The sequence below is a fragment of the Rutidosis leptorrhynchoides genome, chromosome 1 (genome assembly GCF_046630445.1).
Source record: "Rutidosis leptorrhynchoides isolate AG116_Rl617_1_P2 chromosome 1, CSIRO_AGI_Rlap_v1, whole genome shotgun sequence".
NCBI classification, from domain to species: domain Eukaryota; kingdom Viridiplantae; phylum Streptophyta; class Magnoliopsida; order Asterales; family Asteraceae; genus Rutidosis; species Rutidosis leptorrhynchoides.
The window spans coordinates 310,482,984-310,627,162 of NC_092333.1; positions in this window are offsets into that span (position 1 = coordinate 310,482,984).

Here is a 144,179-nt window from a genome sequence, read left to right on the forward strand (position 1 = left end):
AGCAAATGAGAGCGTTTCGAGAAGAAATGGATGGGAAGTATTTCGAATTCCAAAATAGGGGTGAAATGGAGCGTTGTCTTAAGAGCTTCATGAGGACTAGACCCCCGATGTATGATGGGAAACCGGATCCTTTGGTGAGTACGACTTGGGTTTCGGATGTCGAAGGGTGTTTTCGTACTATGGAATGCCCTCCCGAGAAAAAGACGAGACTCGCTACTAGTTTGTTGCGGGGTAGGGCGAAGGATTGGTTGGATGGCAAGATTGATCTTGTCGGTGGTGAAACGTTTATGACGTTATCGTGGGACGAATTTAAGGAGGAATTCTTCGAGGAGTTCCGAACTTCAGCCGATTTATCGGAATTGCGTTGTGAGTTGCGAAATTTGCAACAGGGTTCTATGGACTTGAATACTTTAAAGACGACTTTTATGTCGAAGGCTCGTTTTTGCCCGGAATATTTGGGGAACGATCGTTTGTTGATGGAGGATTTCTATCGAACTTTGAGCGATGACTTGAAAAGCAAAATTAGCCGGGGTTACGCGAAGTCGTTTGCGGAGTTATTTGCGGTGGCTAGAGGTTTCGAGTCTTATACGCGATCGAAAAAGGGCGAACCTTCAAGTGAGGGAAGGGTTGTTTCTTATGGTGCTCCGAGTAAGAGGACTAAGGGTCCGAGTGCGAGTACGAGTAAAGTGGTAAAGGGCGCGGTGGAATCTCGTGCGCCTAGATGTTTCAATTGTGGCGTTAGGGGTCACAAGTTGTGGGAATGCACGATGCCGAGAAGTGAAGGCGGAATGTGCTACTATTGTCATAAAGAGGGACATCGCAAGCCGGATTGTCCCGAGTTGGCGGCGGCGAATGCTGCAAGGAGACGTTGAGGTACGTTTCGTTTTGATAAATATGTCTTTGAATATTTATTTATGTGGCGTTTATGTTCGGACTTGTTAATTGCATAGTGATTTGCATGTTATGGTTAAGGGTGACGTTCCTAACGGAAGTACCCTATGGTGATGTTTGGTTGTTGGACGAAGGGCGTAAGACTTGGTGTAACCAAGCATTCCTTAGTATTTGGGGAATGTTACTACCAAGCCACGGAAATGGTTTTGGTGTTCGATTGTTTAGCGCGTGTTTGTTTTTGGTGTTGAAGTGATGAACCATGAGGTTCGTCGGGTGATTGGAACCTTTGAGGCCGAGTGTTTAAAATCTCGATGTGTGTTGGTAATGGAGTCTTTATGACGCGACATTAGGTGCCTCTTTTATACCTACTAGCGTGGTGTCGACTCCGATTGTGTTGTGGTTACATTGTACTTAGGGTACCGGGAGAAACCCGTAGGTACATGAGTGACTAGGTGAAACTTGACAAACTAAAGCAATTGGATAATTGCGAGGGTATGGTTTGTGTAATCGTGGTACACTTTTCGTTCGAAGTGTTTAAGGATTGATTGAAATCCTTCGTGTGCTCAAGGTTAGAGCAAGGTGTGGTGATGGGTCGTGTGTACCCAATTGTTGGTAAAGTCTACCTTTGGTAGCATCGTACGGGTGTACGAGTTGTGATATAGGAACGTGTTTCCAAGTGGGGGAGTCGCACTCCTGCGCGAGGAAAGTGTTAGTGTGATATTTCGGATGATGATTTTGGTAGATCTGAAATTTTTACCGAGACCTAGTTTTGGGTCGATTCGTGGTAGAGTGCGATTTTGGATAAATTGTACTTATGGTTTGGATTGGAATCCCACAGAGGCGGTAATGTGGTAAATCTCGTTGAGAGATAATGGACGTGTTTGGTGAGCAAGGTGAAATCCTTCGGTTAAGGAAGGTGTGTGTCGGGTTCCCTTTTGGAGAATTCTTGTTCGGTACCTATGTTTGATATAGGTGGTTCTTAATCGATTATGGTATGTAGTTGATGAAGCATGACCTTCGGGGTCCGCTGACTTCATCGTGGTATTGATGATTAATGAAGCATGACTTTCGGGGTCCGCTGACTTCATTATAGAATGGTTGCGTGATGGAGCATGATCTTTAGGGTCCGCTGACTTCATCATGGGAGTACGTGATTGATGGAGCATGATCTTTAGGGTCCGCTGACTTCGTCATGAGCGTGGTGTTGAGATCGGTGAAGCATGATCTTCGGGTCCGCTGACTTCATCCGGTATTGAGATCGGTGAAGCATGATCTTCGGGTCCGCTGACTTCATCCGATATTGAGATTGGTGGAGCATGACCTTCGGGGTCCGCTGACTTCATCAAGAGGGTTGTGTTGTGGGACGTGAATATCGGGTTGTTCGTATTCACAATATTTCGGGTAGTACGAATGTCCCTGTTGGTTGGGCTCATAGTTTGAGGTAGTGAATGTCGGGTAGTTCGGATTCACTAAGGTTCGGGTTGTACGGCCATCCTCGGTTATACTATGTGGCGGTGGTAGTGAATATCGGTTTGCGCGTATTCACGATGACTCGGGTTTTGCGGTCATGTCGTTGTGAGATATATGGATTGGGTTGGTGGATTTCGGGTTGTGCGAATTCACTAAGGTTCGGGTTGTTTCGACCATCCTCCATATGTGTTTTGGCTCGGGTTGTTTCAGCCATGTTGAGTTGTAATCTATTGGTTGTTTGATACACCAATGGTGGGGTCGTGAGGACCATGTTGTGGGAACTATCGGTCGTTTTATGCGTCGATGGTGGGGTCGTGAGGACCATGTGGTATGATTAGTGGTGCGATAGCCGTATTTCGCTCACATGTTTGTTACGGGTGTGACGATAGATGATTTCGTACCCCTTGGGATTTGCGTTCCCATAGCCGTTTTGGGCGCTATCGGTTTCTAACCGTTGGATTGTATTGTTACGGTAGTTGCGTATTGGTTGTATTGCGCACTACAAGGGATGTTTAATGATTAGGTGATATCCGTAAGGATTCGTTTGGTTCGGTTTCATCGTTTCGGGTTGTTGACCCTAGGTTGAGGCTTGGTTGCCTTGAGCGTTGTACTCGGTAATAGTACGCCAAGGGAATGATATCTCGGTACGAGGTTAGTTGAGTTTTCCCGATGTTAGGGTAGGAGCATGGTTTTAGTGCTCGGATTGTGGACTTGAGAAGTCGCGGGTGACGATTTAGTTGTGGAAGGCAATTCGTTGGAAAGAATTGCTTAGGAAGTCGGATTGAGACTTATGTCGAGGACCGTAGGGTGAGGTCTGTTTGGTTAAGTGATGAGGATCACGAGGACGTGATCGAGTTTAAGTGGGGGAGAGTTGTAAGACCCGAATATTTATTTTGTATACTTGTTTATTAAAGGCATATGAGATCGGGCTTCGTTGAATATTTATATATATTAAAATTGGAAAAGAGCTGAATCTGTCAATCTGCGCGCCGCGCAAAGCGTCCGCGCGCCGCGCAAACGCGCTGACAGAACCTATCTTGTTTTATTTATTTTAAATGAAGGGTATTTGGGTAATTTCACATGGGGCCGGATTTGTGGGCATTATCAGTTGGTTTAGATCCAACTTTGGATCATTTCACATCCATTCATCATCCTCATCCATTGTTAGAGAGAGAGGGAGGTCTAGAGAGAGATTTGAGGTTTTGGGGAAGAAGAAGCTCGAATCGATCAAAGTCTCGGGTTTTAAAGTTGTTCCTTTCGTTCTCGGCTACGCGGTGATAGTATTGGTAAGCTCAAACTCCGAATTTCATCTATTTGATTTGATATTCAAGTTAGGGTTTTGAGTTAATTTGTTGTAATACCCTTTTAGGTGATGAAATGGGTTTAGTGATGCTAGTAATCGGGTTTATTGTTAATTGTTGGTGGAGTTTGGGTTGGTGAACAATTGGCCATGTTTAGAACTTGAAATTTAGTTTAATCACTTTAGTTAGCGATTATGGAAGTATTGGAACCCATTGGAGGTTGTTTGGTTGACTAACTTTGACTTTGGGTCAAATTAGGGTTTGGTGGTGACTATGACCCGATTGGCGATTTAATGAGGTTTATAAACTTAAAATGGATTAAGTTGAAGTATAGAACCGAGTTAAATGTGTTTTGGTGTCAAAACTTGTAAAGGATGAGATTTTGGCCTTTATGGGTCAAAATTAGGGTTTAAGTGTCAAAATGGGTATGACACGTGTTTAACACTTGAGTTCGGGTTTAATTGGCATATTATGACCATTCTCACTTGTGTTAGTGATTATTGGTTGGTTTGGGTACGGTTTGTGCTTGGAAGTGCAGTTGGGTCGAAATGGCACTAAGTGACGAATTGGGTTAATTTGTGAATCCAATCTAATTGTGTTGTGGTATTTGTGATAATGGAATAGGTATTTTCCATTGGCGAGTTGCGGTTTACTTGGAAGCTTTCTTCAAGACTTCAAGTGAGTGATAATATCCTATATGCATATGTATGTGTAGGATGGGTGCGGGTCGGGTGAAGTGATTCTCGGTTATAGAGCTCACTTCACATATAGGTGGATTTGAAGGACTTGTGTATGAGTCCAATTGGCACGTTTGTGCGTCTTGGTTGACCATCTTTGGCGAAGTACACGTTTGTGTGCACGTTATCACACTTGGTTGTGATTTGGTTGTTATAACCCTAATGGCGAAGGGTTGATATGGTTGTGTGGTGGATTTTATAATCCCGTGAACGTGGGTTTTAGTATTGTGAAATGAATCTCGGGTAGTGCGGATTCATGGTGACTCGGGTTGTTCGGTCCCCTTATTGGAGGTAATGAATCTCGGGTAGTGCGGATTCATGATGACTCGGGTTGTTCGGTCATCTTATGGTTGAGAAGTGAATTTCGGGTTGTGCGAATTCACAAGGCTCGGGTTGTTCGGCCAATGTTCGTGTGTTTGAGGTTAAGGGATTAACCTTGTTCGTTTATATTGTTATATATATATTAATGTGTTGTTGTGTTGTAGCTAACCCTCCGGGTGTAGCTATTTGGCGATGTTTACTTTGTCGTTGATGGACTATCTTTTGTGTTGTATCTTTAGCTCGTTGGTTAGATCGTACGGTATGCTTAGTGTAGATGCTTTATACTTGGATGCCCCGGTATGCGGTATTTGTTTGTGTGGCGTATTCATTTTATACATATATATGTATGTAGTATGTTATCATTCACTAAGCATTAGCTTACCCTCTCGTTGTTGACTCTTTTTATAGATCGCATGCGGATATGGTGGCTCGGGTAAGCGCGAGGACTAGAAGACGTGCATAGTTGCTTTAGTGACTTGCTTTTGGATCATTTAGGATTGGGTAGCGTATCCCCAATCGCCATGCTCGGCTTTGTATTGTATTAAAGTCTTTTGGTCAAATATTGTATTTCGGTACTTAAGGTGGTAAAATGGGTCGTTGTGGGACCCGCTTCGTAAACTTAATTTTATTAATTAAACGTGTTAGTTTTATATGTATGAATTCATGGTTAAAAGCGTTTTGGCTAAAAACGTCGGGAACGGGTCAAACATTTTGGCATTTTAAGTAAAACGGGACAGCGGGCTGCCAGACAGGTTCTGCGCGCCGCGCAACCTGTTGGCGCGCCGCGCAACTGGGTCAGTCAGCAAAAAAATTTTTTTCTTGTCATGAAATTTAACGGGGTTTTATACGCGGTATGGTTTGGGTTGTTATATTTTGAGTGAATCAAATTGCTATGGTTTCATATTGAACTCTATTTTATGAATCCAAACAGAAAAAGTATTGGTTTATAGTCAGAAAAATAAGTTACAAGTCGTTTTTGTAAAGGTAGTCATTTCAGTCGAAAGAACGACGTCTAGATGACCATTTTAGAAAACATATTTTCACTTTGAGTTTAACCATAATTTTTGGATATAGTTTCATGTTTATAATAAAAATCATTTTCCCAGAATAACAACTTTTAAATCAAAGTTTATCATAGTTTTTAATTAACTAACCCAAAACAGCCCGTGGTGTTACTACGACGACGTAAATCCGGTTTTACCGTGTTTTTCGTGTTTCCAGGTTTTAAATCATTAAGTTAGCATATCATATAGATATAGAACATGTGTTTAGTTGATTTTAGAAGTCAAGTTAGAAGGATTAACTTTTATTTGCGAACAAGTTTAGAATTAACTAAACTATGTTCTAGTGATTACAAGTTTAAACCTTCGAATAAGATAGCTTTATATGTATGAATCGAATGATGTTATGAACATCATTACTACCTCAAGTTCCTTGGATAAACCTACTGGAAAAGAGAAAAATGGATCTAGCTTCAACGGTGAAATGTCCCGTTCTTATTGATTAAAAACGTTCCATATTAATTGATTTCGTTGCGAGGTTTTGACCTCTATATGAGACGTTTTTCAAAGACTGCATTCATTTTAAACAAACCATAACCTTTATTTCATCAATAAAGGTTTAAAAAGCTTTACGTAGATTATCAAATAATGATAATTTAAAATATCCTGTTTACACACGACCATTACATAATGGTTTACAATACAAATATGTTACAACAAAATAAGTTTCTTGAATGCAGTTTTAACACAATATCATACAAGCATGGACTCCAAATCTCGTCCTTATTTAAGTATTGGACAGCGGAAGCTCTTAATAATCACCTGAGAATAAACATGCTTCAAATGTCAACAAAAATGTTGGTGAGTTATAGGCTTAACCTATATATATCAAATCATAATAATAGACCACAAAATTTCATATTTCAATACACATCCCATACATAGAGATAAAAATCATTCATATGGTGAACACCTGGTAACTGATATTAACAAGATGCATATATAAGAATATCCCCATCATTCCGGGACACCCTTCGGATATGATATAAATTTCGAAGTACTAAAGCATCCGGTACTTTGGATGGGGTTTGTTAGGCCCAATAGATCTATCAACAGGATTCGCGTTTACAATACCCATGTAAATAGTAGTTACCAAGCTACAGGGAAGTATGCCAGTGGTACAACTCAACGTAGAATATATTTTTAAGTACTTGTGTCTATTTTGTAAACATTTATAAAAGCAGCGCATGTATTCTCAGCCCAAAAATATATATTGCAAAAGCAAATAAAAAGGGAGCAAATGAAACTCACGCATATAAATATTGTAAAACAGTTAATAAAGCATTTGCATGTATTCTCAGCCCAAAAATGTAAAGAGTAAAAGGGGCAAATGAAACTCACTTTCACATATTTTTACTTCGTCGGGAAGTAAGACTTGGCCACTGGTTGATTCACGAACCTATAACAATATATACATATATATCAAAGTATGTTCAAAATATATTTACAACACTTTTAATATATTTTGATGTTTTAAGTTTATTAAGTCAGATGTCCTCGTTAGTAACCTACAACTAGTTGTCCACAGTTAGATGTACAGAAATAAATCGATAAATATTATCTTGAATCAATCCACGACCCAGTGTATACGTATCTCAGTATTGATTACAACTCAAACTATATATATTTTGGAATCAACCTCAACCCTGTATAGCTAATTCCAACATTCACATATAGAGTGTCTATGGTTGTTCTGAAATATATATAGATGTGTCGACATGATAGGTCAAAACATTGTATACGTGTCTATGGTATCTCAAGATTACATAATATACAATACAAGTTGATTAAGTTATGGTTGGAATAGATTTGTTACCAATTTTCACGTAGCTAAAATGAGAAAAATTATCCAATCTTGTTTTACCCATAACTTCTTCATTTTAAATCCGTTTTGAGTGAATCAAATTGCTATGGTTTCATATTGAACTCTATTTTATGAATCAAAACATAGAAAGTATAGGTTTATAGTCGGAAAAATAAGTTACAAGTCGTTTTTGTAAAGGTAGTCATTTCAGTCGAAAGAACGACGTCTAGATGACCATTTTAGAAAACATAATTCCACTTTGAGTTTAACCATAATTTTTGGATATAGTTTCATGTTCATAATAAAAATCATTTTCTCAGAATAACAACTTTTAAATCAAAGTTTATCATAGTTTTTAATTAACTAACCCAAAACAGCCCGCGGTGTTACTACGACTGCGTAAATCCGATTTTACGGTGTTTTTCGTGTTTCCAGGTTTTAAATCATTAAGTTAACATATCATATAGATATAGAACATGTGTTTAGTTGATTTTAAAAGTCAAGTTAGAAGGATTAACTTTTATTTGCGAACAAGTTTAGAATTAACTAAACTATGTTCTAGTGATTACAAGTTTAAACCTTCGAATAAGATAGCTTTATATGTATGAATCGAATGATGTTATGAACATCATTACTACCTCAAGTTCCTTGGATAAACCTACTGGAAAAGAGAAAAATGGATCTAGCTTCAACGGATCCTTGGATGGCTCGAAGTTCTTGAAGCAGAATCATGACACGAAAACAAATTCAAGTAAGATCATCACTTGAAATAAGATTGTTATAGTTATAGAAATTGAACCAAAGTTTGAATATGATTATTACCTTGTATTAGAATGATAACCTACTGTAAGAAACAAAGATTTCTTGAGGTTGGATGATCACCTTACAAGATTGGAAGTGAGCTAGCAAACTTGAAAGTATTCTTGATTTTATGTAACTAGAACTTGTAGAATTTATGAAGAACACTTAGAACTTGAAGATAGAACTTGAGAGAGATCAATTAGATGAAGAAAATTGAAGAATGAAAGTGTTTGTAGGTGTTTTTGGTCGTTGGTGTATGGATTAGATATAAAGGATATGTAATTTTGTTTTCATGTAAATAAGTCATGAATGATTACTCATATTTTTGTAATTTTATGAGATATTTCATGCTAGTTGTCAAATGATGGTTCCCACATGTGTTAGGTGACTCACATGGGCTGCTAAGAGCTGATCATTGGAGTGTATATACCAATAGTACATACATCTAAAAGCTGTGTATTGTACGAGTACGAATACGGGTGCATACGAGTAGAATTGTTGATGAAACTGAACGAGGATGTAATTGTAAGAATTTTTGTTAAGTAGAAGTATTTTGATAAGTGTATTGAAGTCTTTCAAAAGTGTATAAATACATATTAAAACACTACATGTATATACATTTTAACTTAGTCGTTAAGTCATCGTTAGTCGTTACATGTAAGTGTTGTTTTGAAACCTTTAGGTTAACGATCTTGTTAAATGTTGTTAACCCAATGTTTATAATATCAAATGAGATTTTAAATTATTATATTATCATGATATTATCATGTATGAATATCTCTTAATATGATATATATACATTAAATGTCTTTACAACGATAATCGTTACATATATGTCTCGTTTAAAAATCATTAAGTTAGTAGTCTTGTTTTTACATATGTAGTTCATTGTTAATATACTTAATGATATGTTTACTTATCATAGTATCATGTTAACTATATATATATCCATATATATGTCATCATATAGTTTTTACAAGTTTTAACGTTCGTGAATCACCGGTCAACTTGGGTGGTCAATTGTCTATATGAAACATATTTCAATTAATCAAGTCGTAACAAGTTTGATTGCTTAACATGTTGGAAACATTTAATCATGTAAATATCAATCTCAATTAATATATATAAACATGGAAAAGTTCGGGTCACTAAAAACGGATCCTTGGATGGCTCGAAGTTCTTGAAGCAGAATCATGACACGAAAACAAGTTCAAGTAAGATCATCACTTGAAATAAGATTGTTATAGTTATAGAAATTGAACCAAAGTTTGAATATGATTATTACCTTGTATTAGAATGATAACCTACTGTAAGAAACAAAGATTTCTTGAGATTGGATGATCACCTTACAAGATTGGAAGTGAGCTAGCAAACTTGAAAGTATTCTTGATTTTATGTAACTAGAACTTGTAGAATTTATGAAGAACACTTAGAACTTGAAGTTAGAACTTGAGAGAGATCAATTAGATAAATAAAATTGAAGAATTAAAGTGTTTTTAGGTGTTTTTGGTCGTTGGTGTATGGATTATATATAAAGGATATGTAATTTTGTTTTCATGTAAATAAGTCATGAATCATTACTCATATTTTTGTAATTTTATGAGATATTTCATGATAGTTGCCAAATGATGGTTCCCACATGTGTTAGGTGACTCACATGGGATGCTAAGAGCTGATCATTGGAGTGTATATACCAATAGTACGTACATCTAAAAGCTGTGTATTGTACGAGTACGAATACGGGTGCATACGAGTAGAATTGTTGATGAAACTGAACGAGGATGTAATTGTAAGAATTTTGTTAAGTAGAGGTATTTTGATAAGTGTCTTAAAGTATTTCAAAAGTGTATGAATACATATTAAAACACTACATGTATATACATTTTAACTGAGTCGTTAAGTCATCGTTAGTCGTTACATGTAAATGTTGTTTTGAAACCTTTAGGTTAACGATCTTGTTGAATGTTGTTAACCCATTATTTATTATAACAAATGAGATGTTAAATTGTTATAATATCATGATATTATGATATATAATATATCTTAGTATGATGTATATACAGTTAAATGTCGTTACAACGATAATCGTTACATATATGTCTCGTTTCGAAATCATTAAGTTAGTAGTCTTATTTTTACATATGTATTTCATTGTTAATACACTTAATAATATATTTACTTATCATTTAACATAATTAACCAAGTGTATCAATATCTTAATATGATTCATATGTACCTAGTAAGACGTTGTTATAACGATAATCGTTATATATATCGTTTTCGAGTTTCTTAAATTAATAGTCTCATTTTTATGTATATAACTCATTGTTAAAATACCTAATGAGATACATACTTATAATAAAATCATGTTAACTATATATATAACCATATATATGTCATCGTATAGTTTTTACAAGTTTTAACGTTCGTGAATCACCGGTCAACTTGGGTGGTCAATTGTCTATATGAAACCTATTTCAATTAATCAAGTCTTAACAAGTTTGATTGCTTAACATGTTGGAAACACTTAATCATGTAAATAACAATTTCATTTAATATATATATAAACATGGAAAAGTTCGGGTCACTACAGTACCTACCCGTTAAATAAATTTCGTCCCGAAATTTTAAGCAGTTGGAGGTGTTGACGTATCTTCTGGAAATAAATGCGGGTATTTCTTCACGCTCCCAGGTGAACTAGGGTCCTCTACGAGCATTCCATCAAACCTTAACAATCGGTATCTTGTTTTGTTTAAGTCTCTTAACCTCACGATCCATTATTTCGACGGGTTCTTCAATGAATTGAAGTTTTGCATTGATTTGGATTTCGTCCAACGAAATAGTGAGATCTTCTTTAGCAAAACATTTCTTCAAATTTGAGACCTGGAAAGTGTTATGTACAGCCGTGAGTTGTTGAGGTAGCTCCAGTTGGTAAGCTACTGGTCCGACACGATCTATAATCTTGAATGGTCCAATGTACCTTGGATTTAGTTTCCCCCGTTTACCAAATCGAACAACGCCTTTCCAAGGTGAAACCTTAAGCATGACTATTTCTCCAATTTCAAACTCTATATCTTTTCTTTTACTATCCGCGTAGCTCTTTTGTCGACTCTGGGCGGTTTTCAATCTTTGTTGAATTTGGATGATTTTCTCGGTAGTTTCTTGTATTATCTCCGGACCCGTAATCTGTCTATCCCCCACTTCACTCCAACAAATCGGAGACCTGCACTTTCTACCATAAAGTATTTCAAATGGCACCATCTCAATGCTTGAATGGTAGCTGTTGTTGTAGGAAAATTCTGCTAACGGTAGATATCGATCCCAACTGTTTCCGAAATCAATAACACATGCTCGTAGCATGTCTTCAAGTGTTTGTATCATCCTTTAGCTCTGTCCATCAGTTTGTGGATGATAGGCAGTACTCATGTCTAGTCGAGTTCCCAATGCTTGCTGTAATATCTGCCAGAATCTTGAAATAAATCTGTCATCCCTATCAGAGATAATAGAGATTGGTATTCCATGTCTGGAGACGACTTCCTTCAAATACAGTCGTGCTAACTTCTCCATCTTGTCATCTTCTCTTATTGGCAGGAAGTGTGCTGACTTGGTGAGACGATCAACTATTACCCAAATAGTATCATAACCACTTGCAGTCCTTGGCAATTTAGTAATGAAATTCATGGTAATGTTTTCCCATTTCCATTCCGGGATTTCAGGTTGTTGTAGTAGACCTGATGGTTTCTGATGTTCAGCTTTGACCTTAGAACACGTCAAACATTCTCCTACATATTTAGCAATATCGGCTTTCATACCTGGCCACCAAAAATGTTTCTTAAGATCCTTGTACATCTTCCCCGTTCCAGGATGTATTGAGTATCTGGTTTTATGAGCTTCTCTAAGTACCATTTCTCTCATATCTCCAAATTTTGGTACCCAAATCCTTTCAGCCCTATACCGGGTTCCGTCTTCCCGAATATTAAGATGCTTCTCCGATCCTTTGGGTATTTCATCCTTTAAATTTCCCTCTTTTAAAACTCCTTGTTGCGCCTCCTTTATTTGAGTAGTAAGGTTAGTGTGAATCATTATATTCATAGATTTTACTCGAATGGGTTCTCTGTCCTTTCTGCTCAAGGCGTCGGCTACCACATTTTCCTTCCCCGGGTGGTAACGAATCTCAAAGTCGTAATCATTCAACAATTCAATCCACCTACGCTGCCTCATATTCAGTTGTTTCTGATTAAATATGTGTTGAAGACTTTTGTGGTCGGTATATATAATACTTTTGACCCCATATAAGTAGTGCCTCTAAGTCTTTAATGCAAAAACAACCGCGCCTAATTCCAAATCATGCGTCGCATAATTTTGTTCGTGAATCTTCAATTGTCTAGACGCATAAGCAATCACCTTCGTTCGTTGCATTAATACACAACCGAGACCTTGCTTTGATGCGTCACAATAAATCACAAAATCATCATTCCCTTCAGGCAATGACAATATAGGTGCTGTAGTTAGCTTTTTCTTCAATAACTGAAACGCTTTCTCTTGTTCATCATTCCATTCAAATTTCTTCCCTTTATGCGTTAATGCAGTCAAGGGTTTTGCTATTCTGGAAAAGTCTTGGATGAACCTTCTGTACTAACCAGCTAGTCCTAAAAACTGGCGTATGTGTTTCGGAGTTTTCGGGGTTTCCCACTTTTCAACAGTTTCTATCTTTGCTGGGTCCACCTGGATACCTTCTTTGTTCACTATGTGACCGAGGAATTGAACTTCTTCCAACCAAAATGCACACTTTAAAAACTTAGCGTACAGTTTTCTTTCCTCAATACTTCTAGCACTTTTCTCAAATGTTCTTCGTGCTCTTGATCATTCTTTGAGTAAATAAGTATGTCATTGATGAAAACAATGACAAACTTGTCAAGATATGGCCCACACACTCGGTTCATAAGGTCCATGAACACAGCTGGTGCGTTAGTATATCCAAACGGCATAACCATAAACTCGTAATGACCATAACGCGTCCTAAAAGCAGTTTTTGGAATATCATCCTCCTTTATTCGCATTTAATGATATCCAGAATGTAAATCGATCTTCAAATAAACTGACGAGCCTTGTAGTTGATCAAATAAGTCGTCGAATCTCGGTAGTGGGTAGCGGTTCTTAATATTAAGTTTGTTCAACTCTCGGTAGTCGATACACAACCTGAATGTACCATCTTTCTTCTTGACAAACAAAACAGGAGCTCCCCACGGTGATGTGCTTGGTCGAATGAAACCACGATCTAATAGTTCTTGCAGTTGGCTTTGCAGTTCTTTCATCTCGCTGGGTGCGAGTCTATAAGGAGCATGAGCTATTGGTGCAGCTCCTGGTACAAGATCTATTTGAAATTCAACAGATCGATGTGGAGGTAGTCCCGGTAATTCTTTCGGAAATACATCGGGAAATTCTTTTGCGACGGGAACATCATTGATGCTATTTTCTTCAGTTTGTACTTTCTCGACGTGTGCTAGAACAGCATAGCAACGTTTTCTTATTAGTTTTTGTGCCTTCAAATTACTAATAAGATGTAGCTTCATGTTGCCCTTTTCTCCGTACACCATTAAGGGTTCTCCTTCTTCTCGTACAATGCGAATTGCATTTTTATAACATACGATCTCTGCTTTCACCTTCTTCAGCTAGTCCATGCCAACTATTACATCAAAACTCCCTAACTCTACTGGTATCAAATCAATCTTAAATATTTCGCTACCCAGTTTAATTTCTCGATTCCGGCATATATTATCTGCTGAAATTAATTTACCGTTTGCTAATTCGAGTAAAAATTTACTATCCAACGGCGTCAATGGACAACTTAATTTAGCACAAAAATCTCTACTCATATAGCTTCTATCCGCACCCGAATCAAATAAAACGTAAGCAGATTTATTGTCAATAAGAAACGTACCCGTAACAAGCTCCGGGTCTTCTTGTGCCTCTGCTGCATTAATATTGAAAACTCTTCCTCGGCCTTGTCCATTCGTGTTCTCCTGGTTCGGGCAATTTCTAATAATGTGGCCCAGTTTTCCACATTTATAACAAACTACATTGGCATAACTTTCTCCGACACTACTTGCTCCGCCATTACTCGTTCCGACACCATTTGTTCCTTTCGTTCTGTTAACCCCTGGTCCGTAGACCTCACACTTCGCCGCGCTATGACCATTTCTTTTACACTTGTTGCAAAATTTGGTGCAGAACCCCGAGTGATACTTTTCACACCTTTGGCATAGCTGCTTCTGATTGTTGTTGTTGTTGCGGTTGTTATTGTTGTTGGGATGATTGTTGTAGTTGCTGCTGGTGTTGTTGTTATTGTTGTTGTTGTTGTTGTTGTTGTTGTTAGGCCATTTGTTGTAGTTGAGATTGATGTTGCGATTGTTGGGATAATTGTTGCGATTATTATTGTAATTGCTGTTGTTGTTGTATTGGTGATTCTTATCACCGTTTTCCTCCCACTTTCTTTTGAGTTACTTCACATTGGCCTCTTCAGCCGTCTGTTCTTTAATTCTTTCCTCAATCTGGTTCACTAGTTTGTGAGCCATTCTACATGCCTGTTGTATGGAGGCGGGCTCGTGTGAACTTATATCTTCTTGGATTCTTTCCGGTAATCCTTTCACAAACGCGTCGATCTTCTCTTCCTCATCTTCGAACGCTCCCGGACATAATAGGCACAATTCTGTGAATCGTCTTTCGTACGTGGTAATATCAAATCCTTGGGTTCGTAACCCTCTAAGTTCTGTCTTGAGCTTATTGACCTCGGTTCTGGGACGGTACTTCTCGTTCATCAAGTGCTTGAATGCTGACCACGGTAGTGCGTACGCATCATCTTGTCCCACTTGCTCTAGATAGGTATTCCACCATGTTAACGCAGAACCTGTGAAGGTATGCGTAGCGTACTTCACTTTGTCCTCTTCAGTACACTTACTTATGGCAAACACCGATTCGACCTTCTCGGTCCACCGTTTCAATCCGATCGGTCCTTCGGTTTCATCAAATTCCAAAGGTTTGCAGGCAGTGAATTCTTTGTAGGTGCATCCTACATGATTTCCTGTACTGCTAGATCCAAGGTTATTGTTGGTATGTAGCGCAGCCTGTACTGCGGCTATGTTTGAAGCTAGAAAAGTACGGAATTCCTCTTCATTCATATTCACGGTGTGTCGAGTAGTCGGTGCCATTTCCTTCAAAATAGTCAAATGGAACAAGTTAATCATACAGAATATTAAGAGTAGTTAATAGTATTTCTTAGCATAATATGAACTCATTTATAAAAGCTTTTTCTTCATATTAGAGTTTTATAAGTTTAAATTCGGGTAGTACCTACCCGTTAAGTTCATACTTAGTAGCTAATATACAATTCAACTACTACAATTCTATATGAAAAACTGATTATAATAATATTTCGCGTTCAAACTTTTATACAATATTTTACAAACTTACAATACCGCTTATTTTACATAAAGCATGAAATATAGCACACAATAACTTTGATACAAGATAGTTGTCAAGATAATTCTAGCTAGCACACAAGTCGTTCAGCAAAGGCAATAAAGACACGTAATTCATACGTCCAGAAACAAGTCATGCATTCTGGTTTTACTAGGACTACTTCCCATCCTTGGTCTTGTGGAACATAACCGTTATGGCCGTTGATAAGACAGCGTGTTGTAACGTCGTCAAAGGGACGAGGGTTACGTAATGTCCAACAGTCCCGTAACAATCTAAAAACCTCATTTCTTACCCCAATTACCGACTCCGTCACTTGTGGGAACGTTTTGTTTAATAGTTGTAGCCCGATGTTCGTGTTCTCACTTTGGTGAGAAGCAAACATTATTAATCCGTAAGCATAACACGCTTCTTTATGTTGCATGTTAGCCGCTTTTTCTAAATCACGAAGTCCAATATTCGGATATATTGAGTCAAAATAATTTCTTAACCCATTGCGTAAAATAGCATTTGGGTTCCCCGCAATATATGCGTCAAAGTAAACACATCGTAACTTATGGATTTTCCAATGTGATATCCCCCATCTTTCGAACGAAAGTCTCTTATAAACCAAGACATTCTTGGAACGTTCTTCGAATGTCTTACAAACTGATTTCGCCATAAATGGTTGTGCCGAAGAATTCTGACCGACTCTAGACAAGATTTCATCAATCATGTCTCTGGGTAGGTCTCTTAAAATATTGGGTTGTCTATCCATTTTGTGTTTTTATACTGTAAAATAGACAAGAGTTAGATTCTTAAAAAAAATACTTATTAATACAAGCAATTTTTACATATATCATAAAGCATAAGCACACTATATTACATATATTACACCACACGAATACAACTATCTTATTCTGACTCGCTCGTTTCTTCTTCTTCGGTTTTGGTTCGTTTTGCCAAGTTTCTAGGGATATATGATGTTCCCCTAATACGAGCCGTCGTTTTCCACATTGGTTTAGAAAAACCTGGTGGTTTAGAGGTTCCCGGGTCATTGTTACAACTTAAGGACTTCGGGGGTTGACGATACATATAAAGTTCATCGGGGTTGGAGTTAGATTTCTCTATTTTTATGCCCTTTCCCTTATTATTTTCTTTTGCCTTTTTAAATTCAGTTGGGGTAATTTCTATAACATCATCGGAATTCTCGTCGGAATCCAATTCATCGGAGAATTGGTAATCCTCCCAATATTTTGCTTCCTTGGCGGAAACACCATTGACCATAATTAACCTTGGTCGGTTGGTTGAGGGTTTTATTTTACTTAACCGTTTTATTATTTCCCCCACCGGTTCTATTTCTTCATCCGGTTCAGATTCTTCTTCCGGTTCCGATTCTTCTTCCAGTTCCGACTCTTCTTCCAATTCCTCTTCGGGAACTTGTGAATCAGTCCATGAATCATTCCAATTTACATTTGACTCTTCATTATTATTAGGTGAGTCAATGAGACTTGTTCTAGAGGTATACATCTATCACATAATATCAAACGCGTTAAGAGATTAATATATCACATAATATTCACATGTTAAAAATATATAGTTTCCAACAAAATTTGTTAAGCAATCATTTTTCAAGTAAACACGGTCGAAGTTCAGACTCACTAATGCATCCTAACAAACTCGGTAAGACACACTAATGCAAAATTCTGGTTCTCTAAGACCAACGCTCGGATACCAACTGAAATGTCCCATTCTTATTGATTAAAAACGTTCCATATTAATTGATTTCGTTGTGAGGTTTTGACCTCTATATGAGACGTTTTTCAAAGACTGCATTCATTTTTAAAACAAACCATAACCTTTATTTCATAAATAAAGGTTTAAAAAGCTTTACGTAGATTATCAAATAATGATAATCTAAAATATCCTGTTTACACACGACCATTACATAATGGTTTACAATACAAATATGTTACATCGAAATCAGTTTCTTGAATGCAGTTTTTACACAATATCATACAAACATGGACTCCAAATCTTGTCCTTATTTTAGTATGCAACAGCGGAAGCTCTTAGTATTCACCTGAGAATAAACATGCTTTAAACGTCAACAAAAATGTTGGTGAGTTATAGGTTTAACCTATATATATCAAATCGTAACAATAGACCACAAGATTTCATATTTCAATACACATCCCATACATAGAGATGAAAATCATTCATATGGTGAACACTTAGTAACTGACATTAACAAGATGCATATATAAGAATATCCCCATCATTCCGGGACACCCTTCGGATATGATGTAAATTTCGAAGTAATAAAGCATCCGGTACTTTGGATGGGGTTTGTTAGGCCCAATAGATCTATCTTTAGGATTCGCGTCAATTAGGGTGTCTGTTCCCTAATTCTTAGATTACCAGACTTAATAAAAAGGGGCATATTCGATTTCGATAATTCAACCATAGAATGTAGTTTCACGTACTTGTGTCTATTTTGTAAATAATTTATAAAACCTGCATGTATTCTCATCCCAAAAATATTAGATTTTAAAAGTGGGACTATAACTCACTTTCACATATTATTACTTCGTCGGGAAGTAAGACTTGGCCACTTGTTGATTCACGAACCTATAACAATATATACATATATATCAAAGTATGTTCAAAATATATTTACAACACTTTTAATATATTTTGATGTTTTAAGTTTATTAAGTCAGCTGTCCTCGTTAGTAACCTACAACTAGTTGTCCATAGTTAGATGTACAGAAATAAATCAATAAATATTATCTTGAATCAATCCACAACCCAGTGTATACGTATCTCAGTATTGATCACAACTCAAACTATATATATTTTGGAATCAACCTCAACCCTGTATAGCTAACTCCAACATTCACATATAGAGTGTCTATGGTTGTTCCGGAATATATATAGATGTGTCGACATGATAGGTCGAAACATTGTATACGTGTCTATGGTATCTCAAGATTACATAATATACAATACAAGTTGATTAAGTTATGGTTGGAATAGATTTGTTACCAATTTTCACGTAGCTAAAAATGAGAAAAATTATCCAATCTTGTTTTACCCATAACTTCTTCATTTTAAATCCGTTTTGAATGAATCAAATTGCTATGGTTTCATATTGAACTCTATTTTATGAATATAAACAGAAAAAGTATTGGTTTATAGTCAGAAAAATAAGTTACAAGTCGTTTTTGTAAAGGTAGTCATTTCAGTCGAAAGAACGACGTCTAGATGACCATTTTAGAAAACATACTTCCACTTTGAGTTTAACCATAATTTTTGAATATAGTTTCATGTTTATAATAAAAATCATTTTCCCAGAATAACAACTTTTAAATCAAAGTTTATCATAGTTTTTAATTAACTAACCCAAAACAGCCCGCGGTGTTACTACGACGGCGTTAATCCGGTTTTACGGTGTTTTTCGTGTTTCCAGGTTTTAAATCATTAAGTTAGCATATCATATAGATATAGAACATGTGTTTAGTTGATTTTAAAAGTCAAGTTAGAAGGATTAACTTTTATTTGCGAACAAGTTTAGAATTAACTAAACTATGTTCTAGTGATTACAAGTTTAAACCTTCGAATAAGATAGCTTTATATGTATGAATCGAATGATGTTATGAACATCATTACTACCTCAAGTTCCTTGGATAAACCTACTGGAAAAGAGAAAAATAGATCTAGCTTCAACGGATCCTTGGATGGCTCGAAGTTCTTGAAGCAGAATCATGACACGAAAACAAGTTCAAGTAAGATCATCACTTGAAATAAGATTGTTATAGTTATAGAAATTGAACCAAAGTTTGAATATGATTATTACCTTGTATTAGAATGATAACCTACTGTAAGAAACAAAGATTTCTTGAGGTTGGATGATCACCTTACAAGATTGGAAGTGAGCTAGCAAACTTGAAAGTATTCTTGATTTTATGTAACTAGAACTTGTAGAATTTATGAAGAACACCCAGAACTTGAAGTTATAACTTGAGAGAGATCAATTAGATAAAGAAAATTGAAGAATGAAAGTGTTTGTAGGTGTTTTTGGTCGTTGGTGTATGGATTAGATATAAAGGATATGTAATTTTGTTTTCATGTAAATAAGTCATGAATGATTACTCATATTTTTGTAATTTTATGAGATATTTCATGCTAGTTGCCAAATGATGGTTCCCATATGTGTTAGGTGACTCACATGGGCTGCTAAGAGATGATCATTGGAGTGTATATACCAATAGTACATACATCTAAAAGCTGTGTATTGTACGAGTACGAATACGGGTGCATACGAGTAGAATTGTTGATGAAACTGTACGAGGATGTAATTGTAAGCATTTTTGTTAAGTTGAAGTATTTTGATAAGTGTCTTGAAGCCTTTCAAAAGTGTATGAATACATATTAAAACACTACATGTATATACATTTTAACTGAGTCGTTAAGTCATCGTTAGTCGTTACATGTAAATGTTGTTTTGAAACCTTTAGGTTAACGATCTTGTTGAATGTTGTTAACCCATTGTTTATTATAACAAATGAGATGTTAAATTGTTATATTATCATGATATTATGATATATAATATATCTTAGTATGATGTATATACAGTTAAATGTCGTTACAACGATAATCGTTACATATATGTCTCGTTTCGAAATCATTAAGTTAGTAGTCTTATTTTTACATATGTATTTCATTGTTAATACACTTAATAATATATTTACTTATCATTTAACATAATTAACCAAGTGTATCAATATCTTAATATGATTCATATGTACCTAGTAAGACGTTGTTATAACGATAATCATTATATATATCGTTTTCGAATTTCTTAAATTAATAGTCTCATTTTTATGTATATAACTCATTGTTAAAATACCTAATGAGATACATACTTATAATAAAATCATGTTAACTATATATATAACCATATATATGTCATCGTATTGTTTTTACAAGTTTTAACGTTCGTGAATAACCGGTCAACTTGGGTGGTCAATTGTCTATATGAAACCTATTTCAATTAATCAAGTCTTAACAAGTTTGATTGCTTAACATGTTGGAAACACTTAATCATGTAAATAACAATTTCATTTAATATATATATAAACATGGAAAAGTTCGGGTCACTACACTCATTCTATACCTCGAGCCTAATCTTCGTTCTACATATCGTTCTACATCGATTATCTTCGCTCGACATGGCGATTATGTAATTTCTAAAGTTTTAGAGATTATGTAATCTAGTTCTAACGATAAATCAAATGAGTTTAATATCATATTAACTCATTAAATCTATGATTATATCTAAAGAAAATATATATGTATATATATGTTTTCATAAAGATTGTAATTAAAAATTCTTTTGTACAAACTGTTAATGGTGAAAATATTTTAACGGGTAGGTAATACCTGAGGAATATTTAGATTTCACATTAATGAGTTACATTGTACATTCTTCGAATCTGATTCAACAGTCATTTACTATCCTACTTACATTCACAGATACACGTATCCGTTCACCTCAGAATAACCATTTTCATTCAATTTCATATTTAGATTTTGACCTATCAGAATCCAACAAGTGGCATAATGAAGAAAACATTGGACAAAATAAAATTTGTTAGAAACAAACAAATTAATTATGAGAAATTTTGTTAAGAATCCACGCTAACTATTCCTGGCTAACTGTTCCTAGCTAACTTATTACATTTTATTTATCGCAATTTAATTATCGCAATTTTATTTATCGTCATTTAATTTCTGTTATTTACTTTACGCACTTTATTTATCGTCATTTAATTTCTGTTATTTATTTTACGCACTTTAAATATCGGGACACGTATACAAGGTTTTGACATATCATATCGACGCATCTATATATATTATTTGGAATAACCATAGACACTCTATATACGGTAATGCGGGAGTTAGCTATACAGGGTTGAGGTTGATTCTACAATAATATATATAGTTTGAGTTGTGATCGAGTCTGAGACGTATACGGGTCACGAAACGTATTAATTAATTCGAATATTATATATTAAACTATATATGAATTATTGGACTATTAACTGTGGACTATCGACTGTGGACTAATAATATTGGACAATTAAAATGAATTAAAATATTGATTATAACATATGAAACTAAACATTTCTTCAAGTTTGCCATTTGATTTCATCTTAAACATCATTTGAATCTTGATGATTCCAATCCATGTTCAAACCTTTCATGATTCTTGAAAACACCTCAATCGAGAGGATGAACCAACCGCACTTCGTCTACAGAAGGAAAGATTTATGCATATAGATATGCACCTGAAAAATACTCGGAACCTCAGCAAACGTTTAACATGTATCTGTGCTAGCACCTTTGACGTTATTATTACCGAAAATAACTTTGCAATTCCTGTTCGAGATAGCCAGTTCTATCACAGCTCCAGCAAGTCAACTTCGACCTTTCATTCGAGTAAGTTTTATTATAACTTTGATATATACGATTGGCTTTCCTCATCGTTACCGGAGAACCTTTTATATTCCACAATATTACCATCAGCGTTTAATCATCTAAAAACACAATTCTCTTGAAACCACCTCGATTTTATAACCGATGACTCAGATCCGTTAACTTTGAAAATGCTAACGAAGCAGCATGTTGTAGATGGTCTTAATGGCCAAAAGTTGATGATAAAGAAGGAAGTGTTTGGAATGCTCGATAGAAAATCTGGTACTGAAAATCGGATTGAGCACACCATGAAGAAGACCAAGGACAAATACAAGGACCAAACCCTATATTCAAAGAATCCAGGTAATTCTGGATCCGACGAAATCTTTAGAGAATATCTTGCTCCGAAGTCATGTTAAAATCCTGCGGAAAATTTTCCTTCATCAACCTTCGAAGTTAGAAATTCCAAAATATCATCATAAATATCTTCGATATTTCTGAGGATATTTTCATAAATATTCTTGTCCGAAATTATCTACCTCTTTGTATTTCTGTATTCCATTATATTGGAAACTTCTGTAAAGTCTAAGTATAAATTATGAATGAATTGTGGGGAAGTGTTGGGAACTGAAGCTTGAGTTAGTATAATATAATGCGCTTGGCCAACGTGATTATATTACAGTAAGTCATGCTGAGTTTCTAATGGGACTTGATGGTTCACAGGTCATAACGTCATCATGTTCCATGATACATAACTCTTTCATTCTGCTTAACTTTCGAACATATCAATAAAATATATTATTGATAGTTCCATCCTCAGTGATCCTGGTAATTTAACCAATCAAATCGTGCTATTACATTTTCTTTCTGATTAGAAGATTTCCTTTAAATTCCTTGAATTCCGGAAATCCACCATGACTATGTTAAAAGTTAAGACGAAACTTTTCACTCTTCTGTGATAGCTTCACTCGTACTCTTCGCATGATCGAATCGTTTTATTTATATTAATCGAAAATGATAAAACTCTATTATAAACTTATATTTGTCATGAAAACATTCTTATTGTTAACCATGACGACCTCCATCAAATTTCGGGGACGAAATTTCTTTAACGGGTAGGTACTGTAACGACCCGGAAAATTTCGACTAATTTTGAACCAAACTCTCGATACGATTTAATATTTTTGACACGATAAGAAAACTCTATTAGGATGAATCTTAAAAATCTTTGAACTGTTTCATATATTCAATTGACCTTCGACTGTTCTCGATGATTCACGAACAACTATTTGTAAATAGATACATATATATATGTGTATATACATGAATGTTAATTGTAAACATATTTATTTGAAAATATATATATTTAGTTATATAATAAAACCTGATATTAAAATGTATTTATTTATACATATGGTATATGGAAAATAAATGATTTTGAGCCTAATTAGTAAACGTCAGTGACACTCGGTTGACGTTTCGTTAGTTTTAATATAGATATAATACATGTTTATGAAAGATTAAAATAAAAATTGGAGTGTAAATTGATTACGAAGATTCTAGATTCGTTAAAAATATTTTTATCTTTTTAATTTAAATTTTAGTACTCCGTACATATTAATTGGTACATAAAATAAATAATTTCCGAACCTTTTTGATCAGGTTTTAAACAGTTAATGAGTGAAATGATTAAATATATTTAATCTAAAATTTGGGATTTTTAGGAGCACTTTTATACGTTAACTGTTTAGCAATGGACACGATATAATCATTCGTGGAAAAATCGCCAGTAGAATGCTCCTAAAATCACGGACTGCTTCACTATACTTAATTGAGAGAATTATTGGTTACTGTTTCTTCATTGAATTTAAGTATTATCATATTATTAACATCTTATTCTATATATATACATAAACATATTACATAATCATTCATCACCACTATGTTTTCCTTTGATGGCTGCAGACAACCATCAAACTAAACCCACAAACCTTTTATCTTCCACTGCACTACTCGTTGTGTACTAGTGTTTGTTCATTTTCGATTGCAACCCATGAACCACAACCGAAGCCATTATCTCTGTTTATCACAACAACCCCCGAGAACACCATCGAGCACTACTCCATCGTAACCCAAATCTATCACCACTCGCACTTTGAATCACCATAACCGCCACCATCTCTCTAGCCTCTCTCTCATTCTCTCTATCTCTCACACCTATATTGTTTCACTCGATGCTGCTGCTGTCTTTAATCACTCCAAGCCGCCACCATAGCAACCCATGATAACCACCTTGTTGAACCACCCATCAACCGGTCACTTGACACCACGGCTTAACCACATCGAACCCCAAACACCTATTAATGTCTATTATACGAAAATCACCCAACACTTCAACAATGAGCAAACCCAAACACCATTTTACTCGAACCCTGTTACAAACCCAAACCATTAGCGATGCCAAGTTGCGTTCGATTAACCACCCAAACAAATCACCACCACTTTCTCTCTCTATCTCTCTCTCCTATTCTTCTTGGTGAAACCAATAAACCGACACCCTTTAATCCACTCAATTACCGTTACGTGGTTGTTTTATTTTCATTTTCCTGTTTTGAACTCGAACAACCACCAACGTGACGAGAACTACTAATGTTGCAGCTCATATTTCTGTTAACTTCACAACCCAATCACCACTTCACGTCACCATCATAATTCACCACCCTACACCACCCTTGATAAACACCGCTACCCTAGGCCATCTTCAATCACCACCACTAAAATACCCGTCACTTTGTCGCTATTCGTGTTTACTTTTCGAATCACATAACCATAAACCATAACCCATCACACCTCGGTTACCTATTATTTTCTTTTTACTATTGAATCACCACCCCACATCACCGCTACATACCTTACATTTTATTTTTCAAACATTGCAAACCCCCACAACCCAACTAACATCGCTGCCATGATGTGTTTTCCTGCTGCAACTGGACTGCTACAGCAGTCCCATTTATTTCTGTGTAATCAACAGACTTAATTGTGGAAGCATCACAAAAACCGCCTTTAACCTCACACCTGCAAGAGATTTCAATAAACCATGGAAAAGATCTACGCGATTATATTTTTTTTTATGCGTATTCTATTATTGCTTGATGGGTAGTTCATTCAAAACTCACCACATATCTTTTGAGGGTCACATAATCAATAAAAAAAAAATCATTTGAAGAGTTGCAAGTGGGAGGTGATACATATTGGCTGACACTTTTATTAATGGGGGAGGATAGCCAACTTTTTCTCATATTTTTTTAATGGGACGATTTTGTTTTAAGATTTAAGTCAAACATAAAGCCACCAAATCCCTTTTTCTAATAAACCGTATGAATTAGTGGAGAGTGGGCCGAATTATATTGTGCATTGGATTCGTTAAGTGGGGTTGTAACAAGTTATTCTTGGTGTTTTCTAAGATGAAAATCGATGATGACTTGATTATGATACATGGCATACGATTGTGATGATAATAAAAATCCATAACCATGATGGATAATGATAATTGTCGATGATGATGAATAAGATAGTTGTTATGATAATAACGGGTTAAAAGAATAAATGGTATGAATTAAAACAGAAAATAAGTAACGAAGCATTAGTTTCGGAGTATTATCGGGTTAGCGGGACGTCGCGGGTTCAAACCCGGACTTGGGCATTATATTTAGGGCTACTTCCTTAAGGTATTATTTATCTATTTATTATTATTATTATTATCATTATTATTATTGTTATTACTATTATTATTAAAATTATTATTAATAATACCATTAATATTATTATTAGTATCATTTTTATTAAAAACTATTATTTATATTAAAAGTATCATTTTTACTATTATTATTATCATTATTAGAGAAATTATCATCTTTATCAAAATTATTATTATTACTATCATTATTATTATTTTGACATTAATATTATTTTATTATCAATATTATTATCATAATAACTATTATTATTATTACTATTATTATTGTAAAATAAGACAACTTTTATTTATTATTATTATCAATATTATTTTATCAAATAACTATCAGTTATATGAAACTATATTTACTACATATAACATAACTAGATATTAATAAGTATAATTAATAAGGTTATTAATGAAAAACCTAATTAAAATAACAATTAAATCGCTAATAATATATAAATTCGTTCGATTACCATTTTACGTGTTAATATACATAATTGAATATAGGTTCATGAATCCAAGGTCAACCCTACACTTGTTAAATGACGTCATATGTATTTTTACTACAAAATACAATTGGTGAGTTTCATTTGCTCCCTTTTTAATTGCTTTTGCAATATATATTTTTGGGTTGAGAATACATGTGATGTTTTTATAAATGTTCACGAAATAGACACAAGTACTTAAAATATATTCTACGTTGAGTTGTACCACTGGCATATTTCCCTGTAGCTTGGTAACTACTATTTACATTGGTATTGTAAACGCGAATCCTGTTGATAGATCTATCGGGCCTGACAACCCCAACCGGACTGGACGACCAGTATTCAACGGTTGCACAGTACTTCGTTTCGTTACTACACTTGGTACAGTGTAGGGAGATTTCATAATAAAGGGAATATGCGACGTTGATTAAATGTTAAGTATGGTTACCAAGTGCTCAACCACTTAGAATGCTTTACATACACTTGCGAGTGTATTATGTTTATGATTATGAAATCTTGTGGTCTATTAAGATATTGAAATGATTATTATGATAAACCTATGAACTCACCAACCTTTTGGTTGACACTTTAAGCATGTTTATTCTCAGGTACGAATTAAGTCTTCCGCTGTGCATTTGCTCAATCTAAAAGATATTACATGGAGTCGTTCAAGGCATATAGAGTTCAGTACCTCGCAATGGGACCATATGTTGAAGACTTCGTCCAGGTGGATAAGGACGGGTCTTTACAATTGGTCAATAAACTAATGATAATACATATTCTATTTTTCATTAGTGGACGACAAAAGAAATAACACTCACTTGTCCACTTGTTCATGAAAGTTGATTTCGACGCAATAGATAACGAATAAGAAAACGTTTTGGTGATAAGGACAATTAACAAATATTTATCATTGCTTCTATGCTGCGTACTTTTCTTTCCCTTTCCCTATTCGATTAACAATTGATAAGGAATCCAAGGAAAAATGAATTTTTCATTTACTTTCACAACTCATTTGCAGACAAGTGCCGAAATAATTAAAAGAAAAGTAATGGATTTGGTGAGAATTTAGTGGGATTACTTTAAACAATCAATGATTAATTAATTCACCTTGGCTCCTGATCGAAATAATGATGAAACTGGGGCTTCGATTTTCCTTTTAACAAATCGGATATGCATGGGCCGAAAATGAATATGGGTCGAGGCCTGTTTAATGATTTAGTTAAGAATACTATGTCGGGTTAAATAGAATTGAAGCTGGGATATAATAGATAAATTGAAACAGACAAATGGTTAGGCTTTGGTGTTGTTGAGCAAGGGGTTGCGGGATCAATCCCTGCCACTGGCTGTTTCTATATTTTTGAAGATTGTCTCCTTTTAAAGGTAGTATTATTATTTTTATTATTATTATTATTGTTATTATTATTATTAGTATTATTTATTATCTATGATTGATTGTTAAAGGGGTTAAATGAGAGTAATTCATGAATTAACCCAGGAAAACAGAAATAGAGTAGTTGGTTAGGAGTGGTTATGTGTGAACAGGAAGCCGCGAGTTCGAGCCCGAGCTGAGGCAAATTTTTTTAGGAACACATTCTCAAAGGTAGTAATATATCTATTATTATTATTATACTTATTGTTATTAGTATTAGTATTTTAATTATTTATATTATTACTGACATAAGTATAAGTAATAACTATCATTTTAGTATTATTATTATGATTATAGTTACAATTATAATTATTATTATTATCAGTAATTATTAATTAATATTATCATTAGAATCAAATACAACTTTTATTACTATTATAAGTATTATTTTACCAAATAAATATTATGTATATATAACTATACTTATAAGGAATATTACACATAAGTATGTATTAATCATATTAACAAACTTTTATAAATATTCATATATAACAAATTAGGTATTTTAGAATAATATCAATTAAAAATATATATTAATATAACTATATAAATATTAATCAATTTAAATATATACACAAATCAAATATATATATAAAATATAATTTAAAATATAATATATGAATTTGTCAATTACGATTATATGTATATATATATATATATATATATATATATATATATATATATATATATATAGGTTCGTGAATCTGAGGCCAACCCTGCATTGTTCAGTTCAGTCGTATGCATTTTTACTACGAAATCGTATCGTGAGTTCATTTGATTCTCTTTTACACTTTACATTTTTGGGACTGAGAATACATACGCTAGTTTTATAACTGATTTATTAAATGCTTTTGAAATACATTTTGAACTGCGAATACATGAAATGCTTTTATAAATGTTTGAAGAGATAGACACAAGTAAAACATTTCTCGAATGAATTATGTGGACGTGATAATTGCCACCATTGAATTATGTGGACGTGATAATTGCCACAATTGATATGAATATTTTTCCCCTGATTATTATTGCTTGGTAACCTAAGAATTAGGGAACATCACTAATTTTGAGAATTAATGCACACCTAATTGACGCGAATCCTAAAGGTAGCTACCGGGTTTAACACCCCCACCCAGAATGTTCACTAGACGGAAGGGCTAGTGAGCGTGGTGTTTAGTACTTCGAAGTTTATATGATTATTATACAGACGAGATGTTCTATTTTGGGGATATTATTATGCGCATTATATGTTAAGTTCGGTTACCAAGCCAAGCTATGAAAGAATGAAAAGTGAATGTTATGTATCGAGAGAATGATTTTATACACAGGTTATGTGTATGTTATTTTTGTGCACGAGATATGTGTACGGTTACTAAGATTTATGAAAGATGATTTCGTACACGAGAAAAGTGTACTGTATTTAAAAGTTATCGCATGTACATTATAGGTGGATATAGGATTCGAGCCCATTTGTACCATGCAACATTTAAATCTTGTGGTCTATCAAAATGATGAATTTTATTGTTTTAAGATAAACCTATGAATTCTCCAACCTTTTGGTTGACACTTGAAAGCATGTTTATTCTCAGGTATGAAAGAAATCTTCCGCTGTGCATTTGCTCATTTTAGAGACATTACTTGGAGTCGATCATCGCAATGGGACCAGATGTTGGTGACTTCATCCAGATGGATTAGGATGGGGTATGACAACGTATATTTATGAGAAATGGAAATGAAATTCTTGTGGTCTATTAAAATGATGAAAATAAATGATTATGATAAACTAATGAACTCACCAACCTTTTGGTTGACACTTTAAAGCATGTTTATTCTCAGGTACGAAAGAAATCTTCCGCTATGCATTTGCTCATTTTAGAGATATTACTTGAAGTCATTCATGACATATTTCAAAAGACGTTGAATTCGAGTCGTTGAGTTCATCAAGATTATTATTAAGTCAATTATAGTTGGATATATTACAAAATGGTATGCATGCCGTTAACTTTCGATGTAATGAAAGTTTGTCTTTTAAAAACGAATGCCATGTTTGTAAAATGTATCATATAGAGGTCAAGTACCTCGCTATGTAATCATATGTAATGTATTCATCCTTATGGATTAGGACGGGTCGTCTCATCTGGCATCAGAGCTGGTATAACGCCGTCCATGTGTGGCGGGTAAGTCCTAAAGGAGGTTCTCACAGTGTTACCTGTGATGAAGCATTGGCTCTTACTTCTTGCGATCCCTTACGAGGGTTGGCAGTAGCCGAGAGGCAGGCCCTAAAATCAGTATCTGAGGTACACTCAGTGGTCACCAGGCGGTTAGTTGGGAAGGCACTGGGTGGGACGGTGGTTGTCCCCACTGTATCTACAGTTGGTATCAGAGTGAAATGTCCCGTTCATATTGATTATAAACGTTCCATATTAATTGATTTCGTTGCGAGGTTTTGACCTCTATATGAGACGTTTTTCAAAGACTGCATTCATTTTTAAAACAACCATAACCTTTATTTTATCAATAAAGGTTTTAAAAAGATTACGTAGATTACATAATGGTTTACACACGACCATTACATAATGGTTTATGCAACAACCCAAACCAACCCTCGACCAAACCACGCGAAAATACAATATAAAAAAAAAATTTCCTGTGCAGCATACCCGCGCGGCGCGCCAGGTAGGGGCGCGGCGCGCCAAAGTGGTCTGTCCGGAAAGTTTTAAAATGCTAAAAAGATCGGCTAGTTCCCGACATTTTTAGACGACACGCTTTTAACCACACATTCAAATATGTAAAACTATCACGATTCAAACATAAAAATGATGTTTTACAAGTGGGGCCCACATCGGCCGTTTTACGAGTTTAATACAATTTACGAGTTTCGACCACCAAAAAGTTTAAGTTCCAAACTACACAATGAGCATGGCGTTTGGGATTAAACTACCCAACTATCGGTCAAACTGAAATGTCCCGTTCTTATTGATTAAAAACGTTCCATATTAATTGATTTCGTTGCGAGGTTTTGACCTCTATATGAGACGTTTTTCAAAGACTGCATTCATTTTTAAAATAAACCATAACCTTTATTTCATAGATAAAGGTTTTAAAAAGCTTTACATAGATTATCAAATAATGATAATCTAAAATATCCTGTTTACACACGACCATTACATAATGGTTTACAATACAAATATGTTACAACAAAATAAGTTTCTTGAATGCAGTTTTTACACAATATCATACAAGAATGGACTCCAAATCTCGTCCTTATTTAAGTATGCGACAGCGGAAGCTCTTAATAATCACCTGAGAATAAACATGCTTAAAACGTCAACAAAAATGTTGGTGACTTATAGGTTTAACCTATATATATCAAATCATAATAATAGACCACAAGATTTCATATTTCAATACACATCCCATACATAGAGATAAAAATCATTCATATGGTGAACACCTGGTAACCGACATTAACAAGATGCATATATAAGAATATCCCCGTCATTCCGGGATCCTCCTTCGGACATGATATAAATTTCTAAGTACTAAAGCATCCGGTACTTTGGATGGGGCTTGTTGGGCCCGATAGATCTATCTTTAGGATTCGCGTCAATTAGGGTGTCTGTTCCCTAATTCTTAGATTACCAGACTTAATAAAAAGGGGCATATTCGATTTCGATAATTCAACCATAGAATGTAGTTTCACGTACTTGTGTCTATTTTGTAAATCATTTATAAAACCTGCATGTATTCTCATCCCAAAAATATTAGATTTTAAAGTGGGGCTATAACTCACTTTCACAGATTTTTACTTCGTCGGGAAGTAAGACTTGGCCACTGGTTGATTCACGAACCTATAACAATATATACATATATATCAAAGTATGTTCAAAATATATTTACAACACTTTTAATATATTTTGATGTTTTAAGTTTATTAAGTCAGCTGTCCTCGTTAGTAACCTACAACTAGTTGTCCACAGTTAGATGTACATAAATAAATCGATAAATATTATCTTGAATCAATCCACGACCCAGTGTATACGTATCTCAGTATTGATCACAACTCAAACTATATATATTTTGGAATCAACCTCAACCCTGTATAGCTAACTCCAACATTCACATATAGAGTGTCTATGGTTGTTTCGAAATATATATAGATGTGTCGACATGCTAGGTCGAAACATTGTATACGTGTCTATGGTATCTCAAGATTACATAATATACAATACAAGTTGATTAAGTTATGGTTGGAATAGATTTGTTACCAATTTTCACGTAGCTAAAATGAGAAAAATTATCCAATCTTGTTTTACCCATAACTTCTTCATTTTAAATCCATTTTGAGTGAATCAAATTGCTATGGTTTCATATTGAACTCTATTTTCTGAATCTAAATAGAAAAAGTATAGGTTTATAGTCGAAAAATAAGTTACAAGTCATTTTTGTAAAGGTAGTCATTTCAGTCGAAAGAACGATGTCTAGATGACCATTTTAGAAAACATACTTCCACTTCGAGTTTAACCATAATTTTTGGATATAGTTTCATGTTCATAATAAAAATAATTTTCTCAGAATAACAACTTTTAAATCAAAGTTTATCATAGTTTTTAATTAACTAACCCAAAACAGCCCGCGGTGTTACTACGACGGCGTAAATCCGGTTTTACGGTGTTTTTCGTGTTTCCAAGTTTTAAATCATTAAGTTACCATATAATATAGATATAGAACATGTGTTTAGTTGATTTTAAAAGTCAAGTTAGAAGGATTAACTTTTTTTGCGAACAAGTTTAGAATTAACTAAACTATGTTCTAGTGATTACAAGTTTAAACCTTCGAATAAGATAGCTTTATATGTATGAATTGAATGATGTTATGAACATCATTACTACCTTAAGTTCCTTGGATAAACCTACTGGAAAAGAGAAAAATGGATCTAGCTTCAACGGATCCTTGGATGGCTCGAAGTTCTTGAAGCAGAATCATGACACGAAAACAAGTTCAAGTAAGATCATCACTTGAAATAAGATTGTTATAGTTATAGAAATTGAACCAAAGTTTGAATATGATTATTACCTTGTATTAGAATGATAACCTACTGTAAGAAACAAAGATTTTTTGAGGTTGGATGATCACCTTACAAGATTGGAAGTGAGCTAGCAAACTTGAAAGTATTCTTGATTTTATGTAACTAGAACTTGTAGAATATATGAAGAACACTTAGAACTTGAAGATATAACTTGAGAGAGATCAATTAGATGAAGAAAATTGAAGAATGAAAGTGTTTGTAGGTGTTTTTGGTCGTTGGTGTATGGATTAGATAATAAGGATATGTAATTTTGTTTTCATATAAATAAGTCATGAATGATTACTCATATTTTTGTAATTTTATGAGATATTTCATGCTAGTTGCCAAATGATGGTTCCCACATGTGTTAGGTGACTCACATGGGCTGCTAAGAGCTGATCATTGGAGTGTATATACCAATAGTACATACATCTAAAAGCTGTGTATTGTACGAGTACGAATACGGGTGCATACGAGTAGAATTGTTGATGAAACTGAACGAGGATGTAATTGTAAGCATTTTTGTTAAGTAGAAGTATTTTGATAATTGTATTGAAGTCTTTCAAAAGTGTATAAATACATATTAAAACACTACATGTATATACATTTTAACTGAGTCGTTAAGTCATCGTTAGTCGTTAAATGTAAGTGTTGTTTTGAAACCTTTAGGTTAACGATCTTGTTAAATGTTGTTAACCCAATGTTTATAATATCAAATGAGATTTTATATTATTATATTATCATGATATTATCATGTATGAATATCTCTTAATATGATATATATACATTAAATGTATTTACAACGATAATCGTTACATATATGTCTCGTTTAAAAATCATTAAGTTAGTAGTCTTGTTTTTACATATGTAGTTCATTGTTAATATACTTAATGATATGTTTACTTATCATAGTATCATGTTAACTATATATATATCCATATATATGTCATCATATAGTTTTTACAAGTTTTAACGTTCGTGAATCACCGGTCAACTTGGGTGGTCAATTGTCTATATGAAACATATTTCAATTAATCAAGTCTTAACAAGTTTGATTGCTTAAAATGTTGGAAACATTTAATCATGTAAATATCAATCTCAATTAATATATATAAACATGGAAAATTTTGGGTCACTACAGTACCTACCCGTTAAATAAATTTCGTCCCGAAATTTTAAGCTGTTGAAGGTGTTGACGAATCTTCTGGAAATAGATGCGGGTATTTCTTCTTCATCTGATCTTCACGCTCCCAGGTGAACTCGGGTCCTCTACGAGCATTCCATCGAACCTTAACAATTGGTATCTTGTTTTGCTTAAGTCTTTTAACCTCACGATCCATTATTTCGACGGGTTCTTCGATGAATTGAAGTTTTTCGTTGATTTGGATTTCATCTAACGGAATAGTGAGATCTTCTTTAGTAAAACATTTCTTCAAATTCGAGACGTGGAAAGTGTTATGTACAGCCGCGAGTTGTTGAGGTAACTCAAGTCGGTAAGCTACTGGTCCGACACGATCAATAATCTTGAATGGTCCAATATACCTTGGATTTAATTTCCCTCGTTTACCAAATCTGTGACGACCCGGAAATTTCCGACCAAATTTAAACTTTAATCTTTATATTATTCAGACACGATAAGCAAAGTTTGTTAAGTTAAATCTCAAGAATTTTAAACTGTGTTCATACATTCATTATAACCTCGACCAAATTCCGACGATTCACGAACCGTTATATATAAATAGATATGTATATGTATATATATATATATATTATAACTTGAGAATATTAATAAAGTATTAAACGTATAATACTTTACACGAACGTATTTGTTTCAATATGATTTTCGACGAAAAAAAAATATATTAAATGATTGAATTATCAGAAACATTAAATTATGATTACAAGTCTCTGTTGAGAGGTCCACTATGATTTGAGAAAATCTATTCCTCTTAACGATATTCAGAATAATTTGTAAAGCTATTTATAAATAAAAACAAAAAGTGTCATTTACGAAAGTTAGACAAAAGTTAGTGGAGAATTGGTTTCCATAATATTCTATTAATCTATTTTCAAAAGTACAAAGACGTTTTCAGTTTAAAAAGAACTTTATTATTAAAACGTATATAACTTTTATAAATATCTAGAATCACTTTTGACAACTCATTACTTAACCAGTATAATAAATATAACGATATTTATATTTTATTTCATTAAATATATATAACGATTTAAATTAATATTATATATATTTATACGCGTATTATACACACATTTACTATACTTTAACTTTACCTTTATTTTACTTTTACATTACTTTAACTTTAATAATTCATACTTTAATAATTCACTTTAATAATTCATACTTTAATAATTCACTTTAATAATTCATACTTTAATAATTCACTTTAATAATTCATACTTTAATAATTCACTTTAATAATTCATACTTTAATAATTCATACTTCAATAATTTACTTTAATAATTCATACTTTAATAATTCACTTTTATAATTCAAAAATCTATTATAAATAGAATTCAATAGATTTCATTATTTCATAGAAACTTGAAAATATATTTCTCTAAACTCTCTCAATTGATATATATATATATATATATATATATATATATATATATATATATATATATATATATATATATATATTGCTCTGTATTATTTTAAGATATTATTAGTATACATAAAATATTACGACGGAGTGCTGTTCGAGTGATTTCAAAATAGTTTTTTTTGAATGAGTCGAAGCTAAGAAAATTGTGGGTTATAGCTATGGAGGTGATGGGTATGGTTCATGGGTATGCTCGTGAGGTCAATCTAGTGTTTATCATCTCCGTTGCGTCTACGTACTTTCCTGCAATATTGAATCTCAATATTGATACGTTCGTGAATCCGAGGCCAACCTTGCACTTATTAAATGATGTTATATGTATTTTTACTACGAAATACAGTATTGTGAGTTTCATTTGCTCCCTTTTATATATATTTTTGGGACTGAGAATACATGCGCTGTTTTTATAAATGTTTTACGAAATAGGCACAAGTACGAAAACTAATTCTACGTGGGTTTAAACCAGAAATATACCCTTAGCTTGGTAACATTAAACTACTTGTCTATGTACGGTAGGCGCGAATCCTAAAGATAGATCTATTGGGCCTGACAAACCCCATCCTGACTATGGGATGCTTTAGTACTTCGAGGTTATTTTAAACACATCTGATCTGGTGTACTTCAGAGGGTAAAACATGAACGTTAAGGCTTGTTACCGGGTGCCTACAACTTATAGAATACTTTTATACACTTGCGAGTGTACATATATTTATAAATGGAAATCTTGTGGTCTATTAATATATTGAAATGATTGTTATGATAAACCTGTGAACTCACCAACCTTTTGGTTGACACTTTAAAGCATGTTTATTCTCAGGTATTAAAGAAATCTTCCGCTGTGCATTAGCTCATTTTAAGGATATTACTTGGAGTCATTCATGGCATATTTTGAAAGACGTTGCATTCGAGTCATTGAGTTCATCAAGATTATTATTAAGCCAATTATAGTTGGATGTATTATGAAATGGTGTGCATGCCGTCAACTTTCGTTGTAAAGAAAGTTTGTCTTTTAAAAAATAATGCAATGTTTGTAAAATGTATCATATAGAGGTCAAATACCTCGCGATGTAATCAACTATTGTGAATCGTTTATAATGTATATGAACGGGTCCTTTCAGTTGGTATCAGAGCGGTGGTCTTAGCGAACCAGGTCTGCATTAGTGTGTCTAACTGATAGTCGTTAGGATGCATTAGTGAGTCTGGACTTCGACCGTGTCTGCATTTCAAAAGTTTTGCTCATCATTCTTGTCGGAAATTACCTGCTTATCATTCTTAGTCTAGACACATCTTATTGCATTGATTGCATGAATAGTGTATAGACAAAATTCATATCTTAGCGTATCTGCTAATTCATATCTTAGCGTATCTGTTACTGTAAACTTTGCCTGATATATTCCGTAAATTCCTCCGTAATCTACGAAACCTTTTGCTCTATATAATTAGAATACCACCCGATAGCCGGAAAATCATTTCATATCGAAAATTATTTATTCAATCGTACGAAATGGAATTCGTCATTAGTTCAAGTCCCTCGGATTCCGAAATGGAATCCCACTCAAGTTCCGAAAGTAGTGTGACCGGAATGGATCAACCAATTAGTCATCATCTATTCTGGATGAATTGGGGATGGGTTCGTAGCCTCCTTAATCATTGGAGACAAGAAGAAGGTGATCCCTTCCATCCACCACATTGCCCTCTTGGTGAAGAACCTGAAGCACTTACCGGCGAACCTATCCGAAACACCATTTTCTCTCTTATTTCTAGAGTATCTCGTCACGATTACATACTACACCAAATTCTAGATTTTATTTATCCGCTCGTGTGAACCGACAATCACCCCGGTGTAATAGAAGAAGTCAACGAGCTTCGCGCTCGGGTAGTGGCTTTGGAGAATATGGTGTAAAGGTTACAAACACTAGCAGCAGCACTAGCAGCATAAACAGTACCACCATCAGCAACACCAACAGTACCATCACCACCGCCAACAACAACATCCACATCCCACACCGCAACATCACAATATGTATCTCAAACATCAACGTCATACGCCCTGTAAATATCCAGGAATATCAACAACAACAAACGATGAAGTATTAATTCATAAACTTCATTGAAGAGATATCTCTGCGGCAGTTATGTAATCTCCAAAATCTTAGAGATTATTTAATTCTGACCGTAAATCGGATGAGTGAACGGAGATGGTAGAGTAGAAACTTTGATCGAAAATGGTGTACGATTTACAAGCTAGAATTGTTTTACCAACAGCATCAACAGGACCGTAGCATCATCAACACAGTCAGTGCCGTCAGTATCGTCAGAATCAACAACACCTGTAACATCACAAACTCTGTCAGTTCAAGAATCATTGTGGACATCATTACGAATCAACAACAAATATATTGTATCAACGAGTTATGAAGTATTAACTCATTTCCAATCGAAAGATTTATATGTATATTTTATATGTATAAATTTTTAAACCATAATAAATCTTCCCGTACTAAGCTATTATGTGTGAATCTTAACTACTCGGTTAATTCATATTACAAATATGCAATGATGTACGTCCTTCGTCCGCAACTTAACCATCGTTAATTACAATCTCTGTCTCAATTCAATAAAAAATCCAATTTATAATAAATCAAGTGTATTATTCGAATATATGTTTGATTTTATGCTTTCATCATCGATGTACTCGAAACTTTTCAAATAACATCATTCGTACCTTGCGAAGTTCACAAGAATTTCACGAAAACCAACAAATAACAAAGTAATGATTCATAATTTCAATATTATTGAAGAAATACTTATGCAATTTATAAAGTTTTAGGGATTACTCAATTCTAGTTCCAACCATAAAACAAATGAGTTTAATTTAATATTAACTCATTAAATCTATATTACATCTAAAGAAAATATACACATATATTTTCATAAAGACTGTAATAAACTTCTTTTGTACAAAATATTAATTGTGAAAATTTTTTTAACGGGTAGGTAATACCCGAGAGATATATAAATTCACAATTAATATATTACATTTTTCGAAACTGATTCAGCAATCATCAACTATACTCCCTACTTTCACAACAATATCCATTCTTTCATATAAATCAAAACAATCATACTCATTCAAATTCAATTACATATTCTGATTTTGAAATCGCATAATTCAATTCGAAATATAACCAGTATCATCACTCTTAGATTCCTATATCTTTCAAAGCTATACTTTGACTTCAAAACTGTGTTAGAACATCATATGTATTAACGATTACAATATGTGCTCAAACCCTTCGAAATTCCTGAAGACACTTCAACTAAGGAACAATCGAGATGATGATCCAACCACATGTTACCCACAGTTATACACCTGGAAAACTCTCAAAACCCAAGTCATAGTTCGACACGTATCCGTGTTAGACCCTTTGGCATTTACTAGCTAAAATAACTTTTCAATTTCGTTTCAAAATAGACAGTTTTGTCACAGCTCCAGCAAGTCATCTTCGACTTCTCAATCAAAACAGTCTTATTATAACCTCGATAGATACGTTGCCCTTTCGCCAACGTTACCGGGGAATCGTTTATATTCACCACATTAGCAATAAACTTACCAACAACTTCATTGATCTTTGACTTTCCCAAAAAAAAAATCATTATAATTATCGAAACCCTATCATATACTCATTCGTACCTTATAACAAGAATTGCCATACCAATTATTGAGAATCAGCAATCAGTATTTTGAAACCTCGCAGCATGTCTACATCAACAATTACATATACACACAACGTCTACCTCCAAGACTTACATTCTTTGAATGAGAAATTTCTGAAAAACACCCTAAACTGCGAACCAGTTCTCAAAATTTTGAAAAATGCCGATGAAGCAGCAAAAACTGTAAACGACCTTAACAGTAAAAAGTTGGATGATAAAGGATAGTATATTGGCAAAGCTCAGAAAAAGAGAAGCTTTGGAACTGGAAAACGGATTGAGCAAAGTATGAATGAGGCTGTGGACAAATCACAAAGGCTGAACCTGCCTTCAAAGAATCCAAATGATTCAGTACTTGATGAAGTCATTAACGAATACCTTACTCCTGACTCTAAACCCTTGCGAACAATATCCTTCATCATCCTCTGATATTAGACATTCTAAGATATCATCGTATCTTTCATTATAAATATCATCCATACTTCTGAAGATATTTTTATAATTATTCTTAAATAGAAATCATTTACCTCTTCGCGCTATCTGTATTATATCATAAAAGAAACTATTTTAGTTTCTAAATTCTGAAACATTCGAGTTTAAAATAGGAATATTCTTGAAGAAGTGTTGGGAGCTGAAGCATGAGTTAGTATAATATAATGACGCTTGATCAACGTGATTATATTACAGTAATTCATGCTGAGTTTCTAAATGAAACATGATGATTCACAGATCATAACGTCATCATGTGCTATGTTACACGACTCTTGTATTCTCTTTGATCTCTAAATATCAAGAAAATATTTCTTGATGATTCGGCCTTTTCCGAGGTATTCTGGTAATTTGACAAGTCAAGATCGTGTCATTACAATTTCCTTCCTAGAACATTAACAATGTTCATTCCGAAATTTATATCTGCGAATTCTGGACCATTACAAGCGGTGCTTAATCGCAAGAAGAAGAAACGGAAGGACAAAGCTCCGAACTAGAAATGGGAGTATAAATCATAGCAAATAGAAGAGAGCATTAACTGTGGATGACAATGATTATAGAAGAAGCAAGGACTTTGAAATATAAGGGAAGATATAAAACCCAACAACAACCCAGAAATCACAAACCGTATATATCAATGCATATAGCAATATAAAGACACGGGAGAACTAAAAACACTATAAAACCAAGAGTATAGTAGAAGTAAATAGATTCTTCCGGAGGCAGATGAAAAAGAAGAGCGACAGATATGAAAGTGAGGAGTATATCAAGAATCAGCACTGGATGAAGCATATTGACAAATACTTTAAAATATGAGTTGAGAAGGTGTGAGTTGTAAGAAAACAAATGAGGTGGATTTATAGTGAAATATCTGACAGAGAAATCAAAATTGATTATCGCATTAATTCGAAGAGGATCATAATTTCCTTAATCGCCGAATAATCAAATCTAATATAGATTACAAAGATTTTCTTTTCGGAGATCAATCGTGATGAAGTCAAAAGATACGACGAATCACTATTATCTTATTTCATTCATTTACGATAACTTCACTCTTACGCTTCGAGTAATCGAATTATTTTATCCATTCTTCTTGAACATGATAAAACTCTATAATCGTTATAATAACATTCTCATTGTTAGTCATGACGACCTCTATCAAATTTCGGGGACGAAATTTCTTTAACGGGTAGGTACTGTGACGACCCGGAAATTTCCGACCAAATTTAAACTTTAATCTTTATATTATTCAGACACGATAAGCAAAGTTTGTTAAGTTAAATCTCAAGAATTTTAAACTGTGTTCATACATTCATTATAACCTCGACCAAATTCCGACGATTCACGAACCGTTATATATAAATAGATATGTATATGTATATATATATATTATAACTTGAGAATATTAATAAAGTATTAAACGTATAATACTTTACACGAACGTATTTGTTTCAATATGATTTTCGACGAAAAAAAATATATCAAACGATTGAATTATCAGAAACATTAAATTATGATTACAAGTCTCTGTTGAGAGGTCCACTATGATTTGAGAAAATCTATTCCTCTTAACGATATTCAGAATAATTTGTAAAGCTATTTATAAATAAAAACAAAAAGTGTCATTTACGAAAGTTAGACAAAAGTTAGTGGAGAATTGGTTTCCATAATATTCTATTAATCTATTTTCAAAAGTACAAAGACGTTTTCAGTTTAAAAAGAACTTTATTATTAAAACGTATATAACTTTTATAAATATCTAGAATCACTTTTGACAACTCATTACTTAACCAGTATAATAAATATAACGATATTTATATTTTATTTCATTAAATATATATAACGATTTAAATTAATATTATATATATCTATACGAGTATTATACACACATAGTTTTTTATACTTTTACTATACTTTAACTTTACCTTTATTTTAATTTTACTTTACTTTAACTTTAATAATTCATACTTTAATAATTCACTTTAATAATTCATACTTTAATAATTCACTTTAATAATTCATACTTTAATAATTCACTTTAATAATTCATACTTTAATAATTCACTTTAATAATTCATACTTTAATAATTCACTTTAATAATTCATACTTTAATAATTCACTTTTATAATTCAAAAATCTATTATAAATAGAATTCAATAGATTTCATTATTTCATAGAAACTTGAAAATATATTTCTCTAAACTCTCTCAATTGATATATATATATATATATATATATATATATATATATATATATATATATATATATATATATATATATATATATATATATATATATATATATATATATATATATATATATATATATATATATATATATTTGCTCTGTATTATTTCAAGATATTATTAGTATACATAAAATATTATGACGGAGTGCTGTCCGAGTGATTTCAAAATAGTTTTTTTTGAATGAGTCGAAGCTAAGGAAATTGTGGGTTATAGCTATGGAGGTGATGGGTATGGTTCATGGGTATGCTCGTGAGGTCAATCTAGTGTTTATCATCTCCGTTGCGTCTACGTACTTTCCTGCAATATTGAATCTCAATATTGATACGTTCGTGAATCCGAGGCCAACCTTGCACTTATTAAATGATGTTATATGTATTTTTACTACGAAATGCAGTATTGTGAGTTTCATTTGCTCCCTTTTATATATATTTTTGGGACTGAGAATACATGCGCTGTTTTTATAAATGTTTTACGAAATAGGCACAAGTACGAAAACTAATTCTACGTGGGTTTAAACCAGAAATATACTCTTAGCTTGGTAACATTAAACTACTTGTCTATGTACGGTAGGTGCGAATCCTAAAGATAGATCTATTGGGCCTGACAAACCCCATCCTGACTATGGGATGCTTTAGTACTTCGAGGTTATTTTAAACACACCTGATCTGGTGTACTTCAGAGGGTAAAACATGAACGTTAAGGCTTGTTACCGGGTGCCTACAACTTATAGAATACTTTTATACACTTGCGAGTGTACATATATTTATAAACGGAAATCTTGTGGTCTATTAATATATTGAAATGATTGTTATGATAAACCTGTGAACTCACCAACCTTTTGGTTGACACTTTAAAGCATGTTTATTCTCAGGTATTAAAGAAATCTTCCGCTGTGCATTAGCTCATTTTAAGGATATTACTTGGAGTCATTCATGGCATATTTTGAAAGACGTTGCATTCGAGTCATTGAGTTCATCAAGATTATTATTAAGCCAATTATAGTTGGATGTATTATGAAATGGTGTGCATGCCGTCAACTTTCGTTGTAAAGAAAGTTTGTCTTTTAAAAACGAATGCAATGTTTGTAAAATGTATCATATAGAGGTCAAATACCTCGCGATGTAATCAACTATTGTGAATCGTTTATAATGTATATGAACGGGTCCTTTCAAAATCGAACAACGCCTTTCCAAGGTGCAACTTTAAGCATGACCATCTCTCCAATTTCAAATTCTATATCTTTTCTTTTAATGTCATCGTAGCTCTTTTGTCGACTTTGGGCGGTTTTCAACCGTTGTTGAATTTGGATGATCTTCTCGGTAGTTTCTTGTATAATCTCCGGACCCGTAATCTGTCTATCTCCCACTTCACTCCAACAAATCGGAGTCCTGCACTTTCTACCATAAAGTGCTTCAAATGGCGCCATCTCAATGCTTGAATGGTAGGTGTTGTTGTAGGAAAATTCTGCTAACGGTAGATGTCGATCCCAACTGTTTCCGAAATCAATAACACATGCTCGTAGCATTCTTCAAGCGTTTGTATCGTCCATTTGCTCTGCCCATCAGTTTGTGGATGATAGGCAGTACTCATGTCTAGACGAGTTCCTAATGCTTGCTGTAATGTCTGCCAGAATCTTGAAATAAATCTGCCATCCCTATCAGAGATAATAGAGATTGGTATTCCATGTCTGGAGACGACTTCCTTCAAATACAGTCGTGCTAACATCTCCATCTTGTCATCTTCTCTTATTGGCAGGAAGTGTGCTGATTTGGTGAGACGATCAACTATTACCCAAATAGTATCAAAACCACTTACAGTCCTTGGCAATTTAGTGATGAAATCCATGGTAATGTTTTCCCATTTCCATTCCGGGATTTCGGGTTGTTGAAGTAGACCTGATGGTTTCTGATGCTCAGCTTTGACCTTAGAACACATCAAACATTCTCCTACGTATTTAGCAACATCGGCTTTCATACCCGGCCACCAAAAATGTTTCTTGAGATCCTTGTACATCTTCCCCGTTCCAGGATGTATTGAGTATCTAGTTTTATGAGCTTCTCTAAGTACCATTTCTCTCATATCTCTAAATTTTGGTACCCAAATCCTTTCAGCCCTATACCGGGTTCCGTCTTCCCGAATATTAAGATGCTTCTCCGATCCTTTGGGTATTTCATCCTTTAAATTTCCCTCTTTTAAAACTCCTTGTTGCGCCTCCTTTATTTGAGTAGTAAGGTTATTATGAATCATTATATTCATAGATTTTACTTGAATGGGTTCTCTGTCCTTCCTGCTCAAGGCATCAGCTACCACATTTGCCTTCCCCGGGTGGTAACGAATCTCAAAGTCGTAATCATTCAATAATTCAATCCACCTACGCTGCCTCATATTCAGTTGTTTCTGATTAAATATGTGTTGAAGACTTTTGTGGTCGGTATATATAATACTTTTGACCCCATATAAGCAGTGCCTCCAAGTCTTTAATGCAAAAACAACCGCGCCTAATTCCAAATCATGCGTCGTATAATTTTGTTCGTGAATCTTCAATTGTCTAGACGCATAAGCAATCACCTTCATTCGTTGCATTAATACACAACCGAGACCTTGCTTTGATGCGTCACAATAAATCACAAAATTATCATTCCCTTCAGGCCATGACAATATAGGTTCCGTAGTTAGCTTTTTCTTCAATAACTGAAACGCTTTCTCTTGTTCATCATTCCATTCAAATTTCTTCCCGTTATGCGTTAATGCAGTCAAGGGTTTTGCTATTCTGGAAAAGTCTTGGATGAACCTTCTGTAGTAATCAGCTAGTCCTAAAAATTGGCGTATGTGTTTTGGAGTTTTCGGGGTTTCCCAGTTTTCAACAGTTTTCGGGGTTTCCCACTTTGTTCACTATGTGATCGAGGAATTGAACTTCTTCCAACCAAAATGCACACTTTGAAAACTTAGCGTACAATTCTTCCTTCCTCAATAATTCTAACACTTTTCTCAAATGTTCACCGTGTTCTTGGTCATTCTTTGAGTAAATAAGTATGTCATCAATGAAAACAATGACAAACTTGTCAAGGTATGGTCCACACACTCGGTTCATAAGGTCCATGAACACAGCTGGTGCATTAGTTAAACCAAACGGCATGACCATAAACTCCTAATGACCATAACGTGTTCTGAAAGCAGTCTTTGGAATATCATCTTCTTTCACCCGCATTTGATGATACCCGGAACGTAAGTCAATCTTTGAATAAACAGACGAGCCTTGTAGTTGATCAAATAAGTCTTCGATTCTCGGTAGTGGGTAGCGGTTCTTGATGGTAAGTTTATTCAACTCTCGGTATTCGATACACAACCTGAATGTACCATCTTTCTTCTTGACAAACAAAACAGGAGCTCCCCACGGTGATGTGCTTGGTCGAATGAAACCACGCTCTAAAAGTACTTGTAATTGGCTTTGCAGTTCTTTCATCTCGCTGGGTGCGAGTCTGTAAGGAGCATGAGCTATTGGTGCAGCTCCTGGTACAAGATCTATTTGAAATTCAACGGATCGATGTGGGGGTAATCCCGGTAATTCTTTCGGAAATACATCGGGAAATTCCTTTGCAATGGAAACATCATTGATGCTCTTTTCTTTAGTTTGTACTTTCTCGACGTGTGCTAGGACAGCATAGCAACCTTTTCTTATTAGTTTTTGTGCCTTCAAATTACTAATAAGATGTAGCTTCGTGTTGCCCTTTTCTCCGTACACCATTAAGGGTTTTCCTTTTTCTCGTATAATGCAAATTGCATTTTTGTAACAAACGATCTCTGCTTTCACTTCTTTCAACCAGTCCATACCGATTATCACATCAAAACTCCCTACCTCTACTGGTATCAAATCAATCTTAAATGTTACGCTAACCAGTTTAATTTCTCAATTCCGACATATATTATCTGCTGAAATTAATTTACCATTTGCTAATTCGAGTAAAAATTTACTATCCAAAGGCGTCAATAGACAACTTAATTTAGCACAAAAATCTCTACTCATATAGCTTCTATCCGCTCCCGAATCAAATAAAACGTAAGCAGATTTATTGGCAATAAGAAACGTACCTGTAACAAGCTCCGGGTCTTCCTGTGCCTCTGCCGCATTAATATTGAAAACTCTTCCGCGGCCTTGTCCATTCATGTTCTCCTGGTTCGGGCAAATTTCTAATAATGTGGCCCGGTTTTCCACATTTATAACAAACTACATTGGCATAACTTGCTCCGACACTACTTGCTCCTCCATTACTCGTTCCGACACCATTTGTTCCTTTCGTTCTGTTAACCCCTAGTTCGTAGACCTCACACTTCGCCGCGCTATGACCATTTCTTTTACACTTGTTGCAAAATTTGGTGCAGAACCCCGAGTGATACTTTTCACACCTTTGGCATAGCTGCTTCTGATTGTTGTTGTTGTTGCGGTTATTATTATTGTTAGGATGATTGTTGTAGTTGCTGTTGTTGTTGTTGTTGTTGTTGTTGTTGTTGTTGTTGTTGGGCCATTTGTTGTAGTTGCGATTGATGTTGCGATTGTTGGGATAATTGTTGCGATTATTGTTGTAATTGCTGTTGTTGTTGTATTGGTGATTCTTATCACCGTTTTCCTCCCACTTTCTTTTAACTTGCTTCACATTGGCCTCTTCAGCAGTCTGTTCTTTAATTCTTTCTTCAATCTGGTTCACTAGTTTGTGAGCCATTCTACATGCCTGTTGTATGGAGGCGGGCTCGTGTGAACTTATATCTTCTTGGATTCTTTCCGATAATCCTTTCACAAACGCGTCGATCTTCTCTTCCTCATCTTCGAATGCTCCCGGACACAATAGGCACAATTCTGTGAATCGTCTTTCGTACGTGGTAATATCAAATCCTTGGGTTCGTAACCCTCTAAGTTCTGTCTTGAGCTTATTGACCTCGGTTCTGGGACGGTACTTCTCGTTCATCAAGTGCTTGAATGCTGACCACGGTAGTGCGTACGCATCGTCTTGTCCCACTTGCTCTAGATAGGTATTCCACCATGTTAACGCATAACCTGTGAAGGTATGCGTAGCGTACTTCACTTTGTCCTCTTCAGTACACTTACTTATGGCAAACACCGATTCGACCTTCTCGGTCCACCGTTTCAATCCGATCGGTCCTTCGGTTCCATCAAATTCCAAAGGTTTGCAGGCAGTGAATTCTTTGTAGGTGCATCCTACACGATTTCCTGTACTGCTAGATCCAAGGTTATTGTTGGTATGTATCGCAGCCTGTACTGCGGCTATGTTTGAAGCTAGAAAAGTACGGAATTCCTCTTCATTCATATTCACGGTGTGTCGAGTAGTCGGTGCCATTTCCTTCAAAATAGTCAAATAGAACAAGTTAATCATACAGAATATTAAGAGTAGTTAATAGTATTTCGTAGCATAATATGAACTCATTTATAAAAGCTTTTTCTTCATATTAGCGTTTTATAAGTTTAAATTCGGGTAGTACGTACCCGTTAAGTTCATACTTAGTAGCTACTATACAATTCAACTACTACAATTCTATATGAAAAACTGATTATAATAATATTTCACGTTCAAACTTTTACACAATATTTTACAAACTTACAATACCGCTTATTTTACATATAGCATGAAATATAGCACACAATAAATTTGATACAAGATGGTTGTGAAGATAATTCTAGCTAGTACACAAGTCGTTCGGTAAAGGCAATAAAGACACGTAATTCATACGTCCAGAAACAAGTCATGCATTCTGGTTTTATTAGGATTACTTCCCATCCTTGGTCTTGTGGAACATAACCGTTATGGCCGTTGATAAGACAGCGTGTTGTAACGTCGTCAAAGGGACGAGGGTTACGTAATGTCCAACAGTCCTGTAACAATTTAAAAACCTCATTTATTACCCCAATTACCGACTCCATCACTTGTGGAAACGTTTTGTTTAATAGTTGTATCCCGATGTTCTTGTTCTCACTTTGGTGAGAAGCGAACATTACTAATCCGTAAGCATAACATGCTTCTTTATGTTGCATGTTAGCCGCTTTTTCTAAATCACGAAGTCCAATATTCAGATATATTGAGTCAAAATAACTTCTTAACCCATTGCGTAAAATAGCATTTGGGTTCCCCGCAATATATGCGTCAAAGTAAACACATCGTAACTTATCGATTTCCCAATGTGATATCCCCCATCTTTCGAACGAAAGTCTTTTATAAACCAAGGCATTCTTGGAACATTCTTCGAATGTCTTACAAACTAATCTCGCCTTAAATAGTTGTGCCGAAGAATTCTGACCGACTCTAGACAAGATTTCATCAATCATGTCTCCGGGTAGGTCTCTTAAAATATTGGGTTGTCTATCCATTTTGTGTTTTTATACTGTAAAATAGACAAGAGTTAGATTCATAAAAAAAAATACTTATTAATACAAGCAATTTTTACATATATCATAAAGCATAAGCACACTATATTACATATATTACACCACACGAATACAACTATCTTATTCCGACTCGCTTGTTTCTTCTTCTTCGGTTTTGGTTCGTTTTGCCAAGTTTCTAGGGATATATGATGTTCCCCTAATACGAGCCGTCGTTTTCCACATTGGTTTAGAAAAACCTGGTGGTTTAGAGGTTCCCGGGTCATTGTTACAACTTAAGGACTTCGGGAGTTGACGATACATATAAAGTTCATCGGGGTTGGAATTGGATTTCTCTATTTTTATGCCCTTTCCCTTATTATTTTTTTTTGCCTTTTTAAATTCAGTTGGGGTAATTTCTATAATATCATCAGAATTCTCGTCGGAATCCGATTCATCGGAGAATTGGTAATCCTCCCAATATTTTGCTTCCTTGGCGGAAACACCATTGACCATAATTAACCTTGGTCGGTTGGTTGAGGATTTTATTTTACTTAACCGTTTTATTATTTCCCCCACCGGTTCTATTTCTTCATCCGGTTCCGATTCTTCTTCCGGTTCCGATTCTTCTTCCGGTTCCGACTCTTCTTCCGGTTCCTCTTCGGGAACTTGTGAATCAGTCCACGAATCATTCCAATTTACATTTGACTCTTCATTATTATTAGGTGAGTCAATGGGACTTGTTCTAGAGGTAGACATCTATCACATAATATCAAACGCGTTAAGAGATTAATATATCACATAATATTCACATGTTAAAAATATATAGTTTCCAACAAAATTTGTTAAGCAATCATTTTTCAAGTAAACACGGTCGAAGTCCAGACTCACTAATGCATCCTAACAAACTCGATAAGACACACTAATGCAAAATTCTGGTTCTCTAAGACCAGCACTCGGATACCAACTGAAATGTCCCGTTCTTATTGATTAAAAACGTTCCATATTAATTGATTTCGTTGCGAGGTTTTGACCTCTATATGAGACGTTTTTCAAAGACTGCATTCATTTTTAAAACAAACCATAACCTTTATTTCATAGATAAAGGTTTTAAAAAGCTTTACGTAGATTATCAAATAATAATAATCTAAAATATCTTGTTTACACACGACCATTACATAATGGTTTACAATACAAATATGTTACAACAAAATAAGTTTCTTGAATGCAGTTTTTACACAATATCATACAAGCATGGACTCCAAATCTCGTCCTTATTTAAGTATACGACAGCGGAAGCTCTTAATAATCACCTGAGAATAAACATGCTTAAAACGTCAACAAAAATGTTGGTGAGTTATAGGTTTAACCTATATATATCAAATCATAATAATAGACCACAAGATTTCATATTTCAATACACATCCCATACATAGAGATAAAAATCATTCATATGGTGAACACCTGGTAACCGACATTAACAAGATGCATATATAAGAATATCCCCATCATTCCGGGATCCTCCTTCGGACATGATATAAATTTCGAAGTACTAAAGCATCCGGTACTTTGGATGGGGCTTGTTGGGCCCGATAGATCTATCTTTAGGATTCGCGTCAATTAGGGTGTCTGTTCCCTAATTCTTAGATTACCAGACTTAATAAAAAGGGGCATATTCGATTTCGATAATTCAACCATAGAATGTAGTTTCACGTACTTGTGTCTATTTTGTAAATCATTTATAAAACCTGCATGTATTCTCATCCCAAAAATATTAGATTTTAAAAGTGGGGCTATAACTCACTTTCACATATTTTTACTTCGTCGGTAAGTAAGACTTGGCCACTGGTTGATTCACGAACCTATAACAATATATACATATATATCAAAGTATGTTCAAAATATATTTACAACACTTTTAATATATTTTGATGTTTTAAGTTTATTAAGTCAGCTGTCCTCGTTAGTAACCTACAACTAGTTGTCCACAGTTAGATGTACAGAAATAAATCGATAAATATTATCTTGAATCAATCCACGACCCAGTGTATACGTATCTCAGTATTGATCACAACTCAAACTATATATATTTTGGAATCAACCTCAACCCTGTATAGCTAACTCCAACATTCACATATAGAGTATCTATGGTTGTTTCGAAATATATATAGATGTGTCGACATGATAGGTCGAAACATTGTATACGTGTCTATGGTATCTCAAGATTACATAATATACAATACAAGTTGATTAAGTTATGGTTGGAATAGATTTGTTACCAATTTTCACGTAGCTAAAATGAGAAAAATTATCCAATCTTGTTTTACCCATAACTTCTTCATTTTAAATCCATTTTGAGTGAATCAAATTGCTATGGTTTCATATTAAACTCTATTTTATGAATCTAAACAGAAAAAGTATAGGTTTATAGTCGGAAAAATAAGTTACAAGTCATTTTTGTAAAGGTAGTCATTTCAGTCGAAAGAACGACGTCAAGATGACCATTTTTAAAAACATACTTCCACTTTGAGTTTAACCATAATTTTTGGATATAGTTTCTTGTTCATAATAAAAATCATTTTCTCAGAATAACAACTTTTAAATCAAAGTTTATCATAGTTTTTAATTAACTAACCCAAAACAGCCCGCGGTGTTACTACGACGGCGTAAATCCGGTTTTACGGTGTTTTTCGTGTTTCCAGGTTTTAAATCATTAAGTTAGCATATCATATAGATATAGAACATGTGTTTAGTTGATTTTAAAAGTCAAGTTAGAAGGATTAACTTTTGTTTGCGAACAAGTTTAGAATTAACTAAACTATGTTCTAGTGATTACAAGTTTAAACCTTCGAATAAGATAGCTTTATATGTATGAATCGAATGATGTTATGAACATCATTACTACCTTAAGTTCCTTGGATAAACCTACTGGAAAAGAGAAAAATATATCTAGCTTCAACGGATCCTTGGATGGCTCGAAGTTCTTGAAGCAGAATCATGACATGAAAACAAGTTCAACTAAGATCATCACTTGAAATAAGATTGTTATAGTTATAGAAATTGAACCAAAGTTTGAATATGATTATTACCTTGTATTAGAATGATAACCTAATGTAAGAAACAAAGATTTCTTTAGGTTGTATGATCACCTTACAAGATTGAAAGTGAGCTAGCAAACTTGAAAGTATTCTTGATTTTATGTAACTAGAACTTGTAGAATATATGAAAAACACTTAGAACTTGAAGATAGAACTTGAGAGAGATCAATTAGATGAAGAAAATTGAAGAATGAAAGTGTTTGTAGGTGTTTTTGGTCGTTGGTGTATGGATTAGATATAAAGGATATGTAATTTTGTTTTCATGTAAATAAGTCATGAATGATTACTCATATTTTTGTAATTTTATGAGATATTTCATGCTAGTTGCCAAATGATGGTTCCCACATGCGTTAGGTGACTCACATGGGCTGCTAAGAGCTGATCATTGGAGTGTATATACCAATAGTACATACATCTAAAAATAGTACATACATCTAAAAGCTGTGTATTGTACGAGTACGAATACGGGTGCATACGAGTAGAATTGTTGATGTAACTGAACGAGGATGTAACTGTAAGCATTTTTGTTAAGTAGAAGTATTTTGATAAGTGTATTGAAGTCTTTCAAAAGTGTATAAATACATATTAAAACACTACATGTATATACATTTTAACTGAGTCGTTAAGTCATCGTTAGTCGTTACATGTAAGTGTTGTTTTGAAACCTTTAGGTTAACGATCTTGTTAAATGTTGTTAACCCAATGTTTATAATATCAAATGAGATTTTAAATTATTATATTATCATGATATTATCATGTATGAATATCTCTTAATATGATATATATACATTAAATGTCTTTACAACGATAATCGTTACATATATGTCTCGTTTAAAAATCATTAAGTTAGTAGTCTTGTTTTTACATATGTAGTTCATTGTTAATATACTTAATGATATGTTTACTTATCATAGTATCATGTTAACTATATATATATCCATATATATGTCATCATATAGTTTTTACAAGTTTTAACGTTCGTGAATCACCGGTCAACTTGGGTGGTCAATTGTCTATATGAAACATATTTCAATTAATCAAGTCTTAACAAGTTTGATTGCTTAACATGTTGGAAACATTTAATCATGTAAATATCAATCTCAATTAATATATATAAACATGGAAAAGTTCGGGTCACTACACAAACTCCAAGAGCTACTAAAGCCAAAAGCATCCCCTAGCATCAAGCGGGATCTCTAGTCTAAAACGATGCCCTTACCCTTGTCCAAAACCGAACCTATAAAATGGTAAACAACGAGACGGTAAGCAAAGCTTAGTGAATGCAATAATTATACGAATATATATATAATTATACCTACTTGCATACACTTACACACCAAACCGCAAACACGCTAGCATACACATTTAGCTTATCGTCACAATAGCAAGCTATAAATCTCCAATACCACAAGCTAGCATAACAACCACATAGGAATATAACTCGAATATTATAATATGCTTACAACACAAATAACCATGGTTAACCAATAGTACAAGGGAACGGCGCTCGCGAAAACGCCATCGGTGTTCACAACATCCGTTAGGGCACTTAACACCTCGCACCACTAACCCCTAGGGTGGCACCTTAACACCTCGGCACATCACCCCGAGTGGCATCTTAACACCTCGATGCATCACTCATTATTTTACGGAGTGGTGTCTTAACACCTCGACACTACACTCCTAGGTGGCATCTTAACACCTCGATGCTACACCCGAGTGGCATCTTAACACCTCGATGCTACACTCTTCACGTGAAACGTGGTGTCTTAACACCTCGACACTACACCTTTCACGCTACAACAAATAGATACATTATATACATACGCATATAATTATTCCACTCACCTCAAAGTCTTGTGAAAAGATACCCGAGCTTGCAAGACCTCAAAGTAACGTACCTATCATATTATACACATCATCAAACGCAAACTCAAGTCGGTCAACCAAACCCTTTCACCATTCTAAGCCATTTTGACCCAATGGTGCAATTTCAACCCATTTGCACCCTTAACCCTAAATTGGGTCAACACACACCAAAACCCTAATCATTCGTCAAGATGGGTTTAAAACACATTTAGCTCACAAGGCTAACTCGTTTTCATAATTGCTAGGCCACTTAGGTCATTAAAGACTCATTTGACCCATTTCAAGGTCAACACACCTATTTGGGTCATCCATACCCAATAACACCCATTTACATATTATTAAAGTGTTCTAGCACTAACTAACTAAATTTAAGACTCAAAAGTCCAATTAACACATTCAAACCCTAGGTTAGTCATCAATGAGCCTTCATAACCCATATTCACCCAAAATCCCCAAAATACTAACAAAATGGGTCTTTTGTAGTGACCCGAACTTTTCCATGTTTATATATACATTAATTGAGATTGATATTTACATGATTAAATGTTTCCAACATGTTAAGCAATCAAACTTGTTAAGACTTGATTAATTGAAATATGTTTCATATAGACAATTGACCACCCAAGTTGACCGGTGATTCACGAACGTTAAAACTTGTAAAAACTATATGATGACATATATATGGATATATATATATAGTTAACATGATACTATGATAAGTAAACATATCATTAAGTATATTAACAATGAACTACATATGTAAAAACAAGACTACTAACTTAATGATTTTTAAACGAGACATATATGTAACGATTATCGTTGTAAAGACATTTAATGTATATATATATATCATATTAAGAGATATTCATACATGATAATATCATGATAATATAATAATTTAAAATCTCATTTGATATTATCAACATTGGGTTAACAACATTTAACAAGATCGTTAACCTAAAGGTTTCAAAACAACACTTACATGTAACGACTAACGATGACTTAACGACTCAGTTAAAATGTATATACATGTAGTATTTTAATATGTATTTATACACTTTTGAAAGACTTCAATACACTTATCAAAATACTTCTACTTAACAAAAATGCTTATAATTACATCCTCGTTCAGTTTCATCAACAATTCTACTCGTATGCACCCGTATTCGTACTCGTACAATACACAGCTTTTAGATGTATGTACTATTGGTATATACACTCCAATGATCAGCTCTTAGAAGCCCATGTGAGTCACCTAACACATGTGGGAACCATCATTTGGCAACAAGCATGAAATATCTCATAAAATTACAAAAATATGAGTAATCATTCATGACTTATTTACATGAAAACAAAATTACATATCCTTTATATCTAATCCATACACCAACGACCAAAAACACCTACAAACACTTTCATTCTTAAATTTTCTTCATCTAATTGATCTCTCTCAAGTTCTATCTTCAAGTTCTAAGTGTTCTTCATAAATTCTACAAGTTCTAGTTACATAAAATCAAGAATACTTTCAAGTTTGCTAGCTCACTTCCAATCTTGTAAGGTGATCATCCAACATCAAGAAATCTTTGTTTCTTACAGTAGGTTATCATTCTAATACAAGGTAATAATCATATTCAAACTTTGGTTCAATTTCTATAACTATAATAATCTTATTTCAAGTGATGATCTTACTTGAACTTGTTTTCGTGTCATGATTCTGCTTCAAGAACTTCGAGCCATGTAAGGATCCGTTGAAGCTAGATCCATTTTTCTCTTTTCCAGTAGGTTTATCCAAGGAACTTAAGGTAGTAATGATGTTCATAACATCATTCGATTCATACATATAAAGCTATCTTATTCGAAGGTTTAAACTTGTAATCACTAGAACATAGTTTAGTTAATTCTAAACTTGTTCGCAAACAAAAGTTAATCCTTCTAACTTGACTTTTAAAATCAACTAAACACATGTTCTATATCTATATGATATGCTAACTTAATGATTTAAAACCTGGAAACACGAAAAACACCGTAAAACCGGATTTACGCCGTCGTAGTAACACCGCGGGCTGTTTTGGGTTAGTTAATTAAAAACTATGATAAACTTTGATTTAAAAGTTGTTATTCTGAGAAAATGATTTTTATTATGAACATGAAACTATATCCAAAAATTATGGTTAAACTCAAAGTGGAAGTATGTTTTCTAAAATGGTCATCTAGACGTCGTTCTTTCGACTGAAATGACTACCTTTACAAAAATGACTTGTAACTTATTTTTACGACTATAAACCTATACATTTTCTGTTTATATTCATAAAATAGAGTTCAATATGAAACCATAGCAATTTGATTCACTCAAAACGGATTTAAAATGAAGAAGTTATGGGTAAAACAAGATTGGATAATTTTTCTCATTTTAGCTACGTGAAAATTGGTAACAAATCTATTCCAACCATAACTTAATCAACTTGTATTGTATATTATGTAATCTTGAGATACCATAGACACGTATACAATGTTTCGACCTATCATGTCGACACATCTATATATATTTCGGAACAACCATAGACACTCTATATGTGAATGTTGGAGTTAGCTATACAGGGTTGAGGTTGATTCCAAAATATATATAGTTTGAGTTGGGATCAATACTGAGATACGTATACACTGGGTCGTGGATTGATTCAAGATAATATTTATCGATTTATTTCTGTACATCTAACTGTGGACAACTAGTTGTAGGTTACTAACGAGGACAACTGACTTAATAAACTTAAAACATCAAAATATATTAAAAGTGTTGTAAATATATTTTGAACATACTTTGATATATATGTATATATTGTTATAGGTTCGTGAATCAACCAGTGGCCAAGCCTTACTTCCCGACGAAGTAAAAATCTATGAAAGTGAGTTATAGTCCCACTTTTAAAATCTAATATTTTTGGGATGAGAATACATGCAGGTTTTATAAATGATTTACAAAATAGACACAAGTACGTGAAACTACATTATATGGTTGAATTATCAAAATCGAATATGCCCCTTTTTATTAAGTCTGGTAATCTAAGAATTAGGGAACAGACACCCTAATTGACGCGAATCCTAAAGATAGATCTATTGGGCCTAACAAACCCCATCCAAAGTACCGGATGCTTTAGTACTTCGAAATTTATATCATATCCGAAGGGTGTCCCGGAATGATGGGGATATTCTTATATATGCATCTTGTTAATGTCGGCTACCAGGTGTTCACCATATGAATGATTTTTATCTCTATGTATGGGATGTGTATTGAAATATGAAATCTTGTGGTCTATTATTATGATTTGATATATATAGGTTAAACCTATAACTCACCAACATTTTTGTTGACGTTTTAAGCATGTTTATTCTAAGGTGATTATTAACAGCTTCCGCTGTCGCATACTTAAATAAGGATGAGATTTGGAGTCCATGCTTGTATGATATTGTGTAAAAACTGCATTCAATAAACTTATTTTGTTGTAACATATTTGTATTGTAAACCATTATGTAATGGTCGTGTGTAAACAGGATATTTTAGATTATCATTATTTGATAATCTACGTAAAGCTTTTTAAACCTTTATTGATGAAATAAAGGTTATGGTTTGTTTTAAAATGAATGCAGTCTTTGAAAAAACGTCTCATATAGAGGTCAAAAACTCGCAACGAAATCAATTAATATGGAACGTTTTTAATCAATAAGAACGGGACATTTCAGTTGGTATCACAGCGTTGGTCTTAGAGAACCAGAATTTTGCATTAGTGTGTCTTATCGAGTTTGTTAGGATGCATTAGTGATTCTGGACTTTGACCGTGTTTACTTGAAAAATGATTGATTAACAATTTTTGTTGGAAACTATATATTTTTAACATGTGAATATTATGTGATATATTAATCTCTTAACGCGTTTGATATTATGTGATAGATGTTACCTCTAGAACAAGTCCCATTGACTCACCTAATAATAATGAAGAGTCAAATGTAAATTGGAATGATTCGTGGACTGATTCATAAGTTCCCGAAGAGGAACCGGAAGAAGAGTCGGAACCGGAAGAAGAATCGGAACCGGAAGAAGAATCGGAACCGGATGAAGAAATAGAACCGGTGGGGGAAATAATAAAACGGTTAAGTAAAAGAAAATTCTCAACCAACCGACCAAGGTTAATTATGGTCAATGGTGTTTCCGCCAAGGAAGCAAAATATTGGGAGGATTACCAATTCTCCGATGAATCGGATTCCGACGAGAATTCCAATGATGTTATAGAAATTACCCCAACTGAATTTAAAAAGGCAAAAAAAATAATAAGGGAAAGGGCATAAAAATAGAGAAATCTAATTCCAACCCCGATGAACTTTATATGTATCGTTAACCCCCGAAGTCCTTAAGTTGTAACAATGACCCGGGAACCTCTAAACCACCAGGTTTTTCTAAACTAATGTGGAAAACGACGGCTCGTATTAGGGGAACATCATATATCCCTAGAAACTTGGCAAAACGAACCAAAACCGAAGAAGAAGAAACAAGCGAGTCGGAATAAGATAGTTGTATTCGTGTGGTGTAATATATGTAATATAGTGTGCTTATGCTTTATGATATATGTAAAAATTGCTTGTATTAATAAGTATTTTTTTTATGAATCTAACTCTTGTCTATTTTACAGTATAAAAACACAAAATGGATAGACAACCCAATATTTTAAGAGACCTACCCGGAGATATGATTGATGAAATCTTGTCTAGAGTCTGTCAGAATTCTTCGGCACAACTATTTAAGGCGAGATCAGTTTGTAAGACATTCGAAGAACGTTCCAAGAATGCCTTGGTTTATAAAAGGCTTTCGTTCGAAAGATGGGGGATATCACATTGGGAAATCCATAAGTTACGATGTGTTTACTTTGACGCATATATTGCGGGGAACCCAAATGCTATTTTACGCAATGGGTTAAGAAATTATTTTGACTCAATATATCCGAATATTGGACTTCGTGATTTAGAAAAAGCGGCTAACATGTAACATAAAGAAGCATGTTATGCTTACGGATTAGTAATGTTCGCTTCTCACCAAAGTGAGAACAAGAACATCGGGCTACAACTATTAAACAAAACGTTCCCACAAGTGACGGAGTCGGTAATTGGGGTAAGAAATGAGGTTTTTAGATTGTTACGGGACTGTTGGACATTACGTAACCCTTGTCCCTTTGACAACGTTACAACACGCTGTCTTATCAACATATATAACAGTTATGCTTGTAAAACCAGAATGCATGACTTGTTTCTGGACGTATGAATTACGTTTCTTTATTGCCTTTGCTGAACGACTTGTGTACTAGCTAGAATTATCTTCACAACCATCTTGTATCAAATTTATTGTGTGCTATATTTCATGCTATATGTAAAATAAGCGGTATTGTAAGTTTGTAAAATATTATGCAAAAGTTTGAACGCGAAATATTATTATAATCAGTTTTTCATATAGAATTATAGTAGTTGAATTGTATATTAGCTACTAAGTATGAACTTAAAGGGTAGGTACTACCCGAATTTAAACTTATAAAACGCTAATATGAAGAAAAAGCTTTTATAAATGAGTTCATATTATGCTACGAAATACTATTAACTACTCTTAATATTCTGTATGATTAACTTGTTCCATTTGACTATTTTGAAGGAAATGGCACCGAATACTCGACACACCGTGAATATGAATGAAGAAGAATTTCGTACTTTTCTAGCTTCAAACATAGCTGCAGTACAGGCTGCGCTACATACCAACAATAACATTGGATCTAGCAGTACAGGAAATCGTGTAGGATGCACCCACAAAGAATTCACTGCCTGCAAACCTTTGGAATTTGATGGAACCGAAGGACTGATCGGATTGAAACGGTGGACCGAGAAGGTCGAATCGGTGTTTGCCATAAGTAAGTGTACTGAAGAGGACAAAGTGAAGTACGCTACGCATACCTTCACAGGTTCTGCGTTAACATGGTGGAATACCTATCTAGAGCAAGTGGGACAAGACGATGCGTACGCACTACCGTGGTCAGCATTCAAGCACTTGATGAACGAGAAGTACTTTCCCAGAACCGAGGTCAATAAGCTCAAGACAGAACTTAGAGGATTACGAACCCAAGGATTTGATATTACCACGTATGAAAAACGATTCACAGAATTGTGCCTATTGTGTTCGGGAGCATTCGAAGATGAGGAAGAGAAGATCGACGCGTTTGTGAAAGGATTACCAGAAAGAATCCAAGAAGATATAAGTTCACACCAGCCCGCCTCCATACAACAGGCATGTAGAATGGTTCACAAACTAGTGAACCAGATTGAAGAAAGAATTAAAGAACAGACTGCTGAAGAGGCCAATGTGAAGCAAGTCAAAAGAAAGTGGGAGGAAAACGGTGATAAGAATCACCAATACAACAGCAACAGCAATTACAACAATAATCGCAACAATTATCCCAACAATCGCAACATCAATCGCAACTACAACAAACGGCCCAACAACAACAACAATAACAACAACAACAACAGCAGCTACAATAATCATCCCAGGAACAATAATAACCGCAACAACAACAACAATCAGAAGCAACTATGCCAAAGGTGTGAAAAGTATCACTCGGGGTTCTGCACCAAATTTTGCAACAAGTGTAAAAGAAATGGTCATAGCGCGGCGAAGTGTGAGGTCTACGGACCAGGGGTTAATAGAACGAAAGGAACAAATGGTGTCGGAACGAGTAATGGCGGAGCAAGTAGTGTCGGAGCAAGTTATGCCAATGTAGTTTGTTATAAATGTGGAAAACCGGGCCACATTATTAGAAATTACCCGAACCAGGAGAACACGAATGGACAAGGCCGCGGAAGAGTTTTCAATATTAATGCGGCAGAGGCACAGGAAGACCCAGAGCTTGATACGGGTACGTTTCTTATTGACAATAAATCTGCTTACGTTTTATTTGATTTGGGTGCGGATAGAAGCTATATGAGTAGAGATTTTTGTGCTAAATTAAGTTGTCCATTGACGCCTTTGGATAGTAAATTTTTACTCGAATTAGCAAATGGTAAATTAATTTCAGCAGATAATATATGTCGGAATCGAGAAATTAAACTAGTTAGCGAAACATTTAAGATTGATTTGATTCAGTAGAGTTAGGGAGTTTTGATGTGATAATCGGTATGGACTGGTTGAAAGAAGTGAAAGCAGAGATCGTTTGTTACAAAAATGCAATTCGCATTATACGAGAAAAAGGAAAACCCTTAATGGTGTACGGAGAAAAGGGCAACACGAAGCTACATCTTATTAGTAATTTGAAGGCACAAAAACTAATAAGAAAAGGTTGCTATGCTGTTCTAGCACACGTCGAGAAAGTACAAACTGAAGAAAAGAGCATCAATGATGTTCCCGTCGCAAAAGAATTTCCCGATGTATTTTCGAAAGAATTACCGGGATTACCCCCACATCGATCCGTTGAATTTCAAATAGATCTTGTACCAGGAGCTGCACCAATAGCTCGTGCTCCTTATAGACTCGCACCCAGCGAGATGAAAGAACTGCAAAGCCAATTACAAGAACTTTTAGAGCATGGTTTCATTCGACCAAGCACATCACCGTGGGGAGCTCCTGTTTTGTTTGTCAAGAAGAAAGATGGTACATTCAGGTTGTGTATCGACTACCGAGAGTTGAACAAACTTACCATCAAGAACCGCTACCCACTACCGAGAATCGACGACTTATTTGATCAACTACAAGGCTCGTCTGTTTATTCAAAGATTGACTTACGTTTCGGGTATCATCAAATGCGGGTGAAAGAAGATGATATTCCAAAGACTGCTTTCAGAACACGTTACGGTCATTACGAGTTTATGGTCATGCCGTTTGGTTTAACTAATGCACCAGCTGTGTTCATGGACCTTATGAACCGAGTGTGTGGACCATACCTTGACAAGTTTGTCATTGTTTTCCTTGATGACATACTTATTTACTCAAAGAATGACCAAGAACACGGTGAACATTTGAGAAAGGTGTTAGAAGTATTGAGGAAGGAAGAATTGTACGCTAAATTTTCAAAGTGTGCATTTTGGTTGGAAGAAGTTCAATTCCTCGGTCACATAGTGAACAAAAAGGTATTAAGGTGGATCCGGCAAAGATAGAAACTGTTGAAAAGTGGGAAACCCCAAAAACTCCGAAACACATTCGCCAGTTTTTAGGACTAGCTGGTTACTACAGAAGGTTCATCCAAGACTTTTCCAGAATAGCAAAACCCTTGACTGCATTAACGTATAAAGGGAAGAAATTTGAATGGAAGGATGAACAAGAGAAAGCGTTTCAGTTATTGAAGAAAAAGCTAACTACGGCACCTATATTGTCATTGCCTGAAGGGAATGATGATTTTGTGATTTATTGTGACACATCAAAGCAAGGTCTCGGTTGTGTATTAATGCAACGAACGAAAGTGATTGCTTATGCGTCTAGACAATTGAAGATTCACGAGCAAAATTATACGACGTATGATTTGGAATTAGGCGCGGTTGTTTTTGCATTAAAGACTTGGAGGCACTACTTATATGGGGTCAAAAGTATTATATATACCGACCACAAAAGTCTTCAGCACATATTTAATCAGAAATAACTGAATATGAGGCAGCGTAGGTGGATTGAATTGTTGAATGATTACGACTTTGAGATTCGTTACCACCCTGGGAAGGCAAATGTGGTAGCCGACGCCTTGAGCAGAAAGGACAGAGAACCCATTCGAGTAAAATCTATGAATATAATGATTCACAATAACCTTACTACTCAAATAAAGGAGGCGCAACAAGGAGTTTTAAAAGAGGGAAATTTAAAGGATGAAATACCCAAAGAATCGGAGAAACATCTTAATATTCGGGAAGACGGAACCCGGTATAGGGCTGAAAGAATTTGGGTACCAAAATTTGGAGATATAAGAGAAATGGTACTTAGAAAAGCTCATAAAACCAGATACTCAATACATCCTGGAACGGGGAAGATGTACAAGGATCTTAAGAAACATTTTTGGTGGCCGGGTATGAAAGCCAATGTTGCTAAATACGTAGGAGAATGTTTGACGTGTTCTAAGGTCAAAGCTGAGCATCAGAAACCATCAGGTCTACTTCAACAACCCGAAATCCCGGAATGGAAATGGGAAAACATTACCATGGATTTCATCACTAAATTTCCAAGGACTGCAAGTGGTTTTGATACTATTTGGGTAATAGTTGATCGTCTCACCAAATCAGCACACTTCCTGCCAATAAGAGAAGATGACAATATGGAGAAGTTAGCACGACTGTATTTGAAGGAAGTCGTCTCCAGACATGGAATACCAATCTCTATTATCTCTGATAGGGATGGCAGATTTATTTTAAGATTCTGGCAGACATTACAGCAAGCATTAGGAACTCATCTAGACATGAGTACTGCCTATCATCCACAAACTGATGGGCAGAGCGAAAGGACGATACAAACGCTTGAAGACATGCTACGAGCATGTGTTATTGATTTCGAAAACAGTTGGGATCGACATCTACCGTTAGCAGAATTTTCCTACAACAACAGCTACCATTCAAGCATTGAGATGGCGCCGTTTGAAGCACTTTATGGTAGAAAGTGCAGGTCTCCGATTTGTTGGAGTGAAGTGGGGGATAGACAGATTACGGGTCCAGAGATTATACAAGAAACTACCGAGAAGATCATCCAAATTCAACAACGGTTGAAAACCGCCCAAAGTCGACAAAAGAGCTACGCTGACATTAAAAGAAAAGATATAGAATTTGAAATTGGAGAGATGGTCATGCTTAAAGTTGCACCTTGGAAATGCATTGTTCAATTTGGTAAACGAGGGAAATTAAATCCAAGGTATATTGGACCATTCAAGATTATTGATCGTGTCGGACCAGTAGCTTACCGACTTGAGTTACCTCAACAATTCGTGGCTGTACATAACACTTTCCACGTCTTGAATTTGAAGAAATGTTTTGCTAAAGAAGATCTCACTATTCCGTTAGATGAAATCCAAATCAACGAAAAACTCCAATTCATCGAAGAACCCGTCGAAATAATGGATCGTGAGGTTAAAAGACTTAAGCAAAACAAGATACCAATTGTTAAGGTTCGATGGAATGCTCGTAGAGGACCCGAGTTCACCTGGGAGTGTGAAGATCAGACGAAGAAGAAATACCCGCATCTATTTCCAGAAGATTCGTCAACACCTTCAACAGCTTAAAATTTCGGGACGAAATTTATTTAACAGGTAGGTACTGTAGTGACCCGAACTTTTCCATGTTTATATATATTATTTGAGATTGATATTTACATGATTAAATGTTTCCAACATGTTAAGCAATCAAACTTGTTAAGACTTGATTAATTGAAATATGTTTCATATAGACAATTTGATGGAATTCAACATAACAACAAGTTCATAAAGTTTATATAATCACAAAACCAATTTATGAGTATAAAGATAAGCGGAAGCATTATGTTATTTATAAACAAGTGTATATGTTAGATTGAACTCCATTATGAATTATCAAGCCTTGAATATATGCTTACAAATATAACAAGAACAGAAGAGTGTTTATACCTCCTCAAAGGTTTTGAGGGCTGTTTAGGAAAGCTTAATGAACTAGTTAACCAATCTTGAAACCTCTCCTTTGTACCCAAAATAATTTGGACAGCAGCTCTCCAAGGAATAATGATGAATAAAGCTTCAAAACTATGAAACCTCAAGTGTGTAATACCCAAGCTTTTGATGCACCAACACCACCCTTGTTTGGTTAGGATTTTTGACACTTAATCACTATGATCACAAGTAAGAAACTCTATCTTTTGTTGCTGAAAAATTCGACCAGATTTGGGCAGAAACACCCTTGTATTTCGGCCAGCAACTACCCACCAAGGAAAGAAAGAATTATCTTGAACTTGTAAGTGCATACATGGTCAAAACCTTGGTTAATGAAGCTTGCATGCACATGTGAAGTTGTGACATTAAAAGTAACAAGAATAATAAAGCATGGGGTGTTTCTTGGGTCAATAAAACCGTCCACCACCTTAATATAATAACAAAGTTTGTAATTATAAAACTTGTTATTAATTACCATGTACTTGTTAAGCTTTTAACATTTTATAAACCATTTTATAAAACATAACACAACATAATTATTTAAACCTATAAATAATTAAATCCTTAACATATATAAATTATCCAAATAATTTATAACAAGTGATTATATTTTAGAAAACCAATTTTCTAAAATCCAAGTGTCGCGTATTTATTTAACGAACCAATCGATAAGATAAACACATATAAGGTGTCGGTAAGCTTGTTATTGGGTATGACCCGACTTGGATCATAACATATTAGCCACATTAATTTAATATGTCTCTCGGGCATACGAAATACCTTCAATCTCCCACTTGCACGAGAAACATAAGAAATTAATGCAAGTGATGGATACAGCCTAACACACCGTCCATCACCCCTAACGTGTTATGACTTTGTGCCATTCAATAACATCATCCCTTTCGAGTTTCCCATCTCGAATATGAATAGGTGAATCTTTCATTATATCCTTTCATCCTAGATGTCATGTTAAATCCAAGAGATACAGAATGACCACTCTCTTATAGATTTAACTTTATCAGGCCTTAGACATCTGACTCTCAACGAATAAGAGGGACAAATTCCATCTTGACTACATACGTCCTAGATACACACTTTGTATTATACCTGAGCTCTTCCTTATGTACTACAATATTTCAGAATAGCGAAGGAAAGAATCAAGGCATAATACTCAGTGAATATCAGGACCCAATATGTATCTCAGGTCAGAGGATACGATGATATTCGCCTTTACTCAAGATTACATGTGATCAACCACAAAGGCTCCATACAGTAAATCTTGAGAGCGGGTCATCCAATATTTGTATCCCACAAATATCTATGAACCTTGGCAGCAACCTTGCCCTACATTCAACCTATGAATGTATACCAATCCAAGTTCATAATAGTCTAAACCTCACACTTGTTCCCACAAATGTGATCGACTATGGAATTTAGAATAATAACTTATTCATGGATAAAATATGCAAAATAGGAACTTAACTCAAAATAAATTAAACCATAATTATATTAATGAGTTTGAACCACTTCGTTCCGTTACAATACTTAAAATAGATCATGACCAATCACTAGAATATCGAAGCCCTAATGCACAAACATGTCCTTCATGTTTTGCTCCATATAAGAGTTTCGTGAGTGGATCCGCTATGTTATGATCTGTGTGAACTTTGCGAATACATATCTTTCCCTTTTCAACTTCATCCCTAATGTAGTTGAATCTCCGCTCAATGTGACGGGTCTTTTGGTGAGCACGAGGTTCCTTGATTTGAACAATCACACCTTCGTAATCACAAAAGATCTCAAGAGTGTCCTGAATGGTAGGGACCACTCCTAAGTTGTCGATGGATTTCTTCATCCTTGCAGCTTCCTTAGCTGCCAATGAGGCTGCGATGTACTCTGATTCTGTAGTGGATAAAGCATCAACATTCTATTTTTAACTCTTCCAAGAGACCGCACCTTCATTTAAAATGAAGACATAACCGGATTGTGACCGAGATCCATCTCAATTAGTTTGGAAGCTCGCGTCCACGTAACCTTTTACCACGAGTTCCTCCTCACCAGACCCGTATATTAGAAACATATCCTTAGTCCTCCTAAGGTATTTCAATATACTTTTAACAGCAACCCAATGACTGTTTCCAGGGTTATTCTGGTATCTACTTGTCAAGCTGAGAGCGCATGACACATCCGGTCTAGTGCATATCATTGCATACATAATTGACCCAATAGCAGACGCGCATGGGACATTCTTCATTCTCTCCTGTTCATCTTTTGTGGTGGGGCACTGAGATGAATTGAGAAGTGTTCCTCTTTGAATAGGTGCCAAACCTTTCTTAGAGTTCTCCATCTTGAACCTTTTCAAGACCTTTTCAATGTATGCGCTTTGATTCAAACCTATCAATTTCTTGGATCTATTCCTGTAGATCCCAATCCCCAAAATGTATTTTGCTTCTCCAATATCCTTAATGGAGAAGCAGCTACTTAGCCAAGTCTTAACTCCTTGCATTTGTGGAATATCATTCCCAAATAATAATATATCATCCACATATAGTACAAGGAACATGACAGTGCTCCCACTAGCTTTCTTATATACACAAGCTTCATCACCATTTTTAATGAAGCCAAATTTCTCGGCTTCCTCATTAAAACGATGATTCCACATTCTAGATGCTTTTTTCAATCCGTAGATTGACTTCTTTAACTCGCATACCTTTTTAGGATATTTCGGATCAACAAAGCCTTTAGGCTGAACCATACAGACATCTTCCTTAAGATATCCATTTAGTAAAGTAGTTTTGACATCCATTTGCCATATTTCGTAATCATAATGAGCGGCAATGGCAAATAATATCCATGTAGACTTCAGCATTGCCACAGGCGAAAAAGTTTCATCATAATCAACCCCTTGAGTTTGAGTGAAACCTTTTGCAACAAGTCTAGCTTTATATGTATCCAAGTTTCCATGTATGTCGGTTTTCATTTTGAAAAGCCATTTACAATCAACTAGCCTAAAGCCAGGAGGTTGAGCAACAAGTTTCCAAACTTGGTTGTCATACATGGATTGCATCTCAGCGTTCATGGCTTCCTGCCATTTATCTTTATCAATCCTTGATAAAGCATCTTGGTAGTTTGTTGGTTCATCCAAATCAACCGTATAGCAACCATCTATGAGAAACCCATATCTCTCAGGAGGATTGCTAATCCTACCAGATCTACGAATGTCTTGTGTATTTTGATCATCCATTTGATCACTCTCAACATTTTCATGTTGAGTGCTAGTGTCAACCAATTGTGTATCATCTACTTGATTTTGAACCTCTTCAAGATCTATCTTCCTTTCACTATTTCCTTCCATTAGGAACTTAGTTTCAAGGAATTCAGCCTTTCGAGCAACAAATACATTCTGCTCGGATGGATCATAGAAATAATATCCCATATCATCCTTGGGATATCCTATGAAGATACACTTCGTGGATTGAGCATTCAACTTATTAGGGACGTAACGCTTAGGATAAGCTTCACATCCCCATACCTTTAAGTATGATAGAGATGGAGGTTTTCAAACCATATCTCATGAGGTGTTCGTTCCACTTTCTTGGTTGGGGCCATATTTAGAATACGAGCCGCGGAGCATAGACAATAACCCCAAAATGATAGAGGTAATGAGCTTCTAGCCATCATAGATCGAACCATATCCATTAGGGTTCGGTTCCTCCTTTCGGAAACTACATTAAGTGGGGTGTTCCAGGAGGAGTAAGTTGCGAGATAATCCCACAACTTCTAAGATGATCTTGGAAAGCATCGCTTAGGTATTCACCACCTCTATCGGTACGAAGTACCTTGATTGTCTTATTGAGTTGATTTTGTACTTCGTTTTGATATTCTTTGAATGCTTCAAAAGTTTCATCCTTGTGTCTTAATAAGTAGACATATCCGAAACGACTGAAGCCATCAATGAAAGTGACGAAGTATCTTTCACCATTCCTAGTCATGGGCTCAAAAGGTCCACATACATCCGAATGTATTAATCCTAATAAGTCTTTAGCCCTTTCATAGGTCCCTTTGAAAGGTGCTTTAGTCATTTTGCCTTGTAAACAAGATTCACATACATCAAATGAATCCAGCTCACTTGATTTCAAAAGGCCATTCTTTTGAAGTGTATGCTTCGATTCTTGTTTATGTGACCAAGGCGACAATGCCATAAGTAGGAATCACTCAAATCCATTTTGAGCCTTTTGGTGCTTGCTTGGTATATTGAGCTATCGAATGATGTGTTATCATGAACCCATTCATAAATACCATTCAAAGGCGAGGCCTTAAAATAGAACATATCATTCAAAAAGACATGGATATCATCATTAATAAAATTAAGATTAAAACCACATTGTCTTAAACGGGAAACAGAGATAATGTTTCGTGTTAAATCAGGTGCATACAAAACATTTTTCAATATAAGCTCCAAACCACTTGGTAGCTTTAAAACAAAATCTCCTTGAGCTTTTACGTGCACATTTGCACCATTTCCCATGTAGAGACTTGTTGTTCCCGCATTTAGTTTACTTCTTATGAACCCTTGCAATGAATTGCAAACATGAGTTCCACATCCTGTGTCTAATACCCATGTATTAGAAGAAGTAATACTAAGCTCAACGTATATCATGTATACATTACCTGAGGTTTGCCCTGCATCCCTCTTTGCATTCAACTCCTTTAGGTAGACCGGGCAGTTGCGTTTCTAGTGACCTATCACACCGCAACCAAGGCACGGATCTTCCACTGGGTTTGCTTGTCTAGCAACCTTTTGCCTTTTAGATTTGTTGGTTGGGGCAACCATCTTCCCTTCCCCTTGCCCTTGTAGGTGGGTCCTTTCTTCTTAGCCACCTTTGGCTTAGAAGAGGATTCATCCTTGGATCCACCTTCTTTGATCATGAGCATGGGTGAAGCCTTTTTACCCATGCTTGATTCATCCGTCTTTAGCATGACATGTAATTCGTCAATGCTTTTATCCCAATCATTCATGCTGTAATTTAACACGCATGTGTCAAAACCTTTTGACAAAGAGTTGAGGATAAGGTCCGTGGTTAATTCATTAGACACGTGACTGTTGAGACGGTGCAATCGATCAATGAGGCTTTTCATCTTTAGTACATTAGATGAAACGGATTGGGAGTTATTTACATTTTTGAGGATAGACCTCAATGATAGGTTATTAATGTTGATAGGTGCGTTTGGAATGTTTTTGTTATTGGCGGCCATCTACAAAATTTGACAAAGTTTGTTTAAGTATTTATAATTTAACAATCAATACCCTTTTAGTTTAATTGATCCATATTAAATTTTAGAATCCAACGGTAAACCAAATTTCGGTTAGGTGACCTTTATCCCGTTATTTGATTTAGCTAGGTAGTCATTCCATGACAATTGCAATCCTTTTGCAACTCCTAAGGTATGGGATCATGCAATCCTTTTGCATGGCATATTTATCCCATCAACGCCTATTTGTTCTTCATGCTTCGGTGACCCTAAGTTCATGATTCCCAAATCAAGTCGTCCTACTTGTGTAAACGTGTAAATTTAACATACAAGTGGTTAGGTGACCTTTATCCCACAAGTGTGCGAAATTCACCTTAATCATATTAGTTTGCTCATAATAGTTAGGTGACCTTTATCCCATCATGAGTTCCCTAATATGCCTAAGTGTCACACAAAAGGATGGCGTTTAACTTGTTATCCTAGTTTTGTAAAAGGGATTTTTAAGTTTTCATTAATTCTAGTTTGAGAAAACTTTTTCACCATACACCAACATGCATTTAGTGTACGGTTTATTTGAAATCCATTTTCAAGTTGTGTAATAAATCCAATTCATTACATTGATATAAACCACTTTATATGTGTTTTAATAACCAATTATTATAATCCATTTAGCGTTCTTAATAACCGTTTATTAATGTCCTTTCTCCATTTTAATTTAACCATTTAAATGTAGTTTTGCTTGTTGTTAACTTGTGTGATAACTTGTAGTAACCAAACATACAAACCATAATCAAACAACACAACCATGCATGCAAAACAATTATGTTCACAATCAAGCCTTTTGGTAAGCATTTTGTTTAGCCGAAAACAAAATGCCACCGGGTAATGGGTCATAACACAAAGTAGGAGATTTTACCACTCCCACTTAATCTTGCATCCAAGTAGATTCTTCTTGTGTTCTTCCTTCGACTCCATCTTTTCATCTTCATTTTTACAAAAAATATATCCTAATACATTTTTTCTAAAAAATGAAATACAACCTAATCTATTTTACATACCAAATATAAAATAAATTACATAACCAAAATTAATATTACATACCAAATGAATAATTAATTTTACAAACCAAATGAATAAATAAATCAACCAAACAAATATCCATTCAACCACAAGGTCTTGGCTATGATTGTGAACAACAACATATGAACAAAATATGAACCAAATGGCAAACCAAAACCTATTTTGGAGCCCCCAATAATTCGGCCTAAGCCTTAACCCACCCAAAACCAATAATTTTTGCATTCTATTTTCATGCATGTACATAAAATGCAAAGTTATGGTGAGTTCAAAAACCATCTCGAAGCATATTTCAAGACTTCGGCTCGGATACCATTGATGGAATTCAACATAACAACAAGTTCATAAAGTTTATATAATCACAAAACCAATTTATGAGTATAAAGATAAGCGGAAGCATTATGTTATTTATAAACAAGTGTATATGTTAGATTGAACTCCATTATGAATTATCAAGCCTTGAATATATGCTTACAAATATAACAAGAAGAGAAGAGTGTTTATACCTCCTCAAAGGTTTTGAGGGCTGTTTAGGAAAGCTTAATGAACTAGTTAACCAATCTTGAAACCTCTCCTTTGTACCCAAAATAATTTGGACAGCAGCTCTCCAAGGAATAATGATGAATAAAGCTTCAAAACTATGAAACCTCAAGTGTGTAATACCCAAGCTTTTGATGCACCAACACCACCCTTGTTTGGTTAGGATTTTTGACACTTAATCACTATGATCACAAGTAAGAAACTCTATCTTTTGTTGCTGAAAAATTCAACCAGATTTGGGCAGAAACACCCTTGTATTTCGGCCAGCAACTACCCACCAAGGAAAGAAAGAATTATCTTGAACTTGTAAGTGCATACATGGTCAAAACCTTGGTTAATGAAGCTTGCATGCACATGTGAAGTTGTGACATTAAAAGTAACAAGAATAATAAAGCATGGGGTGTTTCTTGGGTCAATAAAACCGTCCACCACCTTAATATAATAACAAAGTTTGTAATTATAAAACTTGTTATTAATTACCATGTACTTGTTAAGCTTTTAACATTTTATAAACCATTTTATAAAACATAACACAACATAATTATTTAAACCTATAAATAATTAAATCCTTAACATATATAAATTATCCAAATAATTTATAACAAGTGATTATATTTTAGAAAACCAATTTTCTAAAATCCAAGTGTCGCGTATTTATTTAACGAACCAATCGATAAGATAAACACATATAAGGTGTCGGTAAGCTTGTTATTGGGTATGACCCGACTTGGATCATAACATATTAGCCACATTAATTTAATATGTCTCTCGGGCATACGAAATACCTTCACAATTGACCACCCAAGTTGACCGGTGATTTATGAACGTTAAAACTTGTAAAAACTATATGATGACATATATATGGATATATATATATATATATATATATATATATATATATATATATATATATATATATATAGTTAACAAGATACTATGATAAGTAAACATATCATTAAGTATATTAACAATGAACTACATATGTAAAAACAAGACTACTAACTTAATGATTTTTAAACGAGACATATATGTAACGATTATCGTTGTAAAGACATTTAATGTATATATATCATATTAAGAGATATTCATACATGATAATATCATGATAATATAATAATTTAAAATCTCATTTGATATTATAAACATTGGGTTAACAACATTTTACAAGATCGTTAACCTAAAGGTTTCAAAACAACACTTACATGTAACGACTAACGATGGCTTAACGACTCAGTTAAAATGTATATACATGTAGTGTTTAATATGTATTTATACACTTTTGAAAGACTTCAATACACTTATCAAAATACTTCTACTTAACAAAAATGCTTACAATTACATCCTCGTTCAGTTTCATCAACAATTCTACTCGTATGCACCCGTATTTGTACTCGTACAATACACAGCTTTTAGATGTATGTACTATTGGTATATACACTCCAATGATCAGCTCTTAGCAGCCCATGTGAGTCACCTAACACATGTGGGAACCATCATTTGGCAACTAGCATGAAATATCTCATAAAATTACAAAAATATGAGTAATCATTCATGACTTATTTACATGAAAACAAAATTACATATCCTTTATATCTAATCCATACACCAACGACCAAAAATACCTACAAACACTTTTATTCTTCAATTTTCTTCATCTAATTGATCTCTCTCAAGTTCTATCTTCAAGTTCTAAGTGTTCTTCATAAATTCTACAAGTTCTAGTTACATAAAATCAAGAATACTTTCAAGTTTGCTAGCTCACTTCCAATCTTGTAAGGTGATCATCCAACCTCAAGAAATCTTTGTTTCTTACAGTAGGTTATCATTCTAATACAAGGTAATAATCATATTCAAACTTTGGTTCAATTTCTATAACTATAACAATCTTATTTCAAGTGATGATCTTACTTGAGCTTGTTTTCGTGTCATGATTCTGCTTCAAGAACTTCGAGCCATCCAAGGATCCGTTGAAGCTAGATCCATTTTTCTCTTTTCCAGTAGGTTTATCCAAGGAACTAAAGGTAGTAATGATGTTCATAACATCATTCGATTCATACATATAAAGCTATCTTATTCGAAGGTTTAAACTTGTAATCACTAGAACATAGTTTAGTTAATTCTAAACTTGTTCGCAAACAAAAGTTAATCCTTCTAACTTGACTTTTAAAATCAACTAAAACATGTTCTATATCTATATGATATGCTAACTTAATGATTTAAAACCTGGAAACACGAAAAACACCGTAAAACCGGATTTACGCCATCGTAGTAACACCGTGGGCTGTTTTGGGTTAGTTAATTAAAAACTATGATAAACTTTGATTTAAAAGTTGTTATTCTGAGAAAATGATTTTTATTATGAACATGAAACTATATCCAAAAATTATGGTTAAACTCAAAGTGGAAGTATGTTTTCTAAAATGGTCATCTAGACGTCGTTCTTTCGACTGAAATGACTACCTTTACAAAAATGACTTGTAACTTATTTTTCCGACCATAAACCTATACTTTTTCTGTTTAGATTCATAAAATAGAGTTCAATATGAAACCATAGCAATTTGATTCACTCAAAACGGATTTAAAATGAAGAAGTTATGGGTAAAACAAGATTGGATAATTTTTCTCATTTTAGCTACGTGAAAATTGGTAACAAATCTATTCCAACCATAACTTAATCAACTTGTATTGTATATTATGTAATCTTGAGATACCATACACACGTATACAATGTTTTGACCTATCATGTCGACACATCTATATATATTTCGGAACAACCATAGACACTCTATATGTGAATGTTGGAGTTAGCTATACAGGGTTGAGGTTGATTCTAAAATATATATAGTTTGAGTTGTGATCAATACTGAGATACGTATACACTGGGTCGTGGATTGATTCAAGATAATATTTATCGATTTATTTCTGTACATCTAACTGTGGACAACTAGTTGTAGGTTACTAACGAGGACAGCTTACTTAATAAACTTCAAACATCAAAATATATTAAAAGTGTTGTAAATATATTTTGAACATACTTTGATATATATGTATATATTGTTATAGGTTCGTGAATCAACTAGTGGCCAAGCCTTACTTCCCGACGAAGTAAAAATCTGTGAAAGTGAGTTATAGTCCCACTTTTAAAATCTAATATTTTTGGGATGAGAATACATGCAGGTTTTATAAATGATTTACAAAATAGACACAAGTACGTGAAACTACATTATATGGTTGAATTATCGAAATCGAATATGCCCCTTTTTATTAAGTCTGGTAATCTAAGAATTAGGGAACAGACACCCTAATTGACGCGAATCCTAAAGATAGATCTTTTGGGCCTAACAAACCCCATCCAAAGTACCGGATGCTTTAGTACTTCGAAATTTATATCATATCCGAAGGGTGTCCCGGAATGATGGGGATATTCTTATATATGCATCTTGTTAATGTCGGTTACCAGGTGTTCACCATATGAATGATTTTTATCTCTATGTATGGGATGTGTATTGAAATATGAAATCTTGTGGTCTATTATTATGATTTGATATATATAGGTTAAACCTATAACTCACCAACATTTTTGTTGACGTTTTAAGCATGTTTATTCTCAGGTGATTATTAAGAGCTTCCGCTATCGCATACTTAAATAAGGATGAGATTTGGAGTCCATGCTTGTATGATATTGTGTAAAAACTGCATTCAAGAAATTTATTTTGTGTAACATATTTGTATTGTAAACCATTATGTAATGGTCGTGTGTAAACAGGATATTTTAGATTATCATTATTTGATAATCTACGTAAAGCTTTTTAAACCTTTATTGATGAAATAAAGGTTATGGTTTGTTTTAAAATGAATGCAGTCTTTGAAAAAACGTCTCATATAGAGGTCAAAACCTCGCAACGAAATCAATTAATATGGAACGTTTTTAATCAATAAGAACGGGACATTTCATCTTTGGTCCATCACTTGCCCAAACCCTAACCCTTAAAGCAATTAAAGTAAGAAATTGGGTTTTATAACTTACCAACACAATCACCACGTAGCTATCGACTAGATGAACGACTTTATAACTTGCACCGAGACCCGATTCAACCTCTTTCACCCTTTAATGGAGCTTTCTCTCTCAAGGATTGCACTCTCTCTCTAGAGTTTAATTGGAGAAGATGAGGTTGTTGTGGGAGTAGTAAATGAGCTCCCCAAAACTGATCTAGGGTATTAAATTTGACCCCAAAGTGAAATTACACAATTGCCAACAGAATATCTATTTTAAAAAGAAGAAAGGAATCTGTCGCAGATAGATGGCGCGGCGCGCCACCTAGCCGCGCGGCGTGCGACCTCCCAGTTCAGCATCTTTTCTCTTTTTAATTATGTGCAACCAAAACCCCAAAACTTGAGTAACTTACATACACACGTGTACACTACAATTTTTCGGGTCTTACAACTCTCCCCCACTTATTCGGATTGCGTCCTCGCAATCCAAGCCGCATGACACGAGGGAAGATAAACCAACACGAACTCTTTGGGCTCCCAAGTGAACTCGGAACCTTTACTTCGTCACCATTGAACCTTAAAGGTCCTCACCTCTTTATTCCTCAACATTTTCACCTTCTCGTCAAGGATAGCAATCGGTTCTTCGACATATTCTAACTTGTTGTTTAGCTCGATCTCGTCTAAAGGCATCTATGAGGAATCATCCGCAAGACACTTACGGAGGTGGGAAACATGAAATGTAATATGGATCCCCGCAAGCTCTTCGGGTAATTCTAATCGATATGCAACTTCACCAACAAGAGCTAAAACCTTGAACGGTCCAATAAACCGAGGAGCTAACTTTCCCTGTTTTCGAAATCGAATAATACCCTTCCATGGCGAAACCTTAAGCATCACCATATCACCTTCTTGGAACTCAATCAATTGCCTACGTCTATCGGCATACGACTTTTGCCTATCTTGAGCCTTCTTCAAAAGTTCCCGAATCAAATCGATCTTGCTATTAGTCTCTAAAACCAAATCGGTACTCCCGATCTCTCGTTGACCCACTTCTCCCCAACAAACGGGAGTTCGACACCTACGCCCATAAAGCATTTCGTAAGGTGGCATCCTGATACTAGTATGATAACTATTATTGTACGAGAATTCCACCAAAGGCAAATGCTCATCCCAACTACCACCGAAGTCAATGATGCACGCTCGTAGCATATCTTCCAAAGTTTGATTCGTACGTTCGGTTTGACCGTCTGTTTGAGGATGATACGCCGTGCTCATCTTCAATTGCGTACCCATATCTTCATGAAACTTTTCCCAAAACCGAGATGTAAAACGGGTATCTCGATCCGAAATAATAGATATAGGAACCCCATGTCGCGAGACCACTTTCTTGATAAACAACTTAGCCAAGGTCTCCGACGATATCGCTTCTTTAATGGGAAGAAACAAAGTGCTTTTTGTCAATCGGTCAACTATAACCCAAATCGAATTGAATTGGGTTCTCGCCGTTTTAGGTAACTTTGTAATGAAATCCATGGTAATGTGCTCCCATTTCCATTTCGGGATTTCTAACGGTTGCAACTTACCATACGGCTTTTGGTGTTCGGCTTTTACTTGTAAACACGTGACACATTGCTCAACATACTTCACAACATCACGTTTCATGCCCGGCCACCAATAATCTTTCTTCAAGTCATGATACATTTTTGTTGTGCCCGGATGAATGGAATATTTTGACTTATGTGCTTCATCAAGTAGCACCCGTCGGTAATCACCCATCTTAGGCACCCACACCCTTCCTTGAAAAGACAACAAACCACGCGGGCCCATAGTAATGAACTCCGATTGGCCCACGATGAAAGGACCTATCCTAATCCATCCGGACGAAGTCCATATCGATTATAAACGATTCACAACAGTTGATTACATCGCGAGGTACTTGACCTCTATATGATACATTTTACAAACATTGCATTCGTTTTGAAAAGACAATCATTCATTACATCTAAAGTTGACAGACATGCATACCATTTCATAATATATCTAACTATAATTGACTTAATAATGATCTTGATAAACTCAACGACTCGAATGCAACGTCTTTTGAAATATGTCATGAATGACTCCAAGTAATATCTTTAAAATGATCAAATGCACAGCGGAAGATTTCTTTCGTACCCGAGAATAAACATGCTTTCAAGTGTCAACCAAAAGGTTGGTGAGTTCATTAGTTTAGCATAAATAATCATTTCATAATTTTAATAGACCACAAGATTTCATATTTCCATTTCTCATAAACATACGTCTCATGCATAGAGACAAAAATATCATTCATATGGATTGAACACCTGGTAACCGACATTCACAATATGTATATAAGAATATCCCCATCATTTCGGGATCCTCCTTCGGACATGATATAAATTTCGAAGTACTAAAGCATCCGGTACTTTGGATGGGGCTTATTGGGCCCGATAGATCTATCTTTAGGATTCACGTCAATTAGGGTGTCTGTTCCCTAATTCTTAGATTACCAGACTAAAAATGGGCATATTCGATTTCGATCATTCAACCATATAATGTAATTTCGATTACTTGTGTCTATTTCGTAAAACAGTTATAAAAACAGCGCATGTATTCTCAGTCCAAAAACGTAAAGAGTAAAAGGGAGCAAATGAAACTCATGCATATAAATATTGTAAAACAGTTAATAAAGCATTTGCTTGTATTCTCAGCCGAAAAAACGTAAAGAGTAAAAGGGAGCAAATGAAACTCACCTAATGTATTTTGTAGTAAAAATACATATAACGACAATGGACAAATGTAGGGTTGGCCTCGGATTCACGAACCTATATCAGTCATATATATATTAAAACATATACTCCGTACTTGTAGTTGAACAACTATATATTATTATTAGTGATTTTATTAATAACTTAATTAGATATATTTATTTTTTTATATAGATAATTAATATTTATTACAAAAGTATTAATATGGTTAGGTTTTATGTCTTAAATATATTTTTATATAGAAAATCTTGATTTGATATATTAGTAATATTAATAATAATAATAATGAATAAAATAATACTAATTATGATAAAATTTATGATAGTTCTAATAATAATATTAATGATAGTTTTAAAAAAATAATAATTTTAAAAACAACTTTAAAAATAATAACTTTACTAAAAATGATTCTTTTAATAATAATATAATTGTAACAATAATAATAGTAATGATACTAGTAGTAAAAATGATAATAATAATAATAATCATGTTAAAAATAATGATATAACTGTTAAAAATAATAATAATGATAATAAAAATAATAATGATAATAAAACTACCTTTTAAATCAAGCTTTAAAAATAAAAACGCCACCGCTCGGTCTCGAACCCAAGACCTCTCGTTTTAGTCTAACACTCCTAAACCATTACACTGCTTGTTGGTTTTCTGATTTAACTCCCTGAATTAAATATATAAACCATATATTTGTCTGTTTCTTTTTCTTCACAATTTGAACGACCAACAATGTAATCACTTTCATTAATCAATGTCTCGACCCAACAACAAAGTGGGTCTCGGCCCAATAGACTTAATGGATCTCGACTTAATTAGTAATCTTGTAAGAGGCTGTTTTGGTTTTAAAAAAAATTAAGGAGACAACGATTACAGCAGCCTTATATGAATTTAAATCCCTTAGTGTCATTCGGTTCACCCACATAATTAATCATCATCACAGTCATCTTCCATGATCCTAAAAATATAAGTAAACATCAACTTCTTGTTCCTCATTAACTTTTGTATCATCTTTAACACATAACATCACTTTTTGCTTTCTTGTTCTTTTAATCTTGCACGATATCCATTTGAAAAATCAATCATTACTTCCATTATCCTCTAGTATATTCACTTTATAAATTTGATGTCTCAAGAAGAAAAATAAAATAAGGATACAGCGAGTGGTAGTAAATTCACGAACGTGGAATGTAGTTTTGCAAATTTGCAAGTGGGTGTTTCCTTTTGTTAAAAGTCGACCAAGACAAAATATATAAATCCAAAACTGGTTTTCGGGTTGTTGAATAAATCGGTTCACACAAAAAAATAGAATATAGCAAGTGGATTGACACGTAGTATCTACCAACACCAAGTGGGTTTCAAGAATTTACCTATTCATAAACTAAAAAAAAACTTCGCGCGTCCCCATTGACACAAGGTGGTCGGCAGCCACTTCCCATAAAGCAACATACAATTACATTCTTCCAAAAAGGCAAGTGGGATTTCTCTTCTTTTTAAAGGGTTGTCGACACAAAAAAAATTATATAATCAACACCTTGTTCACATGCTAGTTGTACACGATTTATTGTTTTTAAATGGCTCGACTAGCGTAGTAATCAAAATAGCATAAACAATGGCAGTGGTGGTGGTTTGCAAGGTGGCGGTTAAGATTGCAAAAACAGAAAATGGTTTATGGTATTAATTCAAGGTGGTGATATTAGATGTTGGTTTAGTTGTGGGTTTCATTTGAAACATAACCAAAATGGTGAGTGGGGTGTTTAGTTTTGTAGACCGAGGAAACAGAAAGCATGAAAAGAACTAATAGGGTGGTGATGATCAACGGTTTGGTTTGGTGAACTGAGTAGTTGGCAAGAAAACAAAAGGTGTTGGTTATGGTAGGTTACAAGTCGAGCAGTAAGTAATGGGTAGTAATAACTTGGTGATAGTCTAGTAGTTGCAGTGAGGTTGCTTGTGGTTATGATTTATATCTCGGTGATGGTGACTTCGAGAATGGAAGAGAAGGTGGTTGTGCAAAAGAAAGAGAGAAAGAATAGAGAAGAAAGATAGGGAAAAGATGGATTCAAGTGGGTGTGTGATTAATATGTATGTAATGTATATGTACATATAACTCTCAGGAAATAAGAAACATTTTTATATTATATAATAGAGATAATTGATAGATAGAAAAGTGAAACAGAATCTATATGGATCAATAAACGAACGCAGACACAGAAGAAGATACAAAAAAAATAAAGAGAATGAATACGATGGCTAACTGATTTTATTCCAAATAATATCTGATTGGTACTAATGAGATCAATTAGGGAGACCATTTGAATAAAGGAGATAGTGATTGAAAACAAATTACGGATGTATCTGCATTTATATTAATCTATATCAATTAATCTAACAAAATATTGCTGTATATATATTGTATTTGCATAAATATCAGCGTATATATATATATATATATATATATATATATATATATATATATATATATATATATATATATATATATATATATATATATATATATATATATGTATGTATTTGATTTGATATACTTGAATATATATATGTATTTATCAATTATGATTCATCTTATTAATTAATAATTATAACCAGGATAATACTCCCAATGTTATAGATAATAATAATAACACTTTATAATAATATTAATATTATAGATGATAATATTTTCTACAATACTATTGCTAATAATAATATTAATTATAATGTTACTAATATTGTTATTAATCATATTAATAGTAATAATAACATTAGTAATAATTATATTATAATAATTTATTTATCACCCTTCATATATATATATATATATATATATATATATATATATATATATATATATATATATATATATATATATATATATATATATTTACATCCAATTGTTCGTGAATCCTCGAGAATAGTCAAAGGTCAAATGAATGCACATAAACAGTTCAAGATTTTGAAGACTCAATATTACAGACTTTACTTATCGTGTCGAAATCATGTAAAGATTAAGTTTAAATTTGGTCGGAAATTTCCGGGTCGTCACAGTACCTACCCGTTAAAGAAATTTTGTCCCGAAATTTGAGTGAGGTGGTAATGGCTAACAATAAAAACGTTTTCATGACGAATATGAGTTGATAAATAGAGTTTTATCACTGTTGAGTAATATGGATAAAACAATTCGATTATTAGAAGGGCATGAATGAAGCGATCACAAAATAGTGAAATGAGAAAAATAAGTTTCATCATACTTTTGACTAGTCATGGTTGAATTAAGAAAAATAAAGTTCGTCTTAACTTTTAACGTCGTCTTGGTTGAATTCCGGAATTCAAGGGATTTTAAGAAAATTTTTGAAATCTAAAAGATTTGATTCTTCGGCTAATAAGGGAATTACGATCTCTATAATTAAATATGGTGATCTGTCTCGATTACTCTGTCTGATATTTCCATTATAAATTTACCTTTCACGTTCCATTAGTTTCCACCACTTCTATACCTTCTTTCTCAGTTCATATATCCAAAAGATTATAATAATGCTTAATCCGGTTCTAATCCTTGTTCTTGTTCTGACCATCGCAATTATCGTTCTTATTTTCCAACTCCCACCGGAAGAATCTGTTTATTTCTACTATGCTCTAGGTATTATCGTATTTATAATCCTCCCGTGTCTTTATATTGCTATACGCACTGATATCCACAGTTTGTAACTTCGGTGTTGTCATTGGGCTTTATATCTTCCCTTATACCTCGAAGTCCTTGCTTCTATTTTCTATAATCATTGTCATCCCCAGTTAATACTTCCCCCTATTTGCTGCGATTTATACTCAAATTTCTATTTCGGAGCTTTGTCACTTCGTTTCTTCTTCTTGCGATTGGGCATCTCTTGTAATGGTTTAGAATTTTTACAGATATAAGTTTCAGAATGAACATTGTTAATGTTCTAAGAAGGAAATCGTAATGGCACGATTTGATTTGTCAAATTACCAGAATCACTGAGAACAGAACTATCAATAATATATTTTCATGATATGTTCGGAGGTGAAGTAGAATGAATGAGTCGTGTAACATGGCACATGATGACGTTATGATATGTGAATCATCACGTTTCATTAGAAACTCAGCATGACTTACTGTAATATAATCACGTTGATCAAGTGTCATTATATTATAATAACTCATGCATCAGTTCCCAACACTACTTCAATAACATTCATATTTTAAGCTCGAAAGTTTACAGAATATAGAAACTAACAGTTTCTATATGATGTAACACTGATAGTATGAATAGATTAATGATTTCAAATAAGAATAGTTATAAAAATATCTCCAGAAATATGGAGGATATTTATAATGAAAGATACGATAATATCTCGGAATATCTAAGATCAGGGGATGATAGAAACTATTGTATGCAAGGGTTTAGAGTAAGGAGCAAGATATTCACTAAAGACTTTAGCAGATATTGAATCATTTAGATTCTTTGAAGTCAAACTTATTCTTTGTGATTTGTCCACGGCTTTCTTCCTAGTTTCGCATAATCTGCTTTTCGGTACTAAATTTTCTATTGACTGTTTCCAACATAATGATACACAGGAAGCACGAGGAGGTATATAATTTCGAATGAGAATATTTATGAAAATATCCTCAGAAATATCGAAGATATTGATGATGATATATTTGGAATTTCTAAGTTCGATGGTTGATGGAGAAATATTTTCCGCAAGATTTTAACATGACTTCAGAGCAAGATATTCTCTAAAGATTTCAACGGATCCAGAATTACCTGAATCCTTTGAATATAGGGTTTTGTCCTTGTATTTGTCCTTGGTCTCCTTCATGGGTAGCTCAATCTGTTTTTCAATACCCAATTTTTTATCGAGCGTTCCTAACACTCCTTTCTTTATCATCAAACTTTTGGTCGTTTAGACCATCTACCATTTTTCTGTTTCCTCTGTATTTAATGCTATGATATCTAAATCATCGGTTATTAATCCGAGGTGCTTTCAGGAAAATTGTGTTTTCAGATGATTAAACGCTGATGGTAATATGGTGGAATATGAAAGGTTCCCTGGTAACAATAAAAGAGCACGCGTATATATAAATGTTATAATAAGGTTGTTTCGTACAAAAAGTCGAAGTTGTCTTACTGGAGCTGTGACAAAACTGGCTATCTCGAACAGCAGATGCATAGTTATTTTCGGTAATAATAACGATAAAGGAATTAGCACAGCAACGTGTTAAACGTTTACTCAGGTTCTGAGTGTTTTCAGGTGCATAACTATATGCATCAATCTTTTCTCCCGTAAATGAAGTGGTTGGTTCATCCTCTCGATTGAGGTGTTTTCAAGAATCATGAAAGGTTTGAACGCAGAATGTAATCGTGAAGATATAAATGATGTTTAAGACGAAATCAAGTGGCAACTTGACGAATTGTTTAGTTTCATATGTTATAATCAATATTTTAATTCATTTTAATTGTCTAATGTTATTAGTCCACAGTCGATAGTCCACAGTTGACAGTCCAATAATTCATATATAGTTTAATATATAATATTCGAATTAATTAGTATGTGTCGTGACCCGTATACGTCTCAGACTCGATCACAACTCAAACTATATATATTATTGTAGAATCAACCTCAACCCTGTATAGAGAACTCGATCATTACTTGTCATAACCCGACCTTAACCATAAGGACGAATACAATAACATATGATTTCATCGCGAGGTATTGACCTCTATATGCGACATTTTTCAAAAACTGCATTCGTTTGTTACAATACAAACCATAGCTTTTATTACAAATACAAGGTTTAAACAACTTAATAATGATTATCGTTTAGCGATAATCTTAGACTTACAAACTTTACATGTGATAATAACAATACGACCTCCAACATATTTTACATTACAAATCCTCCGATATGCAGTTTTATTTTTGACACAAATATGCATACTCAAGATCTTGCTTAAATTCAACATGTTGCAGCGGAAGCTTTTAGTTATCACCTGAGAATAAACATGCTTAAAACGTCAACATAAAGTTGGTGAGATATAGGTTTAATGCCGGCAGCGTTATGAATATAGACCACAAGATTTCATATATAAACGTTTTAATAAAAATATTCTAAGTTGTTGAGCACTTGATAACCATTCTTAACATTTAATCAACGTCGCATATTCCCTTTATTATGAAATCTTACTACACCGTACCAAGTGTAGTCACCGAAACGAAGTACTGTGCAACCGTTGAATACTGGTAGTCCAGTCCGGTTGGGGTTGTCAGGCCCGATAGATCTATCAACAGGATTCGCGTTTACAATACCGCATGTAAATAGTAGTTACCAAGTTACAGGGAGATATGCCAGTGGTACAACTCAATGTAGAATATATAATTTTAATCACTTGTGTCCATAACGTAAATCATAAAATGCATGTATTCTCATCCCAAAATATTTAGAGTTTAAAAGTGGGACTATATACTCACTTTTTCCTTGAAGGTATTTAACTCGACTTGGTCTCCGATAGATATCACAAACCTAACCATATATATGATATATCAATATATTTTCTTTTTAAGAAATAAACGTTTCATATATATACTTTTAATACTTTTAATAATTTCTTAGTCCGTAGTTAGCAGTCCGTTGTTAGTAGTCCACAATTAGTTGCTAAAAAAAAATAAAGACCCCATCGTATTCATGTTGATCGGAATTAATCTTGACCCACGGTACCGTGTTGTCAAATGACGTGTTGCGTACATAAAGTACCGTGTTGTCAAATGACGTGTTGCGTACGTACATGAGGTCTTATGATTAATCTTCTCGTGTTGTTTACGGGTGGTCCTGAAATATATAAAATTAAATCATGAGTAAATATATATGAAATATCATATTAATTAGGAAAGATATGATTTATTTAATTTTTCTCCAATTATTTTCGTTGTTAAACAAGCTTTGGATACCCGATCTTATTTTAGTCGTAGTTTCTTCGTTACAACTCCGTTTTTGTTGATTCAACTTGCCACTTCCTTGGACCGAGTCAAATTTTAAGAATATGAACTGTAAATACCTTGGTTTACATTCGGAATCACAGGTTATAGTCCAAACTCTAGGTGAATCTTATGAAAGTAATCATTTTTGTCATAAAAACAACATTTAATGGTCATTTTTCTAAAAATACTTATACTTTGAATTAAACCATGAAATTTTTATGTGTTAACATATTCATAAGAAATATCATTTTTCCAGAACATGAACTTCTAATTCAAAGTTCAAGATGGTTTTTAATTATCCAACCCAAAACAGCCTCCGGTTACACTCCAACGACATAGATTCAGTTTTAAGGTGTTCTTTGTAAAAACAAGTTTTATCTTGTTAAATTAGCATATCATTATGATATATTACAAGTCTTGAAGTATTTTAAAAGTTAAGTTAGAAGGATCTATTTAGTTTGCGAACAAATTTGAAATCATTCAAACTATGTTCTTGTTGTTAAAATTTTATATCACAAAATAAGATAGCTATATAAATATGAATCGAATAAAATTATGAACAAGGTTACTACCTCAAGTTACTTGGACAAGATTGCTGTAAACGATGAGTAAAATCCTAGAACCAAAAGAGTGGTGGAGTTGGATCAAAAGGTTGGAAGTAAACTTGTAAATTTGGAAGGATTTTTGAAGTGTTCTTGGAAAGATTTTCTTATGATGTTTAAGTGTTGTTTTTGAAGCTAGATCTTCATGGTTGTTTGCTGAGATGTTTAAGGTGTTTAAGGCTCATGAATATGTGTGTGTTTAGCTAGGAAATGAAGGTAAAAGATTGAATTAGAAATGGAATGGGGGGGAGGTCTTAAAAATGTGAAAATGGGGAACATGGACAAATTTTCATTTTGTTATTTTGTAAAATTAGTCATGCATACTTCCAATTCTAATTACCTAGCCTTAAGGGCATGAACAAGAGCTGAATAGATGTTGATTTGACATATATATACCAATAGTAAATACATCTAGAAGATGGGTATGATACCGGTACATATACCCTAGGTATACGTATAGAAATCTTTGAGAAAACGGAACGAGGATTCAAATATAGCTATCTTTTGTAAATATACTTATATTGTTTTATGTATGTAAGCCCTTTAAAAGTGATTAAATACATATCTATACGATGCATGTATAAGTATTATAGATTATAAGTATTTATGTCAAAGAACGTTACGTATAGTTATCGTTTTGAAAACTTAAGTTAGTAGTTTCAAAATATACCTACAACTCATTGTTATTAGTACACAATGAGATGTTAAACATCCTTAGATCATGTTAAATATATATAGATACATATATATACCCAGACGTATAATTATCGTATGTTATATAGTTCGTGATATCATCGGTCAAATTGGACGGTCAAACGTTGTGTAAAACTCTTTTCAAAAACATAAATCTCAACAATTTAGATTGCTTATCATGTTGGTAAGGTTTAATTTATGTAAATATTAATCTTATATGCAATAAACGATTGGAAAAATTCGGGTCGTTACATTACTGCATATAGAGTGTCTATGGTGATTCCAAATAATATATATAGATGCGTCGATATGATATGCCAAAACCTTGTATACGTGTCCCGATATTTAAAGTGCGTAAAATAAATAACAGAAAAATTAAATAACGATAAATAAAGTACGTAAAATAAATAACAGAAATTTAATGATGATAAATAAAATTGCGAGAATGTAAATTGCGATAAAATAATTTGCGATAAACAAAATGTAATCAGTTAGCTAGGAACAGTTAGCTAGGATTTTGTTAGCGTGGATTCTTAACAAAATTTCTCATAGTTAATTTGTTTGTTTCTAACAAATTTTATTTTGTCTAATGTTTTCTTCATTATGCCACTTGTCGGATTCTGATAGGTCAAAATCCAAATATGAAATTGAATGAAAATGGTTATTTTGTGATGAACGGATTCGTATAGCTGTGGTTGCAAGTAGGATAGTAAATGACTGTTGAATCAGATTCGAAGAATGTACCGTGTAACTTATTAATGCGAAATCTAAATATTCCTCGGGTATCACCTACCCGTTAAAATATTTTCACCATTAACAGTTTGTACAATAAAAATTTTAATTACAATCTTTATGAAAATATATATACATATTTATTTTCTTCAAACGTAATTATGGATTTAATGAGTCAATGTGATATTAAACTCATCAGATTTACGGCTAGAACTAGAGTACATAATCTCTAAAATATTAGAGATTACATAATCACCATGATGGACGAAGATAGTTTATGTAGAACGATTCGTAGAACGATGATTATGCTTGAGGTATAGATTGCGAGGTTGAGACGTGTGATGATGTTGTTGTTGGTACTCCTTGGTTCCATGGTGCGTATGATGTTGATGTTCGAGGTATAGATTTAGATGTTGAGGTGTGGGATGCGGATGTTGATGTTGGTGGTGGTGATGGTACTGTTGACATTGGTGGTGGTACTGGTTATGCTGCTGGTGCTGCTGCTGGTATGTGTAACCTTTGCACCATATTCTCTAAAGCCACTACCCGAGCGCGAAGCTCGTTGACTTCTTCTATTACACCGGGGTGATTTTCGGTTCGGACTAGCGGATAAATATAATCTAGAATTTGGTATAGTATATAATCGTGGCGAGATACTCTGGAAATGAGAGAAAAGATGGTGTTTCGAACAGGTTCACCGGTAAGTGCTTCAGGTTCTTCGCCAATAGGGCAATGCAGCAGATGGAAAGGATCACCTTCTTCTTGTCTCCAATGACTGAGAAGGCTACGAACCCATCCCCAATTCATCCAGAATAGATGATGACTGATTGGTTGATCCATTCCGGTCACACTGCTTTCGGAGCTTGAGTGGGATTCCATTTCGGAATTCGAGTGACTTGAACTAATGATGAATTCCATTTCGTACGATTGAATAAAGAATTTTTTTTTTTTAGATATGAAATGATTTTCTGGCTAACGGATGGTATTCTTAATTACATAGAATATCCATATATATAGAACAAAAGGTTTCGTAGATTACGGAGGAATTTACGGGATACGCCAGGTAAGGTTTACAGTAACAGATACGCTAAGATATGAATCTTGTCTATACACTATTCATGCAATCAATGCAGCAAGACGTGTCTAGACTAAGAATGATAAGCAGATAACTTTCGACACGAAATGATAAGCAAAACTTTTTGACATGCAGACCAGGTCGAAGTCCAGACTCACTAATGCATCCTAACGACTACTAGTTAGACACACTAATGCAAGACCTGGTTCGCTACGACCACCGCTCTGATACCAACTGAAAGGACCCATCCTAATCCATCCGGACGAAGTCCATATCGATTATAAATGATTCACAACAGTTGATTACATCGCGAGGTACTTGACCTCTATATGATACATTTTACAAACATTGCATTCGTTTTGAAAAGACAATCTTTCATTACATCTAAAGTTGACAGACATGCATACCATTTCATAATATATCTAACTATAATTGACTTAATAATGATCTTGATAAACTCAACGACTCGAATGCAACGTCTTTTGAAATATGTCATGAATGACTCCAAGTAATATCTTTAAAATGATCAAATGCACAGCGGAAGATTTCTTTCGTACCTGAGAATAAACATGCTTTCAAGTGTCAACCAAAAGGTTGGTGAGTTCATTAGTTTAGCATAAATAATCATTTCATAATTTTAATAGACCACAAGATTTCATATTTCCATTTCTCATAAACATACGTCCCATGCATAGAGACAAAAATATCATTCCAAATAATATCTGATTGGTACTAATGAGATCAATTAGGGAGACCATTTGAATAAAGGAGATAGTGATTGAAAACAAATTACAGATGTATCTGCATTTATATTAATCTATATCAATTAATCTAACAAAATATTGTTGTATATATATTGTATTTGCATAAATATCAGCGTATATATATATATATATATATATATATATATATATGTATTTGATTTGATATAATATATATATATATATATATATATATATATATATATATATATATATATATATATATATATGTATTTGATTTGATATACTTGAATATATATATGTATTTATCAATTATGATTCATCTTATTAATTAATAATTATAACCAGGATAATACTCCCAATGTTATAGATAATAATAATAACACTTTATAATAATATTAATATTATAGATGATAATATTTTCTACAATACTATTGCTAATAATAATATTAATTATAATGTTACTAATATTGTTATTAATCATATTAATATTAATAGTAATAATAACATTAGTAATAATTATATTATAATAATTTATTTATCACCCTTCATATCTATATATATATATATATATATATATATATATATATATATATATATATATATATATATATATATATATATATATATATATATATATATATATATATTTACATCCGATTGTTCGTGAATCCTCGAGAATAGTCAAAGGTCAAATGAATGCACGTAAACAGTTCAAGATTTTGAAGACTCAATATTACAGACTTTACTTATCGTGTCGAAATCATGTAAAGATTAAGTTTAAATTTGGTCGGAAATTTTCGGGTCGTCACACACGATTCGTTCCACATGCTTATTGTGAACGTAAGCCTCTATTTGAATCTCGCCAAGCTTCTCAAGAAAATCGTTGGAAATAATCAAACGTAACGACCCCACTTTTATCGCCGGATGTTGACTCTTTCGACTCAACGCATCCGCGACAATATTCGCCTTACCCGGATGATAAAGTATTTCACAATCGTAGTCTTTCACCACATCCATCCACCTACGTTGGCGATAATTCAAATATCGTTGATTAAAGTGATGTTTCAAACTCTTATGATCCGAATAAATCGTACACTTGACACCATACAAGTAATGGCACCAAATTTTCAACGCATGCACTACCGCCGCCAACTCAAGATCATGAGTCGGATATCTCGTTTCGTGTTCCTTTAATTGTCGAGAGGCATAAGCGATGACTTTACCTCTTTGAATTAGAACACACCCAAGCCCATTTAGCGAAGCATCACAATAAAAAGTCATATCTTCCACACCTTCCGGTAATACTAACACCGGAGCTTGACACAACTTCTCTTTTAACAATTGAAAAGCAATTTCTTGTTCGTTCTCCCAATTAAACTTAGCATTCTTCCTCGTCAACTTCGTTAATGGAGAAGCAATCTTAGAAAAGTCTTGGATAAACCGACGATAATAACCGGCCAATGCGAGAAAACTTCGGATTTCCGTAGGCGTAGTCGGTCGTCCCCAACTCTTCACCGTCTCTATCTTCCCCGGATCTACTTGAATACCGTCTTTGTTCACAATATGACCAAGGAATTGGACTTCCCTTAGCCAAAATTCACATTTGGAGAACTTAGCATACAACTTCTCCTTTCGTAAAGTCTTCAATACTTCAAGCAAATGACGTTCATGTTCGTTCATACTTTTCGAGTAGACTAGTATGTCGTCAATAAACACAATAACCGACTTTTCCAACATAGGTTGGCACACCCGGTTCATAAGATCCATGAATGCCGCCGGTGCATTCGTAAGACCAAAAGGCATAACCACGAATTCAAAATGTCCATAACGTGTTCGAAAGGCCGTTTTCTCGATGTCTTCCTCACGGACCCGCATTTGGGGATAGCCGGACCGTAGGTCGATCTTTGAGAAATACGTCGCACCTTGGAGTTGGTCAAAAAAATCGTCAATCCGAGGCAATGGATAACGATTCTTGATCATCACTTTATTCAACTCCCGATAATCGATGCACATCCGCATACTTCCATCTTTCTTTTTCACAAATAATACCGGAGCGCCCCATGGCGAAGCACTCGGTCGAATAAAACCCTTCTCAAGCAACTCTTGGGTTTGATTTAACAACTCTTACATTTCCGTTGGTGCTAAACGATAAGGAGTTTTACAATGGGAGTAGCTCCAGGAACCAACTCAATACGAAACTCAACTTGTCTTTCCGCCGGAACACCCGGTAATTCGTCCGGAAAAACGTCTTCGAATTCACTAACAACCGGAATTTCACAAATAGGTGGTGGCTCATTACGAGTATCAACAACATGAGTAAGGAAAGCCATGCCACCACTAACAACAAAACGACGTGCCCGTGCAAAAGTGCATATCGGCACCGGTCTCCTTCGCTTATCACCATGAATAATTAACTCTCCCCCACTTAGGGTCTTCACACGAATAAACTTATCATGGCATGCAATATCAGCTCTATAACAATCGAGCCAATCCATACCAACGACAATATCAAAGTCGCCCAAGGTCATTGGAATAAGATCAATTTTAAAGGTTTCGGCACAAAAAACAACATCACAATTTTCACACACATCAACAACTAGCACCGTCTTGCCGTCCGCTATTTCGACTTCTATCGGACGACTTAACTTAGCTAACGGTCTATTAAGTTTAGGCACAAATTTAGGAGACACAAACGATAAATTTGCACCGCTATCGAAAAGAATCCTTGCCGGATTAGAATTAACCATGTAAGTACCTGAGACAACTTCGTGCTATTGTTTGGCTTCATCATTGGTCATCAAATAGTTGCGACCCCTAGCCTTACCCGCCGCCCTCTCTAACCGCTTCACATTGTCGTTTCGCCAGTCAGGACACTCAGCTTCTTATGCCCTTCTTTGCCGCAATTAAAACAAGTGACTTTGTTTCCGGAAGATGGTTTCGGACACTCACGAGCCATATGACCCGGTTGCCCACAATTGTAGCACGTATAAGAAAACCCACCGGTAGTGCCCTTCTTTACACTATTGACACTTTCGGCCCCCCTCTTTCCCTTGCTCTTCTTGCTTGAGGCGTTAGAGTAACTAAAACCTTCAAACTTTCTTTTGGAAAACATGAAATCACTCTTTCTTGGAACCTCCGGCTCAAAACCCCGAGCCAACTCGAACAATTCATCAAAAGACTTTGCCATACCTCGACTAATCTTCCCCTTGTACTCATCATTCAAAGTACGGTAGAAATCCTTCATGAGCTTATGATCATCACCAACATATTCCGGGCAAAAACGAGTCTTTGCCAAGAATGTGGACTTGAGGGTAACCAAATCCATGGGACCTTGTTGCAAATGGTGCAACTCGTCCCGGATTCTATCGAGGTCGGAAGAAGTTCGGTATTCTTTGAAAAATTCTTTCTTGAACTCTTCCCAAGTCAAGCCCATACATTGTTCTTCGCCATATAAGTTGATCTTATCGTCCCACCACAACTTAGCTTCCTCCCATAACATGCTTGAACCAAACCTTGTTTTCTTTTCAGGAGGGCATTCCGCGGTACGGAAAGCTCCCTCGATATCGGAGACCCAACATGTACTCTTCAAAGGATCTCGCACCCCATTAAACATCGGGGGTTGAGTGTCCTTGAAATTCTTATAATGGAAGTCCCGCCTTCCCTCACCTCTTTCACCGCGAGGATAAATGTTTCTAGCATCAAGGGCCTCTTCGATAGTGGCCTTCATTCGTTCATTTATCAAATCGGTCACTTGCCCATCGATCGAATCTTGGAAGACTTTTCGGATGTCCGTAAGAAAATCCGCTTTTAACTTTTTAAAGACGGCCTCAACCTTGGCCAAAAACTCGGCGTCCTCACTTGTACTTCCGTTATCATGATCGGGTCCGTTTCTCGTCTTCATTCTATAAAATGAAGTAGGTTAAGTGGCGAAACAAAAGGACATAACACGTATGTATATACATATACACCACACTAACCCATCTTGCTCAACAATCGTCGTACATTGCTTGCTCGACACGATTTGCGCCCGTAACAATGGTAGCTAATCATTGTTACGCGAGCACGTCGCATTAATGTAGTGACCCGAACTTTTCCATGTTTATATATATTAATTGAGATTGATATTTACATGATTAAATGTTTCCAACATGTTAAGCAATCAAACTTGTTAAGACTTGATTAATTGAAATATGTTTCATATAGACAATTGACCACCCAAGTTGACCGGCGATTCACGAACGTTAAAACTTGTAAAAACTATATGATGACATATATATGGATATATATATAGTTAACATGATACTATGATAAGTAAACATATCATTAAGTATATTAACAATGAACTACATATGTAAAAACAAGACTACTAACTTAATGACTTATAAACGAGACATATATGTAACGATTATCGTTGTAAAGACATTTAATGTATATATATCATATTAAGAGATATTCATACATGATAATATCATGATAATATAATAATTTAAAATCTCATTTGATATTATAAACATTGGGTTAACAACATTTAACAAGATCGTTAACCTAAAGGTTTCAAAACAACACTTACATGTAACGACTAACGATGACTTAACGACTCAGTTAAAATGTATATACATGTAGTGTTTTAATATGTATTTATACACTTTTTAAAGACTTCAATACACTTATCAAAATACTTCAACTTAACAAAAATGCTTACAATTACATCCTCATTCAGTTTCATCAACAATTCTACTCATATGCACCCGTATTCGTACTCGTACAATACACAGCTTTTAGATGTATGTACTATTAGTATATACACTCCATTGATCAGCTCTTAGCAGTCCATGTGAGTCACCTAACACATGTGGGAACCATCATTTGGCAACTAGCATGAAATATCTCATAAAATTACAAAAATATGAGTAATCATTCATGACTTATTTACATGAAAACAAAATTACATATCCTTTATATCTAATCCATACACCAACGACCAAAAACACCTACAAACACTTTAATTCTTCAATTTTCTTCATCTAATTGATCTCTCTTAAGTTCTATCTTCAAGTTCTAAGTGTTCTTCATATATCCTACAAGTTCTAGTTACATAAAATCAAGAATACTTTCAAGTTTGCTAGCTCACTTCCAATCTTGTAAGGTGATCATCCAACCTCAAGAAATCTTTGTTTCTTACAGTAGGTTATCATTCTAATACAAGGTAATAATCATATTCAAACTTTGGTTCAATTTCTATAACTATAACAATCTTATTTCAAGTGATGATCTTACTTGAACTTGTTTTCGTGTCATGATTCTATAACTATAACAATCCAAGGATCCGTTGAAGCTAGATCCATTTTTTTTTCTAGTAGGTTTATCCAAGGAACTTAAGGTAGTAATGATGTTCATAACATCATTCGATTCATATATATAAAGCTATCTTATTCGAAGGTTTAAACTTGTAATCACTAGAACATAGTTTAGTTAATTCTAAACTTGTTCGCAAACAAAAGTTAATCCTTCTAACTTGACTTTTAAAATCAACTAAACACATGTTATATATCTATATGATATGCTAACTTAATGATTTAAAACCTGGAAACACGAAAAACACCGTAAAAACGGATTTACGCCGTCGTAGTAACACCGCGGGCTGTTTCGGGTTAGTTAATTAAAAACTATGATAAACTTTGATTTAAAAGTTGTTATTCTGAGAAAATGATTTTTATTACGAACATGAAACTATATCCAAAAATTATGGTTAAACTCAAAGTGGAAGTATGTTTTCTAAAATGGTCATCTAGACGTCGTTCTTTCGACTGAAATGACTACCTTTACAAAAACGACTTGTAACTTATTTTTCTGACTATAAACCTATACTTTTTCAGAGTTCAATATGAAACCATAGCAATTTGATTCACTCAAAACGGATTTAAAATGAAGAAGTTATGGGTAAAACAAGATTGGATAATTTTTCTCATTTTAGCTACGTGAAAATTGGTAACAAATCTATTCCAACCATAAATTAATCAACTTGTATTGTATATTATGTGATCTTGAGATACCATAGACACGTATACAATGTTTCGACCTATTATGTCGACACATCTATATATATTTCGGAACAACCATAGACACTTTATATGTGAATGTTGGAGTTAGCTATACAGGGTTGAGGTTGATTCCAAAATATATATAGTTTGAGTTGTGATCAATACTGAGATACGTACACACTGGGTCGTGGATTGATTCAAGATAATATTTATCGATTTATTTCTGTACATCTAATTGTGGACAACTAGTTGTAGGTTACTAACGAGGACAGCTGACTTAATAAACTTAAATCATCAAAATATATTAAAAGTGTTGTAAATATATTTTGAACATACTTTGATATATATGTATATATTGTTATAGGTTCGTGAATCAACCAGTGGCCAAGTCTTACTTCCCGACGAAGTAAAAATCTGTGAAAGTGAGTTATAGTCCCACTTTTAAAATCTAATATTTTTGGGATGAGAATACATGCAGGTTTTATAAATGATTTACAAAATAGACACAAGTACGTGAAACTACATTCTATGGTTGAATTATCGAAATCGAATATGCCTCTTTTTATTAAGTCTGGTAATCTAAGAATTAGGGAATAGACACCCTAATTGATGTGAATCCTAAAGATAGATCTATTGGGCCTAACAAACCCCATCCAAAGTACCGGATGCTTTAGTACTTCGAAATTTATATCATATCCGAAGGGTGTCCCGGAATGATGGGGATATTCTTATATATGCATTTTGTTAATGTCGGTTACCAGGTGTTCACCATATGAATGATTTTTATCTCTATGTATGGGACGTGTATTAAAATATGAATACTTGTGGTCTATTATTATGATTTGATATATATAGGTTAAACCTATAACTCACCAACATTTTTGTTGACGTTTTAAGCATGTTTATTCTCAGGTGATTATTAAGAGCTTCTGCTGTCGCATACTTAAATAAGGAGGAGATTTGGAGTCCATGCTTGTATGATATTGTGTAAAAACAGTATTCAAGAAACTTATTTTGTTGTAACATATTTGTATTGTAAACCATTATGTAATGGTCGTGTGTAAACAGGATATTTTAGATTATCATTATTTGATAATCTACATAAAGCTTTTTAAACCTTTATTTGATGAAATAAAGGTTATGGTTTGTTTTAAAATGAATGCAGTCTTTGAAAAACGTCTCATATAGAGGTCAAAACCTCGCAACGAAATCAATTAATATGGAACGTTTTTAATTAATAAGAACGGGACATTTCAGTTGGTATCTGAGCGTTGGTCTTAGAGAACCAGAATTTTGCATTAGTGTGTCTTATCGAGTTTGTTAGGATGCATTAGTGAGTCTGGACTTCGACCGTGTTTACTTGAAAAATGATTGCTTAACAAATTTTGTTGGAAACTATATATTTTTAACATGTGAATATTATGTGATATATTAATCTCTTAACGCGTTTGATATTATGTGATAGATGTCTACCTCTAGAACAAGTCCCATTGACTCACCTAATAATAATGAAGAGTTAAATGTAAATTGGAATGATTCGTGGACTGATTCACAAGTTCCCGAAGAGGAACCGGAAGAAGAATCGGAACCGGATGAAGAAATAGAACCGGTGGGGGAAATAATAAAACGGTTAAGTAAAAGAAAATCCTCAACCAACCGACCAAGGTTAATTATGGTCAATGGTGTTTCCGCCAAGGAAGCAAAATATTGGGAGGATTACCAATTCTCCGATGAATCGGATTCCGACGAGAATTCCGATGATGTTATAGAAATTACCCCAACTGAATTTAAAAAGGCAAAAGAAAATAATAAGGGAAAGGGCATAAAAATAGAGAAATCTAATTCCAACCCCGATGAACTTTATATGTATCGTCAACCCCCGAAGTCCTTAAGTTGTAACAATGACCCGGGAACCTCTAAACCACCAGGTTTTTCTAAACCAATGTGGAAAACGACGGCTCGTATTAGGGGAACATCATATATCCCTAGTAACTTGGCAAAACAAACCAAAACCGAAGAAGAAGAAACAAGCGATTTGGAATAAGATAGTTGTATTCGTGTGGTGTAATATATGTAATATAGTGTGCTTATGCTTTATGATATATGTAAAAATTGCTTGTATTAATAAGTATTTTTTTTATGAATCTAACTCTTGTCTATTTGACAGTATAAAAACACAAAATGGATAGACAACCCAATATTTTAAGAGACCTACCCGGAGACATGATTGATGAAATCTTGTCTAGAGTCGGTCAGAATTCTTCAGCACAACTATTTAAGGCAAGATCAGTTTGTAAGACATTCGAAGAACGTTCCAAGAATGCCTTGGTTTATAAAAGGCTTTCATTCAAAAGATGGGGGATATCACATTGGGAAATCCATAAGTTACGATGTGTTTACTTTGACGCATATATTGCGGGGAACCCATATGCTATTTTACGCAATGGGTTAAGAAATTATTTTGACTCAATATATCCGAATATTGGACTTCGTGATTTAGGAAAAGCGGCTAACATGCAACATAAAGAAGCATGTTATGCTTACGGATTAGTAATGTTCGCTTCTCACCAAAGTGAGAACAAGAACATCGGGCTACAACTATTAAACAAAACGTTCCCACAAGTGACGGAGTCGGTAATTGGGGTAAGAAATGACTTTTTTAGATTGTTACGGGACTGTTGGACATTACGTAACCCTCGTCCCTTTGACGACGTTACAACACGCTGTCTTATGAACGGCCATAACGGTTATGTTCCACAAGACCAAGGATGGGAAGTAATCCTAGTAAAACCAGAATGCATGACTTGTTTCTGGACGTATGAATTACGTGTCTTTATTGCCTTTGCTAAATGACTTGTGTACTAGCTCGAATTATCTTCACAACCATCTTGTATCAAATTTATTGTGTGCTATATTTCATGCTATATGTAAAATAAGCGGTATTGTAAGTTTGTAAAATATTGTGTAAAAGTTTGAACGCGAAATATTATTATAATCAGTTTTTCATATAGAATTGTAGTAGTTGAATTGTATATTAGCTACTAAGTATGAACTTAACGGGTAGGTACTACCCGAATTTAAACTTATAAAACGCTAATATGAAGAAAAAGCTTTTATAAATGAGTTCATATTATGCTACGAAATACTATTAACTACTCTTAATATTCTGTATGATTAACTTGTTCTATTTGACTATTTTGAAGGAAATGGCACCGACTACTCGACACACCGTGAATATGAATGAAGAGGAATTCCGTACTTTTCTAGCTTCAAACATAGCCGCAGTACAGGCTGCGCTACATACCAACAATAACCTTGGATCTAGCAGTACAGGAAATCGTGTAGGATGCACCTACAAAGAATTCACTGCCTGCAAACCTTTGGAATTTGATGGAACCGAAGGACCGATCGGATTGAAACGGTGGACCGAGAAGGTCGAATCGGTGTTTACCATAAGTAAGTGTACTGAAGAGGACAAAGTGAAGTACGCTACGCATACCTTCACAGGTTCTGCGTTAACATGGTGGAATACCTATCTAGAGCAAATGGGACAAGACGATGCGTACGCACTACCGTGGTCAGCATTCAAGCACTTGATGAATGAGAAGTACCGTCCCAGAACCGAGGTCAATAAGCTCAAGACAGAACTTAGAGGGTTACGAACCCAAGGATTTGATATTACCACGTACGAAAGACGATTCACAGAATTGTGCCTATTGTGTTCGGGAGCATTCGAAGATGAGGAAGAGAAGATCGTGAAGGTATTTCATATGCCCGAGAGACATAATTAATTATTGTGGCCAATATGTTATGATCCAAGTCGGGTCATACCCAATAACAAACCGTCAACACTTTTATGTATTTATGTTAAATGAGTGGATCTTTAAAATAAATACTTGACACTTAGACTTTAGAAATTGGTTTTCTAAAGATAAAATGCAAGAAATAATTATATGGATAATTATAAGTGAGTTTAATTATCTATATGATTAAACTTATATATGTGTGTTTTAATTTTATAAAAGGTTTATAAAATTATATATATATAAAATGTGTAAGTATCAAATATTGATGCAAGACAATTTATATATAAAAGAATGCAAATAAAAAATAAAAAAAAGAGAGGGAGTATGAGGGTGGACGGTTTTGGGGGACTCCATATGGGGTTCCCCATGCTTGCTTTTTACCTAACTCTCTTTCCTTTTATTACATGCATTGGTGGATCAAAGATACACACTTAATACTTGCATTTCAAAATAACTAGCCAATTTTTTCTCTCCTTCCTCTTGGGTGCCGAAATTTTGGGTTGAAGAAGAGGGTTCTTCAAGTTCATTTTGCTAGTTAATAAGTGTACAAAATCCTAACCAAGAAGAAGGGTGTTGATTCAAGGTTTGTGGGTATCAAAGTCTTGAGGTTTCAAGTTAGAAACTTGCCATTCTTCATCTTCATCTTCATCTTGCTTCAACCTCCATTTAGGAGAAGGTATAAACCCTAAACTAGCTCTATTTACATTTTAGTATATTGTACAAGACTAGATCTATGAAATGGAATACATTTTAAAAGGTTAAAACACACATGCAAACTTGAAAATGCTTCCGCTTGTTATATATATATATGGCCAAATTTATATACATACAAAATGGGTTTTGTGACTTTGTTTACATGTGGTATTCCAACAATGGTATCTAGAGCCAAAGTCTTGTTAATATGCTTCTTGTTTTTGGCTAGAAAACTCATTTATTTTACAATCTACTAACATGCATGAAAGTAGAATGGAAAAATCTTGAGTTTTGGTGGGTTTGATGGGTTGGCCGAAATTTTGGGGTTCCAAAAGTGGGTTTGGACTTCAAGTTTGGCCAAGATTTTTGTTATGTTGTTGTTCACAATCGAGCCTAGACCGTGTGGTTGAATGTTTGGATGATTTGGTTATTTTCATGGTTGTAATATTCATTCATATGGTTTGTAATATTTTGTAATTTTGGTTTGTAATAAGTTGTAAGTAATCTTGTAATTTGTTGATGTAATTTATTCTATTTGGTTTGTAAAATAGAATAGGTTGTTATTTCATTTTCTAGAAAAATTGTATTAGGATATAATTTTGTAAAATGAAAATGAAGATTCAAGATGAAGATTACAAGATGGAGCATTTGAAGATTACAAGATTAAGTGGGAGATTTTGTTTAAAAATCTCTTACTTTGGTTAACCCTCTTAGGTGACATTTGTTTTGTGGCTAAACAAATGTCCACCAAAATGGCTCTTGATTGTGAACACTTTGTTATGCATGTTTGTGTATGTTTGTATGTTTGGTTGCTACAAGATTATCACATGTTAACACTTGCATAATACATTATAAATGGTTATAATAAAACATAACAAAATGACACTAATAATTGGTTATTAGACTTAAATAAAATGGTTTATTTAAAAGGAAATGAAATGGTTTATAACTAGTAATTGGTTTACTAAAAGGACATGAAAATAGGTTTTTCATAAAACACTACACACCAAATGCATGTTGGTGTATAGCCTTTTGTTTTCTAAAACTAGAATGTAGAAAACTTAAAATCCCTTTAACTAATACAAGGTAAACAAGTTAAACGCCATCCTTTTGTGGAAACACTTAGACATATTAGGAATCTCTTGATGGGATAAAGGTCACCTAACCGTCATGAGTGAACTAAAATGAATAAGGTACACTTCGCATACATGTGGGATAAAGGTCACCTAACCACTTGTATGTTAAGTATACATGTTTACACAAGTAGGACGACTTGATTTGGGAATCATGAACTTAGGGTCACCGAAGCATGAGGAACAAATAGGCGTTGATGGGATTAATATGCCATGCAAAAGGATTGCATGATCCCATAACTTAGAAGTTGCAAAAGGATTGCAATTGTCATTATGACTACCTAGCTAAATCAAATGACGGGATAAAGGTCACCTAACCGAAATTTGATTTACCGTTGGATTCTAATATTTAATAAAACAAATTAAAAGGGTATTGTTTGTTAAATTTAAAATCGATACTTAAAAAGACTTTGTTGAATTTTGTAGATGGCCGCTAATAACAACAACAACATGTAAAACGCACCACTTAACATGAACAACCTATCATTAAGGTCTCTCTTAGAGAAAGACAAACTCAACCATACAAACTTTATGGATTGGTTCTGCAATCTTCGGATTGTCCTCAAACAAGAGGATAAAATGTATGTGCTTGAGGACCCCATTCCCGATCAACCGGATGAGAATGATGTGGAGGCAATGGCCTCTTACGATAAGTATTGCCACGACTCCCTTCAAGTCTCATGCTTAATGCTTGGGACTATGATACCCGAACTCCAAAAGGATTTCGAGCACCATAGTGCATATGACATGATAACGCAATTGAAGGAGATGTTCCTCCAACAAGCGCGTGTCGAGCGCTTCGAAACGGTTCGGGCGCTACATGCTTGTCGTATGGACGATACCCAATCGGTTTCATCTTATGTACTCAAGATGAAAAGCCTTATCGATCGTGCTAACCGACTTAACCTAAACATATCCAATGAGTTAGCCACCGATCTTATCCTTAACTCCCTATCAAAAAGGTTTGATCAATTTGTAATTAATTACAATATGAATGGGATGGATAAGAGCATAGGTGAGCTTCACGGTATGCTTAGAACGGCGGAAACTAGCATGGGTAAAAGGGCTTTACCCGTGTTAGCAATCGATCAAGGTGGATCCAAAGGTAACACCTCTAAGCCAAAGGTGGCTAAGAGAAAAGGACCCGCCCATCAAGGCAAAGGGAAGGGGAAGATGGTTACCCCAACCATCAACAAGGCTAAGAAGCAAAAGGTAGCCGAGAAGGCAAACCCCAAGGAAGACCCATGTTTCGGTTGCGGTGAAATGGGTCATTGGAAACGAAACTGTCCGGTCTATCTTAAGGAGTTGAAGGACAAGAGGGATGCAGGGCAAACCTCAGGTAATATATATATGGTGTATATAGAGCTTAGTATTACTTCTTCTAATACATGGGTATTAGACACGGGATGTGGAACTCATATTTGCAATTCTTTGCAGGGGTTCAAAAGAAGTGATCATAAGGCGGGAACATCAAGTCTCTATATGGGCAATGGTGCAAAGGTGCATGTTAAAGCTCAAGGAGAATTTGTTTTGAAGCTTCCAAGTGGATTGGAGCTTATTTTAGAAAATGTTTTGTATGCTCCGGATTTGTGTAGAAACATTATTTCTATTTCTCGCTTAAAACAATGTGGTTACGTTGTTAATTTTATTGATGATGATATTCATGTTTCTAAAGATAATGTATTCTATTTCAAGGCTTCGCCTTCAAATGGAATTTATGAATTGGTTCATGATGACGCATCATCGAGCTCTATATACCATACAAGCACCAAGAAACTCAAAAGGGATTTGAGTGATTCCTATTTATGGCATTGTCGCCTTGGTCACATAAACAAGAACCGAATGCACACACTTCAAAGGAATGGACTTTTGAAATCAAATGAAATGGATTCGTTTGATGTATGTGAATCTTGTTTACAAGGCAAGATGACTAAAGCACCTTTCAAAGGGACTTATGAAAGGGCTAAGGATTTATTGGGATTAATACATTCGGATGTATGTGGACCCTTTAAACCAATGACTAGGAATGGTGAAAGATACTTTGTAACTTTCATTGATGACTTTAGTCGTTTCGGATATGTCTACTTATTAAGACATAAGGACGAAACGTTTGAAGCATTCAAGGAATATCAAAACGAAGTACAAAATCAACTCAATAGGACAATTAAGGTACTTCGTACCGATAGAGGAGGTGAATACCTAAGCGATGCCTTCCAAGATCATCTTAGGAGTTGTGGGATTATCTCACAACTTACTCCACCCGGAACACCCCAACTTAATGGAGTTTCCGAAAGGAGGAACCGAACCCTAATGGATATGGTTCGATCTATGATGGCAAGAAGCTCGTTACCTCTATCATTTTGGGGTTATTGTCTAAGCACCGCGGCACGTATTTTAAATATGGCCCCAACCAAGAAAGTGGAACGAACTCCTCATGAGACGTGGTTTGGAAAACCTCCTTCTCTTTCATACTTGAAAGTATGGGGATGTGAAGCTTATCCTAAGCATTATATAGCAAATAAGCTACATGCTCGATCCACAAAGTGTATCTTCATAGGATATTCCAAAGATGACATGGGATATTACTTCTATGATCCATCCGAGCAAACAGTATTTGTTGCTCGAAAAGCAAAATTCCTTGAAACCAAATTCCTTATGGAAGGTGATGGTGAAAGGAAGATAGATCTTGTAGAGGTACAAGATCAAGCCGATGATACACAATTGGTTGGCACTAGTACTCAACATGAGGATGTTGAAAATGATCAAGTGGATGATCAAGGTACACAAGACGTTCGAAGATCTAGTAGGATTAGTAATCCTCCCGAGAGATATGGGTTTCTCGTGGATGGTTGCTATACGGTTGATTTGGATGAACCGACAAACTACGAAGATGCTTTATCAAGGATTGATAAAGATAAATGGCAGGATGCCATGAACGCCGAGATGCAATCCATGTATGAAAACCAAGTGTGGGAACTTGTTGAGCAACCTCCTAGCTCTAAGCTAGTTGATTGCAAATGGCTTTTCAAGAAGAAAACCGACATACATGGAAACTTGGATACATACAAAGCTAGACTTGTAGCAAAAGGTTTCACTCAAACTCAAGGGGTTGATTATGATGAAACTTTCTCGCCAGTGGCAATGCTAAAGTCTATTAGGATATTATTTGCCATTGCTGCTCACTATGACTATGAAATATGGCAAATGGATGTCAAAACCGCTTTCCTAAATGGATATCTTGAGGAAGATGTCTATATGGTACAGCCCGAAGGTTTTGTTGATCCAAAAAATCCTAAGAAGGTATGCAAGTTAAAGAAGTCAATCTACGGATTGAAACAAGCATCTAGAATGTGGAATCATAGTTTTAATGAAGAGGCAAAGAAATTTGGCTTCATTAAAAATGGTGATGAAGCTTGTGTGTACAAGAAGGCTAGTGGGAGCTCTATAATGTTCCTTGTGCTATATGTGGATGATATATTATTATTTGGGAATGATATAACCACAATGCAAGAAGTCAAAACTTGGCTAAAGAGTTGCTTCTCCATTAAGGATCTTGGAGAAGTACAATACATATTGGGGATTGGGATCTATAGGAATAGATCCAAGAGATTGATAGGTTTAAGTCAAAGTACATACATTGATAAAATCTTGAAAAGGTTCAAGATGGAAAACTCTAAAAAAGGTTTGGTACCTATTCAAAAGGGAACCATTCTCAGTTCATCTCAGTGTCCTACCACAAAAGATGAGCAAGAGAGAATGAAGAAAGTCTCATACGCATCAGCTATTGGGTCTATCATGTATGCAATGATATGTACTAGACCGGATGTGTCATGCGCTCTAAGCTTGACAAGTAGATACCAGAATAACCCAGGAAATAGTCATTGGACTACGGTTAAATGTATATTGAAATACCTTAGAAGGACTAAGGATATGTTTCTAATATATGGGTCTGGTGAGGAGGAACTCGCTGTAAAAGGTTACGTGGACGCGAGTTTCCAAACTGATCGAGATGACTCTCGATCACAATCCGGTTATGTCTTCATGTTGAATGGTGGTGCGGTCTCTTGGAAGAGCTCAAAACAGGAAGTTGTTGCGTTATCCACTACAGAGTCGGAGTACATTGCCGCCTCATTGGCAGCTCAGGAAGCTGCATGGATGAAGAAATTCATCGACGACTTAGGAGTGGTCCCTTCCATTCAGGAACCTCTTGAGATCTTTTGTGACAACGAGGGTGCGATTGCTCAAATCAAGGAACCTCGTGCTCATCAAAAGACTCGTCACATTGAGTGGAGATTCAACTACATTAGGGATGAGGTTGAAAAGGGAAAGATATGTATTCACAAAGTTCACACAGATCAAAATGTTGCGGATCCACTCACGAAGCTTTTACATGGGCCAAAACATGAGGGACATGTTTGTGAATTAGGGCTTCGATATTCTAGTGATTGGAATTGATCTAGTTTAAGTATTGTATCGGAACAAATTAGTTCAAACTCATTAATATAATTATGGTATTAATTTAATTATGAGTCATGTTCCAATTTAGCATATTTTATCTATGAATAAACTATTATTCTAAAATTTCGTAGTTGATCACATTTGTGGGAACAAAGTGTGAGGTCTAGACTATTATGAACTTGGATTGGTTAACATTCATATGGTGAATGTGGGGCAAGGTTGCAACCAAGGTTCATAGATGTTTGTGGGACACAAATATTGGAAGACCCGCTCTCAAGATTTACTATATGGAGCCTTTGTGGTTGATCACATGTAATCTTGAGTAAAGGAGAATATCATTATATCCTCTGACCTGAGACACATATTGGGTTCAGACATTCACCTAATATTGTGCCTTGATTCTTTCCTTCGCTATTCTGAAACATGGTAGTACATAAGGGAGGCTTCAGGTATGGTACGAGGTGTAGTGTCTAGGACGTATGTAGTCAAGATGGAATTTGTCCCTCTTATTCGTTGAGAGTCAGATGTCTAAGGCCTGATAAAGTTAGATCTATAAGAGAGTGATCATTCTATGTCTCTTGGATCTAACATGACATCTAGGATGAAAGGATATATTGAAAGATTCACCTAATCATATTCGAGATGGGAACTCGAAAGGGATGATGTTATTGAATGGCACTAAGTCATAACACATTGGGGGTGATGGACGGTCGTTAGGTGGTATCCATCACTTGCATTAATTCCTTATGTTTCTTGTGCAAGTGGGAGATTGAAGGTATTTCATATGCCCGAGAGACATAATTAATTATTGTGGCCAATATGTTATGATCCAAGTCGGGTCATACCCAATAACAAACCGTCAACACTTTTATGTATTTATGTTAAATGAGTGGATCTTTAAAATAAATACTTGACACTTAGACTTTAGAAATTGGTTTTCTAAAGATAAAATGCAAGAAATAATTATATGGATAATTATAAGTGAGTTTAATTATCTATATGATTAAACTTATATATGTGTGTTTTAATTTTATAAAAGGTTTATAAAATTATATATATATAAAATGTGTAAGTATCAAATATTGATGCAAGACAATTTATATATAAAAGAATGCAAAAAAAAATAAAAAAAAGAGAGGGAGTATGAGGGTGGACGGTTTTGGGGGACTCCATATGGGGTTCCCCATGCTTGCTTTTTACCTAACTCTCTTTCCTTTTATTACATGCATTGGTGGATCAAAGATACACACTTAATACTTGCATTTCAAAATAACTAGCCAATTTTTTCTCTCCTTCCTCTTGGGTGCCGAAATTTTGGGTTGAAGAAGAGGGTTCTTCAAGTTCATTTTGCTAGTTAATAAGTGTACAAAATTCTAACCAAGAAGAAGGGTGTTGATTCAAGGTTTGTGGGTATCAAAGTCTTGAGGTTTCAAGTTAGAAACTTGCCATTCTTCATCTTCATCTTCATCTTGCTTCAACCTCCATTTAGGAGAAGGTAAAAACCCTAAACTAGCTCTATTTACATTTTAGTATATTGTACAAGACTAGATCTATGAAATGGAATACATTTTAAAAGGTTAAAACACACATGCAAACTTGAAAATGCTTCCGCTTGTTATATATATATATGGCCAAATTTATATACATACAAAATGGGTTTTGTGACTTTGTTTACATGTGGTATTCCAACAGATCGACGCGTTTGTGAAAGGATTACCGGAAAGAATCCAAGAAGATATAAGTTCACACGAGCCCACCTCCATACAACAGGCATGTAGAATGGCTCACGAACTAGTGAACCAGATTGAAGAAAGAATTAAAGAACAGACTGCTGAAGAGGCCAATGTGAAGCAAGTCAAAAGAAAGTGGGAGGAAAACGGTGATAAGAATCACCAATACAAGAACAACAATAATCGCAACAATTATCCCAACAATCGCAACATCAATCGCAACTACAACAAACGGCCTAACAACAACAACAACAACAACAATAGCAACTACAACAATCATCCCAACAACAATAATAACCGCAACAACAACAACAATCAGAAGCAGCTATGCCAAAGGTGTGAAAAGTATCACTCGGGGTTCTGCATCAAATTTTGCAACAAGTGTAAAAGAAATGGTCATAGCGCGGCGAAGTGTGAGGTTTACGGACCAGGGGTTAATAGAACGAAAGGAACAAATGGTGTCGGAACGAGTAATGGCGGAGCAAGTAGTGTCGGAGCAAGTTATGCCAATGTAGTTTGTTATAAATGTGGAAAACTGGGCCACATTATTAGAAATTGCACGAACCAGGAGAACACGAATGGACAAGGCTGCGAAAGAGTTTTCAATATTAATGCGGCAGTGGCACATGAAGAACCGGAGCTTGTTACGGGTACGTTTCTTATTGACAATAAATCTTCTTACGTTTTATTTGATTCGGGTGCGGATAGAAGCTATATGAGTAGAGATTTTTGTGCTAAATTAAGTTGTCCATTGACGCCTTTGGATAGTAAATGTTTACTCGAATTAGCAAATGGTAAATTAATTTCAGCAGATAATATATGTCGGAATCGAGAAATTAAACTGGTTAGCGAAACATTTAAGATTGATTAGATACCAGTAGAGTTAGGGAGTTTTGATGTGATAATCGGTATGGACTGTTTCAAAGAAGTGAAAGCATAGATCGTTTGTTACAAATATGCAATTCGCATTATACGAGAAAAAGGAAAACCCTTAATGGTGTACGGAGAAAAGGGCAACACGAAGCTACATCTTATTAGTAATTTGAAGGCACAAAAACTAATAAGAAAAGGTTGCTATGTTGTTCTAGCACACGTCGATAAAGTACAAACTGAAGAAAAGAGCATCAATGATGTTCCCATTGCAAAAGAATTTCCCGATGTATTTCCGAAAGAATTACCGGGATTACTCCCACATCGATCCGTTGAATTTCAAATAGATCTTGTACCAGGAGCTGCACCAATAGCTCGTGCTCCTTACAGACTCGCACCCAGCGAGATGAAAGAACTGCAAAGCCAATTACAAGAACTTTTAGAGCGTGGTTTCATTCGACCAAGCACATCACCGTGGGGAGCTCCTATTTTGTTTGTCAAGAGGAAAGATGGTACATTCAGGTTGTGTATCGACTACCGAGAGTTGAACAAACTTACCATCAAGAACCGCTACCCACTACCGAGAATCGACGACTTATTTGATCAACTACAAGGCTCGTCTGTTTATTCAAAGATTGACTTACGTTTCGGGTATCATCAAATGAGGGTGAAAGAAGATGATATTCCAAAGACTGCTTTCAGAACACGTTACGGTCATTACGAGTTTATGGTCATGCCGTTTGGTTTAACTAATGCACCAGTTGTGTTCATGGACCTTATGAACCGAGTGTGTGGACCATACCTTGACAAGTTTGTCATTGTTTTCATTGATAACATACTTATTTATTCAAAGAATGACCAAGAACACGGTGAACATTTGAGAAAGGTGTTAGAAGTATTGAGGAAGGAAGAATTATACGTTAAGTTTTCAAAGTGTGCATTTTGGTTGAAAGAAGTTCAATTCCTCGGTCACATAGTGAACAAAGAAGGTATTAAGGTGGATCCGGTAAAGATAGAAACTGTTGAAAAGTGGGAAACCCCGAAAACTCCGAAACACATACGCCAGTTTTTAGGACTAGCTGGTTACTACAGAAGGTTCATCCAAGACTTTTCCAGAATAGCAAAACCCTTGACTGCATTAACGCATAAAGGGAAGAAATTTGAATGGAATGATGAACAAGAGAAAGCGTTTCAGTTATTGAAGAAAAAGCTAACTACGGCACCTATATTGTCATTACCTGAAGGGAATGATGATTTTGTGATTTATTGTGACGCATCAAAGCAAGGTATCGGTTGTGTATTAATGCAACGAACGAAGGTGATTGCTAATGCGTCTAGACAATTGAAGATTCACGAACAAAATTATACAACGCATGATTTGGAATTAGGCGCGGTTGTTTTTGCATTAAAGACTTGGAGGTACTACTTATATGGGGTCAAAAGTATTATATATACCGACCACAAAGTCTTCAACACATATTTAATCAGAAACAACTGAATATGAGGCAGCGTAGATGGATTGAATTATTGAATGATTATGACTTTGAGATTCGTTACCACCCGAGGAAGGCAAATGTGGTAGCCGATGCCTTGAGCAGGAAGGACAGAGAACCCATTCGAGTAAAATCTATGAATATAATGATTCATAATAACCTTACTACTCAAATAAAGGAGGCGCAACAAGGAGTTTTAAAAGAGGGAAATTTAAAGGATGAAATACCCAAAGGATCGGAGAAGCATCTTAATATTCGGGAAGATGGAACCCGGTATAGGGCTGAAAGGATTTGGGTACCAAAATTTGGAGATATGAGAGAAATGGTACTTAGAGAAGCTCATAAAACCAGATACTCAATATATCCTGGAACGGGGAAGATGTACAAGGACCTCAAGAAACATTTTTGGTGGCCGGGTATGAAAGTCGATGTTGCTAAATACGTAGGAGAATGTTTGTTGTGTTCTAAGGTCAAAGCTGAGCATCAGAAACCATCAGGTCTACTTCAACAACCCGAAATCCCGGAATGGAAATGGGAAAACATTACCATGGATTTCATCACTAAATTGCCAAGGACTGCAAGTGGTTTTGATACTATTTGGGTAATAGTTGATCGTCTCACCAAATCAGCACACTTCCTGCCAATAAGAGAAGATGACAAGATGGAGAAGTTAGCACGACTGTATTTGAAGGAAGTCATCTCCAGACATGGAATACCAATCTCAATTATCTCTGATAGGGATGGCAGATTTATTTCAAGATTCTGGCAGACATTACAGCAAGCATTAGGAACTCGTCTAGACATGAGTACTACCTATCATCCACAAACTGATGGGCAGAGTGAAAGGACGATACAAACGCTTGAAGACATACTACGAGCATGTGTTATTGATTTCGGAAACAGTTGGGATCGACATCTACCGTTAGCAGAATTTTCCTACAACAACAGCTACCATTCAAGCATTGAGATGGTGCCGTTTGAAGCACTTTATGGTAGAAAGTGCAGGTCTCCAATTTGTTGGAGTGAAGTGGGGGATAGACAGATTATGGGTCCGGAGATAATACAAGAAACTACCGAGAAGATCATCCAAATTCAACAACGGTTGAAAACCGCCCAAAGTCGACAAAAGAGCTACGCTGACATTAAAAGAAAAGATATAGAATTTGAAATTGGAGAGATGGTCATGCTTAAAGTTGCACCTTGGAAAGGCGTTGTTCGATTTGGTAAACGAGGGAAATTAATTCCAAGGTATATTGGACCATTCAAGATTATTGATCGTGTCGGACCAGTAGCTTACCGACATGAGTTACCTCAACAACTCGCGGCTGTACATAACAGTTTCCACATCTCGAATTTGAAGAAATGTTTTGCTAAAGAAGATCTCACTATTCCGTTAGATGAAATCCAAATCAACGAAAAACTTCAATTCATCGAAGAACCCGTCGAAATAATGGATCGTGAGGTTAAAAGACTTAAGCAAAATAAGATACCAATTGTTAAGGTTCGATGGAATGCTTGTAGAGGACCCGAGTTCACCTGGGAGCGTGAAGATCAGATGAAGAAGAAATACCCGTATCTATTTCCAGAAGATTCGTCAACACCTTCAACAGCTTAAAATTTCGGGACGAAATTTATTTAACGGGTAGGTACTGTAGTGACCCGAACTTTTCCATGTTTATATATATTAATTGAGATTGATATTTACATGATTAAATGTTTCCAACATGTTAAGCAATCAAACTTGTTAAGACTTGATTAATTGAAATATGTTTCATATAGACAATTGACCACCCAAGTTGACCGGTGATTCACGAACGTTAAAACTGGTAAAAACTATATGATGACATATATATAGATATATATATAGTTAACATGATACTATGATAAGTAAACATATCATTAAGTATATTAACAATGAACTACATATGTAAAAACAAGACTACTAACTTAATGATTTTTAAAAGAGACATATATGTAACGATTATCGTTGTAAAGACATTTAATGTATATATATCATATTCAGAGATATTCATACATGATAATATCATGATAATATAATAATTTAAAATCTCATTTGATATGATAAACATTGGGTTAACAACATTTAACAAGATCGTTAACATAAAGGTTTCAAAACAACACTTACATGTAACGACTAACGATGACTTAACGACTCAGTTAAAATGTATATACATGTAGTGTTTTAATATGTATTTATACACTTTTGAAAGACTTCAATACACTTATCAAAATACTTCTACTTAACAAAAATGCTTACAATTACATCCTCGTTCAGTTTCATCAACAATTCTACTCGTATGCACCCGTATTCGTACTCGTACAATACACAGCTTTTAGATGTATGTACTATTAGTATATACACTCCAATGATCAGCTCTTAGCAGCCCATGTGAGTCACCTAACACATGTGGGAACCATCATTTAGCAAATAGCATGAAATATCTCATAAAATTACAAAAATATGAGTAATCATTCATGACTTATTTACATGAAAACAAAATTACATATCCTTTATATCTAATCCATACACCAATGACCAAAAACACCTACAAACACTTTCATTCTTCAATTTTCTTCATCTAATTGATCTCTCTCAAGTTCTATCTTCAAGTTCTAAGTGTTCTTCATATATTCTACAAGTTCTAGTTACATAAAATCAAGAATACTTTCAAGTTTGCTAGCTCACTTCCAATCTTGTAAGGTGATCATCCAACCTCAAGAAATCTTTGTTTCTTACAGTAGGTTATCATTCTAATACAAGGTAATAATCATATTCAAACTTTGGTTCAATTTCTATAACTATAACAATCTTATTTCAAGTGATGATCTTACTTGAACTTGTTTTCGTGTCATGATTCTGCTTCAAGAACTTCGAGCCATCCAAGGATCCGTTGAAGCTAGATCCATTTTTCTCTTTTCCAGTAGGTTTATCCAAGGAACTTAAGGTAGTAATGATGTTCATAACATCATTCGATTCATATATATAAAGCTATCTTATTCGAAGGTTTAAACTTGTAATCACTAGAACATAGTTTAGTTAATTCTAAACTTGTTCGCAAACAAAAGTTAATCCTTCTAACTTGACTTTTAAAATCAACTAAACACATGTTCTATATCTATATGATATGCTAACTTAATGATTTAAAACCTGGAAACACGAAAAACACCGTAAAAACGGATTTACGCCGTCGTAGTAACACCGCGGGCTGTTTTGGATTTGTTAATTAAAAACTATGATAAACTTTGATTTAAAAGTTGTTATTCTGAGAAAATGATTTTTATTATGAACATGAAACTATATTCAAAAATTATGGTTAAACTCAAAGTGGAAGTATGTTTTCTAAAATGGTCATCTAGACGTCGTTCTTTCGACTGAAATGACTACCTTTACAAAAACGACTTGTAACTTATTTTTCCGACTATAAACCTATACTTTTTCTGTTTAGATTCATAAAATAGAGTTCAATATGAAACCATAGCAATTTAATTCACTCAAAACGGATTTAAAATGAAGAAGTTATGGGTAAAACAAGATTGGATAATTTTTCTCATTTTAGCTACGTGAAAATTGGTAACAAATCGATTCCAACCATAAATTAATCAACTTGTATTGTATATTATGTAATCTTGAGATACCATAGACACGTATACAATATTTCGACCTATCATGTCGACACATCTATATATATTTCGGAACAACCATAGACACTTTATATGTGAATGTTGGAGTTAGCTATACAGGGTTGAGGTTGATTCCAAAATATATATAGTTTGAGTTGTGATCAATACTGAGATATGTATACGCTGGGTCGTGGATTGATGCAAGATAATATTTATCGATTTATTTCTGTACATCTAATTGTGGACAACTAGTTGTAGGTTACTAACGAGGACAGCTGACTTAATAAACTTAAAACATCAAAATATATTAAAAGTGTTGTAAATATATTTTGAACATACTTTGATATATATGTATATATTGTTATAGGTTCGTGAATCAACCAGTGGCCAAGTCTTACTTCCTGACGAAGTAAAAATCTGTGAAAGTGAGTTATAGTCCCACTTTTAAAATCTAATATTTTTGGGATGAGAATACATGCAGGTTTTATAAATGATTTACAAAATAGACACAAGTACGTGAAACTACATTCTATGGTTGAATTATCGAAATCGAATATGCCCCTTTTTATTAAGTCTGGTAATCTAAGAATTAGGGAACAGACACCCTAATTGATGCGAATCCTAAAGATAGATCTATTGGGCCTAACAAACCCCATCCAAAGTACCGGATGCTTTAGTACTTCGAAATTTATATCATATCCGAAGGGTGTCCCGGAATGATGGGGATATTCTTATATATGCATCTTGTTAATGTCGGTTACCAGGTGTTCACCATATGAATGATTTTTATCTCTATATATGGGATGTGTATTGAAATATGAATACTTGTGGTCTATTATTATGATTTGATATATATAGGTTAAACCTATAACTCACCAACATTTTTGTTGACGTTTTAAGCATGTTTATTCTCAGGTGATTATTAAGAGCTTCCGCTGTCGCATACTTAAATAAGGACGAGATTTGGAGTCCATGCTTGTATGATATTGTGTAAAAACTGCATTCAAGAAACTTATTTTGTTGTAACATATTTGTATTGTAAACCATTATGTAATGGTCGTGTGTAAACAGGATATTTTAGATTATCATTATTTGATAATCTACGTAAAGCTTTTTAAACCTTTATTGATGAAATAAAGGTTATGGTTTGTTTTAAAATGAATGCAGTCTTTGAAAAACGTCTCATATAGAGGTCAAAACCTCGCAACGAAATCAATTAATATGGAACGTTTTTAATCAATAAGAACGGGACATTTCAATTAACTTGCTAGCACAACGTCCATCTCGCTCGATGCTCGCTAAACATACATAACAAATAGCGCATGATTAGTTTACATAAACCTATGCACAAACCAATCCCGATCCGACCCAAATTCCTACAAGTCCCGCATAGCGCACACACAAAAAGTCTAAGTCTAGGCGCCTATCTCAAGTCAACTAAATCCCTTAGACCATGCTCTGATACCACTTGTAACAACCCAAACCAACACTCGACCAAACCACGCGAAAATACAAAATAAAAAAAAATTCCTGTGCAGCATACCCGCGCGGCGCGCCAGGTAGGGGCGCGGCGCGCCAAAGTGGTCTGTCCGGAAAGTTTTAAAATGCGAAAAAGATCGGCTAGTTCCCGACATTTTTAGACGACACGCTTTTAACCACACATTCAAATATGTAAAACTATCACGATTCAAACATAAAAATGATGTTTTACAAGTGGGGCCCACATCGGCCGTTTTACGAGTTTAATACAATTTACGAGTTTCGACCACCAAAAAGTTTAAGTTCCAAACTACACAATGAGCATGGCATTTGGGATTAAACTACCCAACTATCGGTCAAACTCCAAGAGCTACTAAAGCCAAAAGCGTCCCCTAGCATCAAGCGGGATCTCTAGTCTAAAACGATGCCCTTACCCTTGTCCAAATCTGAAGCTATAAAATGGTAAACAACGAGAGGGTAAGCAAAGCTTAGTGAATGCAATAATTATAAGAATACATATATAATTATACCTACTTGCATACACTTACACACCAAACCGCAAACACGCTAGCATACACATTTAGCTTATCATCACAATAGCAAGCTATAAATCTCCAATACCACAAGCTAGCATAACAACCGCATAGGAATATAACTCAAATAATATAATATGCTTACCACACAAATAACCATGGTTAACCAATAGTACAAGGGAACGGCGCTCGCGAAAACGCCATCGGTGTTCACAACATCCGTTAGGGCACTTAACACCTCGCACCACTAACCCCTAGGGGGGCACCTTAACACCTCGGCACATCACCCCGAGTGGCATCTTAACACCTCGATGCATCACTCATTATTTTATAGAGTGGTGTCTTAACACCTCGACACTACACTCCTAGGTGGCATCTTAACACCTTGATGCTACACCCGAGTGGCATCTTAACACCTCGATGCTACACTCTTCACGTGAAACGTGGTGTCTTAACACCTCGACACTACACCTTTTGAAATGTCCCGTTCTTATTGATTAAAAACGTTCCATATTAATTGATTTCGTTGCGAGGTTTTGACCTCTATATGAGACGTTTTTCAAAGACTGCATTCATTTTAAAACAAACCATAACCTTTATTTCATCAATAAAGGTTTAAAAAGCTTTACGTAGATTATCAAATAATGATAATCTAAAATATCCTGTTTACACACGACCATTACATAATGGTTTACAATACAAATATGTTACAACAAAATAAGTTTCTTGAATGCAGTTTTTACACAATATCATACAAGCATGGACTCCGAATCTCGTCCTTATTTAAGTATGCGACAGCGGAAGCTCTTAATAATCACCTGAGAATAAACATGCTTAAAACGTCAACAAAAATGTTGGTGAGTTATAGGTTTAACCTATATATATCAAATCATAATAATAGACCACAAGATTTCATATTTCAATACACATCCCATACATAGAGATAAAAATCATTCATATGGTGAACACCTGGTAACCGACATTAACAAGATGCATATATAAGAATATCCCCATCATTCCGGGACACCCTTCGGATATGATATAAATTTCGAAGTACTAAAGCATCCGGTACTTTGGATGGGGCTTGTTGGGCCCGATAGATCTATCTTTAGGATTCGCGTCAATTAGGGTGTCTGTTCCCTAATTCTTAGATTACCAGACTTAATAAAAAGGGGCATATTCGATTTCGATAATTCAACCATAGAATGTAGTTTCACGTACTTGTGTCTATTTTGTAAATCATTTATAAAACCTGCATGTATTCTCATCCCAAAAATATTAGATTTTAAAAGTGGGACTATAACTCACTTTCACAGATTTTTACTTCGTCGGGAAGTAAGACTTGGCCACTGGTTGATTCACGAACCTATAACAATATATACATATATATCAAAGTATGTTCAAAATATATTTACAACACTTTTAATATATTTTTATGTTTTAAGTTTATTAAGTCAGTTGTCCTCGTTAGTAACCTACAACTTGTAGCGACCCCGACAAATCGTCAAATGACGGCGTCATCTACGTATGGTCCCATTACATGGTCGTAAGTCTTTATAACAAAGTTTGACCGAAAAGTATGTCGCATTCATTTCATAAATAAGGGTGTTTCAAAGTTTACAAAAGTAGTTTCCATAACAAGTACATAACAATGTTTAAAGTTTGTATGAAACACGTGCGACACGATTAAAAGTAGTCAAAAAGATGCTTCACGTATGCAAGTATACTCGACATCCAATGCAAGTATCAAAAAGTATGAGCGGAAGCATATATCACCTAAGTTCAAGGACCTGAGAAAAACAAAGAGAATCTGTCAACGAAAACGTTGGTGAAATCGTAGGTTTAAATAAGTAAGTGAGTAAAAGTAAGTTGAACCACAAGATTTGCAACATCGATAAAGTCATAGTACATTCTAAAAGTTAATATTCACGAGCACTCAATTATCAAAGCTTAACATTCCGTCCGTTGAACCCCGTAATAATAGTGTTAGAACATACACTGTTTCCCGAAAATATATTTCACCCGTAGACGGTAGCGAACCGTCCGAAGTGAGGGTTTGTCAAACCCATATGGCCATATAACATAAGTTCTCGCTTACACCATCTAATGTAACTAATGATAATCGAATTGAGGATTTGTGTTCAAACTCGTATGTAGAATGTTTGTTTTTCCTGTACTTGTGTTCACGTAGTTTAAAAGAACGTTTATGTTTTCTCATCCCAAAAGTAAGTTCAAAAAGAGTAAAAGTGGGACTATGATCTCACCTTGTATGTACGAACCAAAAAGTACTTCTACAAGTAACGTGTGCAAAGAACAATGCTAGTCTTGACCTAAACAAATAGGTTGTATCAATAACGATAGTCACGAAGGGTCAAAGATGTTCAATTAGTCCTATGGCTCAATACGACTCGATTATGTAGCATGTGCAATCAAATTGTCAAGTTTCATGCAAGGTACAAGTATATAAACAAGTTAGGAGGGTTGCATAATCATTTGGTTAAGTTTGACAAAAAGTCAAACTTTGGTCGGTCAAAGTCAACAAAAAAGTCAACACGTTCGGGTCGGGTCTCGGACAAATTTTCTATGCTAGTTATTCATATATAAGCATTTTAAAACAAGTTACATGTAAATTGGAGGTCTAGAACATGCCAAACATTTTTCGTCAAAAGGTCAAGCAAACAGCCAGTTTTAGGCAAACAGGACGGCGTCCCATATAGCTGGACGGCGTCCAGGTTTTAAAGGTGGGACGGCGTCCTGAGAAGCTAGATGGCGTCCAGGTTCTAAAAGTGGGACGGCGTCCTGAGTATCTGGACGGCGTCCAAGGGGGTTTCCAGGCCTTGTTTGCTGCAACTCTTAAATGCACGAATCAAAACACAAACCAACACATTTCATGACCCGCAAACAATCAAGATATGTATCTTATATCATCGGAAAGGTAATTTGACAAGGAACATAACTAAGCACTTTTCATTAATCAAAATTCCACTTACAACTACCAAAAACCGCCATCAATGTTCCTCATTCAATGCATACAAGTCATAAATGCCATTTAATGATTCGGTAACCAAATTACATGAACAATATGCCGTTTCGAAGGTAATTAAGCATACAACACAACCTAACACTTACAACTAACATTCCATGTCATTCAAATCATTAAAAGTCCATTTTAAGTTCATGAAACCTTAACCTAAATTCACCAAATTTCATAATCAAGTTTAGGAGGTTTCATAAATCAAACTATACATCATAATGAAGCTAGTAACACTAGAAACACAATTAAAACATGAACTCTTAGCATCAAACAACATATGAACACTCAAATTTCAAGATTAAGCATGTCATCTTTCAATATGAACTAGTTACATCAAAATATCAAAAACGAGCATATAAATCACATAAACAAACTAGACTCGAGCCATAGACACTAATTAACAACCTTATAACTTAAAAATCTCAAGAACACAAGAATTAGTGATTTTAGAAAGTTACCCAAAATTGATGAAATCGGTATGGAAACGAAGAGGAGATCACGAGGAGTTCAAATATGCAATTTGTTTTGATCGAATCCTTCTTGAACGAATTTGGATGATGATTGAAGGTTTGAGGGTTTTGAGAGAAAAGGTGAAGTAGTAAAATGAAAGAGATGAATGAATGGATGAGAATAAGGGTTGACTCTTTGACCTAGTCAAATGTTTCAACCTTTGGCAAGTTTGGTCCCTCAACTTTAAACCGGGTGCGGGAATTACCTAAACGAGATAATTCAACGCATATTAACGGGATGTGTTATAAACATATAACGGAACTTAAATAGTTAAACGGAAAAGTAAACGAAAAAGGCGGGATGTTACATTACCTACACCTTAAAAGAAATTTCGTCCCGAAATTTAGGTAGGCGTAGTAGTCATTGTTTCTTCCTCGGAATCTGACGTTTCCGGGACCGGGAATAGATGAGGGTGTTTCTTTCGCATTTGATCTTCTCTTTCCCAAGTAAACTCGGGTCCCCTTTTGGCATTCCAACGGACCTTAACAATCAGGATCCGGCTTTGTTTTAATTCCTTCTCGACGTAGTCCACAATTTCAACCGGTTCCTCCACAAAATGGAGTTTGTCATTAATAGTAAGTTCCTCGAGAGGGACGATGATATCGGGCTCGGCGAGACACTTCTTCAAGTTAGATACATGAAAAGTAGGATGGACGGAGCTTAGTTGAGGCGGAAGGTTTAAACGATAAGCAACGGTTCCGATACGCTCTAAGATTTCGAAAGGACCAACGTACCGCGGATTTAGTTTCCCACGTTTCCCAAAACGGATGACACCTTTCCAAGGTGCGACTTTTAACATGACGCGGTCACCGACTTGAAATTCGAGGTCTTTGCGTCTTTTGTCGGTATAGCATTTTTGACGACTCCGGGCCGTCCGAAGCCTATCTCGGATTTGAAGAATCTTTTCGGTCGTTTCGTGAATGAGTTCGGGCCCGGAAATTTGCACGTCACCCACTTCGGCCCAACAAAGAGGAGAGCGACATTTTCGACCATATAACGCTTCAAAAGGTGCGGCCTTAATACTCGCGTGATAACTATTGTTGTAAGAGAATTCGGCGAGAGGTAAGTGATTGTCCCAAGCTTTTCCAAAATCAACAACGCAGGCTCGTAACATATCCTCTAAGGTTTGTATTGTACGTTCACTTTGCCCATCGGTTTGGGGATGATATGCGGTGCTCATGTCCAAACGCGTTCCCAACGCTTCTTGTAACGTACGCCAAAATCTAGAAACGAAACGACCATCTCGGTCGGAGATAATCGATAACGGTACTCCGTGTCGGGCTACAATCTCTTTAATGTAAAGTCGTGCAAGTTTCTCCATTTTGTCGGTTTCTTTCATGGCGAGAAAGTGCGCGGATTTGGTGAGACGGTCAACAATGACCCAAATTGTATCATAACCGCCAGACGTTTTCGGTAGTTTGGTGATAAAATCCATCGTGATCCTTTCCCACTTCCATTGCTGGATCTCGGGTTGTTGAAGTAACCCGGACGGTCTTTGGTGCTCAGCTTTGACTTTAGCGCAAGTCAAACAATTGGCGACGTATCTAGCAACCTCCTTTTTGATGTTCGGCCACCAATATTGTTCTTTAAGGTCATGGTACATCTTATTGGCGCCGGGATGAATCGAGTATCGCGATTTGTGGGCTTCGTCTAGGATGAGGTTTCGTAGATCGCCATATCTAGGCACCCAAATTTTTCCGGCGTAATATCGAAGTCCGGTCTCCCTAACTTCGAATCGGGAGACGAGAATGTTTAAAAGTTCACGTGCGATGTTGTTGTCCTTAAGAGCTTCATCTTGGGCTACCCGAATTTGGCTATTAAGGTAAGAGTGGATGGTGATATTCAAAGCTCGGACACGAAGAGGCACCGCTCTTTCCTTTCGACTTAAGGCATCGGCCACTACATTTGCCTTCCCGGGGTGGTAACGAAGCTCGCAATTATAATCGTTCAAGGTCTCAATCCACCTTCGTTGTCTCATGTTTAGTTGCTTTTGATCGAAGATATGTTGGAGACTTTTGTGATCGGTAAAGATAGTACTCTTGGTACCAAGAAGATGATGTCTCCATAGCTTAAGTGCAAAGATGACGGCACCGAGTTCAAGATCATGTGTCGTGTAGTTTCGTTCGTGAACCTTGAGTTGTCGAGAGGCATAAGCAATGACTTTCTTTCGTTGCATTAGTACACACCCATAACCGTTTTTCGAGGCATCACAATATACAACAAAATCATCATTGCCTTCGGGAAGTGACAAGATAGGAGCGGTGGTTAGTTTAGTTTTCAAGATTTGGAAAGCGGTTTCTTGTTCGGATGTCCAAACGAATTTTCGTTCCTTGTGAGTTAACGCGGTTAAAGGATGAGCGATTAGGGAGAAATCCTTGATGAATTTACGATAGTATCCGGCGAGACCCAAGAATTGACTAATTTGAGTAGGAGTAGTAGGAGTCTCCCATTTACTAATGGCTTCGATTTTTGCGGGATCGACTTTAATGCCTTGATCACTTACAACATGACCAAGAAATTGAACTTCCTTTAACCAAAATTCACACTTGGAGAACTTGGCATATAGTTGCTCTTTTCTCAAGAGCTCGAGCACGAGTCGGAGATGTTCTTTGTGTTCCTCTTCGCTTTTAGAATAGACCAAAATATCGTCAATGAACACGATAACGAATTTGTCGAGGTAAGGTTTGCACACGCGGTTCATGAGATCCATGAACACCGCCGGTGCGTTAGTGAGACCGAAAGGCATGACAAGGAATTCATAACTACCATAACGAGTCCGGAAAGCGGTTTTGGAGACATCTTCCCCCTTAACCCTTAGTTGATGATAACCCGAACGGAGATCGATTTTTGAATATACACGAGAACCTTGTAGTTGATCAAAGAGGTCATCGATGCGAGGAAGAGGATATCGGTTCTTAACCGTCAATTTATTTAGTTCACGATAATCAATGCACATTCGTAGGGATCCGTCTTTCTTCTTGACGAACAAAATCGGAGCGCCCCATGGTGAATGGCTAGGTTGAATGAAACCACGGTCAAGTAACTCTTGGATTTGACTTTGTAATTCTTATAATTCGGATGGAGCGAGTCTATACGGTGCACGCGCTACGGGTGCGGCTCCTGGAATAAGATCGATTTGAAATTCAACCGGTCGATGAGGTGGAAGACCCGGTAATTCGTCGGGAAATACATCGGAAAAGTCACTAACAATTGGCACATCTTCGATGCGCTTTTCGTCGGCCTCGACTTTCTTAACGTGAGCAAGAATCGCGAAACAACCCTTGCGAAGTAGCTTTCGAACTTTAAGGCACGAAACGAGATTGAGTCCGGTGCAATTTTTGTCGCCATAGACAATCAATGGTTCACCATTCTCGATAGGAATTCGGATTGCGTGAAGATCGCAAAGAATGTGAGATTTATTTTTGACCATCCAATTCATACCGATTATTACATCAAAACTCCCTAATTCCATGGGTATCAAGTCAATTTCAAATTCCTTACCCAAAATGTTCAAAGTACACCCCCGGTAATATGTGTCGGCACTTAAGAGTTTTCCGTCGGCCACTTCGATGGAATAAGTAGTATCTAAAGGGTGTGGTGGAGTGCAAAGGGTAGGAGCCAAAGTCTTAGACACAAAACATTTATCGGCACCCGAATCGAATAAGCAAGTAACATAAGAGTTGTTGAGAAGAAACGTACCCGTGACTAGTTCATTGTCATCTCGGGCTTCCTCGGTGTTGATGTTAAAGGCTCGGCCTCGGTTGTTGGGGTTGGCTTTCTTTTTCGGGCATTCTTTCTTATAATGGCCCGTTTGGCCACATTCGTAACAAGTGACCGTTTTTGGAGGATTGGGCCCCTTTCGAGCAACGGGGGCGGCGCTTGTGCAATTGTTGGCCCTATGACCAACACCTTGGCAACGGTGACAAACTAGCTTGTTACATTCGCCGTGATGATGCTTGTGGCATTTGTTGCAAAAAGGTAAGTTTCCGACATAACCCTTCTTGCCGTCGTTGTTGAAAGGCTTTTTGGTGAAGGTGTTGTTGTAGCTGGTTGATGGAGTGGCTTCCCATTTCCTTTTGTTGCCACCCGACTTGTCCTCGGCCTTAGGAGCCGGCACTACGATTTCGTCAACCGTTTCGATTAATTGACGGGCCATGTTCATAGCGGCTTGATGAGTAGCGGGTTTGGATGACATCACCCCTTGTTTGATGCTTTTTGGAAGACCGAGCATGTAGAGCTCAATCCTTTGAGATTCGGGGTTAACAAGATTAGGACACATCAAGGATAGTTCGGCGAAGCGTTGATTATAAGCTTTAAGATCGTTTCCGACCGCTTTCAAAGCTCTTAGTTCTTCCTCAAGCTTTCGGGTTTCTTCGCGCGGAAAATATTCAACAATCATCTTTTCCCTTAGATCGGCCCAAGAGAGGGCATGAGCTTCATCAGTACCCACCGATTGAACATAGGTGTTCCACCATGTTAGAGCAATTCCGGAGAAAGTGTGGGTGGAGTATTTGACCTTGTCTTGATCCCGACAATCGCTTATGCTAAAGACGGCCTCGGTTTGTTCAAACCAACGAGTAAGCACAACCGGTCCCCCGGTTCCATCATAAGTGTGAGGTTTGCACCCCATGAAAGCTTTGTAGGAGCACCCTTCGCTAGAGTTACCGGCTCCTTGGTTATTGTTGTTGTGGTTGGTGTTATTGTTGTTGTTAGACGAGTGACCGGCCATGGCCGCATCCACGGCGGTGGCTATCATGCGTTGTAAGGCTTGTTCGGGAGTTTCATTGCGTCGTACACGGCGAGGAGCCATTGTTCCTTCAAAACAAAAGAATACCGTTGGTTAGTATTCTAAATAATACTAACCGTGATATGGGATAAAGATAGAGAGAAAATTATCCTTGACCCGCCTTAAATTCTTTATGTCATAATGTCGGTATGTTCATATGAGTCACCGTAATATAATTTCCGGGAATTATATTACCCTAATTCATATGTGCATTCGACATTACATCATATAGTCAAGGTGGCGTGTCAATTAAATTATATAACGCAAGATTTAGATAGAATAAGAGTAGATATGAGTAGAAGAGTCAGAGTATAAATGCACAATTTTTCAAGTAATTCCTATGTCAAGTCTATATGCCGGTTGTAGTCTAGACTCACCAATGTACCCTATGACTCGGGGTTGACACCAATGAACTCTAAATCCCTACAACCAAAGCTCTGATACCACTTGTAGCGACCCCGACAAATCGTCAAATGACGGCGTCATCTACGTATGGTCCCATTACATGGTCGTAAGTCTTTATAACAAAGTTTGACCGAAAAGTATGTCGCATTCATTTCATAAATAAGGGTGTTTCAAAGTTTACAAAAGTAGTTTCCATAACAAGTACATAACAATGTTTAAAGTTTGTATGAAACACGTGCGACACGATTAAAAGTAGTCAAAAAGACGCTCCACGTATGCAAGTATACTCGACATCCAATGCTGTAGTGACCCGAACTTTTCCATGTTTATATATATTAATTGAGATTGATGTTTACATGATTAAATGTTTCCAACATGTTAAGCAATCAAACTTGTTAAGACTTGATTAATTGAAATAGGTTTCATATAGACAATTGACCACCCAAGTTGACCGGTGATTCACGAACGTTAAAACTTGTAAAAAAACTATATGATGACATATATATGGTTATATATATAGTTAACATGATATTATGATAAGTAAACATATCATTAATTATATTAACAATGAACTACATATGTAAAAACAAGACTACTAACTTAATGATTTTGAAACGAGACATATATGTAACGTTTATCGTTGTAACGACATTTAATGTATATATATCATATTAAGAGATATTCGTACATCATAATATCATGATAATATAATAATTTAAAATCTCTTTTGATATTATAAACATTGGGTTAACAACATTTAACAAGATCGTTAACCTAAAGGTTTCAAAACAACACTTACATGTAACGACTAACGATGACTTAACGACTCAGTTAAAATGTATATACATGTAGTGTTTTAATATGTATTTATACACTTTTGAAAGACTTCAATACACTTATCAAAATACTTCTACTTAACAAAAATGCTTACAATTACATTCTCGTTCAGTTTCATCAACAATTCTACTCGTATGCACCCGTATTCGTACTCGTACAATACACAGCTTTTAGATGTATGTACTATTGGTATATACACTCCAATGATCAGCTCTTAGCAGCCCATGTGAGTCACCTAACACATGTGGGAACCATCATTTGGCAACTAGCATGAAATATCTCATAAGATTACAAAAATATGAGTAATCATTCATGACTTATTTACATGAAAACAAAATTACATATCCTTTATATCTAATCCATACACCAACGACCAAAAACACCTACAAACACTTTCATTCTTCAATTTTATTCATCTAATTGAACTCTCTCAAGTTCTATCTTCAAGTTCTAAGTGTTCTTCATAAATTCCAAAAGTTCTAGTTTCATAAAATCAAGAATACTTTCAAGTTTGCTAGCTCACTTCCAATCTTGTAAGGTGATCATCCAACCTCAAGAAATCTTTGTTTCTTACAGTAGGTTATCATTCTAATACAAGGTAATAATCATATTCAAACTTTGGTTCAATTTCTATAACTATAACAATCTTATTTCAAGTGATGATCTTACTTGAACTTGTTTTCGTGTCATGATTTTGCTTCAAGAACTTTGAGCCATCCAAGGATCCATTGAAGCTAGATCCATTTTTCTCTTTTCCAGTAGGTTCATCCAAGGAACTTAAGGTAGTAATGATGTTCATAACATCATTCGATTCATACATATAAAGCTATCTTATTCGAAGGTTTAAACTTGTAATCACTAGAACATAGTTTAGTTAATTCTAAACTTGTTCGCAAACAAAAGTTAATCCTTCTAACTTGACTTTTAAAATCAACTAAACACATGTTCTATATCTATATGATATGCTAACTTAATGATTTAAAACCTGGAAACACGAAAAACACCGTAAAACCGGATTTACGCCGTCGTAGTAACACCGCGGGCTGTTTTGGGTTAGTTAATTAAAAACTATGATAAACTTTGATTTAAAAGTTTTTATTCTGAGAAAATGATTTTTATTATGAACATGAAACTATATCCAAAAATTATGGTTAAACTCAAAGTGGAAGTATGTTTTCTAAAATGGTCATCTAGACGTCGTTCTTTCGACTGAAATGACTACCTTTACAAAAACGACTTGTAACTTATTTTTCCGACTAGAAACCTATACTTTTTTTGTTTAGATTCATAAAATAGAGTTCAATATGAAACCATAGCAATTTGATTCACTCAAAACGGATTTAAAATGAAGAAGTTATGGGTAAAACAAGATTGGATAATTTTTCTCATTTTAGCTACGTGAAAATTGGTAACAAATCTATTCCAACCATAACTTAATCAACTTGTATTATATATTATGTAATCTTGAGATACCATAGACACGTATACAATGTTTCGACCTATCATGTCGACACATCTATATATATTTCGGAACAACCATAGACACTCTATATGTGAATGTTGGAGTTAGCTATACAGGGTTGAGGTTGATTCCAAAATATATATAGTTTGAGTTGTGATCAATACTGAGATACGTATACACTGGGTCGTGGATTGATTCAAGATAATATTTATCGATTTATTTCTGTACATCTAACTGTGGACAACTAGTTGTAGGTTACTAACGAGGACAGCTGACTTAATAAACTTAAAACATCAAAATATATTAAAAGTGTTGTAAATATATTTTGAACATACTTTGATATATATGTATATATTGTTATAGGTTCGTGAATCAACCAGTGGCCAAGTCTTACTTCCCGACGAAGTAAAAATCTGTGAAAGTGAGTTATAGTCCCACTTTTAAAATCTAATATTTTTGGGATGAGAATACATGCAGGTTTTATAAATGATTTACAAAATAGACACAAGTACGTGAAACTACATTCTATGGTTGAATTATCGAAATCGAATATGCCCCTTTTTATTAAGTCTGGTAATCTAAGAATTAGGGAACAGACACCCTAATTGACGCGAATCCTAAAGATAGATCTATTGGGCCTAACAAACCCCATCCAAAGTACCGGATGCTTTAGTACTTCGAAATTTATATCATATCCGAAGGGTGTCCCGGATTGATGGGGATATTCTTATATATGCATCTTGTTATTGTCGATTACCAGGTGTTCACCATATGAATGATTTTTATCTCTATGTATGGGATGTGTATTGAAATATGAAATCTTGTGGTCTATTGTTACGATTTGATATATATAGGTTAAACCTATAACTCACCAACATTTTTGTTGACGTTTTAAGCATGTTTATTCTCAGGTGATTATTAAGAGCTTCCGCTGTCGCATACTTAAATAAGGACAAGATTTGGAGTCCATGCTTGTATGATATTGTGTAAAAACTGCATTCAAGAAACTTATTTTGTTGTAACATATTTGTATTGTAAACCATTATGTAATGGTCGTGTGTAAACAGGATATTTTAGATTATCATTATTTGATAATCTACGTAAAGCTTTTTAAACCTTTATTGATGAAATAAAGGTTATGGTTTGTTTAAAAAATGAATGCAGTCTTTGAAAAACGTCTCATATAGAGGTCAAAACCTCGCAACGAAATCAATTAATATGGAACGTTTTTAATCAATAAGAACGGGACATTTCAGTTGGTATCCGAGCGTTGGTCTTAGAGAACCAGAATTTTGCATTAGTGTGACTTATCGAGTTTGTTAGGATCCATTAGTGAGTCTGGACTTCGACCGTGTTTACTTGAAAAATGATTGCTTAACAAATTTTGTTGGAAACTATATATTTTAACATGTGAATATTATGTGATATATTAATCTCTTAACGCGCTTGATATTATGTGATAGATGTCTACCTCTAGAACAAGTCCCATTGACTCACCTAATAATAATGAAGAGTCAAATGTAAATTGGAATGATTCGTGGACTGATTCACAAGTTCCCGAAGAGGAACCGGAAGAAGAGTCGGAACCGGAAGAAGAATCGGAACCGGAGGAGAAGGAACAGGAAGAAGAAATAGAACCGGTGGGGGAAATAATAAAACGGTTAAGTAAAATAAAATCCTCAACCAACCGACCAAAGTTAATTATGGTCAATGGTGTTTCCGCCAAGGAAGCAAAATATTGGGAGGATTACCAATTCTCCGATGAATCGGATTCCGACGAGAATTCCGATGATGTTATAGAAATTACCCCAACTGAATTTAAAAAGGCAAAAGAAAATAATAAGGGAAAGGGCATAAAAATAGAGAAATCTAATTCCAACCCCGATGAACTTTATATGTATCGTCAACCCCCGAAGTCCTTAAGTTGTAACAATGACCCGGGAACCTCTAAACCACCAGGTTTTTCTAAACCAATGTGGACAACGACGGCTCGTATTAGGGGAACATCATATATCCCTAGAAACTTGGCAAAACGAACCAAAACCGAAGAAGAAGAAACGAGCGAGTCGGAATAAGATAGTTGTATTCGTGTGGTGTAATATATGGAATATAGTGTTCTTATGCTTTATGATATATGTAAAAATTGCTTGTATTAATAAGTATTTTTTTTTTTATGAATCTAACTCTTGTCTATTTTACAGTTTAAAAACACAAAATGGATAGACAACCCAATATTTTAAGAGACCTACCCGGAGACATGATTGATGAAATCTTGTCTAGAGTCGGCCAGAATTCTTCGGCACAACTATTTAAGGCGAGATCAGTTTGTAAGACATTCGAAGAACGTTCCAAGAATGTCTTGGTTTATAAGAGACTTTCGTTTGAAAGATGGGGGATATCACATTGGGAAACCCATAAGTTACGATGTGTTTACTTTGACGCATATATTGCGGGGAACCCAAATGCTATTTTACGCAACGGGTTAAGAAATTATTTTGACTCAATATATCCGAATATTGGACTTCGTGATTTAGAAAAAGCGGCTAACATGCAACATAAAGAAGCATGTTATGCTTACGGATTAGTAATGTTCGCTTCTCACCAAAGTGAGAACAAGAACATCGGGCTACAACTATTAAACAAAACGTTTCCACAAGTGACGGAGTCGGTAATTGGGGTAAGAAATGAGGTTTTTAGATTATTACGGGACTGTTGGACATTACGTAACCCTCGTCCCTTTGATGACGTTACAACACGCTGTCTTATCAACGGCCATAACGGTTATGTTGCACAAGACCAAGGATGGGAAGTAGTCCTAGTAAAACCAGAATGCATGACTTGTTTCTGGACGTATGAATTACGTGTCTTTATTGCCTTTGCAGAACGACTTGTGTACTAGCTAGAATTGTCTTCACAACTATCTTGTATCAAAGTTATTGTGTGCTATATTTCATGCTTTATGTAAAATAAGCGGTATTGTAAGTTTGTAAAATATTGTATAAAAGTTTGAACGCGAAATATTATTATAATCAGTTTTTCATATAGAATTGTAGTAGTTGAATTGTATATTAGCTACTAAGTATGAACTTAACGGGTAGGTACTACCCGAATTTAAACTTATAAAACGCTAATATGAAGAAAAAGCTTTTATAAATGAGTTCATATTATGCTACGAAATACTATTAACTACTCTTAATATTCTGTATGATTAACTTGTTCCATTTAACTATTTTGAAGGAAATGGCACCGACTACTCGACACACCGTGAATATGAATGAAGAGGAATTCCGTACTTTTCTAGCTTCAAACATAGCTGCAGTACAGGCTGCGCTACATACCAACAATAACCTTGGATCTAGCAGTACAGGAAATCGTGTAGGATGCACCTACAAAGAATTCACTGCCTGCAAACCTTTGGAATTTGATGGAACCGAAGGACCGATCGGATTGAAACGGTGGACCGAGAAGGTTGAATCGGTGTTTGCCATAAGTAAGTGTACTGAAGAGGACAAAGTGAAGTACGCTACGCATACCTTCACAGGTTCTGCGTTAACATGGTGGAATACCTATCTAGAGCAAGTGGGACAAGATGATGCGTACGCACTACCGTGGTCAGCATTCAAGCACTTGATGAACGAGAAGTACCGTCCCAGAACCGAGGTCAATAAGCTCAAGACAGAACTAAGAGGGTTACGAACCCAAGGATTTGATATTACCACGTACGAAAGACGATTCACAGAATTGTGCCTATTGTGTCCGGGAGCATTCGAAGATGAGGAAGAGAAGATCGACGCGTTTGTGAAAGGATTACCGGAAAGAATCCAAGAAGATATAAGTTCACACGAGCCCGCCTCCATACAACAGGCATGTAGAATGGCTCACAAACTAGTGAACCAGATTGAAGAAAGAATTAAAGAACAGACTGCTGAAGAGGCTAATGTGAAGCAAGTCAAAAGAAAGTGGGAGGAAAACGGTGATAAGAATCACCAATACAACAACAACAGCAATTACAACAATAATCGCAACAATTATCCCAACAATCGCAACATCAATCGCAACTACAACAAACGGCCCAACAACAACAACAACAACAACAACAACAACAACAGCAACTACAACAATCATCCCAACAACAATAATAACCGCAACAACAACAACAATCAGAAGCAACTATGCCAAAGGTGTGAAAAGAATCACTCGGGGTTCTGCACCAAATTTTGCAACAAGTGTAAAAGAAATGGTCATAGCGCGGCGAAGTGTGAGGTCTACGGACCAGGGGTTAATAGGACGAAAGGAACAAATGGTGTCGGAACGAGTAATGGCGGAGCAAGTAGTGTCGGAGCAAGTTATGCCAATGTAGTTTGTTATAAATGTGGAAAACCAGGCCACATTATTAGAAATTGCCCGAACCAGGAGAACACGAATGGACAAGGCCGTGGAAGAGTTTTCAATATTAATGCGGTAGAGGCACAGGAAGACCCGGAGCTTGTTACGGGTACGTTTCTTATTGACAATAAATCTGCTTACGTTTTATTTGATTCGGGTGCGGATAGAAGCTATATGAGTAGAGATTTTTGTGCTAAATTAAGTTGTCCATTGACGCCTTTGGATAGTAAATTTTTACTCGAATTAGCAAATGGTAAATTAATTTCAGCAGATAATATATGTCGGAATCGAGAAATTAAACTGGTTAGCGAAACATTTAAGATTGATTTGATACCAGTAGAGTTAGGGAGTTTTGATGTGATAATCGGTATGGACTGGTTGAAAGAAGTGAAAGCGGAGATCGTTTGTTACAAAAATGCAATTCGCATTATACGAGAAAAAGGAAAACCCTTAATGGTGTACGGAGAAAAGGGCAACACGAAGCTACATCTTATTAGTAATTTGAAGGCACAAAAACTAATAAGAAAAGGTTGCTATGCTGTTCTAGCACACGTCGAGAAAGTACAAACTGAAGAAAAGAGCATCAATGATGTTCCCATTGCAAAAGAATTTCCCGATGTATTTCCGAAAGAATTACCGGGATTACCCCCACATCGATCCGTTGAATTTCAAATAGATCTTGTACCAGGAGCTGCACCAATAGCTCGTGCTCCTTACAGACTCGCACCCAGCGAGATGAAAGAACTGCAAAGCCAATTACAAGAACTTTTAGAGCGTGGTTTCATTCGACCAAGCACATCACCGTGGGGAGCTCCTGTTTTGTTTGTCAAGAAGAAAGATGGTACATTCAGGTTGTGTATCGACTACCGAGAGTTGAACAAACTTACCATCAAGAACCGCTACCCACTACCGAGAATCGACGACTTATTTGATCAACTACAAGGCTCGTCTGTTTATTCAAAGATTGACTTACGTTCCGGGTATCATCAAATGCGGGTGAAAGAAGATGATATTCCAAAGACTGCTTTCAGAACACGTTACGGTCATTACGAGTTTATGGTCATGCCGTTTGGTTTAACTAATGCACCAGCTGTGTTCATGGACCTTATGAACCGAGTGTGTGGACCATACCTTGACAAGTTTGTCATTGTTTTCATTGATGACATACTTATTTACTCAAAGAATGACCAAGAACATGGTGAACATTTGAGAAAGGTGTTAGAAGTATTGAGGAAGGAAGAATTGTACGCTAAGTTTTCAAAGTGTGCATTTTGGTTGGAAGAAGTTCAATTCCTCGGTCACATAGTGAACAAAGAAGGTATTAAGGTGGATCCGGCAAAGATAGAAACTGTTGAAAAGTGGGAAACCCCGAAAACTCCGAAACACATACGCCAGTTTTTAGGACTAGCTGGTTACTACAGAAGGTTCATCCAAGACTTTTCCAGAATAGCAAAACCCTTGACTGCATTAACGCATAAAGGGAAGAAATTTGAATGGAATGATGAACAAGAGAAAGCATTTCAGTTATTGAAGAAAAAGCTAACTACGGCACCTATATTGTCATTGCCTGAAGGGAATGATGATTTTGTGATTTATTGTGACGCATCAAAGCAAGGTCTCGGTTGTGTATTAATGCAACGAACGAAGGTGATTGCTTATGCGTCTAGACAATTGAAGATTCACGAACAAAATTATACGACGCATGATTTGGAATTAGGCGCGGTTGTTTTTGCATTAAAGACTTGGAGGCACTACTTATATGGGGTCAAAAGTATTATATATACCGACCACAAAAGTCTTCAACACATATTTAATCAGAAACAACTGAATATGAGGCAGCGTAGGTGGATTGAATTATTGAATGATTACGATTTTGAGATTCGTTACCACCCGGGGAAGGCAAATGTGGTAGCCGATGCCTTGAGCAGGAAGGATAGAGAACCCATTCGAGTAAAATCTATGAATATAATGATTCATAATAACATTACTACTCAAATAAAGGAGGCGCAACAAGGAGTTTTAAAAGAGGGAAATTTAAAGGATGAAATACCCAAAGGATCGGAGAAGCATCTTAATATTCGGGAAGACGGAACCCGGTATAGGGCTGAAAGGATTTGGGTACCAAAATTTGGAGATATGAGAGAAATGGTACTTAGAGAAGCTCATAAAACCAGATACTCAATACATCCTGGAACGGGGAAGATGTACAAGGATCTCAAGAAACATTTTTGGTGGCCGGGTATGAAAGCCGATGTTGCTAAATACGTAGGAGAATGTTTGACGTGTTCTAAGGTCAAAGCTGAGCATCAGAAACCATCAGGTCTACTTCAACAACCCGAAATCCCGGAATGGAAATGGGAAAACATTACCATGGATTTCATCACTAAATTGCCAAGGACTGCAAGTGGTTTTGATACTATTTGGGTAATAGTTGATCGTCTCACCAAATCAGCACACTTCCTACCAATAAGAGAAGATGACAAGATGGAGAAGTTAGCACGACTGTATTTGAATGAAGTCGTCTCCAGACATGGAATACCAATCTCTATTATCTCTGATAGGGATGGCAGATTTATTTCAAGATTCTGGCAGACATTACAGCAAGCATTAGGAACTCGTCTAGACATGAGTACTGCCTATCATCCACAAACTGATGGGCAGAGCGAAAGGACGATACAAACGCTTGAAGACATGCTACGAGCATGTGTTATTGATTTCGGAAACAGTTGGGATCGACATCTACCGTTAGCAGAATTTTCCTACAACAACAGCTACCATTCAAGCATTGAGATGGCGCCGTTTGAAGCACTTTATGGTAGAAAGTGCAGGTCTCCGATTTGTTGGAGTGAGGTGGGGGATAGACAGATTACGGGTCCGGAGATTATACAAGAAACTACCGAGAAGATCATCCAAATTCAACAACGATTGAAAACCGCCCAAAGTCGACAAAAGAGCTACGCTGACATTAAAAGAAAAGATATAGAATTTGAAATTGGAGAGATGGTCATGCTTAAAGTTTCACCTTGGAAAGGCGTTGTTCGATTTGGTAAACGAGGGAAATTAAATCCAAGGTATATTGGACCATTCAAGATTATTGATCGTGTCGGACCAGTAGCTTACCGACTTGAGTTACCTCAACAACTCGCGGCTGTACATAACACTTTCCACGTCTCGAATTTGAAGAAATGTTTTGCTAAAGAAGATCTCACTATTCCGTTAGATAAAATCCAAATCAACGAAAAACTCCAATTCATCGAAGAACCCGTCGAAATAATGGATCGTGAGGTTAAAAGACTTAAGCAAAACAAGATACCAATTGTTAAGGTTCGATGGAATGCTCGTAGAGGACCCGAGTTCACCTGGGAGCATGAAGATCAGATGAAGAAGAAATACCCGCATCTATTTCCAGAAGATTCGTCAACACCTTCAACAGCTTAAAATTTCGGGACGAAATTTATTTAACGGGTAGGTACTGTAGTGACCCGAACTTTTCCATGTTTATATATATTAATTGAGATTGATGTTTACATGATTAAATGTTTCCAACATGTTAAGCAATCAAACTTGTTAAGACTTGATTAATTGAAATAGGTTTCATATAGACAATTGACCACCCAAGTTGACCGGTGATTCACGAACGTTAAAACTTGTAAAAAAACTATATGATGACATATATATGGTTATATATATAGTTAACATGATATTATGATAAGTAAACATATCATTAATTATATTAACAATGAACTACATATGTAAAAACAAGACTACTAACTTAATGATTTTGAAACGAGACATATATGTAACGTTTATCGTTGTAACGACATTTAATGTATATATATCATATTAAGAGATATTCGTACATCATAATATCATGATAATATAATAATTTAAAATCTCTTTTGATATTATAAACATTGGGTTAACAACATTTAACAAGATCGTTAACCTAAAGGTTTCAAAACAACACTTACATGTAACGACTAACGATGACTTAACGACTCAGTTAAAATGTATATACATGTAGTGTTTTAATATGTATTTATACACTTTTGAAAGACTTCAATACACTTATCAAAATACTTCTACTTAACAAAAATGCTTACAATTACATTCTCGTTCAGTTTCATCAACAATTCTACTCGTATGCACCCGTATTCGTACTCGTACAATACACAGCTTTTAGATGTATGTACTATTGGTATATACACTCCAATGATCAGCTCTTAGCAGCCCATGTGAGTCACCTAACACATGTGGGAACCATCATTTGGCAACTAGCATGAAATATCTCATAAGATTACAAAAATATGAGTAATCATTCATGACTTATTTACATGAAAACAAAATTACATATCCTTTATATCTAATCCATACACCAACGACCAAAAACACCTACAAACACTTTAATTCTTCAATTTTCTTCATCTAATTGAACTCTCTCAAGTTCTATCTTCAAGTTCTAAGTGTTCTTCATAAATTCCAAAAGTTCTAGTTTCATAAAATCAAGAATACTTTCAAGTTTGCTAGCTCACTTCCAATCTTGTAAGGTGATCATCCAACCTCAAGAAATCTTTGTTTCTTACAGTAGGTTATCATTCTAATACAAGGTAATAATCATATTCAAACTTTGGTTCAATTTCTATAACTATAACAATCTTATTTCAAGTGATGATCTTACTTGAACTTGTTTTCGTGTCATGATTTTGCTTCAAGAACTTTGAGCCATCCAAGGATCCATTGAAGCTAGATCCATTTTTCTCTTTTCCAGTAGGTTCATCCAAGGAACTTAAGGTAGTAATGATGTTCATAACATCATTCGATTCATACATATAAAGCTATCTTATTCGAAGGTTTAAACTTGTAATCACTAGAACATAGTTTAGTTAATTCTAAACTTGTTCGCAAACAAAAGTTAATCCTTCTAACTTGACTTTTAAAATCAACTAAACACATGTTCTATATCTATATGATATGCTAACTTAATGATTTAAAACCTGGAAACACGAAAAACACCGTAAAACCGGATTTACGCCGTCGTAGTAACACCGCGGGCTGTTTTGGGTTAGTTAATTAAAAACTATGATAAACTTTGATTTAAAAGTTTTTATTCTGAGAAAATGATTTTTATTATGAACATGAAACTATATCCAAAAATTATGGTTAAACTCAAAGTGGAAGTATGTTTTCTAAAATGGTCATCTAGACGTCGTTCTTTCGACTGAAATGACTACCTTTACAAAAACGACTTGTAACTTATTTTTCCGACTAGAAACCTATACTTTTTTTGTTTAGATTCATAAAATAGAGTTCAATATGAAACCATAGCAATTTGATTCACTCAAAACGGATTTAAAATGAAGAAGTTATGGGTAAAACAAGATTGGATAATTTTTCTCATTTTAGCTACGTGAAAATTGGTAACAAATCTATTCCAACCATAACTTAATCAACTTGTATTATATATTATGTAATCTTGAGATACCATAGACACGTATACAATGTTTCGACCTATCATGTCGACACATCTATATATATTTCGGAACAACCATAGACACTCTATATGTGAATGTTGGAGTTAGCTATACAGGGTTGAGGTTGATTCCAAAATATATATAGTTTGAGTTGTGATCAATACTGAGATACGTATACACTGGGTCGTGGATTGATTCAAGATAATATTTATCGATTTATTTCTGTACATCTAACTGTGGACAACTAGTTGTAGGTTACTAACGAGGACAGCTGACTTAATAAACTTAAAACATCAAAATATATTAAAAGTGTTGTAAATATATTTTGAACATACTTTGATATATATGTATATATTGTTATAGGTTCGTGAATCAACCAGTGGCCAAGTCTTACTTCCCGACGAAGTAAAAATCTGTGAAAGTGAGTTATAGTCCCACTTTTAAAATCTAATATTTTTGGGATGAGAATACATGCAGGTTTTATAAATGATTTACAAAATAGACACAAGTACGTGAAACTACATTCTATGGTTGAATTATCGAAATCGAATATGCCCCTTTTTATTAAGTCTGGTAATCTAAGAATTAGGGAACAGACACCCTAATTGACGCGAATCCTAAAGATAGATCTATTGGGCCTAACAAACCCCATCCAAAGTACCGGATGCTTTAGTACTTCGAAATTTATATCATATCCGAAGGGTGTCCCGGATTGATGGGGATATTCTTATATATGCATCTTGTTATTGTCGATTACCAGGTGTTCACCATATGAATGATTTTTATCTCTATGTATGGGATGTGTATTGAAATATGAAATCTTGTGGTCTATTGTTACGATTTGATATATATAGGTTAAACCTATAACTCACCAACATTTTTGTTGACGTTTTAAGCATGTTTATTCTCAGGTGATTATTAAGAGCTTCCGCTGTCGCATACTTAAATAAGGACAAGATTTGGAGTCCATGCTTGTATGATATTGTGTAAAAACTGCATTCAAGAAACTTATTTTGTTGTAACATATTTGTATTGTAAACCATTATGTAATGGTCGTGTGTAAACAGGATATTTTAGATTATCATTATTTGATAATCTACGTAAAGCTTTTTAAACCTTTATTGATGAAATAAAGGTTATGATTTGTTTAAAAAATGAATGCAGTCTTTGAAAAACGTCTCATATAGAGGTCAAAACCTCGCAACGAAATCAATTAATATGGAACGTTTTTAATCAATAAGAACGGGACATTTCAAATGCAAGTATCAAAAAGTATGAGCGGAAGCATATATCACCTAAGTTCAAGGACCTGAGAAAAACATAGAGAATTTGTCAACGAAAACGTTGGTGAAATCATAGGTTTAAATAAGTAAGTGAGTAAAAGTAAGTTGAACCACAAGATTTGCAACATCTATAAAGTCATAGTACATTCTAAAAGTTAATATTCACGAGCACTCAATTATCAAAGCTTAACATTCCGTCCGTTGAACCCCGTAATAATAGTGTAAGAACATACACTGTTTCCCGAAAATATATTTCACCCGTAGACGGTAGCGAACCGTCCGAAGTGAGGGTTTGTCAAACCCATATGGCCATATAACATAAGTTCTCGCTTACACCATCTGATGTAACTAATGATAATCGAATTGAGGATTTGTGTTCAAACTCGTATATAGAATGTTTGTTTTTCCTGTACTTGTGTTCACGTAGTTTAAAAGAACGTTTATGTTTTCTCATCCCAAAAGTAAGTTCAAAAAGAGTAAAAGTGGGACTATGATCTCACCTTGTATGTACGAACCAAAAAGTACTTCGACAAGTAACGTGTGCAAAGAACAATGCTAGTCTTGACCTAAACAAATAGGTTGTATCAATAACGATAGTCACGAAGGGTCAAAGATGTTCAATTAGTCCTATGGCTCAATACGACTCGATTATGTAGCATGTGCAATCAAATTGTCAAGTTTCATGCAAGGTACAAGTATATAAACAAGTTAGGAGGGTTGCATAATCATTTGGTTAAGTTTGACAAAAAGTCAAACTTTGGTCGGTCAAAGTCAACAAAAAAGTCAACACGTTCGGGTCGGGTCTCGGACAAATTTTCTATGCTAGTTATTCATATATAAGCATTTTAAAACAAGTTACATGTAAATTGGAGGTCTAGAACATGCCAAACATTTTTCGTCAAAAGGTCAAGCAAACAGCCAGTTTTTGGCAAACGGGACGGCGTCCCATATAGCTGGACGGCGTCCAGGTTTTAAAGGTGGGACGGCGTCCTGAGAAGCTAGACGGCGTCCAGGTTCTAAAAGTGGGACGGCGTCCTGAGTATCTGGACGGCATCCAAGGGGGTTTCCATGCCTTGTTTGCTGCAACTCTTAAATGCACGAATCAAAACACAAACCAACACATTTCATGACCCGCAAACAATCAAGATATGTATCTTATATCATTGGAAAGGTAATTTGACAAGGAACATAACTAAGCACTTTTCATTAATCAAAATTCCACTTACAACTACCAAAAACCGCCATCAATGTTCCTCATTCAATGCATACAAGTCATAAATGCCATTTAATGATTCGGTAACCAAATTACATGAACAATATGCCGTTTCGAAGGTAATTAAGCATACAACACAACCTAACACTTACAACTAACATTCCATGTCATTCAAATCATTAAAAGTCCATTTTAAGTTCATGAAACCTTAACCTAAATTCACCAAATTTCATAATCAAGTTTAGGAGGTTTCATAAATCAAACTATACATCATAATGAAGCTAGTAACACTAGAAACACAATTAAAACATGAACTCTTAGCATCAAACAACATATGAACACTCAAATTTCAAGATTAAGCATGTCATCTTTCAATATGAACTAGTTACATCAAAATATCAAAAACGAGCATATAAATCACATAAACAAACTAGACTCGAGCCATAGACACTAATTAACAACCTTATAACTTAAAAATCTCAAGAACACAAGAATTAGTGATTTTAGAAAGTTACCCAAAATTGATGAAATCGGTATGGAAACGAAGAGGAGATCACGAGGAGTTCAAATATGCAATTTGTTTTGATCGAATCCTTCTTGAACGAATTTGGATGATGATTGAAGGTTTGAGGGTTTTGAGAGAAAAGGTGAAGTAGTAAAATGAAAGAGATGAATGAATGGATGAGAATAAGGGTTGACTCTTTGACCTAGTCAAATGTTTCAACCTTTGGCAAGTTTGGTCCCTCAACTTTAAACCGGGTGCGGGAATTACCTAAACGAGATAATTCAACGCATATTAACGGGATGTGTTATAAACATATAACGGAACTTAAATAGTTAAACGGAAAAGTAAACGGAAAAAGGCGGGATGTTACACAACTAGTTGTCCACAGTTAGATATACAGAAATAAATCGATAAATATTATCTTGAATCAATCCACGACCCAGTGTATACATATCTCAGTATTGATCACAACTCAAACTATATATATTTTGGAATCAACCTCAACCCTGTATAGCTAACTCCAACATTCACATATAGAGTGTCTATGGTTGTTCCGAAATATATATAGATGTGTCGACATGATAGGTCAAAACATTGTATACGTGTCTATGGTATCTCAAGATTACATAATATACAATACAAGTTGATTAAGTTATGGTTGGAATAGATTTGTTACCAATTTTCACGTAGCTAAAATGAGAAAAATTATCCAATCTTGTTTTACCCATAACTTCTTCATTTTAAATCCGTTTTGAGTGAATCAAATTGCTATGGTTTCATATTGAACTCTATTTTATGAATCTAAACAGAAAAAGTATAGGTTTATAGTCGGAAAAATAAGTTACAAGTCGTTTTTGTAAAGGTAGTCATTTCAGTCGAAAGAACGACGTCTAGATGACCATTTTAGAAAACATACTTCCACTTTGAGTTTAACCATAATTTTTGGATATAGTTTCATGTTCATAATAAAAATCATTTTCTCAGAATAACAACTTTTAAATCAAAGTTTATCATAGTTTTTAATTAACTAACCCAAAACAGCCCGCGGTGTTACTACGACGGCGTAAATCCGGTTTTACGGTGTTTTTCGTGTTTCCAGGTTTTAAATCATTAAGTTAGCATATCATATAGATATAGAACATGTGTTTAGTTGATTTTAAAAGTCAAGTTAGAAGGATTAACTTTTGTTTGCGAACAAGTTTAGAATTAACTAAACTATGTTCTAGTGATTACAAGTTTAAACCTTCGAATAAGATAGCTTTATATGTATGAATCGAATGATGTTATGAACATCATTACTACCTTAAGTTCCTTGGATAAACCTACTGGAAAAGAGAAAAATGGATCTAGCTTCAACGGATCCTTGGATGGCTCGAAGTTCTTGAAGCAGAATCATGACACGAAAACAAGTTCAAGTAAGATCATCACTTGAAATAAGATTGTTATAGTTATAGAAATTGAACCAAAGTTTGAATATGATTATTACCTTGTATTAGAATGATAACCTACTGTAAGAAACAAAGATTTCTTGAGGTTGGATGATCACCTTACAAGATTGGAAGTGAGCTAGTAAACTTGAAAGTATTCTTGATTTTATGTAACTAGAACTTGTAGAATTTATGAAGAACACTTAGAACTTGAAGATAGAACTTGAGAGAGATCAATTAGATGAAGAAAATTGAAGAATGAAAGTGTTTGTAGGTGTTTTTGGTCGTTGGTGTATGGATTAGATATAAAGGATATGTAATTTTGTTTTCATGTAAATAAGTCATGAATGATTACTCATATTTTTGTAATTTTATGAGATATTTCATGCTAGTTGCCAAATGATGGTTGTCACATGTGTTAGGTGACTCACATGGGCTACTAAGAGCTGATCATTGGAGTGTATATACCAATAGTACATACATCTAAGAGCTGTGTATTGTACGAGTACGAATACGGGTGCATACGAGTAGAATTGTTGATGAAACTGAACGAGGATGTAATTGTAAGCATTTTTGTTAAGTAGAAGTATTTTGATAAGTGTATTGAAGTCTTTCAAAAGTGTATAAATACATATTAAAACACTACATGTATATACATTTTAACTGAGTCGTTAAGTCATCGTTAGTCGTTACATGTAAGTGTTGTTCTGAAACCTTTAGGTTAACGATCTTGTTAAATGTTGTTAACCCAATGTTTATAATATCAAATGAGATTTTAAATTATTATATTATCATGATATTATCATGTACAAATATCTCTTAATATGATATATATATACATTAAATGTCTTTACAACGATAATCATTACATATATGTCTCGTTTAAAAATCATTAAGTTAGTAGTCTTGTTTTTACATATGTAGTTCATTGTTAATATACTTAATGATATTTTTACTTATCATAGTATCATGTTAACTATATATATATCCATATATATGTCATCATATAGTTTTTACAAGTTTTAACGTTCGTGAATCACCGGTCAACTTGGGTGGTCAATTGTCTATATGAAACATATTTCAATTAATCAAGTCTTAACAATTTTGATTGCTTAACATGTTGGAAACATTTAATCATGTAAATATCAATCTCAATTAATATATATAAACATGGAAAAGTTCGGGTCACTACAGTACCTACCCGTTAAATAAATTTCGTCCCGAAATTTTAAGCTGTTGAAGGTGTTGACGAATCTTCTGGAAATAGATGCGGGTATTTCTTCTTCATCTGATCTTCATGCTCCCAAGTGAACTCGGGTCCTCTACGAGCATTCCATCGAACCTTAACAATTGGTATCTTGTTTTGCTTAAGTCTTTTAACCTCACGATCCATTATTTCGACGGGTTCTTCGATGAATTGAAGTTTTTTGTTGATTTGGATTTCATCTAACGGAATAGTGAGATCTTCTTTAGCAAAACATTTCTTCGAATTCGAGACGTGGAAAGTGTTATGTACAGCCGCGAGTTGTTGAGGTAACTCAAGTCGGTAAGCTACTGGTCCGACACGATCAATAATCTTGAATGGTCCAATATACCTTGGATTTAATTTCCCTCGTTTACCAAATCGAACAACGCCTTTCCAAGGTGCAACTTTAAGCATAACCATCTCTCCAATTTCAAATTCTATATCTTTTCTTTTAATGTCAGTGTAGCTCTTTTGTCGACTTTGGGCGGTTTTCAACCGTTGTTGAATTTGGATGATCTTCTCGGTAGTTTCTTGTATAATCTTCGGACCCGTAATCTGTCTATCCCCCACTTCACTCCAACAAATCGGAGACCTGCACTTTCTACCATAAAGTGCTTCAAACGGCGCCATCTCAATTCTTGAATGGTAGCTGTTGTTGTAGGAAAATTCTGCTAACGGTAGATGTCGATCCCAACTCTTTCCGAAATCAATAACACATGCTCGTAGCATGTCTTCAAGCGTTTGTATCGTCCTTTCGCTCTGCCCATCAATTTGTGGATGATAAGCAGTACTCATGTCTAGACGAGTTCCTAATGCTTGCTGTAATGTCTGCCAGAATCTTGAAATAAATCTGCCATCCCTATCAGAGATAATAGAGATTGGTATTCCATGTCTGGAGACGACTTCCTTCAAATACAGTCGTGCTAACTTCTCCATCTTGTCATCTTCTCTTATTGGCAGGAAGTGTGCTTATTTGGTGAGACGATCAACTATTACCCAAATAGTATCAAAACCACTTGCAGTCCTTGGCAATTTAGTGATGAAATCCATGGTAATATTTTCCCATTTCCATTCCGGGATTTCGGGTTGTTGAAGTAGACCTGATGGTTTCTGATGCTCAGCTTTGACCTTAGAACACGTCAAACATTCTCCTACGTATTTAGCAACATCGGCTTTCATACCCGGCCACCAAAAATGTTTCTTGAGATCCTTGTACATCTTCCCCGTTCCAGGATGTATTGAGTATCTGGTTTTATGAGCTTCTCTAAGTACCATTTCTCTCATATCTCCAAATTTGGTACCCAAATCCTTTCAGCCCTATACCGGGTTCCGTCTTCTCGAATATTAAGATGCTTCTCCGATCCTTTGGGTATTTCATCCTTTAAATTTCCCTCTTTTAAAACTCCTTGTTGCGCCTCCTTTATTTGAGTAGTAATGTTATTATGAATCATTATATTCATAGATTTTACTCGAATGGGTTCTCTGTCCTTCCTGCTCAAGGCATCGACTACCACATTTGCCTTCCCCGGGTGGTAACGAATCTCAAAGTCGTAATCATTCAATAATTCAATCCACCTACGCTGCCTCATATTCAGTTGTTTCTGATTAAATATGTGTTGAAGACTTTTGTGGTCGGTATATATAATACTTTTGACCCCATATAAGTAGTGCCTCCAAGTCTTTAATGCAAAAACAACCGCGCCTAATTCCAAATCATGCGTTGTATAATTTTGTTTGTGAATCTTCAATTGTCTAGACGCATAAGCAATCACCTTCGTTCGTTGCATTAATACACAACCGAGACCTTGCTTTGATGCATCACAATAAATCACAAAATCATCATTCCCTTCAGGCAATGATAATATAGGTGCCGTAGTTAGCTTTTTCTTCAATAACTGAAACGCTTTCTCTTGTTCATCATTCCATTCAAATTTCTTCCCTTTATGCGTTAATGCAGTCAAGGGTTTTGCTATTCTGGAAAAGTCTTGGATGAACCTTCTGTAGTAACCAGCTAGTCCTAAAAACTGGCGTATGTGTTTCGGAGTTTTCGGGGTTTCCCACTTTTCAACAGTTTCTATCTTTGCCGGATCCACCTTAATACCTTCTTTGTTCACTATGTGACCGAGGAATTGAACTTCTTCCAACAAAAATGCACACTTTGAAAACTTAACGTACAATTCTTCCTTCCTCAATACTTCTAACACCTTTCTCAAATGTTCACCGTGTTCTTGGTCATTCTTTGAGTAAATAAGTATGTCATCAATGAAAACAATGACAAACTTGTCAAGGTATGGTCCACACACTCGGTTCATAAGGTCCATGAACACAGCTGGTGCATTAGTTAAACCAAACGGCATGACCATAAACTCGTAATGACCGTAACGTGTTCTGAAAGCAGTCTTTGGAATATCATCTTCTTTCACCCGCATTTGATGATACCCGGAACGTAAGTCAATCTTTGAATAAACAGACGAGCCTTGTAGTTGATCAAATAAGTCATCGATTCTCGGTAGTGTGTAGCGGTTCTTGATGGTAAGTTTGTTCAACTCTCGGTAGTCGATACATAACCTGAATGTACCATCTTTCTTCTTGACAAACAAAACAGGAGCTCCCCACGGTGATGTGCTTGGTCGAATGAAACCACGCTCTAAAAGTTCTTGTAATTGGCTTTGTAGTTCTTTCATCTCGCTGGGTGCGAGTCTGTAAGGAGCACGAGCTATTGGTGCAGCTCCTGGTACAAGATCTATTTGAAATTCAACGGATCGATGTGGGGGTAATCCCGGTAATTCTTTCGGAAATACATCAGGAAATTCTTTTGCGACGGGAACATCATTGATGCTCTTTTCTTCAGTTTGTACTTTCTCGACATGTGCTAGAACAGCATAGCAACCTTTTCTTATTAGTTTTTGTGCCTTCAAATTACTAATAAGATGTAGCTTCGTGTTGCCCTTTTCTCCGTACACCATTAAGGGTTTTCCTTTTTCTCGTATAATGCGAATTGCATTTTTGTAACAAACGATCTCCGCTTTCACTTCTTTCAACCAGTCCATACCGATTATCACATCAAAACTCCCTAACTCTACTGGTATCAAATCAATCTTAAATGTTTCGCTAACCAG